At 43.1% G+C, this 121,896-nt stretch overlaps 5 protein-coding genes and 2 long non-coding RNA genes across 33 annotated transcripts in view; 2 read left to right on the top strand and 5 right to left on the bottom strand.

Moving 5' to 3' along the window:
- The first annotated feature begins 20,823 nt into the window (after positions 1-20,823).
- LOC118364417 (uncharacterized) lies at positions 20,824-50,859 on the top strand. Of its 4 annotated transcripts, none has more exons than XR_004821585.2 (7): positions 20,824-21,008; positions 28,728-28,859; positions 29,547-29,664; positions 44,960-45,027; positions 45,887-46,935; positions 47,017-47,070; positions 48,546-50,859. It is a non-coding gene; the product is annotated as an uncharacterized LOC118364417 (long non-coding RNA). The 4 variants fall into 4 exon arrangements; XR_004821586.2 differs by lacking the exon at positions 20,824-21,008 and having other exon boundaries at positions 28,514-28,859; positions 48,546-48,614; positions 48,903-50,859; XR_004821587.2 differs by lacking the exon at positions 20,824-21,008 and having other exon boundaries at positions 28,514-28,859; positions 48,546-48,614; positions 48,900-50,859.
- On the bottom strand, positions 24,604-28,456 carry LOC118364414 (protein rapunzel-like). Its single transcript, XM_035745937.2, has 3 exons — positions 28,273-28,456; positions 26,344-26,840; positions 24,604-26,156 (listed from the first exon to the last, which is right to left on the bottom strand). Exons 2-3 carry the CDS (start codon positions 26,835-26,837, stop codon positions 25,466-25,468), a joined length of 1,185 nt encoding a protein of 394 aa, XP_035601830.1. The 5' UTR covers positions 26,838-26,840; positions 28,273-28,456; the 3' UTR covers positions 24,604-25,465.
- rpz (rapunzel) lies at positions 34,787-48,516 on the bottom strand. 3 transcript variants are annotated; one of them, XM_052489562.1, is made up of 6 exons: positions 47,416-48,516; positions 46,304-46,383; positions 42,643-42,699; positions 42,152-42,264; positions 40,721-41,064; positions 38,836-40,134 (listed from the first exon to the last, which is right to left on the bottom strand). In XM_052489562.1, the coding sequence occupies exon 6, from the start codon at positions 40,063-40,065 to the stop codon at positions 39,349-39,351; it is 717 nt and encodes a 238-aa protein (XP_052345522.1). In that variant the 5' UTR covers positions 40,066-40,134; positions 40,721-41,064; positions 42,152-42,264; positions 42,643-42,699; positions 46,304-46,383; positions 47,416-48,516; the 3' UTR covers positions 38,836-39,348. The 3 variants fall into 3 exon arrangements, with proteins under 3 accessions (XP_035601833.1, XP_052345522.1, XP_052345523.1); XM_052489563.1 differs by having other exon boundaries at positions 48,075-48,516; XM_035745940.2 differs by lacking the exons at positions 38,836-40,134; positions 40,721-41,064; positions 42,152-42,264 and adding an exon at positions 34,787-38,265 and having other exon boundaries at positions 47,416-47,752.
- A 1,509-nt stretch (positions 50,860-52,368) lies between the features above and the next one.
- Positions 52,369-65,943, bottom strand: LOC118364412 (uncharacterized). Of its 6 annotated transcripts, XM_035745935.2 has the most exons (11): positions 65,342-65,943; positions 64,827-65,243; positions 64,629-64,737; positions 64,293-64,405; positions 64,089-64,166; positions 62,696-62,983; positions 62,432-62,528; positions 60,562-61,483; positions 60,346-60,415; positions 59,917-60,091; positions 58,682-59,066 (listed from the first exon to the last, which is right to left on the bottom strand). In XM_035745935.2, exons 4-11 carry the CDS (start codon positions 64,309-64,311, stop codon positions 58,913-58,915), a joined length of 1,803 nt encoding a protein of 600 aa, XP_035601828.2. In that variant the 5' UTR covers positions 64,312-64,405; positions 64,629-64,737; positions 64,827-65,243; positions 65,342-65,943; the 3' UTR covers positions 58,682-58,912. The 6 variants fall into 6 exon arrangements, with proteins under 6 accessions (XP_035601829.1, XP_035601825.2, XP_035601828.2 ...); XM_035745934.2 differs by having other exon boundaries at positions 64,089-64,405; XM_035745933.2 differs by having other exon boundaries at positions 64,089-64,737.
- Positions 65,944-100,732: 34,789 nt separating this feature from the next.
- Positions 100,733-121,896, bottom strand: part of LOC118364411 (nuclear receptor subfamily 2 group F member 5) — a 23,026-nt gene continuing 1,862 nt past the window's right edge. Inside the window, exons 1-4 of one of the 2 annotated variants that reach the window (XM_035745931.2) lie at positions 117,572-117,744; positions 107,111-107,391; positions 106,461-106,707; positions 100,733-102,812 (exon numbers count right to left, since the gene is read on the bottom strand). In XM_035745931.2, coding sequence (XP_035601824.2) covers positions 102,496-102,812; positions 106,461-106,707; positions 107,111-107,391; positions 117,572-117,602 — 876 coding nt within the window. In that variant the 5' untranslated portion in view covers positions 117,603-117,744 and the 3' untranslated portion in view covers positions 100,733-102,495. Of the gene's footprint in view, positions 102,813-106,460; positions 106,708-107,110; positions 107,392-117,571; positions 117,745-121,896 lie in introns of those variants that run through there. The other variant, XM_035745930.2, reaches the window with a different exon arrangement.
- LOC127914288 (mRNA decay activator protein ZFP36L3-like) lies at positions 102,832-106,450 on the bottom strand. Of its 16 annotated transcripts, XR_008087904.1 has the most exons (5): positions 104,600-106,450; positions 103,863-104,114; positions 103,573-103,787; positions 103,465-103,536; positions 102,832-103,105 (listed from the first exon to the last, which is right to left on the bottom strand). XR_008087904.1 is itself a non-coding variant. In XM_052489559.1 (3 exons), exons 1-3 carry the CDS (start codon positions 104,496-104,498, stop codon positions 103,100-103,102), a joined length of 516 nt encoding a protein of 171 aa, XP_052345519.1. In that variant the 5' UTR covers positions 104,499-104,542; the 3' UTR covers positions 102,832-103,099. The 16 variants fall into 16 exon arrangements, 1 of the variants encoding a protein (XP_052345519.1); XR_008087895.1 differs by having other exon boundaries at positions 103,141-103,787; XR_008087899.1 differs by having other exon boundaries at positions 103,465-103,787.
- Positions 117,664-121,896, top strand: part of LOC127914290 (uncharacterized) — a 35,288-nt gene continuing 31,055 nt past the window's right edge. Inside the window, exon 1 of the long non-coding RNA XR_008087910.1 lies at positions 117,664-117,769. This is a non-coding gene — a long non-coding RNA (uncharacterized LOC127914290). The remainder of the gene's footprint in view (positions 117,770-121,896) is intronic.

The following is a 121,896-nucleotide window of genomic DNA, read 5'->3' as shown; positions in this document are numbered from 1 at the left end:
CCTGACCATAGAGTCGACACCACAGCAGAACAGACAAATGAAGAACCACAAGCCCAGCGGCTCTCACCCCCTCCGAGCACCCCCCCTGTCAGCCACCCTGATAGCCCTTCTGACAACCCCCTCACACCCACTGAGGACAAACACAAGACACAGATTGTACTACTTATGGACTCAAATGGGAAATATATAGAAGAAAAAAAACTTTTTCCCAAACATAGTGTGTCTAAACTCTGGTGTCCAAACACCCAGCGTGCCCTCGACCTTCTGTCTGAGGACCAACTAGGTTCACCCAGCCACATAATAATACACACAGGCACAAACGACCTGAGAGCACAGCAGGAAAGGGTGGCAACAGCACTGAAGGGAGTGATTGAAAAGGCTTCTTCTACTTTCCCCAACGCACAAGTGGTTATCTCCACCCTGCTACCACGAAAAGACTTCCATCCTGCCACAATACAGCGGGTAAACGCAAGTATTTCCCGTGACTGTGCCTCAAAACCAAATGTTTTCCTGGCCCACCACTCCACCCTGGACTTGAACAGCCTCTATGACCAGGTCCACCTCTACAAGGCAGCAGTGCCCACCTTTGCCAGGACCCTAAAGGACATCGCTCTCAAACGTATCCCCAACACTTCACACAGGAGCAACAGATCAATAGACTCTCCACCCAGACCAGCGAGACACCCTCCCAGACCTGCAGGACCCCCTGGACCTACACATAGAGGACCCACGCCAAGAGGAATTACATCCAGACCACAGTACACCCAGACACATCCACACCCCCACCCCAACCAATCAACACCCCCCACGTCAACCATGCCCACACCCCATTTAGGCCCCCTCAGATCAGACCTATGCCACTCCTGCCCACCCCATGCACCCCACCCCCGCAAAGAGGGCCTCAACATGGAAGCCACACATACGCCCAGGTAGTGAGCGGGCAAACAGTCCCAACCCCCACTCTCACACTCGCCCAAGCCAATAGCATGTACCAGATGCTCAGCAGGCTCTGCTCACACTTACTGGCCTGAGGCCAAACCACACGACCAACAACATTGGACATTCTATGGAACAAAAAGCCTTCACTATATCATCCTGGAATATCCAAGGCCTGAGGTCATCTGCCTTTGGCCTAAAGAGCAGAAACCCGGACTTCACCAAAGAAATCGGTAACACAGACATTGTCATCCTGCAAGAAACCTGGTATAGAGGAGACGGACCCACTGGTTGCCCTCTAGGTTACAGAGAGCTGGTAGTCCCATCCACCAAACTACCAGGTGTGAAACAGGGAAGGGACTCAGGGGTATGCTAATTTGGTATAGAGCAGACCTAACTCACTCCATTAAATTAATCAAAACAGGAACATTCTACATTTGGCTAGAAATTCAAAAGGAAATTATCCTAACAGAGAAAAATGTCCTCCTGTGTGCTACCTATATCCCCCCACTAGAATCCCCATATTTTAATGAAGACAGCTTCTCCATCCTGGAGGGCGAAATCAATCATTTCCAGGCCCAGGGACATGTACTAGTCTGTGGCGACCTAAATGCCAGAACCGGACAAGAACCTGACACCCTCAGCACACAGGGGGACAAACATCTGCCTGGAGGTGACAGCATCCCCTCCCACATATGCCCCCCTAGGCACAACTATGACAACATAACCAACAAAAACGGGTCACAACTCCTGCAGCTCTGTCGCACGCTGGGTATGTACATAGTCAACGGTAGGCTTCGAGGGGACTCCTATGGTAGATACACCTATAGCTCATCTCTTGGCAGTAGTACTGTAGACTACTTTATCACTGACCTCAACCCAGAATCTCTCAGAGCGTTCACAGTCAGTCCACTAACACCCCTATCAGACCACAGCAAAATCACAGTCTACTTAAACAGAGCAATACTCAACCACGAGGCATCAAAGCCAAAGGAACTGAGTAACATTAAGAAATGCTATAGGTGGAAGGAATGCAGTTTGGAAACCTACCAAAAAACAATTAGGCAACAACAAATTCAATCCCTTTTAGACAATTTCCTGGGTAAAACGTTCCACTGTAATAGTGAAGGTGTAAACTTGGCAGTAGAAAATCTTAACAGTATATTTGACCTCTCAGCTTCCCTATCAAATCTAAAAATCTCAAATAGAAAACCGAAGAAAATTAACAATAATGACAAATGGTTTGATGAGGAATGCAAAAATCTAAGAAAGAAATTGAGAAACCTGTCCAACCAAAAACATAGAGACCCGGAAAACCTGAGTCTACGCCTTCACTATGGTGAATCACTAAAACAATACAGAAACACACTACGGAAAAGAAGGAACAGCATGTCAGAAATCAGCTCAATGCAATTGAAGAATCCATAGACTCTAACCACTTCTGGGAAAATTGGAAAACACTAAACAAACAACAACACGAAGAATTATCTATCCAAAATGGAGATGTCTGGGTAAACCACTTCTCCAATCTTTTTGGTTCTATAACAAAGAACAAAGAGCAAAAACATATACATGATCAACTACAGATCTTAGAATCAACTATTAAAGACTACCAGAACCCACTGGATTCTCCAATTACATTGAATGAGTTACAGGACAAAATAAAAACCCTCCAACCCAAAAAAGGCCTGTGGTGTCGATGGTATCCTCAATGAAATGATCAAATATACAGACAACAAATTCCAACTGGCTATACTAAAACTCTTTAACATCATACTTAGCTCTGGCATCTTCCCCAATATTTGGAACCAAGGACTGATCACCCCAATCCACAAAAGTGGAGACAAATTTGACCCCAATAACTACCGTGGAATATGTGTCAACAGTAACCTTGGGAAAATCCTCTGCATTATTATTAACAGCAGACTCGTACATTTCCTCAATGAAAACAATGTACTGAGCAAATGTCAAATTGGCTTTTTACCAAATTACCGTACAACAGACCATGTATTCACCCTGCACACCTTAATTGACAACCAAACAAACCAAAACAAAGGCAAAGTCTTCTCATGCTTTGTTGATTTCAAAAAAAAAGCCTTCGACTCAATTTGGCATGAGGGTCTGCTATACAAACTGATGGAAAGTGGTGTTGGGGGTAAAACATATGACATTATAAAATCCATGTACACAAACAACAAGTGTGCGGTTAAAATTGGCAAAAAACACACACATTTCTTCACACAGGGTCGTGGGGTTAGACAGGGATGCAGCTTAAGCCCCACCCTCTTCAACATATATATCAACGAACTGGCGCGGGCACTAGAAAAGTCTGCAGCACCCGGCCTCCCCCTGCTAGAATCCGAAGTCAAATGTCTGCTGTTTGCTGATGATCTGGTGCTTCTGTCACCAACCAAGGAGGGCCTACAGCAGCACCTAGATCTTATGCACAGATTCTGTCAGACCTGGGCCCTGACAGTAAATCTCAGTAAGACCAAAATAATGGTGTTCCAAAAAGGTCGAGTCACCAGGACCACAAATACAAATTCCATCTCGACACTGTTGCCCTAGAGCACACAAAAACTATACATACCTTGGCCTAAACATCAGCGCCACAGGTAACTTCCACAAAGGTGTGAACGATCTGAGAGACAAGGCAAGAAGGGCATTCTATGCCATCAAAAGAAACATAAATTTCAACATACCAATTAGGATTTGGCTAAAAATACTTGAATCAGTCATAGAGCCCATTGCCCTTTATGGTTGTGAGGTCTGGGGTCCGCTCACCAACCAAGACTTCACAAAATGGGACAAACACCAAATTGAGACTCTGCACGCAGAATTCTGCAAAAATATCCTCCGTGTACAACGTAAAACACCAAATAATGCATGCAGAGCAGAATTAGGCCGATACCCACTAATTATCAAAATCCAGAAAAGAGCCATTAAATTCTACAACCACCTAAAAGGAAGCGATTCACAAACCTTCCATAACAAAGCCATCACAAACAGAGAGATGAACCTGGAGAAGAGTCCCCTAAGCAAACTGGTCCTGGGGCTCTGTTCACAAACACAAACACACCCTACAGAGCCCCAGGACAACAGCACAATTAGACCCAACCAAATCATGAGAAAACAAAAAGATAATTACTTAACACATTGGAAAGAATTAACAAAAAAACAGAGCAAACTAGAATGCTATTTGGCCCTACACAGAGAGTACACAGCGGCAGAATACCTGACCACTGTGACTGACCCAAAATTAAGGAAAGCTTTGACTATGTACAGACTCAGTGAGCATAGCCTTGCTATTGAGAAAGGCCGCCGTAGGCAGACATGGCTCTCAAGAGAAGACAGGCTATGTGCTCACTGCCCACAAAATGAGGTGGAAACTGAGCTGCACTTCCTAACCTCCTGCCCAATGTATGACCATATTAGAGAGACATATTTCCCCCAGATCACACAGATCCACAAAGAATTCGAAAACATATCCAATTTTGAAAAACTCCCATACCTACTGGGTGAAATTCCACAGTGTGCCATCACAGCAGCAAGATTTGTGACCTGTTGCCACGAGAAAAGGGCAACCAGTGAAGAACAAACACCATTGTAAATACAACCCATATTTATGCTTATTTATTTTATCTTGTGTCCTTTAATTATTTGTACGTTGTGTGTATGTATATATATATATATATATATATATAATATGACATTTGTAATGTCTTTACTGTTTTGAAACTGTTGTATGTGTAATGTTTACTGTTAATTTTTGTTGTTTTTCACTTTATATATTCACTTTGTATGTTGTCTACCTCACTTGCTTTGGCAATGTTAACACATGTTTCCCATGCCAATAAAGCCCTTGAATTGAATTGAATTGAATTGAATTGAGAGAGAGAGAGAGAGAGAGAGGAGGAGCGCACACTACGCGGTGGAATATTTTTGGATTCCCTCTCCCCTGTCTTAACCGTCAGTGCTGACATGAAGAGGATTTTGGTAAGCTCTTATGAGAGAGGGAAAGATAGATGTGACTGTAATTTTCACTGATTCTCGGGTACAGGCATTTGGCTGAAGATCTTGGAAGAGACTATTGCACACTTTGTGTGAAAGTGTCAACTCTTGAAAATGGGTGTCTGGATGTGCACACATTGTGTATTCTGATTATTTTTTTTTAACCCGGTATGTACAACACGTTTGTATAAATGTGTGATAGTGTGACATGTTTTAGCAGTTAAGACATTGATCGATGGGTGAGACGTCGATACCTTTTACCGAGCGCATCTCCCCTACAGGGAAAGCTTTTATGTACTACCTATAGACCATACAATATTTTCTAGACTAGTCTTTTTGTACAACCAGCATTGTACAAAAATAAAATAAAAAAATGAATTGAAAAAACTCCCTCGTGTCAAAAACCATTCATTGCATCAGTTTTAATCTCTCTCTCTCTCTCTCTCTCTCTCTCTCTCTCTCTCTCTCTCTCTCTCTCTCTCTCTCTCTCTCTCTCTCTCTCTCCCCGAGTGCGTGCCACAGACTTATGAGCTACTCCCCATCCCCCCATGATGAGAAACCATTACGCAAATCATTATTTGTAAATCATCCTAATCTGATTATAGATTTGGTGAATGCACAATTACACCTTTTTATTCACTTAAATGTTAAGAAAACGATTACACAACACAATAGAATTTAATGGCATTTATTTGCAGTTTAATAAAAACAAATACCCTATTTTTTGATGCAGAGGCCAGTCTCAAAAGATGACTTCTGATTGAAGCATTAAGTTGTGGGAGCTGCACATATAGGCCAATGTCACATTAAATAAGTGCTTCTCTTATGTGTCAGACAGTTGGCCTACTTGTCTTAATACATCTCAGTGTTGGTCCACCGACTCAGGGGAGGGGAGTGTGGGGGTGGGGACGACCTGTTTTTCTGGCTGGCATGGGGACATACCACAGAGGAGTAGCCTATATCTGTGTGCGCTGTCTCTGTGTCTCTTCTTTAACAGTGCCGTGGCCTAAAACGAAAACAGACATTTAAGTAAGCCTACTCTCATAGTAACATATTTGACCAAATAATGTATTTTTCATTTAGGCCCACCATGAGGCTTATCCAAACGGACCATAGACCTATACATTGATTTCCTAATACAGTGAGGTAAACATCAGGCCCTCTGGTGGAAATATACACTCTTAGAAAAAAGGGTTCCAAAAGGGTTCTTCAGCTGTCCCCGTAGGAGAACCCTTTTTGGTTCCATGTGGCACCTTCTGTAGAAACGGTTTTACCTGGAAACAATAAAGTGTTCTTCAAATGGTTCTCCTACTGTGTGGGGACAGCCAAAGAACCCTTTAAGATTCTAGATAGCACCTTTTTTTCAAAAAGTGTAGGCACAGCATCTTCACATTCACTTATATGGCATCATGTGTGGGTGCCTACAGTAGCACAGTGTTAGCAAATGTTTACTTACCAGGATTCCACATCTATTCTGACACCTAGTGGTATGAAATAATGCTACAGCAGGGGTATCTAACCCTGTTCCTGGAGAGCTACCCTCCTGTAGGTTTTCGCACCAACCCCAGTTGTAACTAATCTGGTTCAGCATATCAACCAGCTAATAATTAGAATCAAGTGTGCTAGATTAGGGTTGGATTGAAAACCAGGTAGGAAGCTCTCCAGGAACAGAGATGGAGAGCCATGTACTACAGCCACTACCTGATTGGCTTTATTCAACACATGGACCCAATCCCAAAAGGACCTCTAGACCCTATAACCTATGCACTTGTGGAGATCTGATCATATTAGACATATGCAATCAATATGGTAATAGCTCCACCTTGCCCTCTGATAGGCTAAGTTGAAGTTTCACCATATTGCTTATAAACCTTATTCAAATCAAATCATCTCAGATCCTCACAAGTGCATAAGGTCTAGGGGTCCATCTGGGAAATATGAAAGGAGCAAAGCCCAGGTAAAAAGTTAGATGAAAACCTGCCTCAGTCTTCTGAAAACCTAACCCTGGGATACAGTTTTATTTTTCAGCAAGACAATTGCACACATTGTAATGCCAAAGGCACACCAGAATGGCTATCCAAGAGGTGCTGCTGAGTGGTCTAGTCTCAGAACTTGAGCAATTGTGACAAAAACAATGGATATATGTTGCCCTAAGAGTTGTGCAAAGTTGGTGGAATCTTATTCCAAATGATTCACAGCTGTAATGGCTGCCAAAGGTGCTTCCACCAAGTATTAACTAAGGGGGGATGGAGACTTATCCAATTATGATATTTCAGTTGATTTTGTATTTGTTTTTGAAACATTTCTATAACTTTTTTCACTTTGAAAATGTGGAGTAGGTTGTGTAGATCTGTAGGGGGGAAAAAATCAGGTGTGCTCCTAGATACGAATGAAATACCTTATTAGATTTAATTTTAAGGCAGATAAATGTGAACTTCCTATTGGATATTTCAAATATTTGTAAATTATATTATTTTATACGAATACAATTGCTCAGAGAAATACATTTTGTTTAACAAGTCTCAAAAGACAGAGAAATAAATATTGTGAGGATAACTACACAGATCCTTTTTCTAATTATATTATTGATTGTATAGTATTTTTTTTAAATCTAGGGTACAAATAATATGTATCATCATATCATAATCATCATCATCATTTTGAGATAAACCAAGTTTTAAATGATGATACTATTGTGAATTCCTCAATATGCATAAAATCAACCTAATACAAGTGATATTTAACTTTCAATCTTTATTGATAGTGCTGCAATACACAACCAGGCAACTAAAGAACAACATAACAAAAAACAGGCTATGACGTTTAAATGAGGGGCATATATTTTCAGAAATCCCTAAAGTGGTAAATATATAGTCCCATCTATTCATTTTAACAGTGTAAAATTACAACTATTTAACAGCCATACATCTCAGTTGTAACAACATGAGAGACAGGGAATGGTACCACAGAATAGCATTCCATTGAATATAGGGTTATGAATCATAGATATGGAGAGCTCTCTTGGATCTGTGAGTATAGACATGGCATCAGTAACACTGGAAATCTGAGTAGTGGGGTTAATAGGGAAATCTGAGTAGTGGGGTTAATAGCACAGAAGAAAGAGATCAAATCAAACAGCAGTGTTTTAGAGCACAAGAACAAATTAAGTAAAGAACAGAAAACATAACTTTGTGAACCCTTTCTTAGGCAAGACACAGTAAGGGGACACGGAACATGGACCACAGTGTAAGATGAAACAATATTGGTTGGTCATGAGAGGATACTGTTCAAAATCAAAACTACTATGGCAAACTAAGATATATAAAATCCCCAAAACATCTAGAAAACAAATGCCCATAATGTCTTTTAGAGTGATTTGTTTTGTCTCTTACGTTACTTTTGGTGTAAATTGCTTCAAAATATGTCAAATATATAATAGATTATGTAAAAATATATGCGCAGAGCAAAGACAATTCCCCAGAAATTGAATTATGTTGTTATAAGAAACACAAATAATTGTTATAATACTTCATCTCTGAGATACAATAAAACACATGAGATAACTTTGGATATTTGTTTTATGTACACTTTCGGTAAAATGTGATTTTATAGTGTTTTATTTATCAATACATTTATCCTATTTCCACTAAAATTGTAAATAATAGTTAATTTAGGTGCAGATATTTAGTTACAAATGACCTACAGTAATAAGTAAAGGAATACCCTTCTAATTAACCCACTATTAAGTCAAGTTTTTTGGTTTTAGGTAATTGGCCTTCTCTGTTAATATTTGCAGCTATATATATACAGATCATTTTTAACTGAAAGTGCAAGTGTATATCTTGCATGGAGTGTATATCTGTCACGGACGTCGTCGTGGAAATGGTGAGCGTGGTGAGCGTACATTTTCCTTTATTTATATAAATGTCGCCAATAAAACAAGAAACAAAGAAACAGTGAAGCTTACTAGGGATATAGTGGCACTAACAAAGTCAACTACCCACAAAATACAAAGGAAAAAAGGCTGCCTAAGTACGATTCCCAATCAGAGACAACGAGAGACAGCTGTCCCTGATTGAGAACCATACCCAGCCAAAACATAGAAACAGAAAACATAGAAATAAGAAACTAGAATGCCCACCCTAGTCACACCCTGGCCTACCCAAAATAGAGAATAAAAGCCTCTCTATGGCCAGGGCGTAACAATATCTGTTCAAACAGATTTGCATTATGGTGAATCTTACACATAGTCGCGAGAAGTAGGGGTGTTGACCGTGCTGCAGCACCTCCTGAAAAATAGAATGAAAAAAATATAGAAATATATATTTGTATGTATTTTTCTGACAAAAGTAGTGCACTGGGCTGTGTATAGTGCTGTATTAGCTAACATAGTGCTGTAATAGTGCTGTATTAGCTGACAGATATAGCAAAAATATTTGTTCTGCATCCCCCCCTTCAAAAGAACTATGTATAAAAATAAAATAAAAGACAGAACCCCCAAACTATGATCTTACATTCATGCAACAGGATGAGCATGTTCTCTCTGTCTCCCTCTAAAAACAGTCTTATTGGCTTGGCCTGGCTCCCAGGCCCAAAAACTGAGTTTTTCCCCACAAAAGGGCTTTATTACAGACAGAAATACTCCTCAGTTTCACCAGCTGTCCAGGTGGCTGGTCTCAGACAATCCCGCAGATGAAGAAGCTGGATGTGGATGTCCTATGCTGCCGTTGTTACACGTGGTCTGCAGTTGTGAGGCCGGTTGGATGTAGTGCCAAATTCTCTAAAACGATGTTGCAGGTGGCTAATGCTAGAGAAATTAACATTCCATTCTCCGGCAACAGCTCTGGTGGACATTCCTGAAGTCGGCATGCCAATTGCACACTCCTTCAAAACTTGAGACATCTGAGGCCTTGTGTTGTGTGACAAAACTTCACATTTTAGAGTGGCCTTATATTGTCCCCAGCACAAGGTGCACCTGTGTAGTGATAATGCTTTGAATCATCTTCTAGATATGCCACACCTGACAGGTGGATGGATAATTTGGGCAAAGGAGAAATTCTCACTAACAGGGATGTAAACAAATTTGTGCACAAAATTGAAGTGAAATAAGATTTTTGTGCATATGGAAATGTCTACTCGTGAGAAATGTGACCAACACTTTATAAACAAACACAGATAGGGCTATCTTCTGTATACCCCCTCTACCTTGTCACAACAAAACTGATTGGCTCAAATGCATTACGAAGGAAAGAAATTCCACAAATGCACTTTTAACAAGGCACACCTGCATACCAGGTGACTATCTCATAAAGCTGGTTGAGAGAATGCCAAGAGTTAGCAAAGCTGTTGTCAAGGCAAAGGGTGGCTATTTGAAGAATCTCAAATATAAAATATATTTTGATTTGTCTAACACTTTTTTGGTTACTACATGATTCTATTGATGTCTTCACTATTATTCTACAATGTAGAAAATAGTACAAATAAAGAAAAACCCTTGAATGAGTAGGTGTTCTAACACTTTTGACTGGTAGTGTAGCTGCAATCCAATTTATTCTGAGTGATGCCAACTTCCATGGACATTTTTCATTAATGTTCTACTGGAATGAGGAGTGACAAAGTGAAAATATTATGTTGAAATTATGATGCCAGAAGATTCAATTGCACACATAAAGAGCTACTGAAAAAAGGGTGTTCGTGCTTGCTGTTTTAAGACAGAATCTAAAAACAGTACAACATCTGTTATGCAACTGATTCTCAACAAAGGGGTGCACAGAAGAGGAGTAGCAACAGCCCAAATAATATTGTACACATTGCAGTAGGTGGCAATTTTAGCATATAAATCTTGGTGGGGCAAACTCAACAATTGTTTTCTAGCTGCATGTCAGCAACACAACACTGATCAATACATTAATTGCATTATAATGGTGACAAACAGTGCCCACAAACTGTTATGGCCCACATAAAGCTGTCCCGACAGCGGAGCTTTCCTTTCAGCACCATGGAATGAATCCTTACCACCGCTACACCTGGCTATCAGCGGAGCCTCATCTGGCAGCGAAGCAGTTTATTCAGCCTCATTGCTGCCTTTTTAAAACCTAAGCTGATATGGCTGACTTGCTTAATCAAATGTGGTTTCTATTGACTCCTTGTGGTTGTGTAAGTGGATAAGAACCGCATTCTCCTTCAATAATAATGAACGCCAACATGAGTTTTAACTTTTGAACCATACATAAACAATATTAAGTTTCTGTTCAGTAAATTCATCATGTTTGTTCTTATATCATTAACACTTAGCCCTATAGTATAAGCTGAGGTAAGTATAAGCAAGTACAAACAAACGAGCTGCGACGAGGTAGGCCTATTCTTTCAGGACTTTCAAAATGGACAATGACAGAAATTGAGATAGATGTTAGTTCAGATACAGTGCATTCGGAAAGTATTCAGACCTCTTGACTTTTCCTACATTTTGTTACGTTACAGCCTTATTCTAAAATGCATTAAATTAATTGTTTTCCTCGTCAATCTACACACAATACCCCATGATTACGAAGCAAAAACAGATTTGTAGAAATGTTTGCAAATGTATCAAAAATGAAAAACAGAAATACCTTATTTACATAAGTATTCAGACCCTTTGCTGTGAGACTCGATATTGACCTCAGGTGCATCCTGTTTCTATTGATCATTCTTGAGATGTTTCTACAACTTGATTGGAGTCCACCTGTGGTAAGTTCAATTGTTTGGACATGATTTGGAAAGGCATACACCTGTCAATATACGGTCCCACAGTTGACAGTGCATGTCAGAGCAAAAACCAAGCCATGAGGTTGAAGAAATTGTCCACCCACACAGACAGTGTGGAGAAGAAGGCGCAACAGCGCCACTTCAACCTCAGGAGACTGAAGAAATGAGGCTTGTCACCTAAAACCCTCACAATCATTTACATATGCACAATTGAGAGAATGCCAACAGTGTGCAAAGCTGTCATCAAGGCAAAGGGTGGCCTGTATCACCACCTGGTACGTCAACTGGGGGGCGGCAGCGTAGCCTAGTGGTTAGAGCGTTGGACTAGTAACCGGAAGGTTGCGAGTTCAAACCCCCGAGCTGACAAGGTACAAATCTGTCGTTCTGCCCCTGAACAGGCAGTTAACCCACTGTTCCCAGGCCGTCATTGAAAATAAGTATATGTTCTTAACTGACTTGCCTGGTTAAATAAAGGTAAAATAAAAAAATCAAAATAAAACTGCACTGCCCACAACCGCAAGGCTCTCCAGAGGGTGGTGCGGTCTGCACAACACATCACCGGGGGCAAACAAGGACAACAACAACCCGAGCCACTGTTCACCCCGTTACCATCCAGAAGGCGAGGTAAGGCAATAAATAGGCCATAAAGGCAAAATAATTTCATGCAGCCTTTCATCTACCACCAACCTACAGCTCAGAGTAAATATTTATTGCATTTTCCTTTTCCAAATGGGCGGTAATTTAGAATGCATAAGATACTGTATTTACGGTAGAGACATCGCTTCTCCCTTTGTTCCTTAGTCTTCCTGCTCTTTCACTCAAACCCAGACCCGTTTCTTTGTTTAACCAGCTGTCATATCTGTTCTGCCCACTAGGGACATTTTCCTTTATGAAGTAATTTGTAATCAAGGTATGATTCATTCTGTGTATATGTAATTCTGTGTGATTAGTTAGGTATTGAGTAAATAAATAATTAAACCCAATTTTGTATTGCTGATTCTACTTGTTAGCCAGGGTTCGTGAACATAACCAAGAATGTACAACTTTCAGATGAGACTGAATTAAGGTGACGATTAATATTGACTGGTGTTGATGTAAAATATGACTAGGTGTTTAAGAGTTTATTCGGAAGATAACAGCTCTATAAATGTTATTTCGTGGTGCCCCGACTCTCTAGGTAATTACATTTACATGATTAGCTCAATCAGGTAATATTATTTACGGAGAAAGGATTTTATAGAATAGCATGTCATATCACTTAATCCGGCAAAGACACGACAACCATATACAGTGTTCCTCACAGTTCCCTGAATTCCTGTCGGACCTCTTTGTCATTGCAGTTAATATTCACATTTGTGGTGTTTTCAACATTCACATTGAGAAGTCCACAGACCCACTCCAAAAGGCTTTAGAAGCCATCATCAACTCAGTGGGTTTTGTCCAACATGTCTCGGGACCTGTGCATTGCCACAATCATACCCGGTATCTAGTTGTGTCCCGTGGAATAGGTATTGTGGATCTAAATATTTTTCCTCATAATACTGGACTATCGGATCACCATCTTAGTATGTTTGCAATTGCAACAAATAATTTGCTTAGACCACACACAAGGGTTATCAAAAGCCAAGCTATAAATTCTCATACAACCCAAAGATTCCTAAATTCCCTCCCAGACTCCCTCTGCCTACCCAAAGACTTCATGGTACAAAAATCTGTTGACTACCAAACCGAGGATCTAAGCTTAACCTGGCATAATACCCTAGAAGCAGTCGCACCTCTAAAAAAAAAAAAAAACAAAAAAAAAAAAAAAACTCTAAAAAACCAAAACATTTCTCACAAGAAACCAGCTCCTTGGTATACAGAAAATATCCAAGTCCTGAAGCAAGCTTCCAGAAAATTGGAACAGATATGGCTCTCCACCAAATTGGAAGTAATCTGACTAACTTAGAAAAAACATATTGTGCAATATTGAAGAGCCCTCACTGCTGCTTGATCATTCCTTTTCCAACCTGACTGAGTAGAATTAAAAACAATCCAAAGCTAACTAAAAACAGCATTCCCCAAGTGAGGATATCCTTCGCTTCAGCAGTGATGAATTAATGAACTTCTTCAACGATAACATCATTCATTAGAAAGCAAATACAGACTCCTCTTTTAATATGTGTTCTTATCTGCCGAAAATATATCAGTATGTCTCTGTGGATGGTTTGTCCTCTAACAAAGCAATGGTACGTTTCGGTGTTCCTCAAGGTTCTGTTTTATGACCACTGTTGTTTTCACTATATGTATTCTACCTCTTGGTCATGTAATTTAGAAACCCAATGTCAACTTTCACTGCGATGCAGACGACACAGTTGTACAAAACATGGTGAAGCCCCAAAATTGCCTACTCTGGAAGCCTGTGTTTCAGACAAGGAAGTTGATGGTGGCAATTGTTTTACTTCTAAACTCGGACAAAACAGAGATCATAGTTGTAGGTCCCAAGAAACAAAGGGATCTGCTAGGGGACCTGGAACCATCGGCCTGAGGAGGGAAACATGAAAGAAAGGTGAGATCCGGTAGTTAGTGGGGAGTTTGAGATGATAGGTTACCTCATTGACCCTCCAGAGGACCTTGAAGGGCCCCACAAACTGGGAGCTCAGCTTCCGGCAGGGCTGGCAGAGTGTGAGGTTCCTGGTGGAGACCAAGACGTGATCACCAGGATGGAACACGGGAGCCTCACTGCGTTGGCGATACGCCTGAGCCTTCTGACGGCGGACGGCATGCTGGAGCCTCAGATGGGTGGAACATTTCGTCCACTGCAAGGACCTTGGTCTGGCTCGAAGTCAGCGTAGGCGGGGCCGGCTGATATCCCAGGATGCACTGAAAGGGAGTCAGCTGGGTGGAGGAGTGTCGAAATTAGTTCTGGGTGTACACCGCCCAGGGAAGGAACCGGGCCCACTCTCCTTGCGGTCCTGGCAGTGACTCCTTCCCCAGCTCCTGGTTGGTCCTCTCCACCTGCCCGTTCAAGACCCACAAAGTGAACTGGGGACCACGGCCGGGAACAATGTCCTCCAGAAAGCTATAGTACCGGAAGACCTGTTGGAGATCAGTTATAGTACCGGAAGACCTGTGGAGATCAGTTACAAAGTCTATGGACAGATGTGACCAGAGCCGCCAGAGCCGCAAAGTCTATGGACAGAGACCAGAGCCAAGGTGGGCCACCGTACTTCTTGCAGAGGGATTGGATAGTGCAGGTGATACCTGGGTGTCCGGTGGTGAGAGATGTGTGTGCCCAGGTCAACAGCTGATCTCTCACCCCCGTTGGAACGTAGATGCACTCCGGAGGGCAGGTAGCAGGAGCAGGTTCCCTCTCCAGAGCCTGGTGGATGTCCACATCTATGTCTCAAAACACAGGGCCAACGACACTGGGCACAATTGAAGGGCACTTACAGGGCCCCTCCACTGACGTGGAACCACAGGGTACGGGAAAGCATGTCCTCCGACATCCTGGTCCCCAGGCGGTCATTTTCACGCTCGACCATACAATGGTGGGGTTGTGATGTTGGAACCACGGGATTACCGAGGATTACCTTGTGTAGAGGTAATGAAGAGGGAAGGCTTTCCTGATGCATGGTCCCATGGTGAGGGTAAATGGTGCAGTGATGTGCGTAAATGTGCCGGATCCCGATGGTCGTGTATCCAGGGCTTGGATAGGAAAAGGAGAAGTATGATAAGTTCAGGGAGCATACGAGGGCCTGATCAATGAAGTTCCCAGCAGCACCAGAGTCCACCAGAGCTGTACAAAAAGCACTTGAAGGACAGTTAGCCAGTGAATTAGGAACCATAAAGGGTTTGGCGGAAAATGATGATAATGAAATACTCAGGCCTACTCTGGGATATGGAAAGTCACAGGGCCGCCCTTCTGCTCTAGTGGACCCCGGGTTAGAGCACAAGGAGGAGAGTGTGGAGCGCCGGCTCATTCCATCCACTGGAAGCTACCACAATCCAAAAGGTGAGAGCGTACTCCGCAGCGGTCTGGGCACCGTGCCAGAGCTGGAAAAGAGAGCCATGAAGCTCTCATAGGAACCCAGCTCCTATACTCTCCTCTCTCCCAGACGGCCGTAGCCCATTCCAATGGCTGTCCGGTCAGCAGGGAAATGACCATGGCAACTTTGGACCTCTCAGTGGTGGGGGCGCCCATCTGATAGGTGAAATAGAGGAAGCACTGGAGTAGGAAGCCACAGCATTTCAATGGAGTTCCGTCATATTTCTCTGGAAGGGACATCTGGCATCGCTGACCTGGGCGGACGGCTGGGTATGCTGGGGGGCTGTCTCACTGTGAGGCCCTCTGATAGGGGAATGGGTAACCTCGCTGGTGGTGTCAAAGTGGTGGAAAATGCAGAGGACGTCCTCCATGGCCGTCACCAGTTTCGCCAGCAGGTCTTGGAGCTGATAGAGTAGATGACCCGTCTGGAAGAGGGTTGAATATTCTTCGGCTTCCATATTGTTGAGGTGTTATTTTGTAACGCATACGCCGGGAGTGAGGAAACAGGTGCAGAAGGTGAGTTGAATAATGAACCGAAACAGATGAACAAACATGAGACACGTACTGAACATGACAGAAATCAAAAACACCTAGTGACCGATGACAACTGAGGGCTAAATAAAGTGGGAGTAATCAAGGAGAGAATGACAACCAGGTGTGTGTAATGATGGTGAACAGGTGTGCGCAATAATGTAAGCCAGGACTGGTGGTTAGTAGACCAGCGATGTCAAGAGCCGGAGGGAGGGAACAGGAGTACGCCTGACAGCTCTACACTCTGGCTACCCAGATAAAGTACTAAATAAACTTCAGTTAGTTCCAAATACGACTACAAGAATCTTCACCCAGCAGTGCTATTTGCGGAGTTAGCCCCAGATTCATTTAGCAATTTTTCAGCCATTCCTGAACTTGCAACCAAAACAAGCTATATATGGACAGTCCCAAAACAAATGATCTAATGATTCTCTTTGAAGCAAAATAGTCTCTTCGAAGCATGCAGAGCTGCATAGATGGGATGGTTGTATCCCCCACATACAGCTGAAGTCAGAAGTTTATATACACCTCAGGCAAATACATTTAAACTCAGTTTTTCACAATCTGAGATCTGCATGGAGGAATGGGCCAAAATACCAGCAACAGTGTGTGAAAACCTTGTGAAGACTTACAGAAAACGTTTGACCTCTGTCATTGCCAACAAAGGGAATATAACGAAGTATTGAGATAAACTTTTGTTATTGACCAAATACTTATTTTCCACCATAATTTGCAAATAAATTCATTACAAAATCCTACAATGTGATTTTCTGGATTTTTTTTTCTAATTTTGTCTGTCATAGTTGAAGTGTACCTATGATGAAAACTACAGGCCTCTCTCATCTTTTTAAGTGGGAGAACTTGCACAATTGGTGGCTGACTAAATACTTTTTTGCCCCACTGTAATTATTCAGACCTTTTACTCAGTACTTTGTTGAAGCACCTTCGGCAGGAATTACAGCATTGGGTCTTCTTGGGTATTACGCTACAAGCTTGGAACACCTGTATTTGGGAGTTTCTCCAATTCTTCTCTGCATATCCTCTCAAGCTCTGGCAGGTTTGATGGGGAGCGTCGCTGCACAGCTATTTTCAGTTCTCTCTGAGATGTTCAATCGGGTTCAAGTCCAGGCTCTGGCTGGGCCACTCAAGGACATTCAGAGACTTGTCCCAAAGCCACTCCTGCACTGTATTGGGTATGTGCTTATGGTTGTTGTCCTGTTGGAAAGTGGACCTTCTCCCCAGTCTGAGGTCCTGAGTGCTCTGGAGGAGGGTTTCATCAAGCTTCTCTCTGTTCTTTGCTCTGTTCATCTTTCCCTCGATCCTGACTAGTCTCCCAGTCCCTACCACTGAATAACACCCCCACAGCATAATGCTGCCACCATGCTTCCCTGTAGGGACGGTGCCAGGTTTCCTCCAGACGGGACGCTTGGAATTCAGGCCAAAGAGTTCAATCTTGGTTTCATCAGAGAATCTTGTTTCTCATGGTCAGAGTCCTTTAGGTTCCTTATGGCAAACTCCAAGCAGGCTGCCATGTGCCTTTTCCCGAGGAGGGGCTTCGCTCTGGACACTCTACCATAAAGGTCTGATTGGTGGAGTACTGCAGAGATGGTTGTCCTTCTGGAAGGTTCTCCCATCTCCACAGAGGAGCTCTGGAGCTCTGTCAGAGTGAAAATCAGGTTCTTGGTCACCTCCCTGACCAAGGCCCTTCTCCCCGGATTGCTCAGTTTGGCTGGGCAGCGAGCTAGGAAGAGTCTTGGTGTTTACAAACCTCTTCCTTTTAAGAATGATGGAGGCCACTGTGTTCTTGGGGACCTTCAAGGCTGCAGACATTTTTTGGTACCCTTCTCCAGATCTGAGACTCGACACAATCCTGTCTCGAAACTTTACGGTCAATTCCTTTGACCTCCTGGAATTGGTTTTTGCTCTGACATGATGGCACCGAAGAACATGGCTGACGTTTTACTGTTAAGATTATCCTACCAACGGGACTTTAAAAACTGTAACATCTTCTGTTTCACCAAGACGTGGCTGAACGAAGAAACGGACAATATAGAGCTGGCAGGATTTTCCATACAACGGCAGAACAGAGACGCTAAATCTGGTAAGACGAGGGGTGGGGGTGTGTTTCTTTTTGTCAATAACAGCTGGTGCGCAATGTCTAATATCAAAGAAGTCTTGAGGTATTGCTCGCCTGAGGTAGAGTACCTTATGATAAGCTGTCGACCACACTATCTACCAAGAGAGTTCTCATCTGTATTATTCGTAGTTGTCTATTTACCACCACAAAGCGAAGCTGGCACTAAGACCACTCTCAACCAACTCTATTAGGCCATAAGCGAAGAAGAAAATGCTCACCCAGAAGCGGCGCTCCTAGTGGCCAGGGACTTTAATGCAGGCAAACTTACATCAGTTGAACCACATTTTTGGTCGTAGTGAATGGATTACTGTACCGTCATAACAGGGTTGACCTTTGGGTTGCCGAGCCAGCCCTTACTCAGAACCCTGATGGTCATAGGGGTCGTGAGGAGCCAGGGGTCACAGGACGCCCGCTCCCTCGCCCATCAATACTCCCCTCAGACAGTCAGATGACATGCCTGTGCGTGATCCCGCAGTCTTCACAGAAAAGCCCCCTGTCTTTTCACGCTGTGGGCGGCTGTCCCAGCGACCTAAAATACTTTATCTGTAGGTTTCCTCCTATAGATTCCTGACATAATTATTTTTAAATAAATGGGAAAAGTGAACAGACTATCAAAATGTGTTCTTCATTTTATACCTGAAAAAAAACGAAACTGTTCATATTGGATATTATTACTAGATTTGCTTTGTTAGTGAATTGACATCTCCTGCCCTATTTAATAAAAGGGAAGATGTTATGGGTGTAAGTTGGCACGTTGGTAAATGTTAATTGCTGCAACAGAAGTGTTTTTACCAGTGTGCTTGTTGTACCCGGATGTACTACAATGTGCTGAACAAGACTGGTTACTCGCTTCATTGACTCCTTCTCGTCATTTAACATCCAAACAAATGCTACTATGGCAATTAACTATTTGATAATGATTAACGTCACTAACAAACACAATTTCTCACTCTCCCTTTCCCTCTTTGTAATGTGTTGTTAAGTACAATAGGCTAATCATCCATAAATGCTGCGCTCTAACATAACTTTGACCAATCTGAGTCATAACCCACTGGCCACACACTGGTTGAATCAACGTTGTTTCCAAGCCATTTCAATTCATTTACGCTGAACCAATGTGGAATAGATGTTGAATTGATGTCAGAGCCCATTGAGAAGCCACTGATCTGTATACACACAGCCGCCCTACTGGTGAGGGATGCTTGTTTGTCTCCATCACAGAGACAGGCCCAAGCCATGAGTCAGTCCCACAGATCGATACAAACTCAGGTTAGATCAGAGGAAACAGATAAAGGTTCAGAGGCTGGGATAGGTCAGCTTATTGATTGCAGACAAATTTACCCCAGACGTCATCCTTGCCTACAAGCCAAGTGAATCACCCACAGACTTTAAGCAAATTGAAAATGTAATTACTCTTACTGTCGAGAATCTTGTTTACCCCCTAATTTCAGCAGAGCGGCTCATACATTAAAATGTCTCTGATGCACGCAGGTAGGAGCAATGTTAGAAAATGTGGACAACAGCTACATTCCAATAATCTGTTTGATTGTAACCAGATTATACTGTCCATCAGAGGTGGAAAAAGTATGCAATTGTCATACTTGAGTAAAAGTAAAGATAACTTAATATAAAATGACTCAAGTAAAAGTGAAGGTAACCCAGTAAAATACTACTTGAGTAAAAGTCTAAGGGTATCAGATTTTAAATGTACTTACAGTAAGTACAGTGGTGGAAAAAGTACTCAATTGACATACGTGAGTAAAATTAGAGAGTAAAAGTAAATGCTACACATCAAATTCCTTATATTTAGCAAACCAGATGGCACAATTTCCTTTTGTATTACTTTTTTTGACAGCCATGAGCACACCTCAACACTCATACGTAATTTACAAAGGAAGCATTTATGTTTAGTGAGTCCAACAGATCAGACAGAGGCAGTAGGGATGACCAGGGACGTTCTCTTGATAAGTGTGTGAATTGGACCTTTTTCCTTTGCTGCTAAGCATTGAAATTGTAACTAGTACTTTTGGGTGTCAGGGATAATGTATGGAGTGAAAAGTGCATAATTGTCTTTAGGAATGTAGTGAAGTAAAAGGTAAATAGTAAAGTAAAGTACAGATAATCAAAAAAAAAGTAGTACTTTAAATAATTTTTACTGAAGTACTTTACACCGTTGCTGTCAATTGTGTCTCAAAACATATTCTGAGGTCTATTTGCTTGATTTAGTTGCACAAAACCCAGTGAGGCAGTGTAGCTCTCTTTAGAATCTGGCCTCATCAGTATTTGAGTGGTGTAGGTGGACAGCTAGACAGTGACGTGATTCTTTCACATGCCTCATTGTTCCAGTTTCATTGGCCATGGTCCCCTGCTGTGGACCCCAGCCTACCACACACAGGCCCACGCTTTGCCAGCCAAACAACTAATACCATTCATAGGAAGAGAGGAGTGCCACAGTGCTTAGTAGGGAGACCACATAGGGCAACCATGAGTGTTAACCAAAGTCTGCTAAATAGTTAGTTTCAGTTATACTTGTACCAGAATGTTATTTTGTCTTACAGACAATTTTACACCATTTAAGTTGCACACATGGAACTTGCTATGGTGTCAATTTCAAAGGACAAGGTAAGAAATCCAAACAATTTCAAGAGTATGTATTGTATTTTATCCATACTGAAGTTCTGGAGTGACTGGTTGTACAGTATATGTGCATCTTAGAGAGTGAGACGTGAAGGAGGGTAAAGAAAGAAAGAGAGAGAGAAAAAAAGAGAGAACAGAGAGAACAGAGAGCACATGTTTTATAGAGCACACTGAATTGTTTAGATGAATATACAGATTGCAACTTTAATTCACTAATGGTGTTGTGGACATACAAATAACAGCAAGCCTGGGAGACTATTTATAGTCCTGCTATAGGGAACCACCCAGACTGAGGTTGAAGCTGGTACTTTCCCTGAAAGTCTACTGTCTATGAAGCCACACAGCCAGTTATGACGTGGATTGTTTAGATGGGTATTCTATGTAGATTCGAAACTATTACTTCCTGTGCGTTGACTAACATAGATCGCTGCTGTGTGGTTTCCTGATTTCCATTCCTTCATTTCCTCTTTCTCACGCTTTCGCTCACACTCCTTATACTCCCCAGGGGGAAGGCCTCTTAGCCCCCTCCCCACACACACTCCGTAGCCCCTAACACCCAGCTCATACAAGGCTACAGTAGATAAATTCTCTAACGAAATTGGTTGATGTACTGGACAGTCTCTGTGTGTAGTTTGGGGAGGAGGGTAAGTGTGGGGGAGGAGAGCAAACAAGACGTTCTGGATCTTATCTCTGAGATATGAGAGAGAGGGAGAGAGAGAGAGAGAGAGAGAGAGAGAGAGAGAGAGAGAGAGAGAGAGAGAGAGAGAGAGAGAGAGAGAGAGAGAGAGAGAGATATGACACATACACATCTGCTGAGATTCTTGGCTGCTGACGTGATGTATAAGGGGACAGAAATGTTGCTGGGGGAAGTCTAGTCTACAGTACACTGCACAAACTTAGTGGGGCCTTGAGGGGAGAGCACTGAGGGCATGGGGGGAGACCGGAAGTGTTGCCCAACATGAGGGAACTGTTTGAGGCAGTGCACATGGCAAAGACACATGTTTTGTATTCACTGGACACACTTTCTCTATGGTATTTCACCATAAAGATGTGTTCTGTAGACATTCCATACACTATTTCATAGAGTCCCATATACCACTACACCTAGAGAAGTGCGTAGCTGAACACTCACAAGACTACAGCCCCAACCGCAGATCCTCCAGCCAGGAGAGAGACCTTTTAGAGAGTCGATCCTGAGTGCTGGGCTGGACCTGCTGCTGTGTGTCACTGAACAAATGTTTTAATGCTTTTTATCGGATTAGCCCACTTAAAGAGCAGCGGGCTGGTCGATGGTCCATTCCGACTGATGGGTAATAACATTATCCTGGGCTGGGATTGGCAGAGACAGCCAGGCAGAGCCATCCTGCCATTGATCCAGACCCTCCAGGGCCACTCTGATGCTTCCCTCCATCAAATCACTCATTTGTTTATGAAATATTGATATTAGCTGCGATCTCTTCCTGAAGACGGGTAAACGTGGCTAGTAGGAGAAGAACGTGTCTTTAAACAGGCCTTTGCATCTACTAGATAGGGTTTATTAGAATTCCTGAGCAGGTTAAAATATTAAATCCAACAAACCTGTTGCTGATTGTTTGTTAATTTTTATTTATTTATTTATTTATTTCACCTTTATTTAACCAGGTAGGCAAGTTGAGAACAAGTTCTCATTTACAATTGCGACCTGGGTGTCTCCTAACATTAGGGGGCTCAGCCATTCTGTGCAAACAACATGATGTGTTTCGTGTCCTGTCTCCTCAATGCTGATTGTCACAGAGTAGAAGTGTATAGGCATAGATTCCAATGGAAATGTCAGCCGTCACTTCTTTTCTATTTCATCCGTATCTTGGGGCGATTTGGAGATGGAAGACAGGGATCAATACTCTGACATTCAGCAGTGCCACTGCTTACATCAGCTACACGTGGTCCTGTTGAATTATGGGAATCTTTGAATACTTTATGAAAGTGAAAGTAAAAATCAAGATGTTTTGGAAAATGTCTTCAGATTAGGATTATGTTCTAGTTTTGAAAGGTTTACCATTTTACCACATATTGCAAATAATCTGGTATGAAAAATCAAACATGCTCATGCACAATATGTGGTCAAAGCCATCCAATGTTAATCCCTAACTGCTTTGAGACAGCTGCAGATTGTGGAGAATCACCATGCAAAATCTGTCATTCTGAGGGAGTCTTAGAGAAGACCAATGAGAAGACTGTTGATCTGTTTGTTGATAGCGCCCTCTGTCTTCAGAGTAGCACCGGCTCCATGTCCCCATACAACCTTTCTAGTTCATTATGGGGAAAAACAGATGATATTTTCATCCAGATGAACCAAATAACCGTAGCTCCTTCCCCACAAAGCAGACTCCCTCAATAGATCAGGCTCGCAAATAGAAGCTTTGATCGTTCCATATTGGCAGTTGGAATTGACGTGCTATCACAGGGAAAGCTCTTTATGCAGGAGTAGAGCTCCATGGATCAATAGAAGTTACCCAGGAAAAGCCCACAGAACCACTAATGAATACAAGACGTTCCATGGGCTTATGCTGTATGGTTTATGTAATAAGAGCTGAACTAACCACCAACCTACAGTGATAAACAGACCATGGAGAGGGACAACATGGCTCCAATCCTGTATTTAAAAAAATAAAACATAAACCCCACCAGCCTATGAATTGAGACGTTGCAATTATTTCCATACTTATATACTATACTTTAGCCTACCATGCTAGGCTACATGAAGAGCAAAATTTAGTCCAGGGATGCCCTGTTAACTCCCATTTCCCGTCCTCCTGGGAAAAAGTTGGCAATGGAATTCAACTTTGTGGTATTGTTTATCCTGTTGTGACGATGCATTGCACCAGTGGTCTGCAGGACAGGTTTTATGGTGTGTTTGAAGAGAAGTGCTCTTTAATGGCGAATATTTGACACCCATCGGTCTGCAGCATTCTATATCTTTTCAACACCACCTGTTTTTCAATGGTGGTAAATGTATGATCAATGAGACCCGTCTTATGGAACTCATACCCTTAACTATGAAACTCAACCTTCAGAGAGGAGAACTGTTACCCTATTATATCACCCCAGTAAACAATAAGAAATCTCTTAACCCTTGTTTTCCTCACACATCCCATAAACACATTAAGGGAGGGTGCATGGAAGACAGGAGGATGATTAAAAAAGGTCTATTTCCAACTTCACTGTATAATACAGACTGCACTCAATCCATTTTGACAGGCTTGATTGACGATAGTGTAGCACTGAGGCTAAAGCCCTGGCAGAACCATATAGTTACTCCACCGGCCAAGAAATGATGGCCGTTTCCACCGCTCTCCACCTCCAACACCGATAATGTGTGATTCCATCATGCTGATCCAAGCACTTTGGAGCTCGTCTTCAGGATATTAGCGCAGCCAAAGGTTATTCATAGACTATCCAACCAAAGCTGTGGACAGGAAACGCTGACTTATGTGCAAATATCAATTCAATTAGTAGGGGCCCCGGTGAGTGCGAGTGCACTAGCTTGCTTTAATGGCAATAGACGTCAACATGTTTACACAAGACAGGCAAGACACACATACACAGTATTACATCCAATAACAGCTGATGTGTTGCCGTTTATTGTCACAAAGCATAATGACATATTTAGAATTCGGATGTTGTTTTTATTATGACTGAATTAGTAGGAATTAGAAAGATTCGTCAATTAAACATCACTTCACATACATGCTGTAACAACTGGCATAAGTCATCTGTTCACAAATAGGCACAGCTCAGGAGGTAATACCATTAAAGTTCTGCTACTGCAGCATGCCTGCTATAGGTTCAGAAGCAAGGGTTTGAGTGTGTTGTGAAGACAAGGCACAGTAGAGAACACTGCCAAGTTGTTTTCACGGATGGCAAAATAGCTTCCATGGTCTCTTTCATTGTAATGTAGGTCAGCCTGTGTCGTAGAGAGACAAAATGAGAGCCCAGCTCAGCAGTTGCAATCTCAGCAAAATCATCTCTGTGGAATTGTGGTCAGCAAGGTTATTCCTATTGGCAGTAGGGTGCATTGAGTTAAGCTATTTAACTACGAGAGAGTATTGAGTAAAATGTGGTCATAAATTATGGTAGGGGTTCGTCACTTATAATAAAATGCATATTCAGTTCATTAAGTACTCTGCGAACACTGGACTATTGTAACACTGCCTCCAATTAGCAAAAGATTCAGATTTCTATACAGTGAATCTAATTGCCACCAAAGATACTTGCTATACACAGTGCATAGTATTATGTAATGGCTAAGACAAACTGCATGGCGTATTCACAAAACCTCATCACCATTTACCATAATTTCCCACACATCCTCTTAGAGTTGGTCAATTCAGAATTTAGAATAACCCTTCAGGTTGATTACATAATGGTCCCTATTTGTCTGACTTGTTGCACCTCTATCAGCATCACTCCGAGTGTATACACAGCGCCACGTTCTTGTGCCTCTCCCAGTAGTGGCAGTCCTCAGGGAAGCTCCAGGTGGCCTCACTCTCCTTATGGTGACTGACAGCATGCACCACAAACCCTGCCAGCTGCTTCTCTAGGACCCCCACCACGGCCTGGGCATCACCCTTCTTCCCCGGCCCCTCCATCAGTTGCCGGATGCAGTCGCGGGGCACCGGTTGGGGACTGGTGCTGTAGGAAACCACCAGGTTGGTATCGTTCACCTGCAGCACCTCAAACCAGTTCTGACCGGCCATGTGTTGGAAGTGGTCCCCGGCACGCCAGTTCCGATAGCTGCTGCCAGAGTGGTTGACCACTCGGACGGACCAGCTCACCCAGTCGTACTTCCTGGTGAGAAATTCCTGTACTTCCTGAGCCGTGTCCTGAAGATTCCGTTCCTCTTTTTCCTGGAGAAGACGCTGGGCATCAAGGCAGGCCTGTTCAGGGAAGGCTGCTACGCAGGCCTCAATGCATGCCTTCATCTTTAATTCCACTCTCTCGATTTCTCTGCTCCAGACCTGAATGGTTTCCTGCTCCTCATCGGGGCCCTTGGTGAGGGCACAGTGGCCCAGCAGGGCAATCAGGCCCAGGCAGAAGAGCTCCTTCATCCTCACACAGAAGTCCTCCAGTAGGCGCCTGTTCCTCGCCTCATACCTGAGACAGATGGAGAACCAACCACTCAGTTGTTATGAATAACAATAAAAGTAGTCATCCTATTTACCATAATCACAAGTTAACAGTTCAAATTGATAACACAAGTGTTCTCGAACTAAAATACTCAACAAACACCATGCTCCCCAAGTGCATAAAGGTCCATTTAGCATGGTTAAGAACACTTTACCTCTCCACCACCTCCAAGATGGACTCCCCAAAGCTGTTGGTGCCCATCAGAGCATCATACAGCACATACAGGTTCTTCTCCCCTCCGGTCTTGGAGAAGTGCTCCAGAAACAGTCTCTTCTTGACCTCCTGAAACTGTGGTTTGGCCTCCAGAATGTCCATGTATTTCCGGAACTGGTTCCTGATGTTCTCCTCCACCGAGAAGTACTGGGAATCCAGCCGACCCTTCTTAATCTCACAATCAATGTCCTCTAGCTGGGTGGACAGTACATCCAGCTTGTTCCTCACGGCCAGGAACTGCTCTTTGACATAGAAGACCTCTTTGCTCTGCACGTTGTCCAGGGCTAGTCGTAGGACAGGTGCGGCTGCCACACAGAGAGGGAAGAGCTCGCCTACTGCGCTGGCCAACACCTCCGCCCCTCGCTCGAAACTCTCCATCACAGCCTCGATGGCCTCTTTCTTCTGGGCCACCACCTTCTCCAGGGGACTTGCCATGCTCTGGAGGGAGAATCAATAGGGAAGGTAAACTATGTGTCAATGCTTGGCATAGGTGTGCCGGTCTTCAGGAATCATGCTCAAAGTCTGGAGGGAAAAGCTGCACAGTAATCTCAAAGAAAGTGGTTGAATGACCTATAATAACAGTCAACATTCAAATCCTTATTGGGGCGCAGGGTGTGGACATTTACAAATAATATTGAGGACCTTGTTACAGACCAAAACACACATTTATGGGCCACATCGCTATTAAATCTTAAAGGGGCAATCAGCAGTTCCTACATACATTTTTGGACTTCTAAAGTAATGATATGTACCCATTGATTCCTGAAGAATATAACTTATAAATGCCTCATGAGCTTAGTTCAACTATCGTACTGTATCAGAACCTAAAATATAAGCTTGTTTAACTCCAATGTATGTCAACAAAGTAAATGTAAACAAACATATATATTTTTATATCATGGACTTGTTATATCATAGCACTGTTTATGATTATTTATTTTTTCATTACAAACGTTATCGCAGTGGGGTGTTTTTTGTTATGGTTTCTACTGCTGATTGGCCCTTTAATGATTGACAGTCAGTGAAAGGAAATGCATAGAATATCATAATTAAATCTATAAAGTACTCTAGTCAGACAGCAAGTGTAATCACTGGCCATGAATGTTACTATACCACTATTTACAGACACGTTTTAGAGATGCTTGTAATCAAGAGCTACATTTTTACATGTCTGATATTGTCAAGGTCAAAGGTAAAAATGTGTATAATATTGAATGAGATGCAACATTTGCATGTAAAACAAATGACAATCTAAAGCCAAAAGGGATGATACATGTATCATGTCATAAAATGACTGAAATGGACAGAGGTGTGAGCAGCCCTTCACTGGGTCTGTTTATGCCTAATTTGGTTTCAGAACCGACCAAACTCAAGCAATAGCATCCCTAAATTATTGCATCCTTGGTCAGACCACAATCCGTAGAGGATGAATGGTCATACAGACACTGCGTCATTTTCAAATACATGATGTCCAATTAACCAAGTCTTAATAAATAAACACAAATTAGATGTGTTTTATTGGAATATCTTAGATGATGTTTTTGCCAACCGTCTGTGTTGTAATTTCCAATGTTTGAGAAAAAAAAGATTAACAATTTATAGCAAATTTTTATACTGACTTTATTTTACTTTTACATTTGCATTACTCCAACTGTAATTAATAACTATTGCAGTTGGGTAGGTCGAATAATACAATAATTATGTGTTTTTATTCATGCCCATGTATGATGGAGATGCATTGTATGGGTACATTTACGCACGGATTTAGCTAAGCCCCATGAGTAACATTGGGCACACCTTGCAGTCCTGACCCCTGTCTTGTTGTTCGAGAAACCCATTCCTCTCTTATAACAGCACAGCGTTTCTTTACCTGGTAATGGCTCGACTTGTCCTTCACGCCCGATCAGCCCCAACAGCTGCAGTTAAGATTTTTTTCTTCAGTTTTCCCACAGCTCTCTTTTCACTGTGATGTTGAGGAGAGGTCCAAAAAGAGAGCAGGATTCACCGCCACGCATTTAATATCTGCAGGTTTATACGTAGAGACAAAGAGAGTGAGGGGAGAGATAGAGAGGGGGGGGAGAGAGAGAGAGAGAGAGAGAGAGAGAGAGAGAGAGAGAGAGAGAGAGAGAGAGACAGAGTCAGAGTCAGAGAGAGAGAGAGAGAGAGAGAAAGAGAGAGAGAAAGGAGCGCACAATATGCGGTGGAATATTTTTGGATTCCCTCTCCCCTGTCTTAACCGTCAGTGCTGACATGAAGAGGATTTTGGTAAGCTCTTATGAGAGAGGGAAAGATAGATGTGACTGTGACTGGCTGTAATTTTCACAGATTCACAGGTACAGGCGTTTGGCTGAAGATCTTGGAAGAGACTATTGCGCACTTTGCGTGAAAGAGTCAGCTCTTGGAAATGAGTGCGGGAGGGGCACACATTGTCTCTTCTGAAATGGTTCAAACAATTCGGTATGTACAACACTTTTGTATAAATGTGTGATAGTGTGACATGTTTTAGCAGTTAAGACATTGATCGATGGGTGAGACGTCGATACCTTTTACCGAGCGCATCTCCCCTACAGGGAAAGCTTTTATCTGCTACCTATAGACCATACAATATTTTCTAGCCTAATCTTTTTTATTTAACCAACATTGAATTCAGGACTTTTCTCATTGAAATCCAATTAATGAAGTGTTGTATACAATTTGGGAATGTTCATGACTGTTTGAAGCTTTTTGACCTTATAATCGAAATAATATTGTGCTACATTGTGCCTCTAATATTATATAGGCTTATATGACAGTTCAATTACATTGATGAAATTGGTCAATTTTTACAGTTTTTTACAATGAATTGAAACCCTAACCCTAATGTCTAAAACAATTAATTTGCACCCCCCCTCTCTCTCTCTGTGCGCGCCATAGACTTGGTGCGCGAGCGCGCCTCGCCTACTCCCCATCCCCGCATGATCAGAAACCATTACGCAAATCATTATTTATAAATCATTATAATCTGCATATAGATTTGGTTAATGCACAATTCTAACGTTCTATTCATTGATATGTTATGAAAGGGATGACATAACACAAGTGAATTTAACGGCATTTAATTGCCATTTAATAAAACACATATCCTATTTTTCGATGTCTTTGAAGCATGCAGCGGCCAGTTTCAAATGACGACTTCTGACTGAAGCATAAAGTTGTGGGAGCTGCACATATAGGCCAACTGCACATGAAACAAGTGAATCCGACAAGTCATGAAGTTATGCAGGTAAGACAATATCTTATGTGTCAGACAGTTGGCCCACTTGTCTTAATACATCTCAGTGTTGGTCCACCGACTCAGGGGGGGAGTGTGGGGGGGCGGACCTGTTTTTCTGGCTGGCATGGGGACATACCACAGAGGAGTAGCCTATATCTGTGTGCACTGTCTCTGTGTCTGTTCTTTAACAGTGCCGTGGCCTAAAACAAAAACAGACATTTAAGTAAGCCTACTCTCATAGTAACATATTTGACCAAATAATGTATTTTTCATTTAGGCCCACCATGAGGCTTATCCAAACGGTCTATAGGCCAAACATTGACTTTGTAATACAGTCTGGTTTCCACCAAGCCCTCTGGTGGAAATATACAGTACACTCTTAGAAAAAAGGGTTATTTGGCTGTCTCCGTAGGAGAACCCTTTTGGGTTCCATGTAGAATCCTCTGTAGAAAGGGTTCTACATGAAACCCAAATAGGTTCTACCTGGAAACAAGCATCTTCACACAACAGCATCTGCTGGCAACAAGAAAATGACATTCACTGATGCATCATAGTGATTTATTATAACGATGTTATAACTACTTATGAGTTATGACAGCTAATAGCAAATGTTAAAATGCACTTTATCATTAGGTTTTCACTCAAACCCCAGTTGTAACTTATCAACTAGCTAATTATTAGAATCAGGTGTGCTAGATTAGGGTTGGAGTGAAAACCTGCAGGTAGGTAGCTCCCCAGGAACAGGGATGGAGAGCCATGTACTAGTCACAACCGACTGGCTTTTTGCAACACATGGGCCAATCCCAGAAAGACCCTATACATTTATTTGAATTTTATTTTACATTTATTTAAATAGGCAAGTCAGCAAGTCACAAATTCTTATTTTCAATGAAGTCCTAGGAGCATGCAGTTGAAGTTGTAAGTTTACATACACTTAGGTTGGAGTCATTAAAACTAGTTTTTCAACCACTCCACAAATGACTTGTTAAAACAAACTATAGTTTTGGCAAGTCAGTTAGGACATCTACTTTGTGCATGACACAAGTCATTTCTTTCCAACAATTGTTTACAGACAGATTATTTCACTTATAATTCACTGTATCACAATTCCAGTGGGTCAGAAGTTTACATACACTACGTTGACTGTGCATTTAAACAGCTTAGAAAATTCCAGAAAATGTCATGGCTTTAGAAGCTTCTGATAGGCTAATTGACATCATTTGAGTCAACTGGAGGTGTACCTGTGGATGTACACTGCTCAAAAAAAATAAAGGGAACACTTAAACAACACAATGTAACTCCAAGTCAATCACACTTCTGTGAAATCAAACTGTCCACTTAGGAAGCAACACTGATTGACAATACATTTCACATGCTGTTGTGCAAATGGTATAGACAACAGGTGGAAATGATAGGCAATTAGCAAGACACCCCCAATAAAGGAGTGGTTCTGCAGGTGGTGACCACAGACCACTTCTCAGTTCCTATGCTTCCTGGCTGATGTTTGGTCACTTTTGAATGCTGGCGGTGCTTTCTCTCTAGTGGTAGCATGAGACGGAGTCTACAACCCACACAAGTGGCTCAGGTAGTGCAGCTCATTCAGGATGGCACATCAATGCGAGATGTGGCAAGAAGGTTTGCTGTGTCTGTCAGCGTAGTGTCCAGAGCATGGAGGCGCTACCAGGAGACAGGCCAGTACATCAGGAGACGTGGAGGAGACCGTAGGAGGGCAACAACCCAGCAGCAGGACCGCTACCTCCGCCTTTGTGCAAGGAGGAGCAGGAGGAGCACATCCAGAGCCCTGCAAAATGATCTCCAGCGGGCCACAAATGTGCATGTGTCTGCTCAAACGGTCAGAAACAGACTCCATGAGGGTGGTATGAGGGCCCGACGTCCACAGTTGGGGGTTGTGCTTACAGCCCAACACCGTGCAGGCCGTTTGGCATTTGCCAGAGAACACCAAGATTGGCAAATTCGCCACTGGCGCCCTGTGCTCTTCACAGATGAAAGCAGGTTCTCACTGAGCACATGTGACAGATGTGACAGAGTCTGGAGACGCCGTGGAGAACGTTCTGCTGCCTGCAACATCCTCCAGCATGACCGGTATGGCGGTGGGTCAGTCATGGTGTGGGGTGGCATTTCTCTGGGGGGCCGCACAGCCCTCCATGTGCTCGCCAGAGGTAGCCTGACTGCCATTAGGTACCGAGATGAGATCCTCAGACCACTTGTGAGACCATATGCTGGTGCGGTTGGCCCTGGGTTCCTCCTAATGCAAGACAATGCTAGACATCATGTGGCTGGAGTGTGTCAGCAGTTCCTGCAAGAGGAAGGCATTGATGCTATGGACTGGCCCGCCTGTTCCCCAGACCTGAATCAAGTTGAGCACATCTGGGACATCATGTCTCGCTCCATCCACCAACACCACGTTGCACCACAGACTGTCCAGGAGTTGGCGGATGCTTTAGTCCAGGTCTGGGAGGAGATCCCTCAGGAGACCATCCGCCACCTCATCAGGAGTATGTCCAGGTGTTGTAGGGAGGTCATACAGGCACGTGGAGGCCTCACACACACACTACTGAGCCTCATTTTGACTTGTTTTAAGGACATTACATCAAAGTTGGATCAGCCGGTAGTGTGGTTTTCCACTTTCATTTTGAGTGTGACTCCAAATCCGGACCTCCATGGGTTGATAAATTTGATTTCCATTGATAATTTTTGTGTGATTTTGTTGTCAGCACATTCAACTATGTAAAGAAATAAGTATGTAATAAGAATATTTCATTCATTCAGATATAGGATGTGTTATTTTAGTGTTCCCTTTATTTTTTTGAGCAGTGTCTTTCAAGGCTACCTTCAAAGTCAGTACCTCTTTGCTTGACATCATGGGAAAATCAAAAGAAATCAGCCAAGACCTCAGAAAGAAAATTGTAGACCTCCACATGTCTGGTTCATCCTTGGGAGCAATTTCCAAACACCTGAAGGTACCACGTTCATCTGTACAAACAATAGTATGCAAGTATAAACACTATGGGACCACGCAGCCATCATACCGCTCAGGAAGGAGATGTGTTCTGTCTCCTAGAGATGAACCTACTTTGGTGTGAAAGGTGCAAATCAATCTCAGAACAACAGCAAAGGATCTTGTGAAGATGCTGGAGGAAACAGGTACAAAAGTATCTGTATCCACAGTAAAACGAGTCCTATATCGACATAACCTGAAAGGCTGCTCAGCAGGAAGAAGCCACTGCTCCAAAACCGCCATTAAAAAAGCCAAACTATGTTTTGCAACTGCACATGGGGACAAAGATTGTACTTTTTGATTAAACAAAAATAGAATGGTTTGGCCATAATGAACATCGTTATGATTGGCGTTAAAAGGGGCAGGCTTGCAAGCCGAAGAACACCATCCCAACCGTGAAGCACGGGGGTGGCAGCATCATGTTGTGGCGGTGCTTTGCTGGAGGGGGGTCTGGTGCACTTCACAAAATAGATGGCATCATAAAAAATATGAGCAAAAAAGACTGTACAAAATAAATACAAATACTGAGCTACTGTGCCTATAGTAATATATGCCATTTAGCAGACGCTTTTATCCAAAGCGACTTACAGTCATGTGTGCATACATTCTACGTATGGGTGGTCCCGGGAATCGAACCCACTACCCTGGCGTTACAAGCGCCATGCTCTACCAACTGAGCTACAGAAGGACCACAATTATAGAAAGTCTACACTCCCTTGAACTTTTTTTCCCTAGAGATATACACAATCTACTCCACGAAGTTATACAAAAATATTTGTAAATAATAATAATAATATGGCAATATCATAATTGGATGTGTATTTTTTATTAAAATGTGTGTACTTGTCCTACAGAAAAATAAAATCCTAGGGTTTTCAAAAGACTGAGATGAATTATTTTGATCCACAAACTGCCCAGTCTTTGCCGGTGACAACCATACCAATAACATGATGCAGCCACCACAATATTTGAAAATACAAAAGGATCAGCAACATTGCATTCACTCCATATTACTGGCCTGTATGACAAAGGGGGAAAAAGAATCCTGTGTTTAAAAAAATCCACTCCAAATCATCCATTCTGTTTGCAACAAGGCCGTTAAGTAATACTGCAAGACAAAACAGCAAATAAATACACTTTTTGGCCTAAATTCAAAACTACATTGTGATGGCAGCTTGTCATCGGCAGGGACTGGTCAGTATGTCAGGATCGAAATAAATATTAATGGAGCAAAACCAAGGTAAAAAGTTTGAGAAAACCCCAACTCAATCTTCTGAAAACCTAACCCTGGGATAAGGTTTTATTTTTCAGTGAGACAATTAGACACATTTTAATGCCAAAGACACACCAGAATGGCTTTCCAAGAGTTGTACCTGAGTGGTCTAGTCTCAGTCCTGACTTAAATTTGCATGAAAATCAGAGACAATATTTGAATATTGATGTCCATCAATGATTCCCAACCAAATGTAATGAGCTTGAGCAATTTTGATAAAACCAATGGATATATGTTGCCCTAAGAGTTTTGCAAATTTGATGGAATCTTATTCCAAATGATTCACAGCTGTAATGGCTGCCAAAAGTGCTTCCACCAAGTATTAACTAAGGGGGGTGGAGACTTATCCAATTATGATATTTCAGTTTATTTTGTATTTATATAGAAACATTTCTATAACCTTCTTTCACTTTGAAAATGTTGAGTAGGTTGTGCAGATCTGTAGAAAAAAAATCAAATTGAATCCCTTTTTAGTTAGAATTTTAAGGAAGCAAAATTGAAGAGGGTGTAGACTATATTGCATGCTGAAAAACATTTGTAAATTCTTATTTTATACTAATACAATTGCTCAGAGAATGAGATTTTGTTTAATAACAAGTCTCAAAAGAATGGGTTAAAAAGGATATCTTTTTGCAGCTGTTTTCAATACTCTAGCACTCTCCCTTTGCGACGGTAACTAGCCTTTATCTAATTGTATTATTGTTATTATTATTGTATAGACTTTTTAAAATCTGTATGTATTGCCCATCATCATCATTTTGAGATAAACCAAGTTAAAATGATAATACTTTTGTGAATTCCTCAAGATATTTTAATGCATAAAATCAATCTAATACAAGTGATATTTTACATTCCATCTTTATTGATAGTGCTGCATAGTACAACCAGCCAACAAAGAACATAACAAAAAAATAGGCTATGAAGTTTAGATGAGGAGCATATATTTTCAGAAAGCCCTAAAGTGGTAAATATATTCCCATCTATTAATTTTAACAGTACAGAATTATAACTATTTAACAGCCATACATCTCAGTTGAAACAATATGAAAGACAGGGACTGGTACCACAGAATAGCCATTCCATTGAATATAGGGTTATGAATCACAGATATGGAGAGCTCTCTTGGATCTGTGAGTATAGACATGGCATCAGTAACACTGGAAATCTGAGTAGTGGGGTTAATAGCACAGAAGAAAGAGATTAAATCAAACAGCAGTGTTTTAGACCACAAGAACAAATGAAGTAAAGAACAGAAAACATAACTTTGTGAACCCTTTCTTAGGCAAGACACAGTAAGGGGACACGGAACATGGACCACAGTGTAAGAGACACTGTTGGTCAGTTATGAGAGGATTCTTATCTAAATAAAAACTACTATGGTCATTTAAGATGTATAAAATCCCGAAAACATCTACAAAACATCACCATAATGTATTTGAGTAAAAAACAAATATCTCTTACATTATTTTTGGTGTAAATTGCTTCAAAATATGAAAATAATATAATAGATTAAGTGAAAAGAAAGGGGGTCACAGAGCAAAGATAATTCCCCAGAAATCAAATTATTTAGGGTGTGTTCGTAATTTGTGCGCTCTGGGCCTTCATATATTTTGAGTGTTGTCAGATTCTCAATTTGTATATTCAGAGCCTTTCGCTCTTGGAGCGTTTAGAGGGCACAATGGACGCTCTGGCCGGGGAGTAGGGTTGATCTGAGCGTTCTGACCTCACAACGGCAGTCAAGCACTTAAGATAACTGGCTAAAGTTGGCTAGCTTGCTAGCTACTTCAAGACACAAATGAGAGAACACCTCACTCGTGTTGTGTAGAGTGTTGGTGACTAACTGTGCTGCTGGCAAAAATGTTAATATGTTTTCTTTGCAGATGTTTATTGACACAGGTCATATTCAATGGGTGTTGCGTGTTTGAAAATGAATCAGTTATTCTGCGCTATGGAACACTCAGACGAGAGTGCTCTGAAATCGTAGTAGATGGCCAGAGTGAATTTATGAACGCAACCTTGGTAAAAACAAACAAACATTTTTGCAAATACTTAATTGATCTGTGATACAAGAAAACCCATAAGAGAGAAAGCACTTAAAGCTAATGTATACTTTACCTTTTTGTGCGATTAGTTGTCACGTATAGTTTAGTGTAGTAACTGCACTTGGTTGGCTTACATCACACCCACCATAATGTGGTGTGTTCATGAAAACAAACAAATACCAAACAATATGGTTGAAAAGGAAACTAGTGTTTTTGGACAGTATAGTAGGCCGGTTTTGGTATTAAATTAAAACAGGCTACAAGTGTTTAGTGTTAGTTACAGTATGATTATCATTCCACTGACTTCATTATCCGGGCCAAAGCGCTTTGACAGACAGTCTAGTGTTTTTGTTGAATAATTATGGAAGCAACATAATGCTAGTGTTGTGTATGTGGGGGGTGGGGGGTTAACTATAGGATCCCCGCCAAAAAATACATCCTTAGATAACTCTGGATATTTGTTATCAGTTAGATTTTGATTAAGTTAGATTTTACAGTGCATTATTTATCAATAGTTTTTTTTTATCTCCAATTAAATGCTAAATAACAGTTAATTTAGCTGCAGATATATAGTTACAAATTACCTACAGTAATTAGTAAAGTAATACTAATTAACCCACTGTAAAGTCAATTGGTTTTGTATTTAGGCAATTGGCATGCTATGTTAATAGTGTCCACAGTATAGATCATGTTTTTTTTTACTGAAAGTGCTAGGTTGCATCAGTGGCACTATTAGAATTGCATGGTGTATATATCTGTTAAAATAGATACCCATTATGGTGAATCTTACATTCACGCAACAGAATGAGCCTGTTCTCTGTGTCTCCCTCTAAATCACCAGCAAATACCAGCAAGAGAACATATTTTTTCAAAAGTGCTGAGCATTGTCAGACATTAAAACCACTCCATCTTACTCTTTAGAAGATAGGAATGGCATAGTTAAATCTAATTGAGAGCCAGTCCAAATGTTGATCGTCAGACCGCTGTGTATGCAGGTCTCCATATCAACATTCACGTATATTATATTGGTCTGTTCATTGACTACTGCTGTGGATGAAGCAAATCACTAACTGTTTTCATTCAATTTACTTACCTCTAACTCATAGGTACCAACAGTGAATAGCCATGTGATCATTAAAGAATAATGAATCCACATCACATGAGGCTGAGGAGGGGAAAAGGGCTCATTATAATGGCCTGAACTGAGCATATGGAATGGCAAACACCTGGAAACTGTGTTTGATGTATTGGATACCATTCCACTAATTCGGCTCCAGTCATTACCACGAGCCCGTCCTCCCCAGTTAAGGTGCCACCAACCTCCTACGATCCACATTGATAGTCAAGTAACTGGTTGAATAAATAGAGACGTTGTATACACAGCTGTCCTGGAGTAAGGAGAAAAGTGATGGGGGGGGGGGTTCCTAGAGGGAATGTGGAGAGTCCTGTGTATGGAGGAAGGACAAGTAGCAGCCTCTACACCTCCTTCTCCTCTTCTTCACTTGCATTTCTGGAGGGCCTCCTGCATCCTCTCCTGCACGTGCTCCATCTTCTCGGTCCACTCGTCGCTGATGCCCTCCTCGTCGTCTCCGATGACAGCGGCGTAACCCATGAGGGCGATCAGGCCGATGCAGAAGAGGTATGTGAGGCGCGTGCACAGGTTCTCCATGGTGCGGCGGTCGCCCTGCGAGTGCTTCAGGTACACCTCTAGGATGGGCCGGCTGAACAGCTTGGGCTTGCCCACCACACCTTCGTAGAGTGTGTGCAGGTTCTGGTCGCCTAGGTCGTTGGAGTAGCTCTCCTCGAAGTCCACCTTCTTGCGCTCACAGTGCTCGGGCCGTGCCTCCACCATCTCCATAAACTTGCGGAACTGGTTGCGCAGGTTTTCCTCCACACAGCAGTACTGGCCGTCCAGCGTCTCCTTCTTGATCTGTAGCAGGGCACCGCGGTTCTGCTGGGACAGCTGGTCCAGGGCACGGTTGACAGAGCCAAACTCACGCTTCAGTGTCTGGATGTCCTCATCGTCCACGTGGTGCAGCACCACTCGGATTAGAGAACCGGCCACGCCAAAAATGGGGTTGACCACAGCCGCAGCAGATGAGATGGTGGCCACACACTGCAGCACCTTCACCAGGCCCTGTTTCAGCTTGGCCCTGTCCTCCACGATCTCCATCTCCGACATGATGGCAAGCAGGGGGTCACAACACAGAAGTCCAAACCAGGTAGTGCTTGAAAGGGTTTGGGAGGATGGTAGCTTCTGATTGAGAGACAGGAGTCTAAGAGAAAGAGAGAGAGTAGAGCAATCTATTGACAAGTTCTTAAAAAAAGAAAAGTGAATGTTTTAAACTCTAATAGTGTTACACTTAAGACAAAAAAGTATCTATATTGTTCCACACTACACAGAGTTAATGTTACACTTTCGAAAGTGTTTTTAGCTTTTTTAGGGGCGGCAGGTAGCCTAGTGCTTATAGCGTTGGGCAAGTAACCGAAAGTTTGCTGGATCGAATCCCAAAGCTGACAAGGTAAAAGAAATCTGTTGTTCTGCCCCTGAACAAGGCAGTTCCCCGGAAGGCCATAATTGTTACAAAAGAATGTGTTCTTAACCAACTTGCCTAGTTAAATTTAAAAATAAATATTTTTTTTTACACTCAATGAGTTTCTGTAACTCTGTAAATAGTTTGAAATGAACACTGGCCAACACTGTTGAAAATCAACTTCATCAGTATTTTGTACGCTTTGTAACATTCTCTGTGTAAGTGTTTTGAACCTTATAAAGTGGACTACATTTTATCACCATTGGTGTCATTTACATAACTCCATGTAAGAGCATAAAAATGAATAACAAGTGCAAAAAAAGCATTTATTTAGAAAAAGTCAAGAAGCAAAAGTACACTTAATCGAAGGAAGAAAAAACAATGATATACAAGGTTACCATAAAGTATGCATTCAGACACATTTCTGAAAATAAACGACAGAGTCGGCAGTGGTAAATTGAAAACATGAGGGCTGAAGTGCAACACTGTATAATATTTTGCTATGATTAATCTAGATTTAATCCATTCCATTCATTGACAAAGAATATCGCCCACCACCCAAAAGGAAATGACTTTTCTTTTTAAATTGAGGGAAGAGGACTAGTCTCCAAACAGCTTTTAACCTTACAGGGATACTTCTGGATTTTGCCAATGAGGCCCTTTATCTACTTTCCCACAGTTAGATGACTCGCAGATACCCATAGACTTCCAGTCATTGCGATAATGCTAGTTAGCAGTAACTCACAAAGTTACCTCTAACTTCCTTCATACTGGACACAGACATAAAAATGGTACCCATGAGTTCATCTGACTCTGGTGAAGTAGTTAAAGGGCCTCATTGCCAAAATCCCAAAGTATCCCTTTAAAGCCCTCATATGCCCACCCGACCCTGGGAGTGGATGAGGATGAGTTCCCCTCACACTGGGCCAGCGCCTCATCCATCTTGGCCTGAATCTTCTTCACCCTGGGGGCCCATTTCTCCCTGACTTCAACCTCATCGTCCTCTGTGACCACCGTATATGCCATTAGTGTCATCAGGCCCATGTGAAAGACATTAGCCAGTTGGGAACACTTTTTCTCCATGCCGTCTCGGTTTTGCTTGTAGTGCTCTAGGTACACCTCCAACAAACCCCTTTGTTCAAAAGTGTTATTCTCTTTTATGACACTGCTGTAGTATGTGTCTAGAGCAAGGGTATCCTTGTCTCTCTCATAGACTTCCTGGAAATCTTCCATGTAGCGCTCTCTTCCCTCAGGGTCGTTATTGAACTGTTTCACCATGGTGTTGAGAGCGGTGTACTGGTGCTTGATATACTCCTCATACTTGCTGTACTTCTCATTGACCTCGTTCAGGTGAATCTGCTTCAGAATCTGCTGGTTTATCTTGGAGATGCTTTCCAGCTTGGTGTGGATGTGGCCCAATTGTTGGGTGTCCAGGTCTTGGGTGAGGTCTTTGGCGACCAGGTCCTTTGTCACCTTCACCACTGCAGTGACCATGTCGAAGAGTGGGTTGATGGTGGCGGCGAAGGAGGAGACCTTCTCCATGCCTTGTAGGATTATGACCACTGTCTCCTTGTCTATAGCTGCTGCTACACATACGACTTCACTGTCGTCCTAGAGAGAGAGAAGAGAGTATTTTAGTATTTACATCGCTCATGTCTGCAAGTCGTGCCAACTTTATTGCATTTCAATCATGTGGGGTGATTTGCTTTGACTTGTATTCAGAATATCCACAAAGCAGCCTCGTGAATCTTTGACAAACATGTCAGTGTGTACGCACATTCTGCAACTGCATCTGGAATTTAGCTGAATAATAATAGAATATTGTCGTACAGCTGAAGAACAGATTACAGTCTGCTCTTTGAACATCGGACATTATGCCCCTTATTTTTAACAAACAGAACATTATAAGTATTCTGCTGCAGCCAGTGGCAGATGGTTGCTGTCCAGTTCTGAAACTGGATTTTAAAAAACCTTATATGTCACACATTAGATGGAAATGAATACTCTTCTCAGAGTATTGATGAATGTACCATTTTTTATGCAATCATTGGAAGGGATTACGTCTTTTGATATCAGTGCGTTCTACAACTAGCACTATTCAATCTGAAATTGTGCCGAATTTTTTTTATTTATTGTGCTTGATAAATTCAATATCCATTGATTCAATCTAAAATTATGATTAGTAATCGAATCTTACCTGAGACAAGTCGGAAGCTGTTCCCCTCCTGGTTCTGTAGTAGTGCTCTTGGTAGTTGTGGTTCTGTTGTAGTAGTAGTAGTAATAGTTATAGTGGTCTTAGTATTGTGGCCCTGTTGTCTCTGAACTAGCAGCCTTTACATCCATCTGTAGACTTTGGCCAGTCCTCTGTGCCATGTAAGGGCAGGGTGTGGGAGTGGCACATGCATACACAATGCTGATTGGGTTACGGGGAAAAGGTTACTCTTCAATCCACTTTTGATTGGTTCACTATCCCATGGCTGCAGTGTCGAGTGATGCCAACTTCCATGGAAATCTTTCATTAATGTGAATGGAACTAGAGAACTGAGAAGTGACAATGACAAAGTGCTAAAAGATTTTTGAAATATTTGGTGTTTTCTTTGGCTGTGTCTTCAGAAGGTTTACATGGAAATTATCTAGAAAGTTATGATGCAACTGCACACACAAAGAGATACTGAGATGAGGGTGTCCACGGTTGCTGTCTCAAGACAGCTTCTAATGTAGCACATGGGGGATATGTAAAACTTACTCCTCACTTTGAGCCACCATATAGCTAGCTTTTTGTGTGGCGTGACTGGTAAGACGCGTCGGGCGGGTGGTCACATGTGCTAGAAAACAAGAGATCCTGGGTTTGAGCCTCTGTGTGAGCCGAATCAGGAAGTGGTACTCGCTAAGCAAGAAGCGTGACATCCATTATACTAACACCAGTACCACAGCTGTCGTGCAACTGATACCCATTGTCAGCTAAGGAGTTCACAGAGGTATAGCAACAGCTAAAACAAAACTGTACACATTGCAGTAAGTTTACATAAAACAGAAACATAGGTCAAATTGTGAACGCTTTAATCAAAGTGGAGGTGATATGTAGGCTACAATAAGAAGTGTCAGAGTCTTTGTATCATTGTTGTGAATAAAATATCTAAGTAAAATTCTGTATCTTTAAAATTCTGTATTTGTATCTGTTGACAGGTGAGTGGAGGAATTGTAATGGCTAACTCCTGGTCTGTGACTCAGATGCCTATAGTGTCCTTTCAATTTCCAGTTGATATTGGACAGCAGTGAAGGTGTTAACAGCCATCTCTGTCAGTGAAACCTAAACCAGTGTGCTGCCAACAGCTTTGCTTCCTCCACTGTCCCTGCATCCCCTTACTGGGCTCAAACCAGTGGCGCTCTAATCACAAACACACGCGACCGCCCTCCTTGACAACTTACCAACCAGTTGCTCTATAGAAAATGATCGGATACGATAGCACCATTGGCAACATTTAAGCTAGTTATGTGGAGTAAGCGTATGTCACTTTCTTACCTCCATTACATTAGCATAGCAGCCCTCCTTTCAGTATTTCAGCACAAGGCCGATGTGAATGTGCCTTTATGGAGGGGACTGGTAGCTCTAGTGAGGAAGTCATACCTTTTGAGTGGTAGTTAGAAGCAATGGACGCTAACAGCCACTGGGCGGGACACAGTCATACAGAGAAGCAGAGATGACAGAATATCTGAGCTCGGTCTTGGTGAAAGAGAAACCTGTTGTGGGGCAGCACGGTTGACTTAAACTGTAGTGTACTACATCAAATACACTATATGATGCCAGATGATACAAGTGCACACAAAAAAACTACTGGGATGAGGGTGTTCACTGCTGCCCTCAACCGTACCACAGCTATCGAGCAACTGACACCCAGAGTTGTAGCAACAAACAAAATAATGTTATACACATTGCAATAAGTTTCCATAAAACACCCTTAATTATTTGACAGAAATGTAGGTTAAATAATTAATGTAGGCAATACTAAAAAGTGTCAGACACAGCCTTTGTATTATCCTAGTGAGTAAAATATCTAAGTAAAATTTGTAAAGAAGTATTTGTAGCCGTTGACAAGTGAGTGTTCGGGAATTACTTACGTTGGAGGGTTTGACAAGCTCCTGGACTGCGACTTCGGGCTCTGATCGATGTGACGCCTAAAGAAAAAGACAACATCCATCAAGATTTGGGGAAAATATGACTGCATCTGTGCACAGCTAATAGTGTTCTTTCAATTTCTAGATGAGATTAGACAGCATTTCTCTCTACAGCCTTTCATGCAGTTTTTAAAAGGGGATCACATTGCCTACTTTACAGAGACATTGTATTTGTCAGTGAAGGAGTTAACAGCTATCTCTGTTAGCATAGCAGCCCTCCGTTCAACACTTCAGCACCACGCTGCTTTGAATGTGCCTCTAAGGAAAAGACTGATTGCTCCAGTGTAGCCGTGATATCAGCGCTAGCAGGCGAAATGTGGAAGTCGTGCCCCTCAAGTGGTGGTCAGAACCAATGGAAGCTAACATACACTGGGCAGGACTGAGTCATACAGAGAAGCAGAGACGACAACAGACTGAGCTTAATCTTGGTGGGAGAGAAACATGTACTATGGCAACACAGTTGCTTAAACTGTTGTGTACCACATCAAAGACACTACTTTACATGAAGTGAAATGATTTCACGGTGCTAATTTAACCTGCATGAGTTGAGTGAGAGTGATGGACGTTTTCAAAGATCGGCAGTTGTTTCCAAAGGTGTACCTAGATCACTGCGACTGAAACTGAGGTGGCTTAAAGGTCAAATGCTGGGTCATCTCTTCCACATGTTTGAAATACAAATACAAAAGATGTTGTTGGTGGTTTTTTAGCTGCATTTGTCTTCAGGTGTGGGTTTACATGGACATGATCTTGAAAGTTATTATATGATGCCACATGATGCACACAAAGACCGACTGAGATGAGGGTGTCCATGGTTGCGTTTCTGTTTTTTAGCTGCTAACAACAGTCACACAGCTGTCGTGCAACTGACTCCCATTGTCAGCTGTTTCTAAGGAGTGCACAGACGAGATGTAGCCAAAATAATAGGGGGGGGCTACTCTTCAATCCACTTTTTGTTGGCTCACATGGCTACTGCTGCAGTAGAACATACAGTAGCTACAAACCAAAACAGAAGTCTAAAATCTGGAGTAGCAGTGGCATTTGGCAGTGAAGGAGTTAACAATTTTCTCTTTAGGCATAGCAGCCCTCTGTTCAGCACTTCAGCACCAGGCCGATTATGAATGTGCCTCTATGGAAGAGACTGATAGCTCCAGTGTAGCTGCGATAGCAACGCTAGCAGGCTAATTGAGGAAATCATGCCCTTCGAGTGGTAGTTAGAAGCAATGTGCGCTAACAGCCACTGGGTGGGACACTGAGTCATACAGAGAAGCAGAGACAACAGACTGAGCTCAATATTGGTGGAAGAGAAACCTGTTGTAGGGCAGCACGGTTGACATAACTATAGTACTACAGCAAAGACACTACTGTACATGAAGTTAAATCTGTGTTCTAGTGGAGGAATTCAGAAGCTAATTTAATTTATAGGATTAATGTCTGAGAAGTGATTTCTCATTCTTCACAGTGGTACTTGTGCTCATGTTCAACTATGTTACAGAAACGCGTAATTGTAGACTAAGGTGTTTTTGAAAAATCACAGCCTTAATGTACCAAAGTCACGAGTTGAATTCGACAGATATCAGACTGAGAGCGGTGTCAAAGTGAGAGCCTGCTCATAATCTCATTTTTAGTCACTCACCTCATTGAGTGCAAATGGCAGGATAGGAATGCCTGCTGAGACCACAGCCACTACAAACATACACCCCAGTTGTGGCATTACAACAGTGGCTAAATGTACATGGGTTCTGGCAGAGATTCACCCACATGTACAGGCGGAGACAAGGGTTTATCAAGAGTTGAGGCACTGCACACTATATAGTGTGAGGAACACCCAGGTTGCCTGTTTGTCTTTGGTCAAATTCACTCTTTTCTGCCTGAATCTACCAGAGGGGGCAGTAAATGTACATACTTTTATGTGGGGAAAAAAACTCAAGTCAGATTTCAGCACCAACTATATGGACTGCGTAGCAATGTCTCTCCAGAGCATGTTTTAACCCCAAATATTGGTTAGTGGGTTTGGATAGGATGGTATTTAAATTAATATGGGGGAAAGAAGGCACTTGAAAATAAGCAAATGGGGAGATAGTAGCTTAAAGAAATCTGATTAAAAGCTCAGTTTTCATGAAAATATGATCTGGCTTTCAGTGCTCCTTACCACACCGGTGAGACAACATATGTCACTTTCTGAGATCTGAAATATATCTATGGATACAATTTCTAATTCATTTGTGTAATTATTTCTCTTTTTGTGTCTTTCTCTTTACAGATAACACCGCATCTGAGAAAGAACGTGTTACCCATCACCCCCGACTCAACCCAATACAGCTTTGAAAAGTAGGTCATGAAAGGGTTAATTGTTCTCTTTAACCTGGGGGCCATTTTTTATTTATTTATAAAACTACAAAAACAGCAAGGAATTAAGTAAATTAAGAAACATAAAGCACGATTACAGACATTTTCACATTAATACTCTGTCTATCATCATCACAGAAATGCAAGCAAGCGGCAGTGTAATTTAACCCTTTGTGCAAATTAAGCCTGTGCTTAACTGTTCCTCCCAATCGAATGCTTTATAACTGGTGGTTTCAATTCTACCCATCCCATAGTAAAATGTGTTTGTACACAGTAGAAAAGTGTATGTATGGAAAAGTTTATGTATATGGGCTGTCAACCCAATATGTTATTTCAGGGAAACAGCTGACCAGGCCCCAAGGCCCGTTAAACTAACGTCTCCCTTTCAGGTTAAGCGATCACCACTGTGCTACTGTATAGCTGAGCCTTCAGAGATTCAGAACACTGCAGCACTCCCTGTTTGAAGCAGTTAGTCTAGGCCCATGTCCTGTAACCTCAAATACCACCATTATTTCCAAAATAATTAACTTAATTCTAAGTTAAAGCTGGTCATTTGTATTCAAACAACACATTTTGCCTGAGCATGAATGCAAACAAAGCAGTTGCGATGGTGCTTCAATCAGGAAGTGGGCAGTTACTCTCACCACTCTCCCTACAGTGGAGCGGCCATCTTTACAGCTCTCTAAAAAAAAAGCACATAGCAGAGCAAGCTAACTAAATTCTACATGTTATCTCACACTAAAATCTTTGCAAAGTTTACCATTTGCATGTTTGCTCTTTATTAGAATAATTTTCTGTCTCTTATTGTTCAATCATGACATCTTCCCATCTTTCTTTACAGAGCACAGCCTGTGAGGCAGTTTGGGCACTTCCCTTTGGACAACAGCCCTGAGACCAATATAAATCTGACAATAACTGACTAATTAACACAATAGACAACAATACAGTTTCTTCCGGAGTTTTACTGACTTTGTGAGTACTAAATCCAACCAACATCTCCTCTGCAGTAGCATAGAGCCAGCAAGCTCCCTTCCCTTCCCTTCCCTTCCCAGCTATGGCTCCCCCTAGCCGTGCTTCCATATTTCCTTGTTTATGCACAGCATAATGGCCTGACCCTCCCTTCTCTATAACATTATACAGACACCACCTAGCACCTGAAAACCTAAATTTTTCTAGATATATTTTGAGATTAGAGTCTCTATATACCTCATATTCATCCAATGGCACCCTAACCATAGTGGAACAGAGCTTTTCTTACCTTTACAAAGTGCCTCTCTCTATACCTCTCTCTCTCCAAAGTCCCAACCTCGATAGCCTCCTTCTTCTTCCCAGAAATCCCTGCAAAAGGGGCACTTCCATGTAAGTTGAATGTGTAGGGGTGCTCATTTTGGACTCAACCATTACTGTAAAATACAGAAGGCCCCAGATGCTCAGTAAGGGCCTATTTGGGTACATAGTCCCACAGGCACCAACATGTCCCTTTCAAACGGTATGACACTGGCCCTATAGTAAATAACCGTCCCCTAACTCCCTCTGTCCTCCCCCCCAATGGCTTTCACATCATATGGCCCATCCACCAGTCATACAGCCAATGCTGAGAAGCAATTGTAACTTGCTGCACAAATGAGCTCTCAGAGAGTTTCCACTGGGTTTTTGTGGATTCACCAAGCCTTGGGGCCCTCGAGCTGCCCAAAATCATTGCTAGGGGATATTTTGGACACGCAAAGACCCCTTTTTATTTAAACAGACCATTTGAATGCAGAGGAAAATATTATGGTGTGAATATGATGCAATCAAGCAAAAAGAGAGCACTGTCTCCAAGTGTCCCTCTCCAAAAGTGCAGAGATGTATCCACTGGGACAAGGAGCTTTCCACTCACACAATGAGAAGGTAATTAAGATCCTGAAGTTTAAAATGTAATTTTTAAGAATGTTTTTCTTCATATATTACTAAACACATTATAATTTTAAGGTGTGGCGGATGACAAATGCCAATTTTGGGGTCGGCGCTCTGAAAGCCCAACAGGTAAGCTCACTAATTGACAGGACACATTGCAGTGCATTAGGTAAGTACTTCATTCTTGTTCAAAACTATATGTATATACTTAAATAAAATATATTTTTAAAATATTTTAAGATGTAATATATGTCTCAAACTGAAATTATACATATTTACCATATATTCTACAATATACACCTACCACTTTATTATAATATTTTATTCAGCACTAGCCTATACTAGCCTACAGTTGAGAGCATGGTCCTGAAACAAGATAACATGCTAATGTTTTTAAAATAAACTTATCAGAAAATGAACAAAAGATAGCCTAGCAGTTTAAGACTTGACTGAACCAAATTTGATATAGCCTACCTGAATAAGCAGCTATATATCAGGATCTGCCAGTAGGCATCATCAAGACATTAAATGAGTATGCTTTCAAAATTGCCAAAGTAGAAGTGGTGTGAAAAACTAATGTCAGTACTTGGTGTCCTCCGAGTCCAGACTTGAGATGATCTTTGTCCTAAAACAATAAGCCCCCAAACCAGTCGTCAACTGCCCAAAGCAACAGCAGATCAATCCAAACCTTCAGTATCAAAATACAGCGTAAAACGTAGTCTTCATTTTAAAACCTTGAATAACAAACGCCTAAACTACTACCCAGAACGAATATCGGCACTACAGCACAGATATGCTACTTAAAATGAATCATGTATTCGTAAACAATGTTAGATTATATTTAATCGAATAACAATGAGACACTAGGTACATTCAGAATATGGAGACAGGCTTCAGCGCAGGATTGGAGATGTCAGCTGCTGGCGCGCGCCTGTCGCTTTTGTTCACGAGAACAGCCGCAGCTGTCTGACTAGAATAGAGCACATTTGTGAGCGGAATAAGAACAAATAACAGAAATGAACTGGTCATTTATCTGAAGAGTAGCCAATAGCCATGGTGGTAGTAAGCTTCATATTTTAGTTGTCTGTCGGCGGTTTGAATGCGTAAATATTTACATGTAGGCCTACACAAACCTGGACGTTGCGAAAGATGGACGCCCTTGTTGATGGGGGTTTGTTTGCAGACAGGCAGACCATTGCATGGGCTACAAGGGAAAAGCTAACCTTACAGGGCATATGATTTGAGCATTTTACATTTTAAACCATTCCTTCTAGCTACCTAAAGTTGAATTATACATAAGGGATTAATGCAAGGCTAAATGTCGCATTTCACTACAAGTCGTAACACATATCAATAAAATCAATCAATATCTGCAGTGTAACAGTATCGCATTCCCATAATGATATGAGGCAGTGCAGAGCAGGCTATGTGGCTACGCTATGTTCTGCGTGCGTAAAACACGCGCCAACGTCACAACGCTTCTACATAGGAACAGAGCATATGGATGAAATACAGTAATACAGTAATGAATTAATGCCTTCACTTTTGTTTCTTTAATGTTCTTTATAATGTTGTAATGTTTGAATATCTGTTTTATTTATCAGGGGCGTCATGAACTCCAAAAATCTGTGGGGGCACAAAGTATGTGAGGATGGCTTGGGGGTGGTCAGGAGGTGGGCTTGGCTCCTGTTCATTCATATTATTCATTAAACATATTTGTCTTGCTACAGCCATAATCCTTACGCTTAATTATATGTTAAACACTTTTGTTTTTCTGCATATCTAAGCATACCTTTTCAGCTGTCTGTATACTCCTGATGAGTGGTTATTCTTTAAAGAAACTAAATATGCTTCTCTGCATCTCTGCTAAAATGTGGGTAAAATATTGAAAGGAATGTGAGTCTTATTCAGTACATTTAGTTATTGCTTGCTTTTCTAAAGTCTACCAATCTTGCCAGCAGGTATGCCAGCGAAGATGATAGTTAGACAAGCTACTCTAACTTGATTGATTGCCTCAACCTATCTGGGATAGCTAAAGCCAACATCAAATTGCTAGGTGGCTAGTAGTTTTGAATTGAATTGTTTTATTAAATTCAGATTGTGTGTCACTTATCTACACAGAATACCCCATAATGTCAAAGTGGAATTGTGTTTTTAGAAATGTTAACAAATTAATATAAAAAATAAACTTGAGTCAATAAAAGTATGCAATCTTTTTGTAATGGCAAGCCTAAATAAGTTGAGAGGTACAAATGTGCTTAACAAGTCACATAATAAGTTGCCTGGACTCGCTCTGTATACAATGATACTGTTTAACATGACTACCCAATCTCTGTACCTCACACATACAATTATATGTAAGGTCCCTAAGTCAAGCAGTGAATTTCAAGCACAGATTCAACTACAAAGACAAGGGGTGTTTTCTATGTTTTACAAAGAAGGGCACATGTTGGAAAATGTTTTCAAAGCAGACATTGAACATTGTGCAGTTATTAATTGTACACATTAGATGGTGTATCAATACACCCAGTCACTACAAAGATAGAGGCATCCTTCTTAAATCAGTTGCCGGAGAGGAAGGACACCACTCTTGGATTTCACCATGAGGCCAATGGTGACTTTAAAACAGTAACAGAGTTTAATGGCTGTGATAGGAGATAACTGAGGATGGATCAACAACATCGTTACTCGGCAACAGTAACATAAATTACAGAGTGAAAAGAAGGAAGTCTGTTCAGAATAACAAATATTCCAAAACATGCATCCTGTTTGCACTAAAGTAATACTGCAAAAAATGTGGCAAATACATAAACTTTTTGTCCTGAATACAAAGAGTTATGTTTGGGCAAATCCAACACATCACTGAGTACCACTCTTCATATTTTCAAGAATGGTGGTAGCTGCATCATGTTATGGGTTGGAAAGAACTAGGGAGTTTTTTTTTAGGATAAAAAGAAACAGAATAGAGCTAAGCACAGGCAAAATCCCTGAGGAAAACCTGGTTCAGTCTGCTTTCCAAAAGACACTGGGAGACAAATTAAAATCTCTACAGGACAATAATCTAAAACACAACTGGAGTTGCTTACCAAGACGTCATTGAATGTTCCTGAGTGGCTTAGTTACAGTTTTGACTTAAATCTTAAATCTATGGCAAGACTTGAAAATCGCAGTCTAGCAGTGATCAATAACCAACTTGACAGAGCTTGACACATTTTTTAAAGAATAATGGGCAAGTATTGTACAATCCAGGTGTGCAAATCTCTTAGAGGCTTTTCCAGAAAGACTCACAGCTGTAATCCCTGCCCAAGGTGATTCTAACATGTATTGACTCAGGGAGTTTAATACTTATCTAATCAAGATATATTAGTGTTTTATTTTCCATCAATACAAAATATATATACTTTTTCTTCCACTGACATAACAGGGTATTTTGTGTATATCATTGACCAAAAAATGACAATGAAATCAATTTGAATCCCACTTTGTAACAAAACAAAATGTGGAAAAAGTTCAGTGTGAATACCATCTGAAAGTACTGTATATACTGTATATAATGTAAATATCTTTAAACAGGACAAATCTGAGGGGAGCATGTTCCCCTGTGACCCATTTGGGCATGACACCTCTGCTATTTATGTTTGTGTTATTGTTATAATAAACAATGGGAAAATAAATACACCAGAGCAATATTTCAGGTTAAGGTTCTTCTGTCCATGATATGCCATACATGTTGATGTTTCTATGTTCATTTTGATGTTTTCTATAAGCACTAGGGCTAGGCAACGGAAGATGGAGCCTACATGCAATAGATTATGACAAATTACATACACTGGCGATACTCTATGCTGCTTTAGTGACGATATTCAATGCAACATTGTACAGAGATTTTTTTTGTCAATAAAATGTAATATTTCAAGATGTTGAAGTGTAAAGTGTTAGATTGTTACTATAACCTCTTCTCATATACATTGTTTATAATTCAGAGACACACGGTGGCGTATTTGGGTATTAGGCGACGTGGGCAGCCGCCCAGGGCGACATCTTGCCGGGGCTGGCACGGGGCCACCCGTGCCACCCCGTGTTTTTGGAATGGTGACATTTGCACAATAGGTTTTCTATCGTTCATTTGCACGTCAAGTCAATGATATCATGTCACCGTGTGGGACTGTGGGTCAATTAACCTTGTCGGAGTGGGCGCCCTGATTCTAGTTTGTGAGCTAGACAGGCTACTGCCTGGGAAGGTCTCACACTCAGAAGTACTAGATGGGGAGGGGGGAGGGGGTAGGTTGACCTCATGTATCACCACTGGAAGCCAGAGGTAGGGGGAGCGGAGGAATCTACCAAATAGTGCACCTCTAACTCTGTACAGTACTAATGCAATTAGTAAAATCAGTCACACTACGAAATGCTACCAAATAAACCACAATTCATTCAAAATACTGTGAATATATAGTTTCACAGACATTTTCTGTTTGTGCGAAATCGTTAAGAATAATATAAAACCAGTCTGCACACCACCAAGGTGAATTGGTTTAGTCTTGACTCTTGGTTGACAGTGTTGGGAGATGGGTAATGTATTGGTGCTTGAGTGCCAAATCAACACAAATGGATAAAAGGTCTAAGCCATCAGTGCCCAGTTAAAGAAGAGGAGAAACGCACAAAAGATAAAGGTATGCAACTATGTCATCTCTTTATGAGTATAATATTATGCATGTAATGAAATAGGCTAGTATAACACTTGTGTTTGTTAGCCTATGTTGCTTGCTATGCTATTACACATTGGGCAACAATATTCCGTTTGCTGTCCAACTAACTTACATAACATTGGATATAATTTCACACAGTTTCATCAAGATAATGTGTGTAGCCTGCAGCAAAACGATTACAACCTAACTAGCACATGATTGATTTGGTTAACTTTCATTGAGTAGACATCATAAAGGTTTTCTGTGATTATATTGACTAGGTCCCAAGCTCAGTAAGGTGAATTTCAAATGCTGTAGGCTAACTTAGAAGACGTCTAAATTATGCTGATATTTTTTATATTTTGTGATATATTGAGTATTTTGGGGTGAATAAAAATGACAGTTAGTCCAGAATGGTGCTTTTGGGGGGGCATACAAGCTAGAACTGCCACCGAGTCTGTAGAATACAATCTAATACAACCTATCATAATCAACATCTCATATCTCACAACATGCCTTATTTCAGCTTGTGGTCCAAAAGGGGTTACTGTATTGCCTGTTTGACTACACTGGTGCAACCTCTTGAGTTACTCTGCATGCACATTTCCCATCTACAGTTAGAATCACTCCACACATAAGGTTTGTCAAGATAGTTCATCTTCTCAATGTTTTATCAAGCTGCATTTAGTCAAGATAAAGGATTCATAATTAAGTAATTTGTGCTTATTTTTTCTGTGACGAGTAGAGAGTAGAGTAGTACTTTATTGATCCCGACTTGGGAAATGGTTTTAGCACTAAGCATCATCAATAAATTACAAGTACAAGAGAAGACATGTAACAAACACATGATGAAAACAGACACATACAGTATGAAGGCACCTGCACCTTAGAGGCCATACAACATAGAGTTCAATTCTAAGGAGTTAAGAAATGCTGTTGTCTATCCTACTCTGGGGAAACAAGCAGAAACAACATTAACCATAAATCAGTCGTTATTACACTCATTAAGAACCCTGGGGTCCCCCATGTTTGTACATATCCGATCTGATACTGCCTGGTTCAGTCTTACGAACCGTGGTCTATTGGTCAGATCACAATCCATTTGATTATGTGTGGGTTGAGATGAATGTCCGTTAGCTTTTGGGCCAGTAGGTGGGGTTGTATGGTATTGAATGCACTGGAGAAGTCAAAGAATATTGTGCTCTGTGGGGGAGATAGAGAAGAGCATATTCAACAGCAGTTTTAGGGCGGTCTGCAAATAGCAAAGGATCCAGGGAGGCTGCCATCTAGGCTCTTAATGAGGGTATTCAAACTTGTTCGATCATAAGGTAATAAAGATATAAATAAGTCATATTCTTCCAAAATCAAGGGATTTATGTTGGTCATAATTCTATAACAACTATTCAATTGTTTCCAATCAGGACCATTTGAAATACAAAAAAATACTTCAGTTTGTTAAATGTTATTCATTTGCAAAAGATGGACAGTATGTTTAAATGAAAAAGGAAAAACATTTGTCTCACTTTATTGCTATTACAAACTGTACAATATTTTATGCTAAATTGAACACATGATAGAATAACGCTGCAAGTATGGATGACAAGGTACACCTGTAAGTTCAACCTGTCAGGAAACTCCTGAACATGCACAAACAGTGCCTCCTGTTGATAGGCTCAATGACATCAATTACAGAGATGAACCATGTATCTATTCAGTCCTGAAATTGTTAAAGGCCATGCTCAAGATCTCATTTTAAGTAAGTGGTCTGTATAGAATGTCAAAAGAAGACTGTCCAGTAGCTATCCAAACTTTCCACCCTACTGTCTGCCCCTGTGGCGTCCCCTAGTCCCCCCAGGTGTCTCTGTGTTCTGGGGGAGGTGGCAGGGCTGTGTGGGGTTCGTCTGAAGGGAGGACAATTCGCGGGCCCGACGGCGTCTGGATGCTTCCCTCCAGGCCTCCCTCTGCTGTCTCCGAGTCTCTTCAGGTAGATCTGATATCAGCACCCTCTTCTGATAATATCTGAAGAGAGAATGAGTATGAACACAGACTCCACAACACAGATACACACACTAGGGCTGTCGTAGTAGAACCGCCCAACCTTTGCTTTTGGAGAATGTGCTTATTGTTTTCTAGGTATTATCACTGCACTGCTGGAGATAGAAACACAAGCAATTCGCTCCACCTGCAAATAAACTTTGATTTGATAACCAGCCTAAACCTTGGTGGACTGTCATTGTTTTACATTTCAGTAGATGTATGTATTTTGTCTGGATTGGTACATTTCAACAAGGAGATTAAAATAATGAATAATGCTGTTTTTCTGCCTTAAGTGGTTTATTTATCAGGCCTCTCACACAGACAGATAGTTGATAGAAAACAGGAACATGCATACAACATTTAAAAAAATACTATTATGGCTAAATAGTTTGGAGAGCACAGCTCTGTGGTGTAGTGCAGCTCACTCTACTTTGTCTTCTTGGCAGGTGGCCGGTAGTCAGGTTCCATGTCCTCTTCATCTCCCTCAGTTCTATCTCCATCGTCTTCTCCCACTTCGACATCTGAAGCCCTTTTGTCTACTCCTTCCCCAGTGCTAACGTCACCCACATCTCCATCCTGTCCCTCTTGTCCTTCCAGGGCACTACCCCTGGTGGCTTTTGTGGAGTTGGTGGGGGACTGGTTGTCAGGCATATCTGTTTGAAGAAAAATGGCAGGTATTTTTTATAAATAATGTAGCATACATTCTGCAATCTTCAACTTAATATGTTGTTACACAGAGGGGAGTTGTTGGTATATGCTGTTGTATGTATGCTGTTGAACGTATACTGAGTATACAAAACATTAAGGACACCTACTACCATTGAAAGGCACATATTTTGTCTTGCCCGTTAAACCTCTGAATGTTACACATACACAATCCATTTCTCAATTGTTTGCAAGGCTTACAAATCCTTCTTTATCCTGCCTCTTCCCCTTCATCTACACTGATTGAAGTGGATTTAACAAGTGACATCAATAAGGGATCTTAGCTTTCACCTGGATTCACCTGGTCAGTTTATGTCATGGAAAGAGTGGGTGTCCTTAATGTTTTGTACACTTAGTGTGTTGTGTATGCTGTAGAGAGTGCATAGTAACTTACGCTTCAGTAAAGATTCATAGTATTTGAGCAGCTCCTGGAGGCAGTCCTCCTCCAGACCTGGCTGAGGGTTGGTAGGCATCATGATTTCTACTCCCCAGCAGCCTCCACGGGACTGCTTCCCTATGAGGAGGATGGGCCTAAAGCCCAGAGCATGTACTTTACGGAGCTGAAGAAGACAGAGTTTACAGAATTATCATTTCAATCAGATGGCTGCTAATCAGAAATAAAATGGGAATTAGTTAAATTCAAATGGAATAAAGCTAAGAATGTGTCCAGAAATGTAGAGGGTTACCATTATAAAAAGTGAGTCCAGGAACCTGGCAACGTTGTTGTGCAGGATGGTCTTTCTTGCCCATTCCATCAGTGTCTTGTCCATTGCCTTATTGCGTAATTTGTGGTACTTCTTGAAAGGCTGCACAGCTTTGCAGCTCTCACATATTTTAGAAGCACAATTTAACAGCTTTTTGCAGTTGTCACACACCTTCTTCGTTGAGCCATGAGTTCTATTGGTTAAATTTGATAAAGAATGAACAAAGAAACAAACAGAAACATGTCAAGGAGAGCACATGAGTAGTACATTTGATTTGACAAACAGTAGATGCAGTCAAAATGACCTCTTGAACAGGTACCCCGAGTGTCGCCTATTACAATCAGCTAGATTGGGTGAGTTGAGCATAGCCTCCCCACTCACTATTAATCCCATTCAAGTGCATTTTTTTTTTTAAATAACCTACTCAGCAGCAGAGCGCACACATCAAATACAGGTTGAATGAATTGGGGATTTAATGTAGATTTTATTGATTTAAGGCCAATTGTATTTAAACTTGAACATTTGACTGTTTTTAAGGTGCGAAATTGATTGGCTATCAGTCAGAGAAAAACACTGCACTGTAAGTAGACAAATTCCATTCCTCAAACTAGATTGGCAATGGCAAAATGCAGTTTAATCCAAAAGAGGATGTTTTATCACAAATAAATAATATTGAAAAAGATAACAGCTTAAGCCCCCATGCAGTCTTTGTAATTCTATTTTTAAATCATCACCATATGTATAACAAATCACTGTGTTTATTTAATGAAAATAACTTCCAACATATTCAACGTATGTTTCACCATTTATTTCCCTTAGCCTCCTTCGGCCCTTAAAATGCTCAGTTTGATCATGTGGGCGTTAGGAAACACATTTTAATATACATTATTTACATATACAGATCTGATTGGCTGACAGAATGGTCTAGAGCCAACCCCTTACCCATATGAACAATCATTGGTCTATTATAATCAGATCACATTGCGACATAATGAGGTGGGCCAAAAGTTCCATCCCAACTGAACAGGCTGAAATTCCAGCCAATTTTCAAACAGCTCTTACACAACAAAGGGCATAATTTTCACAATTTCTCAGTTTTATTACAACCTCATCGTGTGGAAATATATATTTTTTTAAAAACAGGAAAATCAAGTTCATCTGCACTGCCCCTTTCACACTGTAGTGAAATGGGAACTCGTTCCCGAACAAAATAGAATTTATCACACTGATTTTGTTTACAATAAGTCTACAAAAAATCTTAAATCTGTCAAAAAAAAAACACTTCCGGTAATCATTTAGAACATCATTATAACAAAAGTTATACAATCACGTTTCCCCATCACAGACAGGGCCAGCCAACAGAAACATAGGACAAATATTCCAAGATGCATATCATGATAGACCTCAATTGCAATCTGTAGTGGTGATTGATTGATACTAAACAAGAGCAACATTACAAAATTTGAAGCTATTCATCATGTATGCGCGTCCTTGTTTTGTGTGTTTGCAGCCTGTTCTTCCCACACTGCCCCTACTCGGATGGTATCGCGCCGTCCCAACCTTCGCTCTCTCTCCCCCGCTACTCTCTCCTCTTCCATCCTATCATCTCTTCCCTCTGCTCAAACCTTCTCCAACCCATCTCCTGATTCTGCCTCCTCAACCCTCCTCTCCTCCCTTTCTGCATCCTTTGACTCTCTATGTCCCCTATCCTCCAGGCCGGCTCGGTCCTCCCCTCCCGCTCCGTGGCTCGACGACTCATTGCGAGCTCACAGAACAGGGCTCCGGGCAGCCGAGCGGAAATGGAGGAAAACTCGCCTCCCTGCGGACCTGGCATCCTTTCACTCCCTCCTCTCTACATTTTCCTCCTCTGTCTCTGCTGCTAAAGCCACTTTCTACCACTCTAAATTCCAAGCATCTGCCTCTAACCCTAGGAAGCTCTTTGCCACCTTCTCCTCCCTCCTGAATTCTCCTCCCTCTCTGCAGATGACTTCGTCAACCATTTTGAAAAGAAGGTCGACGACATCCGATCCTCGTTTGCTAAGTCAAACGACACCGCTGGTTCTGCTCACACTGCCCTACCCTGTGCTCTGACCTCTTTCTCCCCTCTCTCTCCAGATGAAATCTCGCGTCTTGTGACGGCCGGCCGCCCAACAACCTGCCCGCTCGACCCTATCCCCTCCTCTCTTCTCCAGACCATTTCCGGAGACCTTCTCCCTTACCTCACCTCGCTCATCAACTCATCCCTGACCGCTGGCTACGTCCCTTCCGTCTTCAAGAGAGCGAGAGTTGCACCCCTTCTGAAAAAACCTACACTCGATCCCTCCGATGTCAACAACTACAGACCAGTATCCCTTCTTTCTTTTCTCTCCAAAACTCTTGAACGTGCCGTCCTTGGCCAGCTCTCCCGCTATCTCTCTCAGAATGACCTTCTTGATCCAAATCAGTCAGGTTTCAAGACTAGTCATTCAACTGAGACTGCTCTTCTCTGTATCACGGAGGCGCTCCGCACTGCTAAAGCTAACTCTCTCCTCTGCTCTCATCCTTCTAGACCTATCGGCTGCCTTCGATACTGTGAACCATCAGATCCTCCTCTCCACCCTCTCCGAGTTGGGCATCTCCGGCGCGGCCCACGCTTGGATTGCGTCCTACCTGACAGGTCGCTCCTACCAGGTGGCGTGGCGAGAATCTGTCTCCTCACCACGCGCTCTCACCACTGGTGTCCCCCAGGGCTCTGTTCTAGGCCCTCTCCTATTCTCGCTATACACCAAGTCACTTGGCTCTGTCATAACCTCACATGGGCTCTCCTATCATTGCTATGCAGACGACACACAATTAATCTTCTCCTTTCCCCCTTCTGATGACCAGGTGGCGAATCGCATCTCTGCATGTCTGGCAGACATATCAGTGTGGATGACGGATCACCACCTCAAGCTGAACCTCGGCAAGACGGAGATGCTCTTCCTCCCGGGAAGGACTGCCCGTTCCATGATCTCGCCATCACGGTTGACAACTCCATTGTGTCCTCCTCCCAGAGCGCTAAGAACCTTGGCGTGATCCTGGACAACACCCTGTCGTTCTCAACTAACATCAAGGCGGTGGCCCGTTCCTGTAGGTTCATGCTCTACAACATCCGCAGAGTACGACCCTGCCTCACACAGGAAGCGGCGCAGGTCCTAATCCAGGCACTTGTCATCTCCCGTCTGGATTACTGCAACTCGCTGTTGGCTGGGCTCCCTGCCTGTGCCATTAAACTCCTACAACTCATCCAGAACGCCGCAGCCCGTCTGGTGTTCAACCTTCCCAAGTTCTCTCACGTCACCCCGCTCCTCCGCTCTCTCCACTGGCTTCCAGTTGAAGCTCGCATCCGCTACAAGACCATGGTGCTTGCCTACGGAGCTGTGAGGGGAACGGCACCTCAGTACCTCCAGGCTCTGATCAGGCCCTACACCCAAACAAGGGCACTGCGTTCATCCACCTCTGGCCTGCTCGCCTCCCTACCACTGAGGAAGTACAGTTCCCGCTCAGCCCAGTCAAAACTGTTCGCTGCTCTGGCCCCCAATGGTGGAACAAACTCCCTCACGACGCCAGGACAGCGGAGTCAATCACCACCTTCCGGAGACACCTGAAACCCCACCTCTTTAAGGAATACCTAGGATAGGATAAAGTAATCCTTCTCACCCCCCCCCCCTTAAAAGATTTAGATGCACTATTGTAAAGTGGCTGTTCCACTCGATGTCATAAGGTGAATGCACCAATTTGTAAGTCGCTCTGGATAAGAGCGTCTGCTAAATGACTTAAATGTAAATGTAAATGTAATGTAATGCATCTATGAAACTGTTTCTACCATTCAAATTCAGTCAGGTCTTTGAGGAAGGTGGCAACTGCATCGGTCTTCCTTTGCACAACTCTTCCAGTCCTGCGGCTCACCCCGGCTTCTGAATCAAGGTATGAAGAGCATTTGGTTCCTTCATTTGGGTTGATCCCTACTAGAAACCTAAACAGTCAACATGGAAGAGTTAGTGAATCCAGGCATTGCTTTCACAATTCTTTCAATTTGGGTTGCAAAGCTACCGGTAATTTACTAATCTACCGGAATCTTCAGTAGTTTTGGTAATTAAGAGAAAATGTATGACAATCTATTGCAACTTTGGTCATTTATATTTGAATAACTTAAACCATATGTATTCATATATAGTATTATTTATTTATTTTTTTACATCTGTGTCCATATTGTCCATGAGTTTCTAGTAGATAGACTATAAGGTTCAAGGAAAAATAGCCTAATTAATGAAAAAAAATTGAATTAACGTTGGCATTATTTTCAATTAACTCTGCAACTCTTCCAACTATTTACTTTTTTTTTTACAACTGCCAGCAGTTTGACAAACATGGACAACAAATGCATACTGACATAGTAAAATAAGTGAAAAAGATAAGATACTTAATGCTGAAACCCATTAAAAATGGTATTCACTAAATTGATGTATTATATTTAGGATGCTTTACAACTGTGTTTTTCTATTTTAAAATCATCTTCTTTAATTATTTCATATATGTACATGTGATAAGGCCACACAGAGGGCCAGAGATAATTACAGACACCTGTGATAATCTGAGGTACCCAAAAGGGCCACTGTATGTATTGTAATAGAATATATAAAATCCTTGAAAGATACAAAAAATCTGGTAGTTTACTGGTAAACTAAAGTTTCCAGTAATATACCCTTCCTTTGCAACACTAAGTAAGTCTCTCAAAACTGAGATAAGCAAAAACTAAATGAAATTTAACTGCAAGGCATGCAAGACAAATGTAAGTGCTGGATTAATAAATGCTCAATACTTGCCTCTGAATAAGCTCCAGTGTTGCTGAGGCTGCCTCCTGGTACTCTGTATTGAACACGTAGAAACAGCCGAAGAGCACAGAGAGGGCAGCAGCAAAGTCGGACTGATTTTCCAAAACACAGACCACTCTCCCCTCGAGTGACACCATCCATTTAGATGAGGCCAGCAGGGAACTCCCTGAAGTATACAGCAATAATGATTGTGTTACACAATATATTTCCTAACATAGGCCTACACAATATATTACTGTTCCACCACAATTAAATATTACTGTATTTAGGCTAGAATTCATCTCATTGTTCTATTCAGCGTTAACATTATGTAGTTAAGTACCAGTATGTATTTCTGGTGGTTTATCTAGCCCCACCATGGACATAATCTGAGTTATGAATATGATCATCGCCAGTCCATACACAAAATGTTGTCATTACCAAGCATGATAAGTCTTGGAGTGGCCGGCAAATGCAACTGAACCTCTACATCCATCTGGGTGTCATTCACCTACATTAAACACAAAAAGAAGGTTGTTGAATCCTGATATGATCAATCATGTGTGTAAAAGCACAGTATAATGTATATAGTCCCAGTATGAAACAATCAGAATACAATGTTTTTTTATTTGAATAAAATCACACACAATAACTTACATCAGCCAAGAGGAAGAGAGAGTCCTCTTTCTCTCTGAAGTGGGACAGCACCAGAAGAATGGCAGCACAGGCTGTGAGGTCCTTGTTGTTTCCATTGAGGTCACCTTCAATGTCATTGAGGAGACTTTGGATGCTTCTCCTCCAGTTGGGTTTCTGACTTCGGAAGAAATTGACAATGGTCTGTCCCTTGCTCAGCAGAGCGCCACTGAGGCAGCTGTTGATCTCAACTCCAGTGAGCATGTGGAAGTGGGCACAGAGCCATCTCTTGGTAAAAAGAAAAGGCCATTGTTCCTTGACGTCACCGATGCTTGGGGCTGGCCATGCATTGATCATGTGGCGTTGGTTAATGTACGTAAGCCTCATTAATTCATCCACATCTCCCCTGTCCACACCTCTGGGGCCTGCACTGTTGAAAATGGTGGCCATAATCTGTCTCTTGTTTTCCAGGGACTCAGGAGTCTCTCCTTCCGGAAGATCCTGTGGGTGCCAGTTGATGCACCCATAACTGTCCACTTTTGTTCTTGCTGTTTTGGCTTGTCTGTTGCTATGTTCCCCTTTTTTGCTCGTCTTGGGTCTGCGTATTCTATTTTCAGTGTTCCGGTTCACATGCTCCACTCTTGTCTTTATTTGGGTGAGCAAGGAGGAGTACCTTCTGCTAAGCAGTTCCCCTTCTTTTGACAGGTCTGCAAAGCTCTCTGGATATTCTGCAACTATGGCTTTGGCTATTTCTGCACATACTTTCTTGTTGGGGTTGAGGCAGTGTACACGCATTGCATCAACGGTGATCCTCACCATCAGACGCCTATCTGCCGCCTCGACTCTTCGTCCCTCTGCAATGGCTCGCCTGAGGCTTTCAGGCGTCTGCTGCCAAGGGACATGAAAGTTGCTGATCCAATCCTCATCATCATCCTCCTCCTCCTCCCTAAAAAGCAATACCAATTGCATGGGATAAATTGATGGTTGCTTGTGTGGCAAGTGTTCACAGTGCTATACAAAGCCAATATGTTATATGTTTATTTTTTGTCTGGGCCAAGATGATTTGGTACCTCCATTGAATCCTGGTAGAGAATTATTGACAATGATGATAGGAGGCTCTTGTAACAGTCCATTTTCTTTCAAATTTGACCATTTGTCATGTCCTCATTAGCAACAAGGTGGATCATTTTGTACTGGTCTTTCACTGTTGACAGTCCAAGAATAGGTGTCAGAGTCTCTTTGATAGGAATCTACTGACAGAAGCGTATCCTGCCTGTAGCATCGGAACCAAGACATCTGAGCTGAATTGGCTCAACATAGTGTCCGGTTAGACCATAAACCTTTTCCATTTATACTTTACACAGACCTTTCGTGATAATCATTGATATTTTCAAATATTCTCCTGACAGTGAAGCACTATCGATTTTAACACAATTGTTGTCATTTAGCAGACACTCTTATCCAGAGCGACTTAAATCGACAGATTTTTCACCTAGTCAGCTTGGGGATTTGAACCAGCGACCTTTGGGTTAGTGGCCCAACGCTCTTAACTGTAAATATGTCTTTATGTGAAGTACAGTAATATAACAGGAAGCTTTATATTACGGAAGATTCAAGGTGGTTTTCCCACCTTGAATTTTTCCCCCCAAAATTGTAATGTAATCTGTGTTACACTGCAAAACACATTGAGAGTATTTTACTATGGATTTGTCTTTCACAGCACAGATAAATAAAAAAATAACCAACAACCCAAAATCCAGACCAGTCAAAGCACTAAAATATGCTAAACATGTCAGAAATATTGCATGCTCCATGTGCAAGACAACTTAACTAAATTGAATTGCCATTTAAGTGAAATTGTGGACACCCAGACTGTGTGGATGAAAGGTCATACCGGCATTTTGCCCTCTCCTTGTAGGCCCGCAACTTCTCAGGGTCAGCACGGATTCTCTCTCTGTATTGCCGCTGTGTCTCTGCGCTTGACAGCCTCCCTGATGTCAAGAGACAATAGAACCGTATTGTTATTACCATGAACTGCATAGCACAGTTGTTTTTAAACCCATAAGACCCCTTACAACTTTACAATCCCCTCCCCACTCCACTATAAAAAACAACATCAACAAACAGAAAAGGACAGAGACAAGACACACAAGCGTACTTTTCACATGCTCTGTCAATGTCTCCTCAGACTGTTCTGAACGTCTATCGCCTGGACTCTGGCTACCAGCAACAGAAGACGTTCCATCAGACTCTTTCCCCAAGACGTGCATCGGGCCTAAGCCCTCCTGTTGTTCTGCAATACTCTCCTCACTCATCTCCCATTTGATGTAGAAGGACCCAGTGTCAGCAGGCTCCTCTTTTATCACTGGGCTGGTGACTGGAATGGCTGATGGGGACTGGCCTCTGGCTCGCTCTGCTGAAAGCCCAGGAGTCCCTGCATTGAGACCTGGGATTGAAACAAATACATGATATCTAAAGCACAAACTGGTCACAAACTAGCCAGGTTTGAGCATAGACATGTTCAAGTTGCCTTTACCAGCAGGGCGGTGAAAATGAACAAGATTACAAAAAGATGTCTCATCATAGGCGTTGCCATGTTAAATGGGGCAGTACCCAGTACACAATAACAATCTGCAGAGCATATACTGAGACAAATTGGATTGTTAGCTACATGACCTCATGTACCAGATTTGTCTCAGTACTGGTACTGGCAACAGCATTACTTTAGCATATGGGGAATATCAACTACGAATACACTCATCCTCATAACATAGTGTCTATAATGATGTACACACTGATATTTATGCACCGGTGACTTGAGTGGGAATGTACAGTATTATGAACTACTGATAACCAAGCAATCGGGAGAGAGCTACTTACTGGGGAAATCCATTCTCCAATCATTTTCGCTTGCCACCTCGTTCTCATTGCACATGGGTTTCCCAAAATCTCTTTCTGGTGAAAGTGCAGACAATTCAAAGGATAGGCCTATTCGAAATGTTGTTAATTCGTCTTCAGCTTTTTTAAGCTTATATTTAAGGGTTTCGTTTTCTTTGTCCCTCTCTGCCACCTTCCTTTCATATTCCAGTATTTTGGTACTGTTCATATTGTAAATAACATCCATGACAGTATTTACCGCAGTTCTGATAGCATTTTCCACTGCACGAGCGTTTTCTTCGTTATGTAAACAGGAATTCATATCTCTACTTGGGAGATTATTATTTACTTTTTAACTCACCCGCACAACCTAACGTTGTCAAGTTTTCTAAATTGGCCAAGTCACAGAGTGAAGCAGGTGATAACTAGCTAACCCTTTTGTCTGTGGCACTGTAACGTAACATTACTAGCTAGCTCAGCTGGCTAAACAGTCAGCAGCCAACAACTTTACCGATGCGTGCGTCAGTTTGTAACCCTTCAGTGACAATATTATCAAAAAGAGAAAGCGAACGAAAACGTGGTATTTCAAAGGCACTCACACTTGTATAAAATATTCAGAATAAAATTAATTTGACATGTTTTAGAGAGCAACTGTATTACGTCTCAACGTTTACCTCGCAGTTCACTTCCGCCGCGCCAATCGCGCGCGTCACGTGTCAAATGTGTTTGGGGTGGCTCAATCACAGCACCGTCTAGTGGTAAATCAGTGAACAAAAGCAAATGGTGTACAATGTGAATTAATTTACCGACATTTCCAAATAAAAAAAACATAGAACATTAACAGCCCGAAGCAATTCATTGAATAACTGGATCATTACAATATGATACAGAAATCATTTTTTCGTTGGGAAAAAGGACATTTGCAGGCACGACAGCATCTGGATGCTTCTCTCTTCAGGTAAATCTGATAGACACTTTCCTCTGCTGATTCCTGAAAAAAAAGGTGTGAGTATGAACACAGATTCTTCAACAAATGCACATACACATGATCAAAGATAAACATATTGCATGCTCTGCATTCAAATGTCTGAAATGAATGTGTCCATGTAGGACAATGGAATTAAGATGAATTTAATTCAAGTTAACGTCAATATTCTCATCAAGACTATATTGAAGGTGGACACCCAGACTGTGGTAGTGAAAGGTATAGTAACATATTTTCCTGCGTCGTTCCTTCTCCTTGTAGGCCCGGAACTTCTCAGGGTCAGCATGGACTCTCTCTCTCTCTGAACCTCCTCTGTGTCTCTGCGCTTGACAGCCTCCCTGAGACAATGGAACCATATTGTCATTTGCATGATCCTCTTAAACTAGATTTTTTTTTAAATCATCATCTCATCATTTCACATGCATACTTTTCAGATGCCTGGTCGGTCTCTCCCCATACTCATGTCCACTCTGGCTACCAGCAACAGGGTGAGTTCCGCCCCTTGCCTGGTTGGAGTTCCACCCGTCTGCTGGGCTTCGTACTCTTTTCCCAGGATGTGTATCAGGCCTAGGCCCTCCCGTTCCTCCCCAATGCCCTCCTCACTCATCTCCCATTTAATGTAGAATGTCTCAATGTCAGAGGGCTCCTCTTTTATCACTGGTCTGATGACTGGACTGGTTGATGGGGACTGGCCTCTGGTTAGCTCTGCTAAAAACCCAGATTCTTCTGCAGAATGGGAAGTAGGGTTCTGGTGATGGGACATATAAATAGTTGATGCCCCAGTGGGAAGAGATGTGTCTTTGCACTGGGAAAAAAACCTGTGGAGGAGTCCTTCCACCGAGACCTGTGATCAAAACAAAGATATTTGGACAAAAGTAGGGGTTGGTAAGTGCATGTCAAAGAGCTAAACATTGGAATGAAAACAATCAGGACAATACTCACAGGGGAAATCTATTCTCCACTCAGCTTTGCTTGACACCTCGTTTTCATTGCAAATTGGTTTCCCTCTTTGCATTTCTGGTGAAAGTGCATAAGTGCTTGCTTGACCTGACTTGATGACATTCATTTCCAGAAAATTCAAAGGAGCTTCGCAATGCTGTGACCTCACGTTCTGCGGTTGTAACTTTTCGTTTCAGCGTTTCGTTTTCTTTGTCCTTCTTAGCCAACTTACTTTGATATTCCTGTATTTTGGCACTGTTGATACTAGAAATAACACTCACAATAGTATGTATCTCTGTTCTAACTGCATGTTCGACTGCTCGAGCGTCGTCTTAATTTTGTAAAACAGATAACATTCCTATACTATGGAAATAAAAAATGTTTTTTTTATAAAACATGAAAGCCGGGCACTAAAGACTGCATGTGCACCAAGCAGTGCTAGCCGACAGCTTCTAACACAAGTGATTAGATAACAACAAATTGGTAAGAGAACGGTATTTCACAGGAACACGTTAATACCAGACAAAATAATACATTAAAGAGAACAGACACAGTTCATGTTAATTATCTCCAAACACCATTCACTTCCGCATGTATTAGGTCTGTTAAAGGTGATAGCGAAGTCACAGCGTCGGCTAGTGGTAGCTAACTCAATTAAGAATGATTTTGTTTCAAGTTTTAATGTCACATGCACAAGTACAGTGAAATGCCTTTCTTGCCAACTCAAACCCCAACAATGCAATAATCAATAACAATGTATCACTAGAAAGGAACACACGATAAATAATAATAAGAAATATGAAATACACAATACACAATAAAGTAAGTAAGTAGGCATACTATATACAGGAAATATTTTAAAAGTCAGTTCCAATACCATGCATGTGCAGGGACACTGGAGTGATGGAGGTAGATATGTAAAGGGGGGCTAGGCAGCGGAATATAAGATAGACAGAGTAGCAGCAGCTTGCATGTGAGTTGGTGTGCTGGTTGTGTAGAGTCAGTATAAATGAATGTGCATATTGTGTGTGATGTGTGTGATGTGTGTGTGTGTGTGTGTGTGTGTGTGTGTGTGTGTGTGTGTGTTTGTTGGGCTCTGTGAGTGTGCATAGAGACCGTGCAAATTTTGAAATAAGAGGGCCAACTTGCAGTAGCAGCTTTGCTCCACATGATGGTAGTATACAGCAAATAATATGGACACAAGGGAAGAAAGTTGCCCATTGCTCCAATGCTGTAGGTACCGGCCTTTGAGGGATGGTCACAGTCCATCATATACGTGCAGGTGCATTATATCTTCAAAATAAAGCCAGAATCTGAACATCTTTACAAATTGATGTTGATATATCCATATAATGTGGTTTGCTGGCTCATAACATTTCAGGTTGTGGAGATGCATGGAAATCTAAATCAATTGTTGTGAGCAGAAAGTATGGGAAAGATTGGGGTTGTCTAAAAATAGACAAATAGACAACCAAAAATATAACATTAAAAACTATAGCTTTGGGCATCTCTTCATCATTAGAAGGATGGTCCAATATGAGGTAAAGTCAGGTATGCTGTATACATATCCTGCTTAGTTCTTACTGTCTGGCTGAAATAGAAAAAAACATGGAGTCATCACAAGTGCAAACACAGTCACAGCATGTTCTTTTTTTAGCCTTTTTGTGACTTTGGTGTTAGGGGAAGCGTTCTTTTCATTAGAAGTGGCTGAAATGTCTCTCCCAGGTCTAGGGGTTTTAACGCTCTTGAGGCTGCTTCACCAAGTTGTTCTGTGACCCGGATACTAAAGCAAAGTGGTGGTGTCTTATCGTGGGGGGTGGAGGGATTATATGTTGAGAGTAGGTGGTGGTGAAGTGGAGATAGTAGGGGGGGGGGAGATATGCAGTCTTGCAGCTGTGCGTGTGCATGTGTGTCTGTGTGTTTGAATAAGGGGGGCAAAAAGGTTCAGAAGTGCTGGAGCAGAAAATCTCTCTCTCCCTCCTCTTTTCTCTCACTCCCTTTCTCTTTCTCTCCCTCTGTCGCTGGGCCAGACGTAAAGCAACAGCAATTTGTGCGATTTCACAGTTCACTGGGTCCCTAAAACTCTGACTGCCCTGCAATGACAGAGGGAGAGGAGGAGGAGAAGGGAGAGGAGGGAATGATGAAGAGGGCAGAGATAAAGGGATGGAGAGGCAGGGTGGTGGTGAGGAGGATTAAGAAAAGCACATGAAAAGAACAGAGAACATTGTGGAGAGATGGAGGAAGATTGATAATAATATATACATATACATACATATTTGGCTGAATGTGAGGGCAGGTGGTCAAGATGTGTACTTTATTGTGATGAATACATGCATGTGTATAGTAGTACCGATCCAACACTGAAACTGTCAAACCTTGATGAAGACATGGGGCTATTATATTCCCATCTGTAAGAGACTCCATCGTACTTAAAACAGTGTAAACAGTATGGTATCTCAGGTCTATAAGGAAATACTTGGGCATTTCATGAAAATACTTTGGACCTTTCTCGGAATATGTTTAAGAAATAAAAGCCATTTTGAATGCTAATCCCAGCATTTGACCCGGACAGAGTCCGATTCCGTTCATCTCTCCATGCCCTCTTAGATATCAATAGGGTTCCATTTGGGTGGTCATTACCCTGCCAAGTGTCTGTCCTTTGGAGCAGGGTCACCCTCGAGACCTCTCAAGGACCACCACCAACTTCTGAAGACCTGCACAGTACGAGGTTAGCGAGGTCACAGACAGATTCTTTAACAGAGCCACAGACCGTGGTATACATACAGACCAACTTTTCCTTTCTTCACTTAATTTCATACAGATAGCGTAGTCTTTGTCAGTGGCTTTCGACCTTGGTTGGCTATTAAACACCTTGCAGCAGGCATGCAGCGGAGGATTGAGACCAAGAGACTAATTTCCATCCTTAAGTCATTCAGAACCTCAGACCGCGAGTCCAGTCGAGGGATAGCCGACACTACGAACACCCCCTCTCTAGACCAGAGGGCAGGGAAAGCCGTTAAGAGGCCGAGCAAGAGAGAGAGAAAAGAGCAAGCCCTTGAGATAAGAGGTGTCACCTGAGTGCTTTGTCTTGAAAGAGTTAAGAGCGGGTTCAGGGGGGGTTCCGGACATCTGGGCAGGGTTTGAAGGGTCAGCCAAGGGACAGGAAACCCTCCTAATCCCCCAGCTGGGCCTGGAGGAGAGGATTTGGCCCCACTCGGCCCCCAGCCTCCGGCCCCAATCCCCACACCCACAACAGTAGCTAATTGAGCCCCACTCTGATCACAGCAGTCCCATCTAAAGCCTGAATGCTTTCACTGGCTTTTGGAGCGCAGCCTGGAAATCTGTACTACTGTATCTGCTATGGTAGATAGAGGTTATCAATATGCACAGCATATAGGAAGCCTGCAAATTGAATTCGAAGCACTTCACACAGATGTACAGAAAGATGCAAAGGCTTTGAATATCTTCTGCCTGCCTGTATGCATACAGTTAGATACTGTTGGCAGGCATGTAAAGAATATTGATAACTAGATAGGCGGATGGAGGGACTTAGTTCAATGAAGGAATAGAAGGCAGTAGTTTGTATACAAAGATGTTTAAACATAGCTAAGGCGGGATGGTACATAGTTAGAGGACACTGGCATTGAGCTCATGTTGTGTGGCCTCTCTCCTCTCAAATAACTGCCCCTCCCACTTCATGGCATTACCATATAGGCCGAAGGGTCAAGTGAAGGTGCTGTCCTCAACCAGCCAACTGAAAAACCAAAGAGTTCAGAGGTCATGGATAAGCAGCCCAGTTGGCTGGTTGGTCAGACAAATCAAATTAACATCATATTGTGATCCCCTCTTAAATCACGGCACATATGGAATAAGATTGCACATTTAATTTAGTATATCCTGGTACTTGACCAAAATAGTTGTGGCAAGATGGCACCGACAGAGGGTGGCCTCTCTTCTAGTCCTATGAAGTCATTTGTTTTTTATGTATTATTTCTTACATTGTTAGCCCAGAAAATCTTAAGTGTTATTACATACAGCCGGGAAGAACTATTGGATATCAGAGCAACTTCAACTTACCAACATATTAAACCAGGAATACAACTTTCCCGAAGCGGATCCTTTGTTCACACCACCACCCAGGGCATTTGATCTGATTCCAGAGGCTGACCCAAAATTCCAGTCTCTAGATAACAAGGTAGACGAAATTAGGGCAAAGGTTGCTTTCCAGAGAGACATCAGGGATTGTAACATACTCTGTTCTAGGAAACATGGCTCTCTCGGGTTATGTTGTCGAAGTCGGTACAGCCGTTGGGATTCTTTATGCGTCATGCCGACAGAAATAAACATCTCTCTGGAAAGAAGAACGGCGAGGGTGTATGCTTCATGATTAACGACTCATGGAGTAATCGTAACAACATTCAGTCCGCCACAGTTAGTGGTGGACTGCGATAGCATCGAATAGTCCCCGTGATATGCAACTGTTCAGGGTAGTCAGGAACCAATACATACAGTTAGTCAGGAAAGCAAAGGCTAGCTTTTTCGAACAGAAATTTGTATCCTGTAGCTCTAACTCCAAAATGTTTTGGGACACTGTAAAGACCATGGAGAACAAGAGCACCTCCTCCCAGCTGCCCACTACACTGAGGCTAGGCGACGCAGTCACCACCGATAAATCCATGATAATCAAACATTTCAATAAGCATTTTTCTACGGCTGGCCATGCTTTCCTCCTGGCTACCCCAACCCCGGCCAACAGCTCCGCACCCCTCGCAGCTACTTGCCCGAGCCTCCCCAGTTCTCCTTCACCCAAATCCAGATTGCAGATGTTCTGAAAGAGCTGCAAAACCTGGACCCGTACAAATCAGCTGTGGTAGACAATCTGGACCCTCTCTTTCTAAAATGATCCACTGCCATTGTTGCAACCCCTATTACCAGTCTGTTCAACCTCTCTTTTGTTTAGTCTGAGATCCCTAAAGATTGGAAAGCTGCCGCAGTCATCCCCCTCTTCAAAGGGGGGTCACTGACCATTTAGAATCCCACAGTATCTTCTCCTCTGTGCAATCCGGTTTCCGAGCTGGTCATGGGTGCACCTCAGCCACGCTCAAGGTACTAAACAATATCATAGCCACCATCGATAAAAAACAGTACTGTGCAGCCGTCTTCATCGACCTGGCCAAGGCTTTCGACTCTGTCAGTCACCGTATTCTTATCGGCAGACTCAATAGCCTTCGTTTCTCAAATGACTGCCTCGCCTGGTTCACCAACTACTTCGTAGACAGAGTTCAGTGTGTCAAATTGGAGGGCCTGTTGTCTGGACCTCTAGCAGTCTCTATGGGGGTACCATCTTTTCTCTGTATATATCAACGATGTCGCTCTTGCTGCGGGTGATTCCCTGATCCACTTCTATGCAGACGACACCATTCTGTATACATCTGGCCCTTCTTTGGACACTGTGTTAACTAACCTGTGCTAACCAAATGCTAATACAGTGCATTCTGAAAATATTCAGACCCCTTAACTTTTTTCACATTTTGTTACGTTCTAAAATGGATGAAATATCCCCCCCCCCACATCAATCTACACAATATCCCATAATGACAAAGCGAAAATAGTTTTTTAGACATTTTTGCAAATTTATTCCATCTGTGGAGTCCAGCTCATTCTTAAATGGAAGAAGTTTTGAACCACCAATCAGGCCTGTATGGTAGAGTGGCCAGACGGAAGCCACTCTTTAGTAAAAGGCAGATGACAGCCCGCTTGGAGTTGGCCAAAAGGCACCTAAAAGACTCTCAGACCATGATAAACAAGATTCTCTTGTCTGATGAAATCAAGATTGCACTATTTGGCCTGAATACCAAACATCACATTTGGAGGAAACCAGGCACCACTCATCACCTGTCCAATACCATCCCTACGGTGAAGCATGGTGGTGGTGGCGGCAACATGCTGTGGGGATGTTTCTCAGCGGCAAAGACTGGGAGACTGGTCAGGATCAAGACAAAGATGAACGGAGCAAAGTACAGAGAGATCCTTGATGAAAACCTGCTCCAGAGCGCTCAGGATCTCAGACTGGGGTGAAGGTTCACCTTCCAACAGGACAATGACCCTAAGCACACAGCCAAGACAACACAGGAGTGACTTCGGGACAAGTCTCTGAATGTCCTTGAGTGGCCCAGCCAGAGCCCGGACTTGAACCCGATCGAACATCTCTGGAGAGACTTGAAAATAGCTGTGCAGTGATGCTCCCCATCCAACCTGACAGAGCTTGAGAGGATCTGAAGAGAAGAATGGGAGAAACTCCCCAAGTACAGGTGTGCCAAGCTTGTAGCATCATACTCAAGAAGACTCAAGGCTGTAATCGCTGCCAAAGGTGCTTCAACAAAGTACTGAGTAAAGGGTCTAAATACTTTTATGTATGTAAAAAAAAAATGTTTTGTGTGAATTTGCAAACATTTCTAAAAACCTGTTTTGCTATGTCATTATGGGGTATTGTGTGTAGATTGATGAGGGGGAAAAATAATTTAATCTATTTTAGAATGAGGCTGTAACATAACAGAATTGTTGGTCAGGTCATGTCATAGTTCTTTGTCCCTGCTCTTTTGAACAATGTTGAATAGACTGTTGAACAGCCATCACTAGCCGTCTACCGTGTGATGCACACTCACACACACACCTCATACCCACAAACACATGCACATACACACGCAAGCACACACACAGTCAACGCTGCTGTCCCATGTTAGAGACATTGAACCACTGGTTACTTCCCGTTTCAAAATGTGTATTTAAATACTGTATCCCCAATGTAGCTCATCATAATATTTCTACTACTGTACATTGTATTTTAGTTACACTGTTTATACACACAACATACACTGGATTCTTGACAGAGCTTTCTCTAATATATCCCCTGCTCTTTGGGTTGTCAATCAGATTTGTCCCACCATTTCTTTTTGTATTTTATTTCCTTACATTTGAATTGTTTGACATTTTACTGCAATGTTAGGCGATACTAACATAAGCATTTTGCTGCACCAGCTATAACACCTGCTAAACTGTACGCGACCAATAAACTTTCAATACATTTTGATCTGAATAAGTTATTCAGTCCGTTTCATGTACAGTACACAGGATAAGAAAAAAGTGAAGGGGGTTGGGTCCAGTTTGCCACCACCACCTACAGGGAGATGTGCATTACATGCTACATTGGTGTTGGCACCTCTCATCTGAACTCACCATCTCTGTAATTTCCTTTTTATCCCTTCCATGACTTTGACCTTCTCTGCGCTGCGAGCATTTGGTAAGCAGTGATTTATCTGCCAAATAAATGTATTGGCTCCATTGAAATGAGTTTAAGGTGGGGGTCATTCTCCAGGCCAAAGATGGCAGCTAATAAATCCAAGTTGGGGTGAGGGGCAAGAGGAGAGGTAGAGAGAACGAGAGAGATGGAGATGGACCCGGAGATAAAAGGGGAGAGTTTACAATTTGGTGAAAAATGGAGGGGGGAGGGCATTTTAAGGAGGAATAGGGTGTTTTATAGAGGCTTGAATGCTAAATGTCTCGGTACAGTGCAGCGTGGGAGACCTCACCTTGAGTAAGATCCGGCAATAAGATGGCGCATCATTCATGTTGACAGTTTGAGGTTGAGCCGGCAGGTTAGAGGGCTCATCTAAAGAGTAAAGGGCAGTGTCCCTCCCTCCCAGCTCTCTGGGTTTAGAATGCTTTAGTTACAACACCTGCCTGAAAAATGACTGGCCTCATTCCCATTATTACCCACAAACACTTCTCTACTCCTAGCCTGTATCACTGGCATTATACATAATTTTTGATGATCTGACTCTTTTAATGAGCATTTCATTTATGAACGTTTATATGATTTTATAAAGAAGGTCAAGGTTCGAATCTAGTTTGAATACTGTACTACTGTCCCATATACACCATATACACAAAAAAGGTGCTACCTAGAACATAAAAGTTATTTTGCTGTCCCCATAGGATAACCCTTTGAATAACCTTTTGGTTCCAGGTAGAACCCTTTTGGGTTCCATGTAGAACCCTTTCCACAGAGGGTTCTACATAGAACTCTAACGGGTTCTACCTGGAACCAAAAACGGTTCACCTTTGGGGACAGTCGAAGAACCCTTTTGGAACCCTTTTTTCTAAGAGTGTGCATGATTACTTTATATTGTGTGTCTTATGTTAGGGCACAGGACCATACCTGCAGCTATGGCAGTTGCAAATGACCTCATAATGCACTTGATAAAAAACAAAACATTGTGCTGCAATGCTTGTTGATTTATCAAATGTGTTTGATTCAGTTGACCATGAACTGTTGCTAGCCAGACTCAATGAAGGGGCTGTCAATTGGTTTGAAAATGATCTTGCAGACAGAACACAATGTGTCTATTCTAAGAATCACAAGTAAAGCTTTCTTGAGATCACTAGAGGTGTACCCCAGGGGAAATGGGATGCAACCAGACAAAGTGCAGATGATATGGTCATCTATGCAAATGCTCCTTCTCTGATTCAGGCCGTTGAAGAGCTCCAGACTGCCTTTATGTCACTGCTGACCTCCTTATATTGTCTCAAACTAATCTAGACTGCTCAAAAAACTAAATTCATAACCTTCACCAGAGCTCGCTCTCAGCCAGAGATGGTTAGTATATTGACATCTGGGGGCACACCCATTGAAAAGGTGTCATTCTACAAATACCTTGGTCTTTGGTTGGACAATAAGCTGTCCTACAAAGTTCAAGTAGATAAACTAGATAATTAGTAGATAAGCTTAAACTGAAATTGGGTTTTTATTTTTGTGACAAGGCTTGCTTCCTGTTTGAGACTAGAAAGAAGACACTTTTTTGTTCAAGACACTACTTCCTGTAATTGAATATGGTGACTTCGCTGCAGCGAAATGCTTATGTTTATAGATCCAACAGTGTAGTATAGCTAATAATACACAAACATCCAAAACATTTTAAAATAGAAATTAAGAAAAATCAGAAAGAGCAATGTCAGAGCCCGAATATATATTTGTATTTATTTTTATTTAACTATATATACAGTTGAAGTCTGAGAAAAAAACTTGTTTTTCTAACACTTCACAAATTTCTTGTTGAGAAACTATAGTTTTGGCAAGTCGGTTAGGACATCTACTTTGTGCATGACACAAGTAATTTCTCTAACAATTGTTTACAGACAGATTATTTCACGTTTTCACTGTATCACAATTGCAGTGGGTCAGAAGTTTACATACACTAAATTGACTGTGCCTTTAAACAGCTTGGAAAATTCCAGAAAATTATGTCATGGCTTTAGAAGCTTCTGATAGGCTAATTGACATAATTTGAGTCAATTGAAGGTGTACCTGTGGGATGTATTTCAAGGCCTACTTTCAAACTCAGTGCCTCTTTCCTTAACATCATGGGAAAATCAAAAGAAATCAGCAAAGACCTCAGAAAAAAAATTGTAGACCTCCACAAGTCTGGTTCATCCTTGGGTGCAATTTCCAAATGCCTGAAGGTACCACATTCATCTATACAAACAATAGTACGCAAGTATAAACACCATGGGACCACGCAGCCGTCATACCGCTCAGAAAGGATACTCGTTCTGTCTCCTAGAGATGAACGTACTTTGATGCGAAAAGTGCAAATCAATCCCAGAACAACAGCAAAGTCCCTTGTGAAAAGGATGTAGGAAACGGGTACAAAAGTATCTATATCCACAGTAAAACAAGTCCTATATTGACATAACCTGAAAGGCCGCTCAGCAAGGAAGAAGCCACTGCTCCAAAACCGCCATAAAAATGCCAGACTACGGTTTGTAACTTCACATAGGGACAAAGATCGTACTTTTTGGAGAAATGTCCTCTCGTCTGCTGAAACAAAAATAGAGCTGTTTGGCCATAATGACCCTCATTATGTTTGGAGGAAAAAGGGGGGGCTTGCAAGCCGAAGAACACCATCCCAACCGTGAAGCACAGGGTTGGCAGCATCATGTTGTGGCGGTGCTTGAGTGCAGGAGGGACTGGTGCACTTCACAAAATAGATGGCATCATGAGGTAGGAAAATTATGTGGATATGTTGAAGAAACATTTCAAGACATCAGTCAGGAAGCAAATGGGTCTTCCAAATGGACAATGACCCCAAGCATACTTCCAAAGTTGTGGCAAAATGGCTTAAGGACAACAGTCAAGGTGTTCGAGTGGCAATCACAAAGCCCTGACCTCAATCCTATGGAAAATTTGTTGGCAGAACTGAAAAAGCGTGTTCGAGCAAGGAGGCCTACAAACCTGACTCAGTTACACCAGCTCTGTCAGGAGGAATGGACCCAACTTATTGTGGGACGCTTGTGGAAGGCTACCAGAAAAGTTTGATGCAAGTTAAACAATTTAAAGGCAATGCTACCAAATACTAATTGAGTGTATGTAAAATTCTGGCCCACTGGGAATGTGATGAAAGAAACAAAAGCTGAAATAAATCATTCTCTCTACTATTATTCTGACATTTCACATTCTTAAAATAAAGTGGTGATCCTAACTTACCTAAGACAGGGGATTTTTACTAGGATTAAATGTCAGGAATTGTGAAAAACTGAGTTTAAATGTATTTGGCTTAGGTGTATGTAAACTTCCAACTTCAACTGTAGAGATATATATATACATATATATAGCGGCAAGAAAAAGTATGTGAACACTTTGGAAATACCTGGATTTATGCATAAATTGGTCATAAAATTTCATCTGATCTTCATCTAGGTCACAACAATAGACAAACACAGTCTGCTTAAACTAATAACACACAAACAATTATATGTTTTGATGTCTTTATTGAACACCCTGTGTAAACATTCACAGTGCAGGATGGAAAAAGTATGTGAACCCTTGGATTTAGTAAACGGTTGTCCCTCCTTTGGGAGCAATAACCTCAACCAAACATTTTCTGTAGTTGCAGATCAGACCTGCACAATGTTGAGGAGGAATTTTGGACCATTCCTCTTTACAAAACTGTTTCAGTTCAGCAATATTCTTGGGATGTCTGGTGTGAACTGTTCTTTTGAGGTCATGCCACAGCATCTCAATCGGGTTGAGGTCAGGACTCTGGGCCACTCCAGAAGGTGTGTTTTCTTCTGCTGTTTATTTACTTCTGTGTTTTGGTTCGTTGTCCTGTTGCATCACCCAACTTCTGTTGAGCTTCAATTAGTGGAAAAGTAGCCTAGCATTCTCCTGCAAAATGTCTTGATAAACTTGGGAATAAATTTTTCTGTCAATGATAGAAGGCTGTCCAGACCCTGAGGCAGCAAAGCATCCCCAAACCATGATGCTCCCTCCACTATAATTTACAGTTGGGATGAGGTTTTGATGTTGGTGTGCTGTGCCTTTTTTCTCCACACATAGTGTTGTGTGTTCCTTCCAAACAACTCAACTGTAGTTTCACCTGGAACATCCAGGTGGACTTTTGCAAACTTCAGACGTGCAGCAATACTTTTTTTTGGACAGCAGTGGCTTCTTCTGTGGTGTCCTCTAATTAACACCATTCTTGTTTAGTGTTTTACGTATCAAAGATTCATCAACAGAGATGTTAGCATGTTCCGGAGATTTCTGAAAGTCTTTAGCTGACACTCTAGGATCCTTCTTAACCTCATTGAGCATTCTGCGCTTTGCTCTTTCAATCATCTTTGCAGAATGGCAACAGTGCTGAACTTTCTCAATTTTTAGACAATTTGTCTTTCCGTGAACTGATGAACATCAAGGCCTTTAGAGATACTTTTTTAACCCTTTCCAGCTTTATGTAAGTCAATCTTAATCTTAGGTCTTCTGAGATCTCTTTTGTTCGAGGCATGGTTCACATCAGGCAATGCTTCTTGTGAATAGCAAACTCAAATTATGTGAGTGTTTTTTATAGGGCAAGGCAGCTCTAACCAACATCTCCAATCTCACCTCATTGATTGGACTCCAGGTTAGCTGACTCCTTCTCCTTGGAGAAGTCATTAGCCTAGGGGTTCACATACTTTTCCCAACTTACACTGTGATGTTTAAATTATGTATTCAATATAGACAAGAAAAATACAATAATTTGTGTGTTATTAGTTTAAGCACACTACTAGATGAAGATTAGATCAAATGTGATGACCAATTTATGCCAGAATCTGGATAATTCCAAAGGGTTCACATACCTTTTCTTTATTTTTACTATTTTCTACATTGTAGAATAATAGTGAAGACATCAACAACTATGACATTACACATATGGAATCATGTATTAACCAATAAATTGTTAAACAAATAAAAATGTATTTTATATTTGAGATTCTTCAAAGTAGCCACCTTTGCCTTGATGACAGCTTTGCACACTCTTGGCATCCTCTCAACCAGCTTCATTAGGTAGTCACCTGGAATGGATTTCAATAAACAGGTGTGCCTTGTTAAAAGTTAATTTGTGGAAAGATCCTTCTTTATGCGTTTGAGTCAGTCAGTTGTGTTGTGACGAGGTAGGGGTGGTTATACAGAAGATAGCCCTATTTGGTAAAAGACCAAGTCCATATTATGGCAGGAACAGCTCAAATAAGCAAAGAGAAACGACAGTCCATTAATTTAAGACATGAAGGTCAGTCAATACAGAACATTTCAAGAACTTTGAAAGTTTCTTCAAGTGCGATCGCAAAAACCATCAAGCGCTATGATGAAACTGGATCTCACAGGACTGTCACAGGAAAGGAAGACCCAGAGTTACCTCTGCTGCAGTGGATGAGTTCATGAGAGTTACTAGCCTCAGAAAAGCTCAAACAAATGCTTCACAGAGTTCAAGTAACAGACACATCTCAACATCAACTGTTCAGAGGAGACTTTGTAAATCAGGCTGCAAAGAAACCACTACTAAAGGACACCAATAATAATAAGAAACTTTCTTGGGCCAAGAAACACAAGCAATGGGCATTAGTCCGATGGAAATATGTCCTTTGGTCTGATGAGTCCAAATTTGAGATGGTTGATTTTTGGTTCCAACCACTATGTCTTTGTGAGACGCAGAGAAGGCGAACGGATGATCTCTGCATGTGTGGTTCCCACTGTGAAGCATGGAGGAGGAAGTGTGATGGTGTGGGGGTGCTTTGCTGGTGACACTGTCTGTGATTTATTTGGTATTCAAGGCACACTTAAACAGCATGGGTACCACAGCATTCTGCAGCGATACGCCATCCCATCTGGTTTGCGCTTAGTGGGACTATCATTTGTTTTTCAACAGGACAATGACCCAACACACCTCCAGGCTGTGTAAGGGCTATTTTACCAAGAAGAAGAGTGATGGAGTGCTACATCAGATAACGTGGCCTCCACAATCACCCGACCTCAACCCAATTGAGATGGTTTGGGATGAGTTGGACCGCAGAGTGAAGGAAAAGCAGCCAACAAGTGCTCAGCACATGTGGGAACTCCTTTGAGACTGCTGGAAAAGCATTCCAGGTGAAGCTGGTTGAGAGAATGCTAGGAGTGTGCAAAACTGTCATTAAGGCAAAGGGTGGCTAGTTTGAAGAATCTCAAACAGAAAAAATATTTGGATTTGTTTAACACTTTTTGGGGGTTAATACATGATTCCATATGTGTTATTTAATTGTTTTGATGTCTTCACTGTAATTCTACAATGTAGAAAATAGTAAAAATAAAGAAAAACCCTTGAATGAGTTTTATTTATCACATGCGCCGAATGCAACAGTGAGTGATATGCTTACTTACAAGCCCTTAACCCACAATGCAGTTTTAAGAAAATACCTCAAATAAGAAAAACAAATAATTAAAGAGCAGCAGTAAATAACAATACCGGGGGTACCGGAACAGAGTCAGTATGTCAATGTGCGGGGGCACCCGTGTCGAGGTAATTGAGATAATTATGTGGCTATGCATAGATAATAACAATAATAGTAGTAGCATCGTGGGGGGGTATTATGGCTTGGGGGTAGAAGCTGTTTAGAAGCCTCTTGGACCTAGACTTGGCTCTCCGGTACCGCTTCCCATGCGGTAGCAGAGAGAACAGTCGATAACTAGGGTTGCTGGAGTTGTTGATGATTTTTAGGGCCTTCATCTGACACCGCCTGGTATAGAGGTCCTGGATGGCAGGAAGCTTGGCCCATGTGATGTACTGGGCCATATGCAGTCGGAGGCCGAGCAGTTGCCATACCAGGCAGTGATGCTCTCGGTGGTGCAGCTGTAATATCTTTTGAGGATCTGAGGACCCATGCCACATTTTTTCAGTCTCCCGAGGGTGAATAGATTTTGACATGCCCTCTTCACAACTGTCTTGGTGTGCTTGGACCATGTTAGTTTGTTGTTGATGTGGACGAAAGGAACTTGAAGCTCTCAACCTGCTCCACTACAGCCCCGTCGATGAGAATGGGGGCGTGATGTGTGTGTATTTTTTAAATGTTTTTATTTTATTTAACTATGCAAGTCAGTTAAGAACAAATTCTTATTTACAATGACGGCCTACCCCAGACAAACTCGGACTACGATGGGCCGATTGTGTGCCGCCCTATGGGACTCCCAATCACGGCTGGATGTGCCTAGATTTGAACCAGGGACTGTAGTGATGCCCTTGCACTGAGATGCAGTGCCTTAGGAGCCCTGTGTATGGACAGTATATGAATAGAAAATATGTTTACAGCAGTAGTTATATAGGATGAGCCTTGACTATAGGATGACTGAAATACAGTATATGCATATTTAAAAAAATAGATGTATATTTCACCTTTATTTAACCAGGTAGGCTAGTTGAGAACAAGTTCTCATTTGCAACTGCGGCCTGGCCAAGATAAAGCAGTAACTCTGTGTAACTCTGTGTTGTTGTATGTGTTGAACTGCTTTGCTTTATCTTGGCCAGGTCGCAGTTGCAAATGAGAACTTGTTCTCAACTAGCCTACCTGGTTAAATAAAGATGAACATACATACAATCAATAACATACAATCAATAATACAGTAGGAAAATCTATATACAGCACCTGCAAATGAGGTAGGATAAGAGAGGTAAGGCAATAAATAGGCCATGGTGGCAAAGTAATACAATAAGGCAATTAATTAAACACTGGAATGGTAGGATGTGCAGAGGATGAATCTGCAAGTTGAGATACTGGGGTGCAAAGGTGCAAGATAAATAAATAAATGCAGTATAGCGATGAGGTAGATTGGATGGTCTATTTACAGATGAGCTATGTACAGGTGCAGTGATCTGTGAGCTGCTCTGACAGTTGGTGCTTAAAGCTAGAGAGGGAGGTAAGAGTCTCCAGCTTCAGAGATTTTTGCAGTTCATTCCAGTCATTGGCAGCAGAGAACTGGAAGGAGAGGCGGCCAAAGGAAGAATTGGCTTTTGGGGTGACCAGTGAGATATACCTGCTGGAGTGCGTGCTACGGGTGGGTGCTGCCATGGTGACCAGTGCGCTGAGATAAGGCGGGGCTTTACCTAGCAGAGATTTGTAGATGACCTGGAGCCAGTGGGTTTGGCAACGAGTATGAAGTGAGAGCCAGCCAACAAGAGCATACAGGTCGCAGTGCTGGGTAGTATATGGGGCTTTGGTGACAAATCGGATGGCACTGTGATAAACTGCATCCAATTTGTTGAGTAGAGTGTTGGAGGCTGTTTTGTAAATGACATCCCCGAAATCGAGGATCGGTAGGATGGTCATATGAAGTGGGTTAAACAGTATGTAAACGTTTTTAGTGTTCAATGACTATGTACATAGGGCAGCAGTCTCTAAGGTGCAGGGTAGCCGGCTAATAAAAGTGACAAAATTTAGGGAAGGGTAATGGGCGGAGGCCGGCTAGTGGTGACTATTTAACAGTCTGATGACCTAGAGAAAAAAAGCTGTATTTCAGTTTCTCGGTCCCAGCTTTGATGCAACTGTACTGTCTCTGCCTTCTAGATGGTAGAGGGCTGAACAAGTCATGGCTCGGGTGACTGAGGTCCTTGATGATCTACTTCGCCTTCATGTGACACCAGGTCCTGTAGATGTCCTGGGGGGCATGAAGTGTGCCCCTTGTGATGCATTGGGCAGACTGCACCACCCTCTGGAGAGCCCTGTTGTTGTGGAAGGTGCAATTGACATACAGTAGCAGGCTGGGATACAGCCCAACAGGATGCTGTCAATGATGCATCTTTAGAAGTTTTGTGAGGGTCTCAGGGGCCAAGACTAATTTCTTTAGCTTCCTGAGGTTGAAGAAGCGCTGTTGCGCCTTCTTCACCACACTGTCTGTTTGGACGGACCATCTCAGGTTGTCACTTGAGGAACTTGAAGCTTTTCACCCTCTCCACTGTGGCCCTGTCGATGTGGATGGGTTACATACTCTCTCTGCTGTCTTCTGAAGTCCACGATCAGCTCCTTCATTTTGTTGACGTCCTCCATGGATTTGTTGGGGCGGTATGCAAATTGTAGTGGGTCTAGGGTGTCGGGTAAGGTGGAGGTGATATGATCCTTAACTAGCCTCTCAAAGTACTTCATGATGACAGAAGTGAGTGCTACGGGGCATGCAGTCTCTTCTGTGTAAAAGAGACTGGACTCAGTTGTTGTTGTTTTTTTTTACAAATGCCAAGTCGCTCACCCACCATTGCACCTTGTATCAAATGGTGGGCTGGACCTCACTTTACATGCGCGGACAGCTACATTTGTATGTGTTCATCTACAAAACCCTTCTGGGTAAACACCCCCTCTATCTTGGTACCCTGCTCTTCTTCACCACTTGCAGTTACCAGACGCTTTCTACTAGGTGATTGATAGTCCCCAAGGCCGTTACCGAGTTAGGCAAGTCTGCCTTTTCCACCGGAGGAATGGAACCGTCTGCAAAATACGCTTCACCTAGATGTACTAGTGCCCCTTAGTGAATTTAAAACTCTGTCCCAAAACTCTATTTAGGAGGAGTGTAATTGTTTCCTTTAGGCCGGATCAGCTCTTAATGATGTGCTGTTTGTATTGTATGTTTTACATGTTGTCATGTTGTATTGACTGCTGCTGCTTTCTTGGCCAGGTCTCCTGAGCAAAACTGTGTCTCAATGGGTTTCTTCCTGGTTAGAGAAAGTTAAAATAAAACAAGATGGTGCTACATATTCCAAAATATATCTAAGAATTGATAAAGAAACATTCGGAAATCTTAAACTAAATCAAATCCAATACAGCACAGGATTGTACCTGCAACTTGTTGGCGAGTGTTGCTCAGTGTTAGTCTACCCATGATTGCCCTTTTGTTTACCTTAGTTCACCACCTGCAGTTTCGCCACAAATGAGGTGGCCAGCGCTGGTGCCAGGGGTCATTTGGTTGGTTTACGCTGCTCTGTATTGCGTCACTATGGGAGGAGAGAGGAGCGCAAGTGGACAGATCCCCGAGCAGATGTCAGCAGCTCACCATTAATGAGGCCTAATCACTAATTAGAGGGGGGCTAATGAAGGTTAATATCGAGAGGGAGCCAGGGAGCGGCCTGGAAAAGGGAGGATAGGACAGTCTTATCAAAACAGGGCTGTAACGGAAGGTAAACCGTAGACATATCCAAGCATGTCACTGTGCTAAGTTAACAAAGCTACATATATAGTTAAGAAAGGGGCAAGCCCAACGAAATAAAACAAAGCTAAATGTGCTCCACTGTTGTCCTTGGACCAGATGCAGCGTCTGTGAACGTTTGAGTTCTGAACTGTACACGACCGTCGACCGGGGGTCAAGCACATGCTTGTTTGTCCTGGAATATGAATGACTTTGTACTGGGGATTGCATTTGCCCTTGAAGGCAGCACAATAAGGGAATCAAAAGCAGTAGTAGCAGATGGAGACAGAGATGGACGGAGGGTCCTAAGAGGCAGATGTTTATGGGCCATTATTTACAAGCTCTTTAATCTGGGCTATTTCCTCACCCTTGGCAATGGACAGGTCTATGGGTCATGCTAGCTGAACCCTTCCACTCCTGGTTGTCCATCTCCCACTGGCTATGAGAGACAAAGGGGAGGGAGGGAGGGAGGGAGGGAGGGAGGGAGGGAGGGAGGGAGGGAGGGAGGGAGGGAGGGAGGGAGATTGATAGAGCGAGACATAGAGCCACTCCACTGAAAAGCTGTCACAGCCATTATTCATTCATCTTTCTGTCGTTCTTTCACTCTTTTTCTCCCTCTGCATACATTTCAATTAGTGGAGCCCTTACAGTGCTGTTGCAATGCCAACAGCACTCCTCTGACCCAACTCTTGCCTAATTTTCCCATCTGCAAGATGAATATTAGCCGAATTGCTGTCCATATCGATTTGCACTAAGGTTAAAAGCTTTGAAGACCTTGGCTTGAATATGAGTCGCCAAGCAACCGTCCCTTCGACCCCCCACCCCACTGTTTGACCGGGGTCCCGGCCTACCCAGACAGCTTAAGCCTGGACCTTGATTTCTTCTCCCATCTGTGATTAAATGCAGACCCTTCAGCCTGACACAGCGACCTTAACCCCGGACCTCCCTGCTCCGGGGTCATTTAACCTTGAACCCAATTACAAGAAAAGGTTACTTAAGTGTGACCCGTGCCTTGCTTCACTCAGTTAATAGGACAGTCAGGAAAATGGGCGAGCGCAGCTGATATGCTTCTAGCTAATTCGCTGGGTTGACAAAGGTCGGGTGTCTTCCATAAAGAACGGGCAGCTTCGATTTCTCATGCAAAGTGAGACTCAGCAATACAATATTGCGGCGGACTAAACAGCAGCGCTAGCAAACCTGGTATTCAGATAGGGCGGTTTCGTCACATCAGACACCTTTGCTGAACCTTCTGCTTGTCTTCTGTGTTGCATATCAACTAGGAACTGTCTTGTAGTCATAGAGCTATGCTCTGCTAAACAAATATATTATCTATTGTCAGTCCAACATTGTTCTAACAGAGCCAGTTTGCTTTGCTATGATGCTTGGGACCCGTTATGGCTGAATTAACTAGTAATTCTCTTGTTCTGCCATTCACCCCTCCAATCTGGCACTACTCCTTTTGGAACTTGGCCAATGGGCTGGCTTAACAAACTGTGCTACATTATAGTAGACCAGAGGGAGGGAGATCCAAGTCTACAACTGATGAGCTAGCATTAGCAGCTAATCCTGCTAGCTTGCTAGTTTTAATGCTGCTGCTACAATGTACAAATGTATTCAAAGACTAGAATGATACAAATATATTAATATGGACTGCAACTGTCAAACTACCAATAAATCATTATAGTGTGCTAGTTCTACTACTGCTTGTTAATGTATCATTATGGGCTGTGTTACTGTTTAGTTTAACTATGCAATTCAGTTAAGAACAATTGATTGTTTACAATGACAGCCTACCGGGGAACAGTGGGTTAACTGCCTTGTTCAGATTTTTACCTTGTCAGCTCAGGGATTCGATCCAGCAACCTTTCGTTTACTGACCCAACACTCTAACCATGCTACCAGCACCATGTATTTTATGCACTTGCAGTCAAAACAAAATATCTTCAAACTTCAATTCTAATCTAGTGCAAATACAAATAGCCATGTATATGAAACAATGATCTTTGACCACAATGAGCAATGCAACAACGGAATGACAATAATGTGAGCACACCGGCATGCGTAATGGCAACAACTGGCATATGGTCCACCCACACAGACAGCGTCGTGAAGAAGGCGCAGCCTCAGGAGGCTGAAGAAATTCGGCTTGTCACCAAAAGCATTCACAAACTTCTACAGATGCACAATCGAGAGCATCCTGTTGGGCTGTATCACCGCCTGGTACGGCAACTGCTCCCCCCACAACCGTAAGGCTCTCCAGAGGGTAGTGAGGTCTGCACAACGCATCACCGGGGGCAAACTACCTGCCCTCCAGGACACCTACACCACCCGATGTCACAGGAAGGCCATAAAGATCATCAAGGACAACAACCACCCGAGCCACTGCCTGTTCACCCCACTATCATCCAGAAGGCGAGGTCAGTACAGGTGCATCAAAGCTGGGACCGAGAGACTGAAAAACAGCTTCTATCTCAAGGCCATCAGACTGTTAAACAGCCACCACTAACATTGAGTGGCTGCTGCCAACACACTGACTCAACTCCAGCCACTTTAATAACTTTAATAATGGGAATTGATGGGAAATGATGTAAAATATATCACTAGCCACTTTAAACAATGCTACCTAATATAATGTTTACATACCCTACATTATTCATCTCATATGTATACGTATATCCTGTACTCTATATTATCTACTGCATCCTTATGTAATACATGTATCACTAGCCACTTTAACTATGCCTCTTTGTTTCCATACTCATCTCATATGTATATACTGCACTCAATACCATCTACTGTATCTTGCCTATGCTGCTCTGTACCATCACTCATTCATATATATTTCTGTACATATTCTTTATCCCCTTACACTTGTGTCTATAAGGTAGTAGTTTTGGAATTGTTAGCTAGATTACTTGTTGGTTATTACTGCATTGTCGGAACTGGAAGCACAAGCATTTCGCTACACTCGCACTAACATCTGCTAACCATGTGTATGTGACAAATAAAATTGGATTTGATTTGATTTTCAGCCACTGACTGTAGAGGACACACTGTAATAGTGGTCTGGTTTAGCCTACATGGGCTTTGGGCTTGTTTTTCACTGGGTTGTTGTGTCACAGTGGTGCTGAACTCCCTGGAACTGCCCACAGATCAACACATGGTTAACCTTATCAACCTTTTTCAAATCAGCTCCGAAAATAGATCACACATTTTACCCACAGGGAAAGAAAAAGGGTTTCTGATTACATTTTGCGACCATGTTTTTTTTTACCCCAATTTCATCGTATCCAATTGTTAGTAGTTACTGTCTTGTCTCAGGTCATACACATGTACAGTACAACCTTCATCACAATCTCCCTCGTGAAAAATAAAAAAGGAACACATATTTTGTTAAAACAGATGAAATCTCAACTACAACCACTTTACTTTGTGTATAGTAAAACGGTAAACAGGCAAAAACATTTACACACACAGACACACATGCACTCAAACACTTGGCCAAACACATACAGCGCATATCTCCCTCGATTGAGCATGCATAGAGGGACCAATATGGCTGTTGTGTTGGCTACGGCAGTAAAAATAACACTTGTTTTCAAGCTCTCGTTTTTAATACACTTCTTTGGAGAGAGTGCTGGCTGATTGCTTAACACAGTCAAAAAAGAGATGGAGAAAGGAAAGGGAGAATGAGACAAACTGAGGGGGGGAGCGAGCAAGCGAGAGAGTGCCCTGGTAGCAGCTTGCTGACCGCCAGTTGAACCTATCACTGAACTGGGGATGAACCCTCAACTTGAGGAGCGTCCGTCACAGATCTCCCTGGGAGCTACAAGCGAGGGCAGCCACTGCTGGGACACACACGCACATACACAGTCGCTAGCATGCGCACACACACATTGGTACGTAATACACACATAATCCTCATTCATCCGGTACTGGGTATGGAAACATACGCACAGACACATCCTCATTCATGCACGCCCACACACACATACACACACAGCAACGTAATAATGTGACACTCACACGCACACTTTCGATCCCTGACACACAGGTTGCCCCTGCGTGCCATTTTCACAGGCACATGCTCTCTGGTACGCAGAGGTGTGTGTGTACAAGCAGACATGCAAAAGCATCATGCACAGTGTTTGTGTGTCACACACACGCAAGCACACACAACACAAGGGCACGCTAACAACAGCTAACACTCTACCAGACACATCCTCGGCAGCTAGCCCTTTAACCATCCCACTGTGACACGCCCATGGGGACATGGCAGAATGCACCGCGGGGTCATGGACAGGTCAGCACAGAGCATACCAACCCTGTCCCAGTTTGGCATTCATCTCCAAATGTCATAAGGGAGGGGAAAGAGAGAGCTGTAGGGGAAAACGGTTAAATGTTGCAGAAGGGGCGCTGTTTTTCATGTTATCTGACTTTTCTGAGGGGTATTTGGTGTTCCAATGAGGTCCCAATGGAAATTCCCACTGTACGAAGTGGGGCAAGAGGGAGCTTCGGGGTGAGGAAGGACGGTAAAAACAGGAGGATTTCGGATCACAACCCCCCCCAACCCCCCTCGTCTGGTCTGGGGTTGCGCTGTCAACATGTCAGACACAAAAGCACCAGGGTTCCACGTACAGGACCCCCGTCGCGTAGCCGCCCCTTCACCACAAATGTGACTTTTCCTTTTGTTTAGTTTCATTCAATCCCTTCATGGCGACTTTGAAATCTAAACGCCACCAGGATGCACTGTGGTGGAAATTCAGTCTGTTGTTAAATGTTTTGACAAGGCCACAGACACATAGGATTACAGTTTGAGTGGTATAGACTGTGCGTTGAGTTATTGTCACAGATGCATGAAGCAGATATACAATATTCCAAATCCTGAAATACACAACAATATATTATGCAACCATTTATGTTGTAATATAAATGCAGTGATATGTGTTTGGAATTAATACATATTTATCAACATATATTATTCATTGCCCAAAAAATTCCTAAATACTAGCGGAAATTGATTTCTGTGAATTAGCATTTGCTCTGTAAAAGTAAGCACGATTGTCCGCAAATGGAATTGACTCTGGCTTGGACACAGTCGAGCTTCTTGTAGAATTTACAATATCCCATTGTTTGAGAATAGCTGAGTATTTAATTTAACGGGTGGATTAAATAAAGACATTTCCTACATTTCCTCTGATAATTTATTCATATCCCAGAGGATCGATGTGGGAAGGAAAATAACAGAAGCTTGGTGTACTTGTACAAATGGGACGCAATCATTTCCCCTTTTACTGGTGTTATGTTCTGTTATTTTTCTTCTCACCTGTTTGTAGTCACTTAAGTGGATCCCAATTAAACTGTAGTGTTGTGTCAGCATCCTTGCACTACATGTGTAATGGATGAGGCACTGCATAATTGAATGTACTTAATGCTAACCTTTTACAGGGTAACTACATAGGTCATTCCACTGGCTGTATCTGGTGTAGGGTTTATTCAATTTAAAGTGTGACCTCTTTATTTTATATAATTGAATTATCTTGAACCTCTTTGCAGAACATGTATCTGTCAAAATGGTGAAGACATAGGTCTGTGTAAATGAAAAGACAAAATACCAGAGGTAAGAGGATTTCCAATTGATCCTCTGTTGTTTCCTAACTGTACATGGATATGTCGTCTCAGGTCAGTAAGTTATGTCAGACATAGGTCACGGAAACCCTGCTGTTATCCAGGCCAGCAGGCATCACATTGAGAGTCCTCACAGAACACTTTAGGTTTACTTGTGAAAAAGTGACTGTGTGGCCCCTGGAGGGGTGGGTCGGGGCCCCCGCTGTGTTGTTCTGTCTCCGTACAGGGACACTGAGGTCTTTATTGAGTATTGAGGAGGTTTGAACATTGGCCCATGAGGTCTATCATGTTGGGATGCTTGTTTGTGAGTATATAATTACAATTCTATGGATGTGAAATGAAAAATCTACAGTATGGTTGCATATCAGAACATCCACATTTAATCCTAAATTAAATTCTAAAACCAAGACAAGAGTTACAGTAGATTGACCTGCAGTGTCTAAGTTCTTGTCCTCATTTCAATACATTTCAATACTCGTTTCAATACTGAATGAGACCTCTCAAACCAATGACTCTCACCATTAATGAAATACAAAGGAATACATTTCAACCAGCAGACATTTGGGCTTTCATGGAAATGCAGCAATTTTCTGGACTTCATAAAAACAACAACTGGGAGTCAGGCTGTCCCCGAGGTAATGACAGGTGTTGGTATCTCCTGGTAACATCCATAGCGACAGCTGCCATGGAGACCTGGCTGGGCGTTGGCCACACAGACAGTGCAGGGGAGGCTGACAGGTGGTGGAGAGGGAACCGCTGTCAACATCCCTATCATGAGTCATGACCTAGGATGGGGTTTCAGCTCCAGGCAACTGGTCGGTCACTGATACACAATTCCCTTTGATAGGCTGTGGACTCTGTTTATCTATTTGCAATAAAACGGTGGTGGTTGCTTTGTTATCGTTCCTCACAAATACCGGAACAGTGTCCATACTGGTGATTCGAGGGTGACTCTCACAATCACTTTCGAACTTTCTCACTTTTTAGTTTGTGTTTGTGTTTGTGTTTGTGTGTGTGTGTGTGTGTGTGTGTGTGTGTGTGTGTGTGTGTGTGTGTGTGTGTGTGTGTGTGTGTGTGTGTTCAGTGTCCAAGTCAAATAACACATAATTTACAGCATTGATGGAATTGCTTTCATTCTGACCCCTGTGAAGAATTCATACACTCATAAAAAACTAATTTCACCAACATACACACACACACACACACACACACACACACACACACACACACACACACACACACACACACACACACACACACACACACACACAAACACACACACACACACACACACACACACACACACACACACACACACACACACACACACACACACACACACACACACACACACACACACACACACAAGCGTACAAAGTCTCACTCTTTAATCACACTCGATGAAGCACTCAGGAGCATAAAGCTGCATCACCCAGCACCAATTACCACAGGGGTGACATCACACATCCGGGTCAGTGATTCCCACAACAAGAACAAAAAGAAGGCTCGTCCTGGAATCCCTGTTCCCAATTACTCTACAGTGAGCTGCCCGGTGGACAATGCTGCAGGTGAGAAGTTGGATGGGGCCTCTGTTAAAGCCTGGCAGAGACACAATGGAACACTGTGGCAATGGAACACTGTGGCTGGCGATTTGGCCCTCACCCTGCTCTTGTATCACCTGATGTTTCATATAAAGTATGACAAGTCACAAATGACTATGCTAGTTTTACTACCTGTCATGATCTGGCATCTCTCTCTATAACTTTTATTTAAATGACAGTGCATTGTCTTTATTCAATTTCAGATAACATAATGATCCATAAGGACATCGACTGTAACAAATGTTAAATAACAAACTATTTCAAATCTGTTCTCCCCTTCAGTAATACATTCTATAGAGTTACATGGAAACAAAGAAGATGAATGTATGAGTTGCAATGCCACAGACCATCTGAGGGCAAAAAACATCAGAGCTCTCCATTGATCCCACATATGTGGCATGGGTCAAAATATATCATGGGACATTTGCTTCTGGGCCCATTGTATTTATTTATGTTTCTGGGAAAACTTGCACCATGTTTTCAGTCCAATGGCCGCTCATCTCTGCAACAATGACCCTACCCTCCCTGCATCCTGTGCGCTCAATGCAACATGCATGTGATCTAATATTCCAGATCTATCGCCACTGGTTTGAGGGCACTGGAACCAGAGGACCATAATTAGTCTACTGTGCAATAGAATGGAATGTTTCTTTTCCACAAAGAGTGGTTAAAAAAATCTATATGGTATAAAGTGTTCCCCTGAAAAATGTAAAACGATGTTGATCTGCGAACCGAAACAGACTATATGACTGACTGACTATTCACTCCAAAGACCAATCCTGAAATGGATCTGATAGGGGCATAGCAGGTGATGGTTTGATTTGACCCCAGCAGCCAAGGATTCAATGTCACAGCCTCTGTGGCTCTTCTGTGGTTGGATGTTTACACTCAGTTCACAACCAATTACAGAGGGACCCTTCTGCACACAATGAGCGATTGATATGCCTCGGGGCCATGTGAAGATGACTTAGTGGGTCAAATGGAGCCTGCAGACATGGCAGTCAATGAGAGAGAAACAGAGGGAAAGAGAGAGGAGATAGAGAGGGAAAGATGGAGGGAGCAAAACATTTAGAAAAATAAAAAGATAAGAGAAAGAAAGATAGAGGGGGAGAGAGACAGAGAGAGGGAGAGAGTGAGACAGCAATGGTAAGAGAGAGGGAACAAGAGAGAGAGAATGATAGAAAGAGATAGATAGGGAACAAGAGAGAGCGGAAGATGCACTGGTGAACACACACTTGAGGGGAACTTACAGAAAGTGGAAACAGATGGGCTGAAAATAAACCATCTGAAATATTTAACTTACTGACCCAGAAACAGCCCCAGTGTAATCATATCTGTGCTCCAACAGAAGAGACTGCAATGGCACAGCCACGATATCAAATCAAATCAAATCAAACGTTATTTGTCACATGCGACCATGATAGAATTCAAATTCAAACCGCCATAAAAAAGCCAGACTATGTTTTGCAACTGCACATGGAGACAAAGATCGTACTTGGAGAAATGTCCTCTGATCTGATTAAACAAAAATAGTACTGTTTAGCCATAATGACACTCGTTATGTTTGGAGGAAAAAGGGGGAGGCTTGCAAGCCGAAGAACACCATCCCAACCGTGAAGCACGGGATTGGCAGCAACATGTTATGGGGTTGCTTTGCTGCAGGAGGGACTGGTGCACTTCACAAAATAGATGGCGTCATGAGGTAGGAGAATAATGTGGATATATTAATCTATCATGGTCCTGTCTCAGCCTCCAGTATTTATGCTGCAGTAGTTTATGTGTCGGGGGGCTAGGGTTAGTTTGTTATATCTGGAGTACTTCTCCTGTCCTATGCGGTGTCCTGTGTGAATCTAAGTGTGCGTTCTCTAATTCTCTCCTTCTCTCTTTCTTTCTCTCTCTCGGAGGACCTGAGCCCTAGGACCATGCCCCAGGACTACCTGACATGATGACTCTTTGCTGTCCCCAGTCCATCTGACCGTACTGCTGCTCCAGTTTCAACTGTTCTGCCTTATTATTATTCGACCATGCTGGTCATTTATGAACATTTGAACATCTTGGCCATGTTCTGTTATAATCTCCACCCGGCACAGCCAGAAGAGGACTGCCCACCCCACATAGCCTGGTTCCTCTCAAGGTTTCTTCCTAGGTTTTGGCCTTTCTAGGGAGTTTTTCCTAGCCACCGTGCTTCTACACCTGCATTGCTTGCTGTTTGGGGTTTTAGGCTGGGTTTCTGTACAGCACTTTGAGATATCAGCTGATGTACGAAGGGCTATATAAATACATTTGATTTGATTTGATATATTGAAGCAACATCTCAAGACATCAGTCAGGAATTTAAAGCTTGGTCACAAATGGTTCTTCCAAATGGACAATGACCCCAAGCATACTTCCAAAGTTGTGTCAAAATGGCTTAAGGACAACAAAGTATACAACAAAGTAAACAAAGGTATTGGAGTGGCCATCACAAAGCCCTGACCTCAAACCTATAGAACATTTGTGGGCAGAACTGAAAAAGCATGTTCGAGCAAGGAGGCCTACAAACCTGACTCAGTTACACCAGCTCTGTCAGGAGGAATGGGCCAGCTCTGTCAGGAGGAATTGACCCAACTTATTGTGGGAAGCTTGTGGAACACTACCCGAAAAGTTTGACCCAAGTTAAACAATTTAAAGGCAATGCTACCAAATACTAATTGAGTGTATGTACACTTCTGAACCATTGGGAATGTGATAAAGAAATAAAAGCTGAAATAAATAATTCTCTCTACGATAATATTCTGAAATTTCACATTCTTAAAATAAAGTGGTGATCCTAACTGACCTAAGACAGGGAATTTTTACTCTGATTAAAAGTCAGGAATTGTGAAAAACTGAGTTTAAATGTACTTGACTAAGATGTATGTAAATTTCCGACTTCAACTGTACATCTCGTGTTTGAGCTGTTGAATTGCGACTCAACTTTGTCTCTATACTAAACACTAGGCTTGTTTGATTGCCTCACGGAGGGAACACCTACACTGTTTGTGTTCGGTCATATTTCCAGTCACCTTGCCATGATTAAATGCGGTGGTACGTGCTTTCAGCTTTGCGTGAATGCTGCCATCAATCCACAGTTTCTGGTTAGGGAAGGTTTAGTCACAGTGGGTGAAACATCTCCGATACACTTCCTTATAAACCAGCTCACCGAGTCAGCGTATACGTCAATGTTATTATCTGAGGCTACCCGGAACATATCCCAGTCCACGTGATCGAAGCAATCTTGAAGTGTAGAATCCAATTGGTCAGACCAGTGTTGGATAGACCTAAGCACGGGCGCTTCCTGTTTTAGTTTCTGCTTAAATCAGGGGAGCAACAAGACGGAATCATGGTCAGATTTGCCAAAAGGAGGGTGGGGGAGGGCCTTGTATGCATCACGGAAGTTAGAGTAGCAATGGTCGAGCGTGTTACTCGCTCGTGTACAACAATCGATATGCTGAGAGAATTTACGTAGCCTCGTTCTCAAATTAGCTTCGTTAAAATCCCCACCTACAATAAATGCAGCCTCAGGATATACGGTTTCCAGTTTGCATAAAGTCCAGTGAAGTTCCTTGATGGCCGTCTTGGTATCTGCTTGCGGAGGGATATACACGGCTGTGACGATAACTGAGGAGAGTTCTTTTGGGAGATAATACGGTCAGAATTTGATTGTGAGGTATCCTAGGTCAGGTGAACAAAAGGACTTGAGTTCCTGTACGTTGTTCCAATTACACCATGAGTCGTTAATCATGAAACATACACCCCCGCACTTCTTCTTTCCGGAGAGATGTTTATTCCTGTCGGCGCGATGCACTGAAAATCCTATTGGCTGTATGGACTCCGACAGCATGTCCCCAGCTAACCATGTTTCCGTGAAACAGAGTATGTTACAATCCTGGATATCTCCTTGGAAAGCAACTCTTGTCCAGATTTCGTCGACTTTGTTAACTAGGGACTGGACAATAGCGAGTAATATACTCTGGAGCGGTGGGTGGTGTGTGCACATCTGAAGCCTCACTAGAAGACCGTTCCAGCACCCTCTCCTCCAGCGGCATTGTTTTGGGTCGGCCTCTGGAATCAGTTCAAATGACCTATGAGGTGCAGACAAAGGAACCGCTTTGGGAAAGTCATATTCCTGGTCGTAGTGTTGGTAAGTTGACGTCTCTCTGATATCCAATAGTTCTCCCCAGTTGTATGTAATATCACTTAAGGGTTTTCTGGACTAACAATGTAATACATAATACATAAAAAAATGTATACTGCACAGTTTCCTAAGGACTAGAAGCAAAGCTTCCCTCTCTATTGGCGCCATCTTGAATTGTGATGGTGAAAATGTTGGAGAAGACCTGGTGATTGGAATGGACCGTTGTCCTTTTCTACCTCAATCTCCATGTCCATATTCAGCAGTGAGATTGGCCTATAACCCCAGCCCTTTTGCCATTAACATTTTAGAGTTCCAACTGAGCAACGGGGATGCTGCACACCACCATCAATATTAATGTTCTGTGGCTAAACCGGCTTTGGAAGAACTTTCTCCCACATTAATATTGATGCTGTTGCCAGATATTGGAGTTGGGCTCTCTTTAAGGATTTATAGCAGGAACAGTGGATGCACACTCCTCCTGAGGGGCAATGCCATTTTGGATCCGTACCTCGATGATGCAGACAATTTCTCTCTGTTCGTAGCAATTTCGTAGCAATTTCCGTGGGAGAGGGGTGACTTCTGTACACCCTTGATGAGATCTGAGGAGAGAGGGTTGCCTTGACGCAGATCCAATTCCCTTCCGATGCTGCATGGCCGGGATGATTGTTATGGAAAAATGAGCTTTCCATTTCAAGGGATCTGGGAATGTCAAATGGGTTTGTTGATTCTGGAATACGGGGTATTGCTTTTGGGACATCTTCACAAACAGTCCACTGTTTAGCCACACACACTGACTCCCATATCACATTCATTATAAGTTTCGAAGATGCATTGCTTTACATATCAAGTGTCAAGTGGGCTTACTTATAAAGCGTTCCAGGCCTGGATATTTTGTCATGCATTCATTCTGTGATAAATTGACTTTGTCGAAAACCCAGTTTAAATAAAACGGATGTGAATGACCTTGACATTGTTGCCTGACACAATCATTCTATCAGACTTATTAAGGAATCCAGAAGCATTGGTCATTTGGGCTGTTAAATTTAGTGACAGAGCCATTATTGGTCATGATTTTGGGGGTCTCCTTCTGAATCTTATGTCCCTACTAGCACTTTATGAATCCATCTATTTCCATCATGCACAAACATTTCTAACTAGGCAACACAAATTGCTTATCATACACTACATGTCCAAAAGAACTGTACACCTACTTGTTGAACATCTCATTCCAAAATATATATATAAAATATATGCCATTTAGCAGACGCTTTTATCCAAAGCGACTTACAGTCATGTGTGCATACATTCTACGTATGGGTGGTCCCGGGAATCGAACCCACTACCCTGGCGTTACAAGCGCCATGCTCTACCAACTGTGCTACAGAAGGACCACAAAATCATGGGCATTAATATGGAGTTGGTCCCCCCTCTTCTGGGAAGGCTTTCCACTAGATGTTGGAACATTGCTGCGGGGACTTCCATTCAGCCACAAGAGCATTAGTGAGGTCGGGCACTGATGTTGGGCAATTAGGCCATCCTCGCAGTTGGTGTTCCACTTCATCCCAAAAGTGTTCGATGGGGTTCACGACAAACCGATCTCGACAAACCGTTTATATATGGACTTCACTTTATGCACAAGGGCATTGTCATGCTGAAACAGGAAAGGGCCTTTCCCAAACTGTTGCCACAAAGTTGGAAGCATATAATTGTCTAGAATGTCATTGTATGCAGTAGCGTTAAGATTTCCCTTCACTGGAACTAAGGGGCATAGCCCGAACCATGAAAAACAGCCCCAGACCATTATTCATCCACCAAACTTTACAGTTGACACTATGCATTCGGGCAGGTAGTGTCCTCCTGGCATCCGCCAAACACAGATTAGTCCGTCGGACTGCCAGATGGTGAAGTGTAATTCATCACTTCAGAGAACGCGTTTCCACTGCTCCAGAGCCAAATGGTGGCAAGCTTTACACCACTCCAGCCGATGCTTGGCATTGCACATGGTGATCTTAGGCTTGTGTGCGACTTTTTGAGCCATGGAAATCTATTTCATGAACCTCCCGACAAACAGTTTTTGTGCTGACATTGCTTCCAGTGGCAGTTTGGAACATGGTAGTGAGCGTTGTAACCGAGGTCAGACGATTTTTACATGATACGCGCTTTAGCACTCGGCGGTCCCGTTCTCTGAACGTGTGTGGCCTACCACTTCACGGCTGAGCTGTTGCTGCTCCTAGACATTTCCACTTCACAATAACAACACTTAAAGTTGACCGGGGCAGCTCTAGCTGGGCAGAAATTTGACAAACTGACTTGTTGGAAAGGTGGCATCCTATGACGGTCACTGAGCTCTACTGAAAGGCCATTCTTCTGCCAATGTTTGTCTATGGAGATCGCATGACTGTGTGCTCGATTTTATACACCTGTCAGCAATGGGTGTGGCTGAAATAGCCAAATCCACTAATAGTGTACATTAAACATTTGAATTTGCATCGACCATATATAGAACAAAATGTGTCAATAATGAAAACCATGTCTTGGCTCAGACTCCCAAAGAACATTTTACTGACAAAACCCATATACATTGGGGCAAAAAAGTATTTAGTCAGCCACCAATTGTGCAAGTTCTCCCACTTAAAAAGATGAGAGAGGCCTGTAATTTTCATCATAGGAACACTTCAACTATGACAGACAAAATGAGAAAGAAAAATCCAGAAAATCACATTGTCAATAACAAAAGTTGATCTCAATACTTTGTTATATACCCTTTGTTGGCAATGACAGAGGTCAAACGTTTTCTGTAAATCTTCACAAGGTTTTCACACACTGTTGCTGGTATTTTGGCCCATTCCTCCATGCAGATCTCCTCCAGAGCAGTGATGTTTTGGGACTGTTGCTGGGCAACACGGACTTTCAACTCCCTCCAAAGATTTTCTATGGGGTTGATATCTGGAGACTGGCTAGGCCACTCCGGGACCTTGAAATGCTTCTTACGAAGCCACTCCTTCGTTGCCCGGGGCGGTGTGTTTGGGATCATTGTCATGCTGAAAGACCCAGCCACGTTTCATCTTCAATGCCCTTGCTGATGGAAGGAGGTTTTAACTCAAAATCTCACGATACATGGCCCCATTCATTTTTTCCTTTACACGGATCAGTCGTCCTGGTCCCTTTGCAGAAAAACAGCCCCAAAGCATGATGTTTCCACCCCCATGCTTCACAGTAGGTATTGTGTTCTTTGGATGCAACTCAGCATTCTTTGTCCTCCATACATGACGAGTTGAGTCTTTACCAAAAAGTTATATTTTGGTTTCATCTGACCATATGACATTCTCCAAATCTTCTTCTGGATCATCCAAATGCTCTCTAGCAAACTTCAGATGGGCCTGGACATGTACTGGCTTAAGCAGGGGGGTCTGGCACTGCAGGATTTTTGCTCACTGATGGTCTTGTTACTTTGGTCCCAGCTCTCTGCAGGTCATTCACTAGGTCCCCCTGTGTGGTTCTGGGATTTTTGCTCACTGTTCTTGTGATCATTTTCACCCCACGGGGTGAGATCTTGCGTGGAGCCCAAGATCGAGGGAGATTATCAGTGGTCTTGTATGTCTTCCATTTCCTAATAATTGCTCCCGCAGTTGATTTCTTCAAACCAAGCTGCTTACCTATTGCAGATTCAGTCTTCCCAGCCTGGTGCAGGTCTACAATTTTGTTTCTGGTGTCCTTTGACAGCTCTTTGGTCTTGGCCATAGTGGAGTTTGGAGTGTGACTGTTTGAGGTTGTGGACAGGTGTCTTTTATACTGATAACAAGTTCAAACAGGTGCCATTAATACAGGTAACGAGTGGAGGACAGAGGAACCTCTTAAAGAAGAAGTTACAGGTATGTGAGAGCCAGTAATCTTGCTTGTTTGTAGGTGACCAAATACTTATTTTCCACCATAATTTGCAAATAAATGTATTAAAAATCCTACAATATGATTTTCTGGATTTTTTTTCTTCTCATTTTGTCTGTCATACCTGAAGTGTACCTATGATGAAAATTACAGGCCTCTCTCATCTTTTTAAGTGGGAGAACTTGCACAATTGGTGGCAGACTAAATACTTTTTTGCCCCACTGTATCTCTGACATGGGTCGCCAATACAGCTGTCCAGCTAAAATCCCCCTCTCTCCATCCCCCTCCCTCCCTCCATCCCTTTCTCCCCCTCCTTCAACCCATCTAGCTTTTGCGTGCGAGCTAGTAAGTGGGACCTCTTAGGGGACAAAGAGTGACCTCAATTCAATCTGATGTCTCGCCTATCGATCTTTTCCGATGGCGGCCTGGGCTGCCGTATCCCCAGGAGACAGACAGCTTGGCCGTCCTTGTAATGGCTGACGTTCACGTTTAAAAACCTCTGGCCTGTTTATCAAGCACAAGCCCCCATATCCCTCCCCCATCCCCCTCCCCCGAAATATAAATTACACAGGATGAATTGGAATACAAACCCCCCAACCCCCCAGCCCTGTTTTACAGATTTTCCTCACATGCATTACTCATCTGCGGAACCTTTTGCAAAATTGTCAATACAGATTGATTGAGGAGTTGTCTGGGTTAAATGCATGTGACTGGTGCCTGTGTGTGTCATCTCCAGAGGTACCTGTGTGTTTTAGGAGGCGATGGGACCTGGAACAATTACTGTCAGGCTACGAGTGACGTATCGGCAGGGTTATTGTATTTATCATCCCAACCTCTGACTTGAGCCTTGATTGGTGAGGCCTAACCTCCAGATTGCCTAGATGCATGTAGGTATTTTGCAATGCTGTTCCAATATTGGTTTATTCAATGAAATACTTCTATGTTCACACATGGGGAAGTACTATACAACCTCGAATTTGATGTTTGACTCTACCTACTGATTCAAATGTCTATGTAGTCATGTTTTGATGGAATGTGTAGGTGGAAATGTTCTCTGCGAAAAGGCAGGTGTGCAAAACGGAAGGCAAGAGTAATGATTTTCAAGCCATTCAAAGCAGCCATGCCAGGGTTTGATTTACCCTTACCCCCCAGCAGTGTACACACACACACACACACACACACACACACACACACACACACACACACACACACACACACACACACACACACACACACACACACACACACACACACACACACACACACACACACACACACACACACACACACACACACACACACACCTTTGCTTTGGGCCACATGTGTCTTTTATATTCATACCAAGGGAGGGGAAAAAAGTGTGCTTCCAAAATGGGGGTTGAGGGGTCATGGTGTTTGGCCAGGAGTGACAGCTCTGAAATGAAGGCATAAGTCACTCTCCTACTCACCACACGCACCATTCTGGGATAGTGTGAGAGGGGAGGGGAACAGAACAAGGCTATGAAGGGTAGGGGACTGTGGAGGGAGAAGGCTGTAAGGTAGTTGGTGGGAGGGAGGTGGGGTGTAAAGGGCACAAGGTTACAGTGTGGGGTAGTGGTGTGTGATGGGAGGAGAGGGCGGGGGGAGAATGACTGAATATAAAGCATGTCTTTAGGGAGGCAGAGGACCTGTGAGCTCTTCTCTCTTACCTTTATCAAGCTGACACAGAGCTGCCACTCTGTGAGTGAAGGACCACAGATGTTGTTTACACATACAGTACCCACCCACCAAGCCACACACACACACACACACACACACACACACACACACACACACACACACACACACACACACACACACACACACACACACACACACACACACACACACACACACACACACACACACACACACACACACACACACACACACACACCCTTGAACTGAAGGGTCAAAGACCATGTGTGCACTTTCTCTTGATTCTCTCTCTCTCTTTTTCTCTCTATTTTTCTCCCTGACTCAAACACACACATACATCATTAAGTGAGAGGTCAGAGTGTGTGTTTACACTCTATCTCTCACACGAACAGCAGGGGAGTATCAACATTTGGGCTGCACCCTGCCGTGAGAGTTGGGGAGTCCCCCACTTTGTTTGTCACTGATTGGTTAAGACTATTGATTTGTTTCATGCCTCTGTACCCCATCATATCCAAACAACTCGAGATAAACACAGTGTCCACACTGAGTGACTACTACTCATGGCCAATGGACTGCACTACATGGAATTACCCATATGACATGAGCCATCTGTCATAAGCTTGGTCTAAAATGGCCACTTGAATTCATATTGACTTTGTGTATCACCTGATTTCAGCCTGTTCTTTGGTAAAAAAAAGATAATTTAGTTGTATTATGTTGTAGTCATAATGACAGAATATGCCATGGTGTTTGAAGTGAATATACTTTTGATAGTCTACTTAAACATCTAAAATGTTAGTCATGGTTATGACTGGTTATGACATCTGTAAGTCATGTTTTAACAGCATTGGGCAATACATTCACAGAGTAGGATGTTAGCTGGTTCGCATAGGTCTTACAAGTGGTTGAGATCATAGCAACACAAGACGGAGAAATAACTGTGAACAACATATGTTTATTTCAATTAATGGATCCATAATTTCCAAACAAAAATAGAGAGAAAAAAAACATACTCTTATAGAAATATTCTGTGAACTAATTCATCAACAGACAGTCCTGCTCTCCAAGGTCCCAATGGCTTTCAAATCCCAATAATTGTTGCTGATACCACAGTGCCACGTTAAAAAACAGACTGGTCGTCCAACAATCAGTGTTGCCTTACAGCCGTCATCAATTGATGGTAACTCAAACACATAATAATATCTATGCTACATCACAGTAGATGACCATTGTAACTTTAATGGAGGTTTGGAGGTTAGTGATACAATGTCCTACCTAGTATGCTGCTTGAATGACAATTGAATTGAGGTGGTCTCTACCCTACATGACAATGACATGTGGAGGACATATTGCCTGTCATAACAGGTAACTTCAGATTATGGCACAGTCATAAAATAAATGCTCAGTGACAAAATCTTGTTCTAAGGCAAGTACAACTAGAGTTTTCAAATGCGTATTGATCCAGGCTCCATAACAATTTACATTTGTCACAAAAACATCACATGTGATTGTGACATGAAACTAACTGGCATGTGTTATGCATTTCTATGACAGCATTATGTAGATGTTATGAAGGGATACTTTGAAACAGTGGCAGAAGTGCACTGACCATTACCAGTTAGTGGCCCTGCAGTTTTGACCTTAAAATGGCAGCTGAGGAAGAATCTACCAGTGCTGTGTTTATGATGGGAGTAGGTCGAGTGTGGGTTCTGGATAGTTTCACATTGCAAGTGCCTATTTTTTATTTTTTTATTTGCAACTTCCCACACCCTCTGACATCAAATTATAGACAAAACAAAAGGTATTTTTGTCACCACTACCACAAAGACAATCCAAACAATTAATATCCATGTTCCAATTTGATACAGGCTGTTGATAGGTGTTTTGCCCTGGGTGAGGCGTGATTCTCTGTTTTCTAGTGGCATGTCTGTCCTGTCCTGTCTGTCCTGTCTGTCCTGTCTCCCCATCCTGAACCTGAGCTAGTCTCAACATACCCCTTAACGTGGATGTCTATGAGTCAATGACATACATATGGACACAATCATGAATTTCTCTCATTATAAACAGTGCTAATACACACACACACACGCACAATAAATGTCTTCTGAAAATTCCAAGGAAATTTGGCATTCATTTTTTAATGGCTTCTGGTTTATTAAAAAATAATTGGTTGATGAAGAACCTTTGGCCTGGCTCTCTCGGTCAAGCAGTTCTATCGGCAAAGGCCTTGCTCTAAATCGCCAGACAGTGGAGATTCTTGGACACGTCTCCTTTAGATGCAAGCACAGTGCCGACAATAGAATGACTGCGTCGCCAGTAGCCGCAACCGCTTCGAGTCCAAGACTGACAAAATTGCCTTTAACGGCGTGAGTCCTACAGAGCTGCAGGAGAACGGCGCAAAAACCCTTCTGCCAGCCGGCCCGTCTAGAGCCACCTCACAAACGTGGCGTTGGCGAAGTAGGAGGGGCCATGGCAGCCACCAAGTCTCTCTATTGGCTGTGGTCCGCTGGAGAAGAGGCGTGTGAATGGCTGGATTGGTGAATGGGGAGGGGTGTGGTGAGATAGTCAGGTGGTCGGTCTGCTTTTTGCTGGAACGGTGGTGGTCTTCCAGGGGATGGATGGAGGAGATAAACAGAGGGATTGAGGGATGGTCGATGAAGGCTGGATGAAGAGCTGAATACGCAGCAACTCGTCTTCCTCAGGGCCCGTTCTCGTTGTAGTGGAGGGAGATGGGGCGGTCACGCTGCACGGGCATGTAGGGCCAGTTGTAGCTGGAGCCAGAGAGGAGCATGTCGCGCAGCAGCGTCTCGATGGGCGTCTTGCCCACCAGGCGCACGAAGAAGAGTTGCTCGATGACGGGCGAGGAGACGATGCGGAGGGAGGGCAGCCGCAGAAGCAGGCGGCCGAAGCGGTTGGGCTGGCTGGGGTACTGGTTCCTCACATACTCCTCCAGGGCACACTGGGACTTCTCCTGGATGCTCTCCACGTGGGCCACATCCGACAGGCCCATGGCATCTGAGAAGGGGAGGAGAAGATTAGGCGTTGATGAATTTCTGGTTCATTATGGTTTTGAAAAGTTGACCTAACACTGAATTGCAATGTGAAATTGTGTCCAGCTACGTACAAACATTAGATCTGAAATGTCAGTATCCCTATGTAAATATGTCATTCAATGTAGTGGAATACAATTCCGTTTTCCTTCAGTTGTGGGTCGAGGTTTTGTCCATGCTCTCACACCTCCCCAAGCAGCGGTCCCTGGTGTGAGTCTCACACCTCCCCTAGCACCGGTCCCTGGGTGAGTCTCACACCTCCCCTAGCACCGGTCCCTGGGTGAGTCTCACACCTCCCCTAGCAGCGGTCCCTGGTGTGACTCTCACACCTCCCCTAGCACCGGTCCCTGGTGTGAGTCTCACACCTCCCCTAGCACCAGTCCCTGGTGTGACTCTCACACCTTCCCTAGCACCGGTCCCTGGTGTGACTCTCACACCTCCCCTAGCACCAGTCCCTGGTGTGACTCTCACACCTCCCCTAGCAGCGGTCCCTGGTGTGAGTCTCACACCTCCCCTAGCAGCGGTCCCTGGTGTGAGTCTCACACCTCCCCTAGCAGCGGTCCCTGGTGTGAGTCTCACACCTCCCCTAGCAGCGGTCCCTGGTGTGAGTCTCACACCTCCCCTAGCAGCGGTCCCTGGTGTGACTCTCACACCTCCCCTAGCAGCGGTCCCTGGTGTGACTCTCACACCTCCCCTAGCAGCGGTCCCTGGTGTGAGTCTCACACCTCCCCTAGCACCGGTCCCTGGGTGAGTCTCACACCTCCCCTAGCAGCGGTCCCTGGTGTGACTCTCACACCTCCCCTAGCACCGGTCCCTGGTGTGACTCTCACACCTCCCCTAGCAGCGGTCCCTGGTGTGAGTCTCACACCTCCCCTAGCAGCGGTCCCTGGTGTGAGTCTCACACCTCCCCTAGCAGCGGTCCCTGGTGTGACTCTCACACCTCCCTGGTGTGCACCGGTCTCACCTCCCAGCGGTCCCCTCTCCCTAGCAGCGGTCCCTGGTGTGACTCTCACACCTCCCCTAGCAGCGGTCCCTGGTGTGACTCTCACACCTCCCCTAGCAGCGGTCCCTGGTGTGACTCTCACACCTCCCCTAGCAGCGGTCCCTGGTGTGACTCTCACACCTCCCCTAACAGCGGTCCCTGGTGTGAGTCTCACACCCTCCCTAGCACCAGTCCCTGGTGTGAGTCTCACACCTCCCCTAGCAGCGGTCCCTGGTGTGAGTCTCACACCTTCCCTAGCACCGGTCCCTGGTGCGAGTCTCACACCTCCCCGAGCAGCGGTCCCTGGTGAGTGCACTGGTCCCTGGTGCGATTCTCACACCTCCCATAGCACCAGTCCCTGGTGTGAGTCTCACACCTCCCCTAGCATCAGTACCTGGTGTGAGTCTCACACCTCCCCTGCACCAGTCCCTGGTGTGAGTCTCACACCTCCCTAGCAGCGGTCCCTGGTGTGAGTCTCACACCCTCCCTAGCACCAGTCCCTGGTGTGAGTCTCACACCTCCCCTAGCAGCGGTCCCTGGTGTGAGTCTCACACCTTCCCTAGCACCGGTCCCTGGTGCGAGTCTCACACCTCCCCGAGCAGCGGTCCCTGGTGTGAGTCTCACACACTCCCTAGCACCGGTCCCTGGTGCGATTCTCACACCTCCCATAGCACCAGTCCCTGGTGTGAGTCTCACACCTCCCCTAGCACCAGTCCCTGGTGTGAGTCTCACACCTCCCCTAGCACCAGTCCCTGGTGTGAGTCTCACACCTCCCCGAGCAGCGGTCCCTGGTGTGAGTCTCACACACTCCCTAGCACCGGTCCCTGGTGCGATTCTCACACCTCCCATAGCACCAGTCCCTGGTGTGAGTCTCACACCTCCCCTAGCACCAGTCCCTGGTGTGAGTCTCACATCTCCCCTAGCACCAGTCCCTGGTGTGAGTCTCACACCACACAGAGAGTGTGTTGACTGTGTGTGATACTTTTCACACCCTTCGAGCTCAGTGGTTATGGGGTCAGAGGTGGGTGAACTCAAAACAAACTCCCATTTAGTGTACTGCACGGTGCTGTGCTGTACTGCACGGTACCGTACTGCACATTCAGTACTACTGTGCCCGTGTTTCTGTCCCCAGTATGAACCTTGTTTAAAGGCTGCATCGAACAGTGAGGGTAATTTTCTCCCAAGTGCTTTACTCTAGTGTGCAGCAGAAGCACTGGGACAGGATCTTTTACCCACCACCTAGCACGCTAGTCCCTTTGTCACAGTACCCTTTAATCGGCCCCCTGCGCAATCTTGGTCCTGCTGAGCTTCAGTTCCACATAACAAAAGATTAATATGCCTCATATTTTTGTCACATAGGGCCCCCCCAGGGGGAGTATAACTGCAAATTCTGACACATTTCCCACTTTGAGGGCAGGTGTGTAGTTTTTTTTAGCTATCTGCCATTTTAGGGTCTGTGTGAGGCATCAGTGGCTGAGAAAGCAAGGGCTGTCTGTGTGACTGAACCCTCGCATGCAACTCCGACACCTCCGCAGGCATCCTTTACAGGCACCACTTCCCTTTGTCTGGCTCCCTGAGCACACACAGCCACACTCTGGGGATGAAGACGGTGGCAGTGGTAAGATGGCCTCTCTTTGATTCGGGGTGATGGAACTGGGATATAGGGTGGAATGTCTGTGGGCGGAGGTGAGAAGGGGTATTGAGAGTTTGTCTGTCCTTGTTAGCTCATGCAGGCAGGTCTCAATGGGGGGGCCTGGTCAACGACTGGTCTGTCTATCTCATTGTGTGTACGTGCATGTGTGTTGGCTGGATTTGTGGGACGGATCACATGGATGCTCAGGGCTACAGGGGTTATGTAGGTCAGGGCCTGGGCTGTGGCGAATCCCTCTTGTCGCTGCAACCCACCATGAATAATTCAAGCACAGTGGTGGGGGCAGGGGTGAGAGGGCTGGGGTTTGGAGAGGAGAGGAGGAAAGGGGAGGGGCTGCCTGACTGCTTTCAATAATAGATGGAAGCGTGAAGGAGAGGAGGGTGATGAAATAAATGAGGAGAGCGAAGGGTTTCTTCAGCCATCCAAATGGAAGACTGCGGGCATAGTTATTCTGACAAGCTGTGTGATGGAGACAAGGAAAAGGGCGATCGACAGGAAACAAAAAGCAAGACCTCAGAGTTGGGTTCTCTCACACTCATACCCCCTGGGTCATAAACAATGAATCCTAAACACATCTCAATCCCAGATCTGACAGAATTCTGGGTGGCGTAGAATAACCATAACTTTCTACTGTGCCTCATACAGTGGCAAAAGTGGTGTATCAAAGCAATAAGCAAACTATTGTTTTTATATTGCTATTTCACCAATATCTACGCTTCTTTATCTCATAAGTAGTCTATCCATGATAATATTTGTATGGTATCCATACATTATTGATACATTGTTTATAAAGGCATTGTTAACCACTTGGTTGTTAACCACATGCTGTATTGCAGACTCTATACGTCTACTAACTTATCTGGAGTGACCACTATTAGCTATATGTGTAGTTCCGCACAAAATACGACACAAACTATCCTACAGATAGACATAAACAAAGACATATAGAAACAGAAACCACTAAAGTCAACGCCACTCACCGGAAGTGAAGAGCACGATGGATTTGAGGCAGGAGTACTCAGCTGTGTCCACCTGCAGAACCTTCAGTTTCTCCACCTGCTCCTGGAACACCCGGATGTGGTCCATGAATGCCACCACTCGCTCCGCAGACATGGGCGATGCGTGCAGGCCAGCCGCCGCCAGCAGGGGCGCCACGTGCAGCGGCATGGAGCACTGGGCCGCGTTCAGCACAAACAGCTCACTCCATGACATGCGCAGGAGCGCCACCTAGGGCACGGGAGGAATGATGGTAGAATTGGTTAGTTCAGAGTAGACAGAGGGTGGTTCTGGGAAACAGGGATAACAGTGTTTATCTTCCTTATGCAGATAGATGATTGAGGATGGCAAGTGTTAGTGATATGCTCCAACTTAAAGGCTGCTGAACCCACAATTGAACCTTTACATGACATACCAAATGCAGACAGAACTATTTGTTCAGGGCAATATATGTGTTGAGCATCTACAACTCATCCATAAGGGACTACCCAAATAAAGTGACCACACCACATCTCTCTATAAGCATTCATAATTTCTATTTTCTAGTCAGGCATAACAAAAGATTATAGTCAGGCATAAAAAAATATTTAGTCAGGCATAGTTTCTAATCAGGAATCAGGGTGGTCCTCCTCACCTGGTCCATGAGCTGAAGGTCAGGGAAGAAGGGGATGTTCTTGGCCCACTCCACAGCGCTGAAGAGCAGCCGTGCGGCCAGCTCGCAGATGTTCTCGATGCCCATCAAATTGTTTCCCTGCATGCACTGGGACCCGTAGCGGGATGTGGGGTAGGGCTCGGCGCGCAACAGCAGAGAGATGAATCCTGATAGGTAGGGCTGCCCATTGTAAGGGTCGCTGCCATTGGTCAGGTACTGACCCGGGCTAGACTGGGAGTTGGACATGCGGCCTCTCTGGACAGCTGAGGGAGAGAAAGAGAGAAAGGGTTAAGAGAATAAGGAGATATGGCATTTGAATTTTATGAGCAAAATACATTTGCCCTCTTTTGACATTTCATAAGCGAATACACAAGTGCTAGAAGCTAATTGTTTGGCGTGGTGCAGGTACAGTAGGAGCTAACTTGGTTAGACTACTGCACTTTTCGTTCATTCACGTGGCTGCACCCTATGAGATTTTATTTCAATCCAGGCTGGCACAGTTACAGTATCATTTAGGACCTGAAGCTTCTCTGTCATCACGTCGTCATTACTGCATCTAGCACTAACCGGCTTGATTTAGTAGGCTGCAATTACCACCGTGTCATAAAGCACCATCTAGAGGCACTCAGACGAGTCTGCTCTTTCTCAATTGGAATATATAGGGCCAAATCACACTGGGGCTAGCAGCTAAAAGACATGTCATGGCGGGTGCCTGGGGAGAGTAGGAAGGAGGGTGGAGGTTGGAGGTGGGGGGCGCAAAGTGTGGAGAAACGGGGGGTAATTTCTGCGGCTCTAAATGTGTCGGCACTCTGTCTCCTGACCGGCAGACACCGGTGCCGTGCATCAGTGAGTAATGGCAACCAGCAGCCAGTAAAGACACTACGGTTCTTCACACCTCTGCCCCCCCCCCACTGCCAAATGGCTCAGCCGAAGAGGAAGAGGGCACGCAGAGGCTAAGCACACATCCCCACCCCCGCCGAACTATGATGTGGCGGCTCAAAGCCCATTTGGAAAACACCTGTTCAGTCATCCCCGCTGTCTGACTAATAACTCCATCTACAGTTACAGAACGAGGGAGAGGGAAGGGAAGGGAATGGAAGGGAAGGGAAGGGAAGGGAAGGGAAGGGAAGGGAAGGGAAGGGAAGGGAAGGGAAGGGAAGGGAAGGGAAGGGAAGGGAAGGGAAGGGAAGGGAAGGGAAGGGAAAGGAAGGGAAGAGAAGGGAAGGGAAGGGAAGGGAAGGGAAGGGAAGGGGAGGGAAGGGAAGGGAAGAGAAGGGAAGGGAAGGGAAGGGAAGGGAAGGGAGGGGAAGAGAAGAGAATGGAAGGGAAGGGAAAGGAAGGGAAGGGAAGAGAAGGGAAGGAAGGGAAGGGAAGGGAAGAAGAGAAGGGAAGGGAAGGAAGGGAAGGGAAGAGAAGGGAAGGGAAGGGAAGGGAAGGGAAGGGAAGGGAAGGGAAGGGAAGGGAAGGGAAGGGAAGGGAAGAGAAGGGAAAGGAAGGGAAGGGAAGAGAAGGGAAGGGAAGGGAAGGGAAGGGAAGGGAAGGGAAGGGAAGGGAAAGGAAGGGAAGGGAAGGGAAGGGAAGGGAAGGGAAGGGAAGGGAAGGGAAGGGAAGGGAAGGGAAGGGAAGGGAAGGGAAGGGAAGGGAAGGGAAGGGAAGGGAAGAGAAGGGAAGAGAAGAGAAGAGAAGGGAAGGAAGGAAAGAGAAAGAGAAGAGAAGAGAAGAAGAAGGAAGGGAAGGGAAGGGAAGGGAAGGGAAGGGAAGGGAAGGGAAGGGAAGAGAAGGGAAGGGAAGGGAAAGGAAGGGAAGGGAAGGGAAGAGAAGGGAAAGGAAGGGAAGGGAAGGGAAGGGAAGAGAAGGGAAGGGAAGAGAATGGAAGGGAAGAGAAGAGAAGGGAAGGGAAGGGAAGGGAAGGGAAGGGAAGGGAAGGGAAGGGAAGGGAAGGGAAGGGAAGGGAAGGGAAGGGAAGGGAAGGGAAGGGAAGGGAAGGGAAGAGAAGGGAAGGGAAGAGAAGGGAAGGGAAGGGAAGGAAGGGAAGGGAAGGGAAAGGAAGGGAAGGAAGAGAAGGGAAGGGAAGGGAAGGGAAGGGAAGGGAAGGGAAGGGAAGAGAAGGGAAGGGAAGAGAAGGGAAAGGAAGGGAAGGGAAGAGAAGGGAAGGGAAGAGAAGGGAAGGGAAGAGAAGGGAAGGGAAGAGAAGGGAAGGGAAGAGAAGAGAAGGGAAGAGAAGAGAAGAGAAGAGAAGGGAAGGGAAGAGAAGGGAAGAGAATGGAAGGGAAGGGAAGGGAAGGGAAGAGAAGGGAAGGGAAAGGAAGGGAAGGGAAGGGAAGAGAAGGGAAGGGAAGAGAAGGGAAAGGAAGGGAAGAGAAGGGAAAGGAAGGGAAGGGAAGAGAAGGGAAGGGAAGAGAATGGAAGGGAAGGGAAAGGAAGGGAAGGGAAGAGAAGGGAAGGGAAGGGAAGGAAGAGAAGGGAAGGGAAAGGAAGGGAAGAGAAGGGAAGAGAAGGGAAGGGAAGGGAAGGAAGAGAAGGGAAGGGAAGAGAAGGGAAGGGAAGGGAAGGGGAAGGGAAGAGAAGGGAAGGGAAGGAAGAGAAGGGAAGGGAAGAGAATGGAAGGGAAGGGAAGGAAGAGAATGGAAGGGAAGGGAAGGGAAGGGAAGGGAAGGGAAGGGAAGGGAAGGGAAGGGAAGGGAAGAGAAGGGAAGAGAAGGGAAGGGAAGGGAAGGGAAGGGAAGGGAAGGGAAGGGAAGGGAAGGGAAGGGAAGGGAAGGAAGGGAAGGGAAGGGAAGGGAAGGGAAGGGAAGGGAAGGGAAGGGAAGGGAAGGGAAGGGAAGGGAAGGGAAGGGAAGGGAAGGGAAGGGAAGGGGAAAGAGAGGTGATGAGGGAAGGCAGAGGTAGTGACAGAATGAGTGATAGAAAAGGTTAACAGAGAGCGGAGCAAGAGAAAAGAGTGTAGGAGATAGGGGCGAGAGAGAGAGAGAGAGAGAAGGAGGGCTAGGGTTTGGAAAATACTTTGAAACTCAGCATCACCTGTCCTTCGACACAATAGCTGTGAAAATTGAATACACTACAGTGTATCAAAGAGGACAGGTCAAATCACTTAAGAACATAGTAAGTCAATAGATTCGTCCATAGAATTTCAAGACTGTTGACTGATTAGAAAAACGTTTGAGTTTGTGACCAAAACATATTGGTCTCCCTTGAACTTAAGAAACTTCTGTCCCAGGGAAAGAACGTTGTCTCATTTTGCAAACAACAACATAGCGTACAGAGACAGCATGTCATAAGGTGAATGCACCAATTTGTAAGTCGCTCTGGATAAGAGCGTCTGCTAAATGACTTAAATGTAAATGTAAATGTAATTGAACAATGGGCCATACCATGACACTCACAAAAAAAAAAACTCCTGGTCGTACTCAAACCTGAACTTTTTTCTAGAGCACTGTTGTCCTTCATTAGAGGTTAGTATGTTATAACTATCTGAATTTAAAAAAGATGTATCAATACATCATAATGATTAATGCCATAATCCACCAGACACCAAATCCACCACTTCCACTTGTCTTCTGAAAGGCCTCTTTGAGGAGGTTGTGTGTGAATGCATGAGTCGAAATGACGCATCAAAAGCATCTCTATGTGAATGAGCAAGGGAAATGAATGAGACAGGGAGAGAAGGGCATAGACAGGGTAAAAGGGAGAGGGAGAAAGACAGTGACTGGCATTGGATGAGAGAGAGAGAGAGAGAGAGAAGGATGTAGGGACAGATTTGAATGCCTGCCATAATCGATTTCTAATTGGTCGGCGGTGGCCTAGTGTGGTTGTAAAGACTGGCAAACAGTGGGACCAAACAACTAAAGAGCCTAAAACCCCAAACAGAAAGACCATGGCACTACATCGAACCTCATGGTACATAAATAAGGCAGAGGGGAGAAAAGGGCACGAAACAGTTATCATGGGCGATTTCAGCTGTGACTTTTAAAAAACACCACCACATCGAGTCACAGAGAGTGTGTGGCCGTGGAGTTAAGCACACCTCATCTTACCACGGCTGTCCTTATTTGGCCTTTAGTCACTGCTAGAAGTACAAGACAGTTGAGCAAACTATTGTAGATAAATACAATTAAGGACTATCTGCTACTGTAAAAGGTCATAGTCAGGGGCTATGTACTAGAAGCATGACAGATTTGGCACAGCCTCATTGTCAACTGAGATTAGTGGTATAATGGTTTTCATGTAGTCCCTTAAAAGTCTGCTAACAAAAAACACAACATACTGTAACATTCAAAACACAGATACACACAACAATAGTTTTTTTGGTTTGATTTACAGTAAAGCAGTGTGTATTGTGTAAAGCCCGCTCAGAGAGGAGTGTCTGATGAGTGTGTGACATTCATGTGTTATTCCTGTGCTTCTCACAGATTCCTTTAGTTTGGGTTAAACTCTGAACTCTGGGTTCACTGCTCTCACTCTGCACGCAAGGGTAACAGTGAAGAAGCAACCCCCGGGGCAAAACGTCAAACCATTTACCCGTAGTCAAATACAAATACACAGAGGAAAGTGGGGCAAGGCTGTGAGAAAGATGTGGAGAGAATGAGAGGAAGAAAGGGTGAGAAGAAAGGAGAGAAAAAAAGAGGTTGAGAAAGAAGATAAAGGTGAGTGTAAGAGGAGAGAATTGAGAAATGGTTCCCAAACTGTGGGGCGCACCCCCGAGGGATCGGAAAGGTAGGACGTGGGGTCCCCCCCACAAAAATAAATAAATTTAGGAACTCATTCCGGCTAAACATACTCTTGAAAGTTGTAATAGTAGAATGCACAAGGTGCAATTTGGAAATGGGGTAGTGCATCATTAGTTCCTCTTGACATGTTAGTCATTGCAGACCTTAGAGACCTATAAATATCACATGAATACACATTAGACATGACAAAATGTGTAGAATTGCAGAATTTTTTTTATTTTACCTTTAACTAGGCAAGTCAGTTAAGAAAATTCTTATTTTCAATGACAGCCTAGGAACAGTGGGTTAACTGCCTGTTCAGGGGCAGAACGACAGATTTGTACCATGTCAGCTCAGGGGTATGAACCTGCAAACTCCCGGTTACTAGTCCAACGCTCTAACCACTAGGCTACCCTGCCGCCCCCAAATAAGCTTTCAACATACAAAATTCTCTCCACCAACAAGAGGGCTGTGAACAGTTTGTGTCATGAACAGTACTTGTGCCCATAGAAATAGACGTGGCGTGTGCGCGTGGGGGGGCACGGGATATTCCTCAATGCTGGAAAGCGGGGCCATAGTAAAAAAGCTTGGGAACCCTTGAAAGAGACAATGGGATCGAGGAAGAGGGAGGGGAAACAGAGTGAAGTATGACATTGTATGGAAAGGGAGAGGCAACGGGTAAAGAGACAGGGAAAAAGAGAGACACAGACAGACGGAGATGGAGAGAGCTCCCGGTGAGGACGCTCAAAAGCGTCAGCTGCAAACGTAGCCCCTTTAATATCCACCCAGTCACGTTGGCGCTGCTTTGATGAAGCAGATGTGAATTCATAACAGAAATGCACCCTGCACGAAGGAGTGGTCTGGTTTTCTATCTGTTCGATCACACTAAAAAGCTATGCTATACAAGCGATTCAATCATTTTCATTACGTTGAGTTAAAACTCAATGGCTGTTTATCAAGGAAATTGGTGTAAAGTCACCTGGACTCAGAAACAATACTTCAAAATGTAACAATGGACATGGATAATGCTAGACAATGTAAAAACTAGCCTTTCATATCGTAACAATAGGCTAACCTGGCTATTGTACAGACAAGAGAGAAAATTAGAGACTCAACAAAGAAATATAACAATATGACAAGCAATGTATTGTGAACTGGAGTCTATTCACCTTGAGGTGTCAAAGGAAGCCCATCTCTGCAGAGTGAGCTCTATTCCTCCACTCACATCCCCCCTCCTCTAAAATATTCAATGCTAGCCGTGGGGATATCAGAATGGGAAACGACGAGTGCCTCAGCTCAATGGTCTCTTCATGGCCTCTCACTTCAATGGAGGCTGCTTTCTGGCAGTGAATAATGGCAAGGCCTCTGTCAATATGGAAGCCATGGTGCTGGAACCTCACAGCCAGCTTGGACTGGGGGGAGTGAATTAGCCTATTAGCTTTACATAAAGAGACCTATTCTAACATGTCAATAAACTATGACAGTATTGTAATAGGGAAATGTTTTGGCGGGCCAGAGTTTAGGGGGCAAACTAGTTTCGGTTTTTGATTGCCTGCAAATACAAACTGGACAATGTGTATGGGTTAGTCAATAAAGGCAGTCAGTTAGCGAGCCGTGGTACTTACTCAATAGAGTCAACCTCACATTTGGACCTTGAACATGTCCATTATTAATGTTTAGTTTCTGGTTCCCATTGACCTACAGTATATCTGTCTCTGTGTTTGGTTGGTGTGAACCAAGGTTCACCAACTGTAGCAATCCTATGTATGAGTAACTGAATATCAATATACAGGACCTTCCCTGTGTTATTTACCATTGTGGGACACACACTAGGAGTCACAATTGAGATAATCTGTCTTTGAATGTTCTGTTTATGAACAGTCGTAACTATGTACTTACTATGAACAATCTAAAGCACAAGTAGCTCGCAGCCCACCTTTGAGTAAATCGCCAAGCAATTCTGAAAGTACATGCAATTTTCACGTGTTCCACGGCAACCTGTCATAAACAAATCTCACAAGTATCAGACACCACAAGCTCCCAGCTACTATTTATTGACATTATCACACGCCTAGTTAGTCACTATTGGCTTAAAAAGCCAAACCTAACACTATCTGCCAATTAATGTCCAGCAATATTGCTCCTGTCTGTCTGTGTGGTGCGTGCGTTTGTCGTGTAGCCAGCTGATGTGATAACCGTCTTGTGGGTTGACAGAAATACTTTCCCCCAATCAAATCAAATCAAACGTTATTTGCCACATGCGCAAGAATACAACGAGTGTAGACTTTACCGTGAAATGCTTACTTACAAGCCCTTAACCAACAGTGCAATTCAAGAAGAAGTATATATTTACCAAGAAGGCTAAAATAAAAAGTAATAATAAAAAGTAACACAATAAAAATAACAATAACGAGGCTATATACAGGGGCACCGGTACCGAGTCAGTGTGCGGGGTTACAGGCTAGTTGAGGTAATCTGTACATGTAGGTGGGGTCGAAGTGACTGTACATAGGTAACAGACAAACAGCGAGGAGCAGCAGTGTACAAGTGGGAGGGAGATGTCAATGTAAATTGTCCGGTGGAGATTTTAATGACTTGTTCAGCAGTCTAATGGCTCGGGGGTAGAAGCTGTTAAGGAGCCTTTTGGTCCTAGACTTGGCGCTCCGGTATCGCTTGCCGTGCGGTAGCAGAGAAAACAGTCTATAACTTGGGTGACTGGAGTCTCTGACAATTTTATGGGCTTTTCTCTGACACCGCCTATTATATAGGTCCTGGATGGCAGGAAGCTTGGCCCGACTGATGTACTGGGCTGTTCGCACTACCCTCTGTAGTGCCATACGGTCAGATGCCGAGCCGTTGCCATAACAGGAGGTGATGCAACTGGTCAGGATGCTCTCGATGGTGCAGCTGTAGAACCTTTTGAGGATCTGGGGGCCCATGCCAAATCTTTTCAGTCTCCTGAGGGGGAAAAAGGTTTTGTCGTGCCCTCTTCACGACTGTCTTGGTATGTTTGGACCATGATAGTTCGTTGGTGATGTGGACACCAAGGAACTTGAAACTCTCGACCCACTCCACTACAGCCCCGTCAAAGTTAATGGGGGCCTGTTCGGCCCGCCTTTTCCTGTAGTCCACAATCAGCTACTTTGTCTTGCTCACATTGAGGGAGAGGTTGTTGTCCTGGCACCACACTGCCAGTTCTCTGACCTCATCCCTATAGGCCGTCTCATCATTGTCTGTGATCAGGCCTACCACTGTTGTGTAGTCAGCAAACTTAATGATAGTGTTGGAGTTGTGTTTGGCCATGCAGTTGTGGGTGAAAAGGGAATACAGGAGGGGACTAAGTACACACCCCTAAGGGGCCATAGTGTTAAGGATCAGTGTGCCAGACGTGTTGTTAACTACTCTTACCACCTGGGGAGGCCCGTCAGGAAGTCCAGGATCCAGTTGCTGAGGGAGGTGTTTAGTCCCAGAGTCCTTAGCTTAGTGATGAGCTTCGTGGGCACTATGGTGTTGAACGCTGAGCTGTAGTTGATGAACAGCATTCTCACACAGGTGTTCCTTTTGTCCAGGTGAGAAAGGGCGGTGTGGAGTGCGATTGAGATTGCGTCATCTGTGGATCTGTTGGGGTGGTATGCGAATTGGAGTGGGTCTACGGTGTCCGGGAGGATGCTGTTGATGTGAGCCATGACCAGCCTTTCAAAGCACTTCATGGCAACCAACGTGAGTGCCTCGGTGCAGTAATCATTTAGGCAGGTTATCTTCGCTCTTCCTTGGGCACAGGGACTATGGTGGTCTGCTTGAAACATGTAGGTATTACAGACTTGGTCAGGGAGAGGTTGAAAATGTAATTGAAGACACTTGTTAGTTAGTCCGCGCATGCTTTGAGTACAGGTCCTGGTAATCCGTCTGGCCCAGTGGCTTTGTGAATATTGACCTGTTTAAAGGTTTTGTTCACATTGGCTACCGGCAGAGTTATTCACATTCATCCAGAACAGCTGGTGCTCTCGTGCATGCTTCAGTGTTGCTTGCCTCGAAGCGAGCATAAAAGGCATTTAGCTCATCTGGTAGGCTCGCGTCACTGGGCAACTTGCGTCTGAGTTTCCCTTTGTAGTCCGTAATAGTTTTCCAGCCCTGCTACATCCGACGAGCATCAGAGCCGGTGTAGTAGGATTCAATCTTAATCCTGTGTTGACGCTTTGCTTGTTTGATGGTTCGTCTAAGGGCATAGTGGGATTTCTTATAAGCGTCCGGATTAGTCTCCCACTCCATGAAAGCGTCATCTCTAGCATTTAGCATAATGCAGATGTTGCTTGTAATACATGGCTTCTGGTTGGGCAACAGTTGAAGTCGGAAGTTTACATACACTTAGGTTGGAGTCATTAAAACTCCATTAAAACTTTTTCAACCACTCCACACATTTCTTGTTAACAAACTATAGTTTGGGAAAGTCGTTTAGGACATCTACTTTGTGTCCCAACAATTGTTTACAGACAGATTAATTCACTTACAATTCACAGTTTCACAATTCCATTGGGTCAGAAGATTACATACACTAAGTTGACTGTGCCTTTAAACAGCTTGGAAGATTCAAGAAGATGATGTCATGGCTTTAGAAGATTCTGATAGGCTAATTGACATCATTTGAGTCAATTGGAAGTGTACCTGTGGATGTATTTCAAGGCCTACCTTCCTACCTTCAAAGTGCCTCTTTGCTTGACATCATGGGAAAATCAAAAGAAATCAGCCAAAACCTCAATTTCTAAACGCTTGAAGGTATGATATATGATATGATATATGCCATTTAGCAGACGCTTTTATCCAAAGCGACTTACAGTCATGTGTGCATACATTCTACGTATGGGTGGTCCTGGGGATCGAACCCACTACCCTGGCGTTACAAGCGTTACAAGCGCCATGCTCTACCAACTGAGCTACAGAAGGATCACGTTCATCTGTACAAACAATAGTACGCAAGTATAAACACCCTGGGACCACGCAGCCGTCATACCACTCAGAAAGGAGACGCGTTCTGTCTCCTAGAGATGAACATACTTTGGTGAGAAAAGTGCAAATCAATCCCAGAACAACAGCAAAGGACCTTGTTAAGATGCTGGAGGAAACTGGTATAAAAGTATCTATATCCACAGTAAAACGAGTCCTATATCGACATAACCTGAAAGGCCACTCAGCAAGAAAGAAGCCACTGCTCCCAAACCGCCATAAAAAAGCCAGACTACGTTTTAGAACTGCACATGGGGACAAAGATGGTACTTTTTGGAGAAATGTCTTCTGTTCTGATGAAACAAAAATAGAACTGTTTGGCCATAATGACCATCGTTATTTTTTTAGGAAAAACGGGTGGTCTAGGATTTTTTCCCCCCACTGGTTGCACGTGACATGCTGGTAAAAATTTGGTTAAAATTATTTAAGTTTGCCTGCATTAAAGTCCATGGCCACTAGGAGTGCCGCTTCTGGGTGAGCATTTTCTTATGGCCTTATAGAGTTGGTTGAGAGCGGTCTTTGTGCCAGCTTCGCTTTGAGGTGGTAAATAGATGGCTACAAAAAAATACAGATGAGAACTTTCTTGGTAGATAGATTGGTCAACAGCTTATCGTAAGGTACTTTACCTCAGGCGAGCAACTCCTCGGGACTTTTTTAATATTAGACATCGCACACCAGCTGTTATTGAAAAAAAGACACAAAAAAAAAAGACACACACCCCCACCCCTCGTCTTACCAGAGGTAGCGTCTCTGTTGTGCCGGTGCATGGAAAATCCTGCCAGCTCTATATTGTCAGTTTTACTTCGCTCAGCCTGCCTCCCCTTTTCCGGCGTCTTTTCTTCACGCAAAAGGCGCGGGTCTGGGCCTGTTCCAGTGAAATCAGGATATCCTTCTTGTCGGACTCGTTAAAGTCAAATGTTTCTTTCAGTCCGCGGTGAGTAATCGCTTTTCTGATGTCCAGAAGATATTTTCTGTCATAAGAGACAGTAGCAGCAACATTATGTTCACAATAAGTAAAAACATAAGTTACATAAAACGGCAAAAAAATTACAAAATTGCACAATTAGTTTTGAGAATGTAAAACGTCAGCCATGTTCTTCGGTGCCACCTTCAGACATTCCTTCTCAATTAAATGTTAACTGCAAAGTAGGCATACCTGGCAGAAGTATATCATGAGTTGTTATATCATTTGTATCTATTATTTGAAAACTTTGCCAATAAATGAGCATTTGCAGTACAGAACCATCACTGGACCAGCACATTCGCGGCACAATCCTCACTTGTTAGATGTGCAATTAAAGGGACAGATGCACAACTAAAGGGGAATTACACAAAAAAAGGAATTAGTTAGTTTTATTCCAAACTTTAAAAAATGGGTATTCTGATTTGATTTAAGCTTTCACATGGAATCAGAACATCCAATTTTGTTGTTTCTCTATGAATAATTGCAATTTTGAGAGTGAAAAAAAATGAAAATATAAAATCAGTCGGGAAAATATAAAATAGAATTTGGAAGAAAAATTCTATAGGACCCCCCCTTGTTTATTAACCATTATTTTACCAGGTATATTGACAGAAAACATAGCTAGAAAAAAATGAGTAGCTCACGACACATTTCATTTTTTTAAAGTAGCTCCCGTGCTAGAAAAGGTTGGAGACTTCTGATCTAGAGGGTGTACTCTAATGGATAGTGTGCCTGCCCATGCCAATATCTGGGTACATGTCACCATGTGAGTTCGTATCTGTGACCATGTCACTATGCGCGGTAGCTGGTAGGGAATGTATTGTATGCATGAGAAGGCTGTTAGTTGTGAATGTAAAATTGCCTGTGTCAAGTATACAGTGTGTTCTTCGAACGTGTGAATTTGACAAACATCACAGTCTATATTGGTCTTTTTTGGTCTCACTAAGGTCAGAGGAGCACATACGGAACATTCCGACAGCAGAACATGATATGCACTTCACTCCCAACTAGCCCAAGGAAATGTCAGCCACAGGTTCACTGTCTCTCTCTTCCTCACTCCCTCCTCATCCCTTAAACCAGTGTTCTACTCTAAGCAGGAATGTCATTGAGAAACATGTAGAGTAGAGATGCCAGAGGTGCCAAACAGGTAGAGCAGCAGAGAGGTAAATATGACCTTTTACATGACTATTTAGTATAAATCAACCTTTAACACAAGATATTAGATATGTATGTGGGCTGAAATAGAGTGACCTCTCAGTCAAGTTGCATACTAAGTGTCACCCTAAAGATCAGCTGGACTGTCCAAATAACGCTCCAGAATTAGCCACGTACAACACCAGCGAATGTGAAACTTGTCTTAAATAATGCAGATGTGTTTGGTGCCAGTTACTGCATGGATTGGATCAATTACTCACTCACTTTTTGTACCTTACTAAAAAGTTGCCATGTTTAACAGAATTTCGCCACTAGGGAGTGGTGCATTTTTGGAGAGGGAGGGGAGATGTGGGGCACCGACTTGGTCAACAAGAAAGGCCCACGTAACCACAAACATAACCTGTCAGGTTTGTTTTTATATGCTTTGTTGCTGATATTCTGCTCTATTTGTTTATTTTCACTGGTAGAGGCCTCCTACACCATCAATACATTACTTTTAACAATGTTACCAACAGTAGAAGGGCGTGGGTAAAATCACTGGGGAAGCCAGAAAAAAAAGCCATATTACAACCTGTGTTGTGATAATTGCGTTGTTTGCTCTATAACCTATAATCTGTCCAGTGAAGTCCCCATTCATTTTGCATGTAACATACAGTTACATGCCCTACAGTATGGTCAAGCAAGTTAATGTTTCTGACATTCTTGGACTACTAAACAACTATTGATTTAGAACCCCGGAGAGTTATCGCAAGTCGCAAAGAAAACAGGAGCTACTTCCACTAATTCCAGCACCATTTCAACTTCAACATTTCTACATCATCAATCACCTATGCTTAGTCTAATACAGTGACAACTAAAAGATACAAAAAGCAATTCAGTCCAATCATCATAAGCTAAATATGATGTGGCTGTCCATGGTTCCAATTCTGTGTGTGTGTGTGTGTGCACATGTGTGCAAGTAGAAAAAACATGTTGATTCAGCCTACTTGTAGAGAAAGGCCAATGCCATCCTCCTCTCTTTCAAGTTGACAAAACAGTCTATCACTCTGTCATACAGTACATGCTTTTTTGTATTGTTGTCCTGGGCTACCTGGCTAAAATGTTTGTGTGACAAAACTGCACATTTTAGAGTGGCCTGTTATTGTCCCCTACACAAGGTGCACCTGTGTCATGCTGTTTCATCAGCTTCTTGATATGTCAAACCTGTCAGGTGGATGGATTATCTTGGCAAAGGAGGATTTGCTCATTAACAGGGATGTAAACAAATTTGGGCCATTTTGTTTGAGAAATAAGCTTTTTGTGCATGTGGAAAATTTCTTGGATCTTTTATTTCAGCTCATGAAACATGGGACCAAAACTTTATATTTTTGTTCAGTATATCTTTTTTCTTGGTCAATTTTTTGGGGACGTCTGCCTTCCCACTGGTTACCGAGAATAGTGTTGAGAATAGCGTGATATTTAGATGATTATTTTGTGCATGGCTTGCATAACACAAGTACGCAATAACTTGTAGCGCTTTCTTTATATTTGGGAAAATGAAAGTATTTCTGATGACTTTTAAAGACGTGACAGTCCTCTGCTTTAACCCAAGAGCAAACACTCGTTTTTGAATAACTATTACAAAGTTAATTATTGATAGTTTCAACAATCAATTTGAGATTATTTCAAATCCATATTTTGGGCAGGAATATACATTTGTGTATTTCCAAAATGTACAGGTATTATAACTCAGAAAGCCCAATAGCCTTCTCTCATCAGCCGACCCAGGTGCATTATGTAGAAGAAACATGACTTATGTATGACCTCTGAGGAAGGCGAAAAGAAGCTTTGGGGGTGTAGTCTTACTGCTTTCTCGCTGCTAGCAGTAAGTTTTTTATGTGATTGCAATGCTGAATTTAAACGTGTGCAATTGGTGCTTCTAGTATTAATTTCCCCACCATTAGTCTACCTCTGAACATTTCAGGGCAAATGGTTAGCAGGACATTATCTTAGGCCCTATTGCCGAGTTAGAAACATATATGTAGACTATTTCACACCAAATAATGCCTCTAACATTTTGGTTATTATAATCTGACTAAAAAGTTAATTTGTTTTTCTTTTGGTGTTTGAAAATTATTGGTAGGTCTAAAGAAAACAATTAAATATGTTGTATTTACTACCTGACACAGGTTGCCATTTCAAAGCATTGTTAACACTTGGTTGTAGTACAACACAAGTCTGCATAACATAACAAGGCCTGCATTCACCACGTCGTCATCTTCAATTTAAAATCAACACTTTGAATATTTTAAAGAAGTGCACTATTTTAAAATTGTCCTCAAATGCACTGACACTTACGAAGACACGTCTCTAGGCCTATAATTCACGATGAGGATGAGTCTGTTTTGCGTGTGATTGACCTGTACCAATTTAACACTTGAAAGAATTTAGATTTTTTTTAAATCGTGTTTATGCTGAATAATAATCTAGACCATATAATGGTAACATAGAAAAACAGTAGTTAATATATAATGTAGCCAAATAATGGTCTGATAACATATTGAGTGTGTTTATGTAGATGAAAGGTCAACAGACTGCGGTGCGTCAGGATACTTCCTCCGGTTCATTTAATCAGAAAGGGCCGTGGCCGACAATTTACCCTGCAGTGCTTTACATGAACTATGTACAGCGTACACACTAGCACACTAACGAGATCCATTGGAGGATCATTTTAGGCGATGGAACGGGTATTTCCACCTAAAATGCATTGTATAGTTCATTATGACAGAGGCTACTGTATTCAAGACCTCGTTTGTAATAGGCCTGCCTGCTAGATACACTCACACACTGGAAGTTAAACACAGCGTGCTTCATGCACAGAGCGCGCGTCTTCTGTTGACTACAGTATGTGTCACTATTTGCACTGTTTATGGTCACATCATAGGAACCTTTTGGAGTGTCCA

Source organism: Oncorhynchus keta, chromosome 31, assembly GCF_023373465.1.
Source record: "Oncorhynchus keta strain PuntledgeMale-10-30-2019 chromosome 31, Oket_V2, whole genome shotgun sequence".
NCBI classification, from domain to species: domain Eukaryota; kingdom Metazoa; phylum Chordata; class Actinopteri; order Salmoniformes; family Salmonidae; genus Oncorhynchus; species Oncorhynchus keta.
This window is presented reverse-complemented; position numbering and strand designations above follow the sequence as displayed.

Excerpts from the sequence above, each read along its gene's own strand:
- LOC118364412 (XM_052489561.1), bottom strand. The coding sequence starts at position 63,736 with ATGAATTCCTGTTTACATAACGAAGAAAACGCTCGTGCAGTGGAAAAT. Across the intron at positions 62,529-62,695 it reads ATTGACAGAGCATGTGAAAA|GGAGGCTGTCAAGCGCAGAG; the intron begins GTACGCTTGTGT and ends TCTTGACATCAG. Across the intron at positions 60,416-60,561 it reads CTCTCTTCCTCTTGGCTGAT|GTGAATGACACCCAGATGGA; the intron begins GTAAGTTATTGT and ends TGTTTAATGTAG.
- LOC118364414 (XM_035745937.2), bottom strand. The coding sequence starts at position 26,837 with ATGGCAAGTCCCCTGGAGAAGGTGGTGGCCCAGAAGAAAGAGGCCATC. Across the intron at positions 26,157-26,343 it reads ATCTTGGAGGTGGTGGAGAG|GTATGAGGCGAGGAACAGGC; the intron begins GTAAAGTGTTCT and ends CATCTGTCTCAG.
- rpz (XM_052489562.1), bottom strand. The coding sequence starts at position 40,065 with ATGGAGAAGGTCTCCTCCTTCGCCGCCACCATCAACCCACTCTTCGAC.
- LOC127914288 (XM_052489559.1), bottom strand. The coding sequence starts at position 104,498 with ATGGGAGGTGTGAGAATCGCACCAGGGACCGGTGCTAGGGAGTGTGTG. Across the intron at positions 104,115-104,383 it reads AGGGACCGGTGCTAGGGAAG|GTGTGAGACTCGCACCAGGG; the intron begins GTGTGAGACTCA and ends CTGCTCGGGGAG. Across the intron at positions 103,465-104,078 it reads AGGGACCGGTGCTAGGGAAG|GTGTGAGACTCACACCAGGG; the intron begins GTGTGAGACTCA and ends CTGCTAGGGGAG.